General features: G+C 44.0%; 4 protein-coding genes across 6 annotated transcripts in view; 2 read left to right on the forward strand and 2 right to left on the reverse strand.

The window, feature by feature from the left end:
* Positions 1 to 9,084: 9,084 nt before the first annotated feature.
* Positions 9,085 to 13,837, reverse strand: LOC118390419 (rho-related GTP-binding protein RhoG-like). The gene is made up of 2 exons (XM_035781009.2): positions 13,680 to 13,837; positions 9,085 to 10,727 (listed from the first exon to the last, which is right to left on the reverse strand). Exon 2 carries the CDS (start codon positions 10,699 to 10,701, stop codon positions 10,126 to 10,128), a length of 576 nt encoding a protein of 191 aa, XP_035636902.1. The 5' UTR covers positions 10,702 to 10,727; positions 13,680 to 13,837; the 3' UTR covers positions 9,085 to 10,125.
* Positions 13,838 to 19,658: 5,821 nt separating this feature from the next.
* Positions 19,659 to 82,035, forward strand: LOC118390484 (stromal interaction molecule 1-like). Of its 2 annotated transcripts, none has more exons than XM_035781135.1 (13): positions 19,659 to 20,339; positions 20,876 to 20,999; positions 34,625 to 34,755; positions 42,438 to 42,552; positions 45,198 to 45,306; positions 45,418 to 45,533; positions 51,859 to 52,036; positions 66,891 to 67,068; positions 68,769 to 68,936; positions 73,172 to 73,272; positions 73,401 to 73,633; positions 78,582 to 78,963; positions 79,623 to 82,035. In XM_035781135.1, the coding sequence occupies exons 2-13, from the start codon at positions 20,888 to 20,890 to the stop codon at positions 80,155 to 80,157; spliced, it is 2,358 nt and encodes a 785-aa protein (XP_035637028.1). In that variant the 5' UTR covers positions 19,659 to 20,339; positions 20,876 to 20,887; the 3' UTR covers positions 80,158 to 82,035. The 2 variants fall into 2 exon arrangements, with proteins under 2 accessions (XP_035637028.1, XP_035637116.1); XM_035781223.2 differs by having other exon boundaries at positions 19,660 to 20,339; positions 78,582 to 78,645.
* An 8,932-nt stretch (positions 82,036 to 90,967) lies between these two features.
* LOC118390599 (short transient receptor potential channel 2) lies at positions 90,968 to 97,885 on the reverse strand. Of its 2 annotated transcripts, XM_035781407.2 has the most exons (13): positions 97,701 to 97,885; positions 96,763 to 97,455; positions 96,244 to 96,444; positions 95,951 to 96,115; positions 95,504 to 95,678; positions 95,000 to 95,200; positions 94,669 to 94,831; positions 94,434 to 94,526; positions 94,166 to 94,358; positions 93,905 to 94,032; positions 93,743 to 93,803; positions 93,515 to 93,647; positions 90,968 to 93,378 (listed from the first exon to the last, which is right to left on the reverse strand). In XM_035781407.2, exons 1-13 carry the CDS (start codon positions 97,713 to 97,715, stop codon positions 93,116 to 93,118), a joined length of 2,484 nt encoding a protein of 827 aa, XP_035637300.1. In that variant the 5' UTR covers positions 97,716 to 97,885; the 3' UTR covers positions 90,968 to 93,115. The 2 variants fall into 2 exon arrangements, with proteins under 2 accessions (XP_035637300.1, XP_035637233.1); XM_035781340.2 differs by having other exon boundaries at positions 94,166 to 94,526.
* Positions 97,886 to 119,798: 21,913 nt separating this feature from the next.
* zgc:77784 (uncharacterized protein LOC402947 homolog) overlaps positions 119,799 to 144,179 on the forward strand; it is a 408,273-nt gene continuing 383,892 nt past the window's right edge. The window contains exon 1 of the mRNA XM_052523954.1: positions 119,799 to 119,925. Coding sequence (XP_052379914.1) covers positions 119,811 to 119,925 — 115 coding nt within the window. The 5' untranslated portion in view covers positions 119,799 to 119,810. The remainder of the gene's footprint in view (positions 119,926 to 144,179) is intronic.

The following is a 144,179-nucleotide window of genomic DNA, read 5'->3' on the forward strand; positions in this document are numbered from 1 at the left end:
AGGGCCAAATAAAAAATTTAGCTACAAGCCGAGGGCCGGACTGTTCGAATGTTCATTGAAAATTTTTTAAATGACGCATATAGTCTAGTGAACCTAATTGAACCTACTGAAAACCTAACAAATATATTCCAATATGATCAGATAAATAAAGCAATATTTTCTTATGGCTCTGTCAGTAATCTTTAATTTTCAACAGACACAAAGACAAATTTCCTTTATATAAAAATCCCCATAACATGAACATTAAATGAAAGAAACCGGTATTCAAGGCACCATCAGTAGCCTATATTTTCTATTTTAGCAAAAGTGGGCTAAATTTACTTCAAAGAAAAAAACAATAATAGCAATTTTCTATCATCCACTCAACTGAAATATTTTAAAATATAATTGGATTGAAATACAATAAAATAAAGTGCAAAAATCTATTAATCAAAAACAACACTTTGTTTAAGGAGAAGTAACATGCAGTGAAAACAAATATTAAACTTTAACTTTTAAACTTGAACTGAGTAAAACTCTAAATATGTGATTGCACAGTAATGTTCACTTGTTTGAGGTTGAGGGTGATACTTGGTGGTGTCCCATCTTTTCCACAAGTTCATCAATGTTCGGGGTAAGGCTCTGAGCTGAGGAAATCCTCAGAATTGAGTGGAGGTGTTCAGCAGTAAGTCGACTTCTGTGTGATGTTTTGTTCAAGTTCATCAAAGAAAACAGTTGTTCACACAGGTATGTGCTGCCAAACATAGACAACGTTTGAGCAGCCTGGATGCGCAGCTGGGGCATTGTGTCGGGAGGAACGGGCGAACTCCGCAGCACCCACTGCCGCATATTGCCCTCAGTGCATCATTGCATTGGAGGTCAATCAACTCCATTTGGAGGTTTGGTGGTGAGCTTTCCACGTCAACAGCAAATGGGTTACCGAGCAGTTCCAACCTGCTTTTTGTGCTTCAAAGTCAGCAAATCGGCGTCGAAAGTCAGCGGCAAGCATACCTATTTTATCAGCCAACTGTGCGCTCGGGAACGCACTGGTAGCTGGGAAAGTGGCTCAAATTTTCTTTCCGCATCTGCGTCTCCCACAGAGTCAGTTTGGTTTTAAATGCCTTCACTGTACTGTACATATCAGAGATGACACGATCCCGACCCTGCAGCTGCAAGTTCATTGCATTCAGATGACTCGTAATGTCACACAGAAAAGCCATTTCACACAGAAACATTTCGTCTCGGAGTTGTGTTGTGTCTTTCCCTTTGCTGTCCAAGAACAGACAAATCTCCTCACGAAGCTCGAAACATCTTTGAAGCACCTTTCCCTGGCTTAGCCATCGCACCTCTGTGTGATAAGGCAAATCACCATGCTCCGTTTCTAACTCCGTCAGAAATGCCTTGAACTGGCGGTGATTCAAACCTTTGGCTCTGATAAAGTTAACTGTGCGCGTGATGATGCTCATTACATGCTCCATTTTCAAGGCTTTACCGCACAACGCTTCCTGGTGTATGATACAATGATAAGCTGTCAGCTCACCTGTCGCGTTTTCCTCTTGCATCTTTTCCCGTATCTTCGCCACCAGTCCGCTCCTGTGTCCACACATCGCAGGTGCTCCGTCGGTTGTCAAACCCACGAGTTTTTCCCAAGGCAGCTCCATCTCATTTACACATCTTGACACCTCTTCATACAAATCATGCCCCGTAGTTGTGCCATGCATAGGACGTAAAGCCAAAAACTCCTCTGTCACGCTTAGGCTGGAGTCCACTCCGCGGATGAAAATTGACAACTGGGCAATGTCAGAAATGTCGGTGCTCTCATCCACAGCCAAGGAATATGCAATGAAATCTTTTCCCTTTTTCACAAGCTGCTCTTTTAGATTGATGGACAACTGGTCTACTCTCTCGGCAATGGTGTTTCTGCTCAGACTCACATTTAAAAGAGTTGCCTTTTTCTGGGCAAACTTCGTCACAAACTTTAATCATGCAGTTTTTGATGAAATCCCCCTCCGTAAATGGCCGGGCTGATTTAGCGATCTCTTCTGCCAAAATAAAACTGGCCTTGACAGCAGCCTGGCCTTGTGATTTGGCTTTTTTGAACAGAGCCTGTCGAGATTTGAGGCCTCGTTTAATTCCTCTGCCTTTTGTAGCCTTTGTTCCATGTCCATATTCTTGTTTTTGTCCGCGTGTTTCGTTTCATAATGTCGTCTCAGATTATACTCTTTCAGTACCGCCACACTTTCTCCACACAGAAGACACACAGGTTTTCCAGCTACCTCCGTGAACAAATACTCCGACTCCCACCTTGTTTGAAACCCCGGTTCTCAGTGTCCACCTTCCGTTTTGCCATTTTTGATGGGTATCTGAAAGTTAATTTTACTGTGATGCTGACAACTGCTGTGCCAATAAATATTGAAATGAAGCAGCCTACTGCTCGGTGCGTCACCGTTGCATTGTGGGAAATGTAGTATTGGTGCGTGTAAAAGATCTGCGGGCTGCCGGCTTGCTGCGGTCTGCGGGCCGGTTCTAATAATAAATCAAGATCATCCCAGGGGCCGTAAAAACCTTCGGGCCGGATGTGGCCCGCGGGCCTTGACTCTGACATATGTGCTGTAAGGGCTGCTGGACGTGCTACATACAGCGGTGGAGGCTCCTCAGAGGAGGAAGAGGAGGACCATCCTCAGTGAATTTCATAAAGATAAAAAGTGAAACATAAAAAAAGTTATCCATTTAAGATATCTATACTAAATATATTCACGTCACCAAATGATTGATTTAAACAAACTGCTTTGCAATGAAGGTCTACAGTGGACTCAGCAGCACTCTGTAGTATAGCACCATGGTGTAGCCAGAGGACAGCTAGCTTCTGTCCTCCTCTGAGTACATAGACTTCAATACAAAACCTAGGAGGCTCATGGTTCTCCCCCCCTTCCATAGACTTACACAGTAATTATGACTACTTCCAGAGGACGTCCTCCTACCTATCAGAGCTCTTGCAGGATGAACTGACTTGTTGTCCACCCAATCAAAAGACCAGCGAATTAATCTAGTACTAAAAGCTACAGCTAGCTAGCACTGCAGTGCATAAAATGTGATGAGTAGTTGACTCAAAGAGAGAGAAAGACAATAGTTGAACAGTTTTGAACACATTTCTTTAAGGAGAGAGAGAGAGAGAGAGAGATTTGGTTGTATTTTGTTTTTATTTCACTTATCTAGTAATGCAGTTAGCTTAGCCTACTCAAACACCTGGCAAAAACAGAAATTAATGCTATGTTAGCTAGCTGGCTATGGCTATCCAACACTGGAACTCTTCCAAGTCAAGGCAAGCTTTTGATTTGTATTAATTTATTGCCACCGACTGTGTAACTGCTAAACTGCTTTCGGACTGTACATTGTACTGCATGATTCTAGCGGGTTTACTAATGATTTAGTTCTAGTATCTATGATGACTAAGACTTGACAACGATCTAGGCTGTGTGTAACATTAGGGGCGGCAGGGTAGCCTAGTGGTTAGAGCATTGGACTAGTAACCGGAAGGTTGCAAGTTCAAACCCCCAATCTGACAAGGTACAAATCTGTCGTTCTACCCCTGAACAGGCAGTTAACCCACTGTTCCTAGGCCATCATTGAAAATAAGAATTTGTTCTTAACTGACTTGCCTAGTTAAATAAAGGTAAAATAAAATAAAACATTTGCGGGCATGATATGAAGGTTTGGCTTTTTCGCCTGGTCACAGACAGCTTATGTGTTATGCACTGAAGTCCCCAAGCGAAAGGAAAAGGTGAGAGGAGGAGAGCGCGTAGATAGTTGCAAGAAGGAACTATGTAAAGTGATCATGCTGTTTGTATGTGGCTGCTATGAAATTGAACTGTATTTGCATGTGCTCAGGGGTGTATTCATTCCGCCGATTCTGTTGGGAGCAAACGTAACGAAATGGGATAAAAGTACCAGAGTGTACAATGCAGTATTGAATGTGTCACTGTCTGTCACCTTGATTACTCTAATTACTCTAGACCTGTGCACCGACATGTAGTAGCCTAAACCTGTCGATGTTACATTGAGCTGGGTGAATGGAATTTGAATGACAATCGTCCAATAAGCTGTAATAGAAATACATCTTCCCTGATCATGAACGGCACCGACCGCCACTGTATTAGGATGCCACTGACATGCATGCAGTAGTATTAGGATGTCACTGACATGCAGTAGTATTAGGATGCCACTGACATGCAGTAGTATTAGGATGCCACTCTGTCATACCATTTTTATGGGCAATTGCCGTTTGGATATTGATTTGATGTGGGGCTTGTAATCGTGTGTCATGATAATCTATTGTGGGCATTTAAGGGTGGGACCAGTAAATAGAGAACATACTTTAGCTTGAGACACATGCTGCCAGTGATCTGCAGTATAAATAGTATTTGTGGAAGGATGTGGCTGCAATGTGTTACTGATGTCTCATCTCAAGAGTTTCTCAGATGGGGCTTGATTAAGCCTGCTCATTGTGTTCCTCAACCTAGATAAATTAAATGTTTTTAATTGTTCAATTTATAAAGTAGGCCATTGCATTTGCATAGTACAAAGACACAGTAGTTAAGTACACAATATCATTTTTTAGTATTGCAATCTTTCTCTATCAAATCGCTCTTTCTTTTTTCATAAACAGGACGTGAAATCTTTCCACTGGAAAATCCGCTGCTTGATCCTCAACATCGCTTTCTGCTGCTTGGCTGCTTACTTTTACTGGAAACACAACATGTACTGTGAACAAGGGAGTAAGTATATTGTAGCATCAGAATGTTAAAGGGCATGAGCAGTCATTCTGAAAAGTACTTTTTCTCTCATGGCTAACTACCATGAAGTTTGAAAAGACAGGCTGAGTGGGCGGGGAGATTATATTCATGAGCTCGCATTGACTTCAGCTCTTTGAAACACCTATGTTAATTAAGCAACTTGGATGCAGTGACCAGTGTTGCAGTAAAATCATCTAAAGGAAATTTGGTGATACACAAAGTAACTCAAACATCATTGAAGTTGCATCAATGATATCCTTGTTACAGTTGGAAGTGGGAAGTTTACATACACTTAGGTTGGAGTCATCAAAACTCATTTTTCAGCCACTCAACAAATTTCTTGTTAACAATCTACAGTTTTGCAAGTTGGTTAGTTAGGACATCTACTTTGTGCATGACACTAGTCATTTTTCCAACAGTTGTTACAGACAGATTATTTCACTTATCATTTACTGTATCACACTTTCAGTGGGTCAGAAGTTTACATACACTAAGTTGACTGTGCCTTTAAACAGCTTGGAAAATTCCAGAAAATGATGTCATGGCTTTAGAAGCTTATGATAGGCTAATTGACATAATTTGAGTCAATTGGAGGTGTACCTGTGGATGTGTTTCAAGGCCAAACTTCAAACTCATGGCCTCTTTGCTTGACAACATGAGAAAATCAAAAGAAATCAGCCAAGACCTCAGAAAAAAATGTAGACCTCCACAAGTCTGGTTCATTCTTGGGAGCAATTTCCAAATGCCTGAAGGTACCACGTTCATCTGTACAAACAATAGTACGCAAGTATTAACACCATGGGACCACGCTGCCGTCATACCGCTCAGGAAGGAGACGTGTTCTCTCTCCTAGTGATGAACGTGCTTTGGTGCGAAAAGTGCAAATCACTCCCAGAACAACAGCAAAGGACATTGTGAAGATGCTAGAGGAAACAGGTACAAAAGTATCTATATCCACAGTTAAACAAGTCCTATATTGACATAACCTGAAAGGTCGCTCAGCAAGGAAGAAGCCACTGCTCCAAACCTCCATAAAATAGCCAGACTATGGGTTTAACTGCACATGGGGACAGTACTTTTTGGAGAAATATCCTCTGGTCTGATGGAGGAAAAAGGGGGAGGCTTGCAAGACGAAGAACACCATCCCAACCGTGAAGCACGGGGGTGGCAGCATCATGTTGTGGGGGTGCTTTACTGCAGGTGGGACTGGTGCACTTCGCAAAATAGATGGCGTCATGAAGCATGAAAATTATGTGGATATATTTAAGCAACATATCAAGACATCAGTCAGGAAGTTAAAGCTTGGTCACAAATGGGTCCTCTAAATGGACAATGACCCCAAGCATACTTCCAAAGTTGTGGCAAAATGGCTTAAGGACAACAAGTCAAGGTATTGGAGTGGCCATCACAAAGCCCTGACCTCAATCCCATAGAACATTTGTGGGCAGAACTGTAAAAGCGTGTGTGAGCAAGGAGGCCTACAAACCTGACTCAGTTACACCAGCTCTTGTCAGGAGGAATGGGCCAAAATTCACCCAACTTATTTTGGGAAGTTTGTAGAAGGCTACCCGAAACGTTTGACCCAAGTTAAACAATTTAAAGGGTGTGCAAAGCTGTCATCAAGGCAAAGGGCTATTTGAAGAATCTCAAATATATCATTAGTTTAACACTTTTTTGGTTACTACAATGATTCCATATGTGTTATTTCATAGTTTTGATGTCTTCACTGTTATTCTACAATGTAGAAAATTGTACAAATAAAGAAAAACCCTTGAATGAGTAGCTGTTATAAAATTTTTGACCGGTGGTATAAATGTATATATATATATTCAAAACACAGACGCAGTTGACAGGTCAATACATCGGTCAGTGCTGCCGTGAACCGCATCCCAAGAGCCCCGCCAAATGGTGTATATATACATATACACACATATATATATATATCTCCCGTTTGACATGTCTCACGTGATGCAGATCACGGCAGCACTGACCGATGTGTTGACCTGTGAACTGCGTCTGTGTTTTGAATATATATATATCTCCCGTTTGACATGTCTCACGTGATGCAGATCACAGCAGCACTGACCGATGTGTTGACCTGTGAACTGCGTCTGTGTTTTGAATATATATATATATCTCCCGTTTGACATGTCTCACGTGATGCAGATCACAGCAGCACTGACCGATGTGTTGACCTGTGAACTGTGTCTGTGTTTTGAATATATATATATATCTCCCGTTTGACATGTCTCACGTGATGCAGATCACGGCAGCACTGACCGATGTGTTGACCTGTGAACTGCGTCTGTGTTTTGAACGACCCATTCCCACCTTTTGTTCCATGCTGGCTGAACACCTAGCTAGCCAGTAACTGCTGACACAGATGAAAAGGGAAACATATACGTATCGTTGCCATAGATGAATAGGGTCAACTTTTAATGATGTTTGCTGACACCCTACAGTAACATTTTGGCATCAGTAGAGTAGCTATCTAGCTATATAAACAACGCCTCTCTGCAAACACAAACACAGCTTCTCCGATGTTGGTTACAAGGCGGTACTTATTTAAATAAGGTAAAGAGTATATCGTGTTAAAATTGGTGTATTAAAATGAAATTTTAGGTGATGTCACCTTGGCCCTGAATAATGAATCCTAGTGTTTTACATGGGGGAGGGGACCAGTAACTTTGTGATCAAACGTTGTCAATGAAGAAGCAACAGTAATTTTTCATACTTTCATCTGGTTTCCTTCAGATATCAGAAATTTTCATGAAAAACATTATTTTGAATGTTCATAACCTTTAAGCATTATATGATCCAAAAGTATATTTTAATTGTACATTGTTTGTTAAAGTGTTCATAAAAGTCTCCTGTCTTTCCTAACCTCCACAGGCTACACCTTTTTCGCCCTCTTTGAGTATTGTGTGGTGCTCTCCAACATGGCCTTCCACCTAACAGCCTTCTGGGACTTTAAGAGCAGAGAGATGGTGGTCATCTCACCAGAGGAGGGTAAAGACTTCTGACTGGGAAACAGAGGGTCAGGTGACAGGTGTTCAACCACTCAGAACACACCTAGCGGAGATGATGCTGTTGCAGAGGAGGAGGAGCAGGAAGAAAGCGCCTTCTTCCATATATTTACATGATGGCGGATGTCATGACTGTAAATAATCACTTTATTTATCTGGACTGTTCAACCTGAAAGTCAATCCTACTGTACCAACATTTTGATAGAGTTGATATTAACATACTGTATGATAAAAGACAGACTTAGTCCTCTATGATTTGGGACAGTGGGGCAACTTCGACTTGATCACCTTGACTTAAGAGTATGTCCTTCTTTAGTCATGCTCACGTGTCTATGACTTATCACTTGTGAAATTCGGGAAATGCTGACTGTTGCCAATGATGTGATCTGAAGAGAGTGTCTTCAGCTCTTTGTAGAAAGTATTTTTAAATGCATCAAGAACTGTGGATAAACGCAAATATGATTTTGTATATTCTCAAGTAGAGAGAGACATCTTAAAGGTATTTATAATCTAATAGTGATTTTTTTTGTGTAAACATTAAGCTTCATTAAACAATTATTCCAGAAATGTTTAGCTATTTACCATAACATGCTTATTCTTAGTGAGTCAGTCAGTCAGTGAGGTCCACAACCTAAATTAAGGAAGTTACAAATAAATGTTCTTCCTCGTTTGTAAATACAGAGAGAGAGACAGAGAGAGTGAGAGAGACAGAGAGAGAGAGAGACAGAGAGAGACAGAGAGAGAGAGAGAAAGAGAGAGAGAGAGAGACAGAGAGAGAGACAGAGTGAGAGAAACAGAGAGACAGAGAGAGAGAGAGAGAGAGAGAGAGACAGAGACAGAGTGAGAGAGACAGAGAGAGAGACAGAGAGAGAGACAGAGAGAGAATGAGATGGAGAGGTAGATCCAGATAGTACTAGAGTGGGTGTTGTATACAGTCACATACAGTATATACTATACTAAAACTGCCAGGACATCTATCTGTATGTCCCTCCACTGCTCTCACACAAAGAAGTGTCTGTTATCCAGCAGGCAGAGCAAAGGCACTGAGGCCTTATTTCACTGTCAAATGAGTCCAGTGGCCTGAGGTATGGGAGAGGACAGTGATTGTACAACAAATGAAAATGTATGTTTCACAACTCTGTAACTGCCAGCTGGATCATTTCACTTCCAAATCATTCTCAGGCAAATCAGGAACCTCATGGTTGTTTAGCATGCTGGTTTCTATCACATCCCGTAACTCCATCGGAAAGGGTTTGGCATTCTTGAGGTATTAATTTCATTGTAGGCATTGATCAACACATTTATTTGCTGTTCCTGATAATAAGAATAAAGACATGTCAAAGTAATCTACACTACAGTTTGCACACAATTTCCATCTCTCGTTTACAACAGTACAGATGCAATAATAATAATAATATTTTTTGGTGGGTGCTTATGTTTGAATTGGAAATGTGTTTTTTTGCCTTTCCCAACCCCGAGACACCCTCGAAGAGTGGGGTCATGGCCTTCTCAATATAGTTACACAACATTAAAACATATATAACCCCATCTTAACTAAAATAGATAATAAGCTAAGGACTTTCAGAGGGAAGTTACAACCAGGTTCCATTTCTCTCGCCTCTCCTGTCTCTCTCCTCTCATCTATCACACACACACGCACGCACGCGTGCACACACACACAAACACACTGACTAATGACCTTCGATAGGAAAATCAGCCTATGCATTTCTTATCAAAAACCTCTCTGCATTTCCTCTTTTGTGTCCAGCAAACAACACATTCAAACAAAGTTGAATAGCACTAACAAAAAAACCTGATAGTGTAAAAATACATACTTCTATGATACAACAAAATATTTGTAAAAAAACAACAACTATTAATTATGGGAGTATGGATATTTAAATTCCTGATATGTTTTAATTATTTTTGTAAAGGCCATACATGTCAAAATGTGACAACAATACAAGCACTGATAAATGAGAGAATGTATCTCCTCAACAGAAAGTCTCAGGTCTTTTTGGTTAATTGCTATAAAGGAAGGGGGAAAAATAATGGATATACAAAAGTAAGGATTCTTGCAGACAGCATTTGACCCAGGCCTGTCTTGCCTACCTAACATTGGCTCAGTTTTGAGGCATCCATCTTGAGCCAATGGCTCTGCCTCAATGATCCCCTTGTCTCAAGGAAGTCTTGATATAGCAGTGTTTGTTATCAGCAGTACAACAAAAACACATTTCACAATACAATCAACTCCAATGGTTTACACACATTCAATTAATTAATATTGTTCTGTTTGATTTGCATACGTGATAGTATCTCTACTGCCTTTACAATAGCACACAGGGTTTCTTGGTGGCGACAGGTTGTGGGTTGAGAAAGGCTCGCACACCCTCAGCGAACACCTCTTTGATTCCATCTTGGTTGAGGGCAGAGCATTCTAGGTACTTGATGGCTTGGATCTGCCTGGCCAGGGCGGTGCCCTGCTGTTGGGTGATGGTCGTCTGGTTCTGATCTTTAAGCTTCTTCAACACCTCCGGGTCATTACGCAGGTCCTTCTTGGTGCCCACCAGCAGAATGGGCGTATTGGGACAGTGGTGGGTGACCTCTGGGTGCCACTTGTGCTTGACGTTCTCAAAGGAGGGGGGGCTGGCAACAGAGAAGCAGATGACAAACACGTTGGTCTGAGGGTAGGAGAGGGTGCGCAGGCGGTCGTACTCCTCCTGGCCTGCTGTGTCCCACAGGTTGAGGCTAATAGTCCTGCTGTCCACAGTCACCTGGGCGCTGTAGTTGTCAAAAACAGTGGGGATGTACTCCTTGGGGAAGGCGTTGGTGGTGTAGGAGATGAGGAGGCAGGTCTTCCCCACTGCGCCGTCTCCTACCACCACACACTTGATGCTCTGCATTCTGGCCCCTTCACTGTCTCAGACACCTGGACATGAGAAACACAGGGAGAAATGCACTTTAGGCTACAATGTTCACCAAAAGAGAGACACTGGCTAGGGCCCAACAAATGTAAACTGTTGAAAGTGATGTTTGTGGTTTAAATTGCTCTCACACTTTATCGGGTACGAACATCACTCTCACGCCCTCATTTACACAGTACAGTTTGACACTATCTATTTATATCCGTCTTTGTTAATCTACTGGCTTTCATTTCAACTTGAACATTATGTTAATTTGTGGGCCTACTTCATTTATAGTTACAGTACATAAGACCTGTGTTCCCCATGAATTCAAGTGTGAACACTGAAACTTCAAAATATGGGTGGAGACTGGAGTTTGAAATACATGCAGTAATTGTAATTCATTGTGAGAGAGGAGAGCTGGACTCTTCCCACAGCTCTCTTAGAATGTTGGAGAAAACGTGAATATAGCTAAACCCAGTCTACAGGGACCCGAGCCTGGGAGCACTGAAATGTACTTCTCTGTACACTGACGGGGGATAGTTCATCAAACCCAATAAACCTTTGTATGCCTACCACCACTGATGCCTACCACCACTGATGCCTACCACCACTGATGCCTACCACCACTGATGCCTACCTCCACTGATACCTACCACCACTGATGCCTACCACCACTGATGCCTACCACCACTGATGCCTACCACCACTGATACCTACCACCACTGATGCCTACCTCCACTGATGCCTACCACCACTGATGCCTACCACCACTGATGCCTACCACCACTGATGCATACCACCACTGATGCCTACCACCACTGATACCTACCACCACTGATGCCTACCACCACTGATGCATACCACCACTGATGCATACCACCACTGATGCCTACCACCACTGATGCCTACCATCACTGATGCCTACCATCACTGATGCCTACCACCACTGATGCCTACCATCACTGATGCCTACCACCACTGATACCTACCACCACTGATGCCTACCACCACTGATGGCTACCACCACTGATACCTACCACCACTGATACCTACCACCACTGATGCCTACCACCACTGATACCTACCACCACTGATACCTACCACCACTGATGCCTACCACCACTGATGCCTACCATCACTGATGCCTACCACCACTGATGCCTACCACCACTGATGCCTACCACCACTGATACCTACCACCACTGATACCTACCACCACTGATGCCTACCACCACTGATGCCTACCACCACTGATGCCTACCACCACTGATACCTACCACCACTGATACATACCACCACTGATACCTACCACCACTGATGCCTACCATCACTGATGCCTACCACCACTGATGCCTACCACCACTGATGCCTACCACCACTGATACCTACCACCACTGATGCCTACCACCACTGATGCCTACCACCACTGATGCCTACCTCCACTGATGCCTACCACCACTGATGCCTACCACCACTGATGCCTACCACCACTGATGCCTACCTCCACTGATGCCTACCACCACTGATGCCTACCACCACTGATGCCTACCACCACTGATGCCTACCACCACTGATGCCTACCACCACTGATGCCTACCACCACTGATGCCTACCACCACTGATGCCTACCACCACTGATGCCTACCACCACTGATGCCTACCACCACTGATACCTACCACCACTGATGCCTACCACCACTGATGCCTACCACCACTGATGCCTACCACCACTGATGCCTACCACCACTGATGCCTACCACCACTGATGCCTACCACCACTGATACCTACCACCACTGATACCTACCACCACTGATACATTTACATTTACCAGTCACTTTGCCACCACCACTGATACCACCACCACTGAAACCTACCACCACTGAAACCTACCACCACTGATACCTACCACCACTGATACCTACCACCACTGATACCTACCACCACTGATGCCTACCACCACTGATACCTACCACCACTGATACCTACCACCACTGAAACCTACCACCACTGAAACCTACCACCACTGATACCTACCACCACTGATACCTACCACCACTGAAACCTACCACCACTGATACCTACCACCACTGATACCTACCACCACTGATACCTACCACCACTGATACCTACCTCCACTGATACCTACCACCCCTGATACCTACCACCACTGATACCTACCACCACTGATACCTACCACCACTGATACCTACCACCACTGATACCTACCACCACTGATACCTACCACCACTGATACCTACCTCCACTGATACCTACCACCCCTGATACCTACCACCACTGATACCTACCACCCCTGATACCTACCACCACTGATACCTACCACCACTGATACCTACCACCCCTGATACCTACCACCACTGATACCTACCACCACTGATACCTACCACCACTGATACCTACCACCCCTGATACCTACCTTTGGCCTATCCACTGATTATCAATGATAGGTGACTTTCACTCATTTCAGGCCATCAACAAGGCCATAGCATTCTGATCGTGTACATTTCTCATTTCATTCACCTAGATTATTAAGAAAATGGCTATGTGTTAATAGGGCCCAATCGTAATCCTGAAATTAGAAAGAGAGTTCAACATAAATTACAGTAAAGGTTTTTCACCATTATCATCATTTTAAAGAAAAAGAGACGACTATAGTCAGCAGAGCAAGTTATAACTTTAAATGGGCGAAGTGAAACACAAAATAACTGTCACATATAAATATTGCAATCGTGGATTTTAACATTGCATGCCATATCGTAGGCCGACAGAGTTTTGATATAGAATAGCGCCTACCAACATTATAACGGCAGTTGGCTACCTCGCCTTATGGTGTGTCACCCAAGTGCTTCCGTAGGATTATGTGTTACAGCCTACATATCTATTATACAGTAGTAGTACATAATTACAACAATTTGACAACAAAAACATGCAAAGGTTAAAAACAAGTCAGACTCACCAAACATACTATCTTTACTGGCAGGTTTCGTATGAACATATAGCCTACAATCTGTCTGAGAGCGTCACAGCAGTCAAGCAAAGTGTTGCTGTAGTGGAGGAAGTGTGTGTGTTCGCTGAAGAGGAAGCCACTCGAGAAATAATGGCACTGTGAGGAAGTGTACTGTCTCCCCACCACGACAGCCTGAGCTATTGTTTTAAGTATACGTTGCTGGTAGAATATTAAACAGCATTTTTAAATAAAATTGTTACCCAATGAATTATCTTATTTGACATTCAAATGTACAGAATAGGAATAACCATATCGTTGTTAGGCCCAGTGCAGACAAAATTCAGTGTTTCCTGTGTTTTATATCATATTGCACAACAGATGATGAAACTAACACTGTAGAAGTGGGAAGAAAAGGGATCAGTGTTATTCCTAATTGTTGCTGGTTGAAAATATATTCTACAAAAGAACATATAATCCTCAGGTTTGCAATGGGCGGGAGTTTTGGCTTGCCTGGTGACATCACCAGACGGTAAATTGGTTAATAGACCAATAACAAAAAGAGTTCCAAACCTCTCTGACAATAACAGCTCATTTTCAGTTTTCTTCTCAACACTCAGACCACTACCAGACAGTCCTAGCAAAATTCTTGCTTGATAAATATTTTATTGCTAAAAACGCTATTTTGGTCAAATTTAATGGAAAACTATTCAAATATGGTACTTAATTGTTACCCAGAAATGATTTGATATTGATATAAACATGGCTGCAATCGGCCTTTAAACTAAGAATTGATCATTTAGCATTAGTTTATGATACAGTATATTATCAGATCAAGTTGTATCATACACCTTTATTACAAGAAGTTGGGATTTATCATGATAAGGCCTACATGATAAGACCTACATGATAAGACCTACATGATAAGGCCTATCCCATTGAGGCTCAAATCTGTTCTGATGGGGGGCATCAGTTCCATCAGAAGATGCCCCCCCTCTTTTCCCCCATCAACACATCTCCTCCCCTTTTATTGCTAGTGTTGTGTTGCCTACAGCCTCAAGGTGGCATACTTGAGCTTAGTTGTGTGGGACTGATGAGTCGATGAGCTCCACTGTTCCTTTGTTCTGATAGCCTACAGAGATTTAGATAGACACCACCTTATTGTATCTGTCCTTTTGAGAGCACAGGCAGTGCCATTGAGACCATCTCCATTTTGAAGTAGTCCATTTTCTTCTTTAACTACATTGAACAAAAATATAAAACATAAATATAAACCATTTCAAATATGTTACTGAGTTACAGTTCATATAAGGAAATCAGTCCTTTTAAATAAATTCCATAGTCCCTAATCTATGGATTTCACACGACTGGTCACAGATACCTTTAAAATCAGGTGGGGGCGGATCAGAAAACCAGTCAGTGTATGGTGTGACCACCATTTGCCTCATGCAGCACAACACATCTTCTTGATTAGGCTGTTGATTGTGGCCTGTGGAATGTTGTCACACTCCTCTTCAAGGGCTGTGTGAAGTTGCTGGATATTGGAGGGAACTTGAACACGCTGTCGTATACTTCAATCCAGATCATCCCAAACATGCTCAATGTGTGACTTGTCTAGTGAGTATGGAGATAATAGAAGAACTGGGACATTTTCAGCGACCAGAAATTGTGTACAGATCCTTGCGACATGGGGCCGTGCATTATAATGCTGAAACATGAGGTGATGGCAGCAGATGAATTGCACGACGATGGGCCTCAGGATCTCATCAAGGTATGTCTGTGCATTCAAATTGCTATCGCTAAAATGTTATTGTATTTGATGTCTGTAGCGTATGTCTGACTATACCATAACCCCATCGCCACCATGGGACACTCTGTTCACAGTGTTGACATCATCAAACCGCTTGCCCACACAACGCCATACAAGCTGTCTACAATCTGCAAGGTACTGTTGAAACTGAGATTCATCCGTGAAGAATATACTTCTCGAGCTTACCAGTGGCTATTGAAAATTTGCATTTGCCCACTGAGTTAGGTTACAACCCTGAACTGCAGTCAGGTCAAGATCCTGGTGAGGAAGACGAGCACATGCTTGAGCTTCCCTGAAACGGTTCCTGACAGTTTGTGCAGAACTTCTTTGGTTGTGCAAACCCACAGTTTCATCAGTTGTCCAGGTGGCTGGTCTAAGATGATCCCACAGGTGAAGAAGCCGGATGTAAAGGTCCAGAGCTGGCGTGGTTACACGTGGTCTGCGGTTGTGAGGCCAGTTGAACATACAGTCAAATTCTCTAAAACAACGTTAGAGGTGGCTTATGGTAGTGAAATTAACATTTAATTCTCTGGCAACAACTCTGGTGAACATTCCTGCAGTCTGCATGCAAATTGCACGCTCCCTCAAAACTTGAGACATCTGTGGCATTGTGTTGTGTGAAAAAAATGCACATTTTAGAGAGGCCTTTTATTGTCCCCCAGCACAAGGTGCACCAGTGTAATGATCATGCTGTTTAATCCGCTTCTTAATGTGCCACACCTGTCAGGTGGAAGGATTATCTTGTTAAAGGAAAAATGCCCACGAACAGGGATGTAAATACATTCCTGCACAAAATGATTTTTTTCTTTGCATAGAACATTTCTGGGATCTTTTATTTCAGCTCATGAAACATGGGACCGACACTACATATTGAGGTTATATTTGTGCTCTTTGTACTTGTATGAGTTGGCAAACAAATTGAATGAGTGCACACTGCCACCTAGAGTGTGTTGTTTGAACAGGTAAAAATCCAAAGTTGGTGATTTACTGCCGCAGTTATGGAATGTTTCCTTACAGGTATGATTCATTGTCTGATCCTTCCTGGTGACCTGGATGGAATTATGTGATTATTCCTTAACCCATACAAAGTCCCACCCAGTGACTACTTCAAAATGGTGAAAATCCTCAATGCTCTGCCTGTGCTAAAATGTATTTTGGGCACTAGAGTTCTCTATCTATCTCTATGCCTCAAAAATCTCAACAAATGTACTTGTGTGTGAAGCCAGCATGAGCAACAGCTACCAACAATAAGGCTGTGACCTACAGTAGGAGATTTCCATAAAAACATGTCCTGCGTTGATATTGCTACAAACGTAGCATACAAATGTTTGGTATTCATTTAGATAAAATATATTTAATTGAACTAGGCAATTCAGATAAGAACAAATTCTAATTTACAATGACGGGTTAACTAACTTGTTCAGGCGTAAAAAAAACAGATTTTGTTAACCTTGTCAGCTCAGGGACTCGATCAAGCAACCTTTCAGTTACTGGCCCAACGCTCCAACCACTAGGCTATCTAGGTGTGGCATATGGCCAATAAACACTGCTCAAAAAAATAAAGGGAACACTTAAACAACACAATGTAACTCCAAGTCAATCACACTTCTGTGAAATCAAACTTTCCACTTAGGAAGCAACACTGAAGCAACACTGATTGAAAATAAATGTCACATGCTGTTGTGCAAATGGAATAGACAACAGGTGGAAATTATAGGCAATTAGTAAGACACCCCCAATAAAGGAGTGTTTCTGCAGGTGGTGACCACAGACCACTTCTCAGTTCCCATGCTTCCTGGCTGATGTTTTGGTCACTTTTGAATGCTGGCGGGGCTTTCACTCTAGTGGTAGCATGAGTCTACAACCCACACAAGTGGCTCAGGTAGTGCAGCTCATCCAGGATGACACATCAATGCGAGCTGTGGCAAGAAGGTTTGCTGTGTCTGTCAGCATAGTGTCCAGAGCATGGAGACGCTACCAGGAGACAGGCCTGTACATCAGGAGACGTGGAGGAGGCCGTAGGAGGGCAACAACCCAGCAGCAGGACGGCTACCTCCACCTTTGTGCAAGGAGGAGCAGGAGGAGCACTGCCAGAACCCTGCAAAATGACCTCCAGCAGGCCACAAATGTGCATGTGTCTGCTCAAACGGTCAGAAACAGACTCTATGAGGGTGGTATGAAATCAAATCAAAATCAAATCAAATGTATTTATATAGCCCTTCGTACATCAGCTAATATCTCAAAGTGCTGTACAGAAACCCAGCCTAAAACCCCAAACAGCAAGCAATGCAGGTGTAGAAGCACGGTGGCTAGGAAAAACCTAGGAAGAAACCTAGAGAGGAACCAGGCTATGTGGGGTGGCCAGTCCTCTTCTGGCTGTGCCGGGTGGAGATTATAACAGAACATGGCCAAGATGTTCAAATGTTCATAAATGACCAGCATGGTCAAATAATAATAAGGCAGAACAGTTGAAACTGGAGCAGCAGCACGGCCAGGTGGACTGGGGACAGCAAGGAGTCATCATGTCAGGTAGTCCTGAGGCATGGTCCTAAGGCTCAGGTCCTCCGAGAGAGAAAAAGAAAGAGAGAATTAGAGAATTAGATTAAATTCACACAGGACACCAAATAGGACAGGAGAAGTACTCGAGATATAACAAACTGACCCTAGCCCCCGACACATAAACTACTGCAGCATAAATACTGGAGACTGAGACAGCAGGGTATGAGGGCCCGACGTCCACAGGTGGGGGTTGTGCTTACAGCCCAACACCGTGCAGGACGTTTGGCATTTGCCAGAGAACACCAAGATTGGCAAATTCGCCACTGGCGCCCTGTGCTCTTCACAGATGAAAACAGGTTCACACTGAGCGCGTGTGACAGACGTTGCAGAGTCTGGAGACTCCGTGGAGAACGTTCTGCTGCCTGCAACATCCTCCAGCATGACCGGTTTGGCGGGGGGGTCAGTCATGGTGTGGGGTAGCATTTCTTTAGGAGGCCGCACAGCCCTCCATGTGCTCGCCAGAGGTAGCCTGACTGCTATTAGGTACCGAGATGAGATCCTCAGACCCCCTGTAAGACCATATGCTGGTGCGGTTGGCCCTGGGTTCCTCCTAATGCAAGACAATGCTAGACCTCATGTGGCTGGAGTGTGTCAGCAGTTCCTGCAAGAGGAAGGCATTGATGCTATGGACTGGCCCGCCCGTTCCCCAGACCTGAATCCAATTGAGCACATCTGGGACATCATGTCTCGCTCCATCCACCAACGCCACGTTGCACCACAGACTGTCCAGGAGTTGGCGGATGCTTTAGTCCAGGTCTGGGAGGAGATCCCTCAGGAGAACATCCGCCACCTCATCAGGAGCATGCCCAGGCGTTGTAGGGAGGTCATACAGGCACGTGGAGGCCACACACACTACTGAGCCTAATTTTGACTTGTTTTAAGGACTTTACATCAAAGTTGAATCAGCCTGTAGTGTGGTTTCCCACTTTAATTTTGAGTGTGACTCCAAATACAAACCTCCATGGGTTGATACATTTGATTTGATAATTTTTGTGTGATTTTGTTGTCAGCACATTCAACTATGTAAAGAAAAAAGTATTTAATAAGAATATTTCATTCAGTCAGATCTAGGATGTGTTATTTTAGTGTTCCCTTATTTTTTGGGGGGCAGTGTACAAAGGCTAAGGGCTGTTGTTATGACCTACGACGCAACGTGTAGTGCCTGGATACAACCCTTAGCGGTGGTATACTGGCCATATATCACAAACCCCCGAGGTGACTTATTGCTTTAATAACCTGGTTACTAACGTAATTAGAGCAGTACAAATAAATGTTTGTCATACACTGAATACTGATTGGCTGACATCCGTGGTATTTCAGACCATATACTACGGGTATGACAAATCATGTATTTTTACTGCAAAAATTACGTTGGTACCCAGTTCATAATACAAATAAGGCACCTCGGGGATTTTGTGATATCTGGCCAATATACTTCGGCTTAGGGCTGTTCTTAGGAACGACGGGCCTTATTGCTTAAATATAAAATAACTGTAACATAATTAGATATCCGGATATATTTTTTATTCAATAATTCATTTACACCGTTTACAGGGCTGTACAATTATTTTGAAGGATTATTTTTTAAAAAACTGAACAGGAAGTGATTCGTTAATATTGCTGGATTCACATGGGTGAAGCAACCCAGTCTGAAGAACATTTTCTTGTGTGTGGGGGAAACCGGCTGTTGCGGACATGTAGCTAGTCCATTACGACCGCTCTGTGTTTGAATCAATCATAAATACTTTTTTCTTACTTGAGTGTATTTTATCCAGTAAATTGACGTAAAAGGACTGTGTTGCTAAGTTGCTCGCGTTCTATCACTGTAGCTAGTTCGTGTGCGATGATTTTGTCGGTTTAGCCATCTTCCTAGCTGCTGACAGTGGTCTGAAGGCTGCTGTTCTGTTGCGGTGGTGAGCGACCCGAAGAAGCGGCCCTGACCATAACGTTAGCTAGCTGGCTTTATCCAAGTGTCTGTTTTGTCGACCTCCAAGTGTCTGTTTTGTCGACCTCCAAGTATCTGTTAATCGACCACCTCGGCCGTTGCATTGGATTGTCTGCGCATTGCTGGCTGGCTAGCTAGCTACCTAACGTCAGCTGGCTAAACGGAGCGGAAAGTCATCTGTCATATGCAGATATGACAGCCAACTAGCTAGCTAGCCAGCTAACTTCGCTCTTTATCCATGGAATACAAATGGGTTTCTTTTTGGAGTATGGATCTACGATTGATGGCGTGTCTTTGAGTCTACGGTAACCCACAATAGTTGTAATAAGAAAAGCATCCAATGCAAAAGTATTGAAAGGTAACTAACTAGCTACTATACATTTAATGGCTACCTAGAAAATGATGAAACGTCTTACTTGATTATGATAGCTATTCAGGCCGGGCTGTCAAGCTCCCAGCTGTCACTTTTTTTGTTTTTATAACGTTGGTTAGCCAGACATGTATTTAGCTACTGACTGGTAACGTTAGCTATGATTGCTTGTTATCCATGTGCAGCTAATATAGGCGTGTAATGTAATATAATGATTTTATTGATGGTGAAATTGTTTGCTAGTAGTGTTATGGTTTAGCATTAGCCAACCACAGATTTTTGTAAGAGCCTGTATTATCTGACTTAGCCCTATGTGACTTCTACATTATGTCTGATGATATTTGGCTTGTAAAGCTCTGATGTGATCTCATTTGATGCTTAAGTGCTTTTAGATTGTAATAATCATGCAGTGTCATTGTTTGAAATCTGAAGTTTGCATAGTAAAATCACTAGGCTAGTAGCTAACATTGTAGCTATTCATGCGTGATGTCCCTCTTAACGTTTCCTCTCCATCCTCTTCCTAGCAAACCCCCATTATGGATTTCAGCAAATCGTTGACCTTGTGGATTGCATGCTTATGCCTCCTGAGGGAAAGCTGGACGGTACAAGCCAGCTCAGACCACCATCATATTGATAATGGTGTGTCAGGTATGTAAATATCATTCAGAAAGTTCTGAACGTTATGACACAGATGTCATCATCATTCAGCCCATATGCCAGCATGTGTATATTCAATCAATACTCCATACACAATGTGATCAAAATTGGACACATTGTAGACATTTGTTGCATTATCAGTGTTCTAGAACCTCCTCTACCATTCCTGTATTTAGGAATGGTGCTCGCTCTAAATGTAGCCATGCTGAGAATAGTTAGGGTATGCAATCTCCATTAAGCTCTGTCCTCGGGTGGTCCTGGCACACTGTCAAGTCAGGGAGTCGTGCATCTTCGTAGTGAGTTTGTTTTGTTACCTATTGACAAGTCAGTCAAAACATTTTTCACTCATCTTCACTAGTTTTGCCACAGCATTCAGTGTCAGAACAAAATGGAATATGTGAAAGGATTGTCATAGATTTAGTTTAAACTAAACTACATGGCACTGAGCATTTTTGGGACTTAAGGTAAGGAACATCATATAGGTGCCTAAGCCTCATGTCAGCTACAATAGCAGACTAGACCTAGCCTATTCATTGTTAGTTTTCGACTGGATCAGACCCCTAGATTTATGGAAATGTTAGCTGTGTTGATTGTGAATGGACAATTGTGGGAATGTCCTAACGAGTCTCTTCTGGCGTTCCCTTTTTGGTGGGTATGGATCACGCAGTGTCATGTCATTTTATACAGCTGACGGCTACTTAAGTGCCTGCCCATCATTTTATCATCACTGTTTATACACTTGAACAGTGTTGATGTTGAACTTGTGGAATTCATAATTTATCATGTAGTGCCATGCTTCCTGTCTAAGGGGCCCTTAACTAATGTAGGCCTATTCCTGAAACAATTGAGACGTTTAGAAATGAATAACAATGTCTTTGAAGACCACTCTCTGCCTGACTTCTGTAAGTAAGTCTATTCTATACCACTTACAGTAATTGTGCCTCTACTTGTAAGGTCTTTGATTTGACATCATGCATTGAGGCCAGACTGTGTAAAGGCTTGGACAGGGGCCCAGTCATGGAATGATACATGTTTGGCTATCACAGTGACCCATCTCCAATAGAGATTGTATTTGGGGTAAAACATTACACGGTTTAGTGTTTTTTCTGGTCCTGTTGGTGGTGAGACATTCATTGAATGTGGCCTAGCTAGCCACATGCATAATGTATAGGTTAGTGTCTGTGCTCAGCAACAGTTTATCTAGCTCGTGGCGTTTGTGTGATGAAGAGGCTCGGTGCCTGGGGAGGGTTGACTACTACAGACTACTACAGTAAGCCTGGTTGGGCATCCTGGAGTCAGGATGGGAAACAGTAATTACACCGGTAGTGAAGTGGAATGTTCCAGAGGGCAAGTGCGTGTTCAATCTTCTACAGGCACACATACAGAGAGAGTGTTACATAATTTAAAGCTTTTGAAAGGGTAGTCTAGTATGTAAATGCCTGATCTCCAGACCCAGAAAGTTTGCAAACCAAATGAAAAAGAGTGTGTGAGTGAGAATAGCAGGTGATAAACATCATCATTCTTTTCATAATGGCAGTGTTTTCTGAAGAAGCACTGGGCTGGAGTTCTGGAATGTAGACCCACTAGTATTTTCAAATACCCAAAACAACGGCCTAAAAGTAAAACATTTAACCACCACCATCACACACTTGGGTTGTAGACTTAAGCCTTATCTAGTAGGCTAGCAGTGTTCAGCACACTGACTTGGGTTGTAGACTTAACCCTTATCTAGTAGGCTAGCTGTGTTCAGCACACTGACTTGGGTTGTAAGACTTAACCCTTATCTAGTAGGCTAGCTGTGTTCAGCACACTGACTTGGGTTGTAAGACTTAACCCTTATCTAGTAGGCTAGCTGTGTTCAGCACACTGACTTGGGTTGTAGACTTAACCCTTATCTAGTAGGCTAGCAGTGTTCAGCACACTAACTTGGGTTGTAGACTTAACCCTTATCTAGTAGGCTAGCAGTGTTCAGCACACTGACTTGGGTTGTAGACTTAACCCTTATCTAGTAGGCTAGCTGTGTTCAGCACACTGACTTGGGTTGTAGACTTAACCCTTATCTAGTAGGCTAGCAGTGTTCAGCACACTGACTTGGGTTGTAGACTTAACCTATATCTAGTAGGCTAGCTGTGTTCAGCACACTGACTTGGGTTGTAGACTTAACCCTTATCTAGTAGGCTAGCAGTGTTCAGCACACTGACTTGGGTTGTAGACTTAACCTATATCTAGTAGGCTAGCAGTGTTCAGCACACTGACTTGGGTTGTAGACTTAACCCTTATCTAGTAGGCTAGCAGTGTTCAGCACACTAACTTGGGTTGTAGACTTAACCCTTATCTAGTAGGCTAGCAGTGTTCAGCACACTGACTTGGGTTGTAGACTTAACCTTTATCTAGTAGGCTCGCAGTGTTCAGCACACTGACTTGGGTTGTAGACTTAACCCTTATCTAGTAGGCTAGCAGTGTTCAGCACACTGACTTGGGTTGTAGACTTAACCTATATCTAGTAGGCTAGCTGTGTTCAGCACACTGACTTGGGTTGTAGACTTAACCCTTATCTAGTAGGCTAGCAGTGTTCAGCACACTGACTTGGGTTGTAGACTTAACCTATATCTAGTAGGCTAGCAGTGTTCAGCACACTGACTTGGGTTGTAGACTTAACCCTTATCTAGTAGGCTAGCAGTGTTCAGCACACTGACTTGGGTTGTAGACTTAACCCGTATCTAGTAGGCTAGCTGTGTTCAGCACACTAACTTGGGTTGTAGACTTAACCCTTATCTAGTAGGCTAGCTGTGTTCAGCACACTGACTTGGGTTGTAAGACTTAACCCTTATCTAGTAGGCTAGCTGTGTTCAGCACACTGACTTGGGTTGTAGACTTAACCCTTATCTAGTAGGCTAGCTGTGTTCAGCACACTAACTTGGGTTGTAGACTTAACCCTTATCTAGTAGGCTAGCAGTGTTCAGCACACTGACTTGGGTTGTAAGACTTAACCCTTATCTAGTAGACTAGCTGTGTTCAGCACACTAACTTGGGTTGTAGACTTAACCTTTATCTAGTAGGCTAGCAGTGTTCAGCACACTGACTTGGGTTGTAGACTGAACCCTTAGGTAGTAGGCTATCTATGTTCAGCACACTGACTTGGGTTGTAGACTTAACCTTTATCTAGTAGGCTAGCAGTGTTCAGCACACTGACTTGCGTGGGTTGATTTGGAGCCCTCAGCGAGATTTATGCTTTTAGGTTGCTGACTTTAAATAACAGTTTGAACTGGAATGGATTTGTCAGTCAGTTATCTGGAGCCATATTAGCCAGGAGGCTTTCATTTTGAGCTGCATTGTTATTGTCAAACTGCCACTATAGATGGGGTTTGAGATTTGGTGCCTTCCATTGTAGCTGTACAGCCTAGTTAGAGGAAATACTGTTTTTGATCAGAAATGCTCCACCCCACTTTCTGCTGCAGTGCAGTGGCACATTTTTGTGGCACATGCTACTGCTTGTATGCTTGTGCTGAAGAGAAGGCTTTACAATCATCGAATGTTAGCATGTCTTAACAAGCAGCTCCAGAAAACCTGACAGGAAGTCAGTTGATGGATTAGCAGCTTGTTGTAGCCTACTTACACTGTAAAAAAAAAAAATATTTTTGTTCTTGTTAGAGTTCCCGAATAGAGTGGGGGGTTGACGAAGATGTATGTTTCCTCGTGCACATAAAGGCTTCTTGAAGTCAGGAACAGTTTTACTCAAATAGAAAATGTATTTGAATGAATTGATAAATACAACAGTTAAGATCAGGATATAAGTTCAAAAAGGTAAGATTTATGCTCTCCTCTGTCCTTGTTTTCAGCAACTCACACTGCCTCTCTCCCACAAACACAAACCCTTCGGTTCAACCAACTCAGTTTGGTTGGAGGGGCAACAGTCCTGACTCAACACACATTCCTCACATATATAATTACACACTTAACTGTAGCAGACTAAATGTTTGACTGGAAGGACATGAACAATGACTGAAAAACAGGGTCCTTTAACAAATTAACATTCACACACAATGGGGAATGTATGAGTCTTTAGGTGAGGAAGTGCCATCATCCTCATAGGGTGTCAGCTGTGATGGTGGTGGTTGTTGATATGCCTGGATATTATAGAATTGATTCCACATTGGCCACCTGTCACAGCTAGGGCTGGGCAATGTGGCCAAAATGTTCAATCACTGTATAAAAATAAAAAGAATGGATGGTATTTGACTCTATTTTTAGTTTTGAATAATACAAGTTATACATTTACTTAATGAGTACTGAGTGATCCTAGTGCTTTGAGTAGTGAGTGATCCTAGTGCTTTGAGTAGTGAGTGATCCTAGTGCTTTATGAGTAGTGAGTGATCCTAGTGCTTTATGAGTAGTGAGTGATCCTTGTGCTTTATGAGTAGTGAGTGATCCATGTGCTTTATGAGTAGTGAGTGATCCATGTGCTTTATGAGTAGTGAGTGATCCATGTGCTTTATGAGTAGTGAGTGATCCATGTGCTTTATGAGTCGTGAGTGATCCTAGTGCTAAATGAGTCGTGAGTGATCCTAGTGCTAAATGAGTCGTGAGTGATCCTAGTGCTAAATGAGTCGTGAGTGATCCTAGTGCTAAATGAGTCGTGAGTGATCCTAGTGCTAAATGAGTCGTGAGTGATCCTAGTGCTAAATGAGTCGTGAGTGATCCTAGTGCTAAATGAGTCGTGAGTGATCCTAGTGCTTAATGAGTCGTGAGTGATCCTAGTGCTTAATGAGTCGTGAGTGATCCTAGTGCTTAATGAGTCGTGAGTGATCCTAGTGCTTAATGAGTCGTGAGTGATCCTAGTGCTTCATGAGTAGTGAGTGAGCCTAGTGCTTTATGAGTAGTGAGTGAGCCTAGTGCTTTATGAGTAGTGAGTGAGCCTAGTGCTTTATGTGTAGTGAGTGATACTAGTAGTGAGTGATACTAGTGCTTTATGAGTAGTGAGTGATACTAGTGCTTTGAGTAGTGAGTGATCCTAGTGATTTATGAGTAGTGAGTGATCCTAGTGATTTATGAGTAGTGAGTGATCCTAGTGATTTATGAGTAGTGAGTGATCCTAGTGATTTATGTGTAGTGAGTGATCCTAGTGATTTATGTGTAGTGAGTGATCCTAGTGATTTATGTGTAGTGAGTGATCCTAGTGATTTATGTGTAGTGAGTGATCCTAGTGATTTATGTGTAGTGAGTGATCCTAGTGATTATGAGTAGTGAGTGATCCTAGTGATTTATGTGTAGTGAGTTATACTAGGGTGGCAACACATACATTCTTAGTGATTTCAATGAGTCTTTCTCCATTCTGATAGTATTATACTGTTCAATTCAACTTCAACCAAAACACATTTCAGCACTTTTTTATAATTTCTACATTTCCTGCACTCAATTGCAATGGTGGAAAAAGTAAATATACATTAATAGAACATTACTCAAGTGAAAGTCACCTAGTAAAGTACTACTTGAGTAAATAAGTATGAAAGTATAAATAATTTCAGATTCCTTATATTAAGCAAAGCAGATGGCACCATTTTCTTGTTATTTTTTAATTTACGGATAGCCATGGGCACACTTCAACACTCAGACATCATTTACAAACAAAGCATTTGTGTTTAGTGAGTCTTCCAGATCAGAGGCAGTAGATGACCAGGGATGTTCTCTTGGCAAGTGTGTGAATTGGACTATTTTCCTGTCCAGCTAAGCATTCATGTAACGAGTACTTTTAGGTGTAAGGGAAAATGTATGGAGTGAAAAAGTACAGTATTTTCTTTAGGAATGTATTGAAGTAAAAGTTGTCAAAAATAAAAAGTCAAGTACAGATACCAAAAAATGACTTAAGTAGTACTTGAAAGTATTTTTACTTAAGTACTTTACACCACTGCTCAATAGAGATCACTTCCACACTGCCACGTAGGCCTGCACGATATGGGCAGTTAATCTAGGACTTATTTTTAACCAAATGTTGCAATTGCGAATTAGAGCAAAACTGTTGGAATCATGGACATAGAATGACTATTCTAATTCTATAAGTAGAATATAATAGTGGGCACTTTGAATACAGTATTGTTTAAAATGCCAGGGAGGAGTTATTGTGACAAGGTAGGAGGAACTAAAGTGTTGGTAAGTGTTTTTTAGGGGACCCTATAAGCTTTGGCTACATTGCATGTTTTCTCTTAGTTGTTTTCTCTTAGCTACTTCATGTAGCTACCATATTCTGGCTTTGCATATTCCTCTGATTTAGAAGATACTGTTGCAAAAACAACATGCTGATTTAGACCATCACTGGTATCAGGCTGTGTTAGCTAGCTATGTTTGATCTTACTCAGTGCATTTAGTAGCTAGCTAACAATTAGCGTCTCACAAGATTTAGGGCAACTTGATAAGAATAGACAAAGTAGCTGTTTGCTGATGTAAGAAACACAAACTAATAGTGTCATCATAGAACTCTAGTGGATTTATATTAAGCCTCTGTGGCTAGCTTGCTCTAGCTCTTGACAGGTCAGGCAGGGTATGGTGACTTTTGTGGCTCCAAAGAAGTTGAATCATTTGTCCCTATGCTGTTGCCTACAGCTAGACTGCTTGATATAATGCAATTCCATATCTTCACTTTTCTGGCCTCATTGCCATTTTCTGTGCAGCACTTCTACCTTAATTTGCCTATTTCTTTGAAGTCTTTGTCATAAATAAAGCTGCAGTAGGATTCCATGCCAGAGAAGCTCCTGCCTGTCCTGTACTGTGCTGTGCTATAAGTTGTGCTGTGCTATAAGTTGCACTCTGCATGGGCCAATCGGGGAAAGTTACAGGTCTTGCCTAGTGTTGTAATACTACGAGCTACATTGTGCAGCAAGCAGGATGTAAACACACATGGACACTTGCTGTTGCTTCCTCATGATAGATATCATCACACAGGAAGATGCCTGATATCACATTTCTTAGTGTGAAATATGACGACATCGCACTAATGTAGGCATTGCCCTATTTACATTATTTTTTAATAACAATGATGGCCTGGCAAAAGGCCTCCTGCGGGGACGGGGACTGAGATAAAAAATCTAGGACAAAACGCACGACGAGACACCACAACACTACATAAAGATAGTCCCAAGACGACAACACAGCATGGTAGCAACACCACATGACAACAACATGGCAGCAGCACAATATGGTAGCTGCACAAAACATGGTACAAGCATTATTGTGCACAGACAAACCACAAAGGCAAGAAGGTAGAGACAGCAATACATTGCGTGAAGCAGCCACAACTGTCAGGAAGAGTGTCCATGATTGAGTCTATTTCATTTGTGTTTTGGTCAGGTTTCTGGGCAGGATAAGCCACACAGTCGTACAAGCAAAAATATTTTGCACAGACTTCGCTTTGATCCATCTGGTCAGCTCTTTCCCTTTTAGGGACTGTTGGCTATGACTTCTTTCAGCCATTTTGCCTGTATTTTTACCCTTCTGTTTCATTATGAAGACTCCTTTCTTTTGACCTGAGATTGTATATTTAACTTTGAACATTGAAGCTTTCTGAAATGACACTTGGCTACACTGCAGATCTCTGTGGCTTAGAGGCAGCCTTGGTTACCCTCCTGCACACAGCCCAGAATGTCTGCAGACTGCAGCTCAGACATAACTATGTTTTCCTCTGAGTTGACGCAAGGCCTTGTCTGTAATCTGCTGCTGCAGAGGTTTTCTAATCCCTCAGGAGAGAGGGGAAGACTGCAGGCCAGGCAGACACACAACATAATATACAGCCAGGCCAGATGGTTTCCTGACCATGACTACAGCCAGAGGTACTCCCGGCATGTGACACCATTCATGCAACTATTTTTTTTCAAACAACTGAATTGGAATGGCTGCATAGCTGGAATTCTTGAGGTGAAAGTAAGAAGGGTGTTCACTAAGTATAGACCTCTATTTACGTGCTATTATGCTGACGTGTAATAATGTATGCTAAGATAGGCGGGTCGTTCCACAAATAGAGTACATTTTGGGTAGCGTAACTTGGTAAAATAAAAATATATAACGGTCTGTTATAAAGAGCACACTTTGTAAAGATGTTTAATAGAGGTCGACCGATTAATCGTAACGGCCGATTTCAAGTTTTCATAACAATCGGTAATCGGCATTTTTGGACACCGATCGTGGCCGACCGACTACCTGTTATGCGAGCGCAGCAAGGAGCCAAGGTAAGGTGCTAGCTAGCATTAAACGTATCTTATGAAAAACAATAACAATCTGTCTTAACATAATCACTAGTTAACAACACATGGTTGATGATATTACTAGTTTAACTAGCTTGTCCTGCTTTGCATATAATCAATGCCGTACCTGTTAATTTATCATTGAATCACAGCCTACTTCGCCAAACTGGTGTTTTAACAAGCGCATTCATGAAAAAAGCACTGTTGTTGCACCAATGTGTACCTAACCATAAACATCAATGCCTTTCTTAAAGTCAATAGACAAGTATATATTTTTAAACCTCATATTTAGTTAATATTGCCTGCGAACATGAATTTATTTTAACTAGGGAAATTGTCACTTCTCTTGCGTTCATTGCACACAGTGTCAGGGTATATGCAACAGTTTGAACAGTTTATGACTTCAAGCCTATCAACTTCCGAGATCAGGCTGGTGTAACCGATGTGAAATGGCTAGCTAGTTAGCAGGGTGCGCACTAATAGCATTTCAATCGGTGACATCACTCGCTCTGAGACCTTGAAGTAGTTGTTCCCCTTGCTCTGCGAGGGCCGTGGCTTTTGTCTAGCGATGGGTAACAATGCTTCGAGGGTGACTGCTGTCGATGTGTTCCTGGTTCGAGCCCAGGTCGGGGCGAGGAGAGGGACTGAAGCTATACTGTTACACTGGCAATACTAAAGTGCCTATAAGAACATCCAATAGTCAAAGGTATATGAAATACAAATGGTATGTTGCGAACTAATTTGCCAGAATTTTACGTAATTATGACATAACATTGAAGGTTGTGCAATGTAACAGGAATATTTAGACTTACGGATGCCACCCCTTAGATAAAATATGCAATGTAACAGGAATATTTAGACTTATGGATGCCACCCCTTAGATAAAATATGCAATGTAACAGGAATATTTAGACTTATGGATGCCACCCGTTAGATAAAATATGCAATGTAACAGGAATATTTAGACTTATGGATGCCACCCGTTAGATAAAATATGCAATGTAACAGGAATATTTAGACTTATGGATGCCACCCGTTAGATAAAATATGCCATGTAACAGGAATATTTAGACTTATGGATGCCACCCGTTAGATAAAATATGCAATGTAACAGGAATATTTAGACTTATGGATGCCACCCATTAGATAAAATATAGAATGGTTACGTATTTCACTGAAAGAATACATTTTTATTTTTATTTTTTTATGATAGTTTCTGGATTTGACCATATTAATGACCTGCGGCTCGTATTTCTGTGTGTTATTATGTTATAATTAAGTCTGATTTGATATTTGATAGAGCAGTCTGACTGAGCGGTGGTAGGCAGCAGCAGGCTCGTAAGCATTAATTCAATAAGCACTTTCGTGTGTTTGACAGCAGCTCTTAGCAGTGCTTCAAGCATTGAACTGTATATGACTTCAAGCCTATCAACTTGCGAGATCAGGCTGGTGTAACCGATGTGAAATGGCTAGCTAGTTAGCAGGGTGCGTGCTAATAGCATTTCAATCGGTGACATCACTCGCTCTGAGACCTTGAAGTAGTTGTTCCCCTTGCTCTGCAAGGGCTGCTGCTTTTGTGGAGCGATGGGTAACACTGCTTCAAGGGTGGCTGTTGTCGATGTGTTCCTGGTTCGAGCCCAGGTAGGGGTGAGGAGGGGGACGGAAGCTATACTGTTACACTGGCAATACTAAAGTGCCTATAAGAACATCCAATAGTCAAAGGTATATGAAATACAAATGGTATAGAGAGAAATAGTACTATAATTCCTGTAATAACTACAACCTAAAACTTCTTACCTGGGAATATTGAAGACTCATGTTAAAAGGAACCACTAGCTTTCATAAGTTCTCATGTTCTGAGCAAGGAACTTAAACTAGCTTTTTTTTTTTACATGGCACATATTGCACTTTTACTTTCTTCTCCAACACTTTGTTTATGCATTATTTAAACCAAATTGAACATGTTTCATTATTTGAGGCTACATTTATTTTATTCATGTATTAAGTTAATATAAAAGTGTTCATTCAGTATTGTTGTAATTGTCATTATTACAAATAAATAAATCATTAAAAAAAATTGGCCGATTTAATTGGTAATGACTTATTTTGTCCTCCAATAATCTGTATCTGCATTGAAAAATCATAATCGGTCGACCTCTAATCTTTTACCATCTCAAGGGGGTAACAACAAGACTATAGTACATGCCAATAACGTGCCATTAAAGTAACGGTTTACCGTAACAGGGTTGAAGTTTTCATCTTAATTAGCCATTAATTAGCCCTTGTGATATGGAGAATGGAAGCTTTGTGCAACAGGGAAGGGCAATTCAATGCAAGCTTCACATTTTTTTACATTGTTAAAATATTTCAACAACATAACTAGGGCTTTACAATGATGGTGAAAACTTGAAGAAGTGTTTGGGTTAGATCTTCCCAGGAAAGTTGGAAAAATATAAACCTGATTTATAGAAATGTCCATGTGGTATATCTTAAAAGGCACTTCATTAAATGTACTACTAGTAGTAGGCTTTATTCCATACGAAGTAAAGGAAAATAACATTAGGCTAGTAAGGATTTTGATGTTTTTTGAACCCATAGTTCCCTCTGGTCTTTGACTTCTCCCTCACCACAACTCTACTTCCCTACACACGTGTTGCACTGGGATTGATGACATAACATCAGCACCCTTGTCATTCTGAGTGTTGACAACAATGTGTTGAGAACACTCAGGTTAGGTTACACCGTTGAAAAGAAAGCAGCTACCCCCCCCACAACACAGCCTGGTTATAAATAGCCTCTTGCAAGGTTTAGTTAATGCTCTGCTACATTTAACACCCCTGTGGTTTTCTGCGGTGAGCAGCAAAGTTCCTAGGCCACAATGTGGATTTGAACAAATGGCTTGCTTTGGTTTCAAGGTGGACATCATTTTGGCTGTTGTTAGCCTACCCACAAGCCGAAGTGTGTTACATGCTGATTGTCACTAGACTAGGGCTGACCCCATTTAGTTGACTGGTCCATTGTTTGTTTGGTCAATAGGCTGTTGGTTCACCAATATTTTTTTGGGGGAGCAGTGGCAAATATACAAAAATGATTTATGGCACACGAGTCATACCTGTCTGAGTCATACCTGTCTGAGTCATACCTGTCTGAGTCATACCTGTCTGAGTCATACCTGTCTGAGTCATACCTGTCTGAGTCATACCTGTCTGAGTCATACCTGTCTGAGTCATACCTGTCTGAGTCATACCTGTCTGAGTCATACCTGTCTGAGTCATACCTGTCTGAGTCATACCTGTCTGAGTCATACCTGTCTGAGTCATACCTGTCTGAGTCATACCTGTCTGAGTCATACCTGTCTGAGTCATACCTGTCTGAGTCATACCTGTCTGAGTCATACCTGTCTGAGTGGACTAACCCATTGCAGAGGCCTGTTTGAGTGGACTAACCCATTGCAGAGGCCTGTTTGAGTGGACTAACCCATTGCGGGGGTGGCACACCAGTATCACCAGTAGTACAATTACTGTTGATTCCCATTTCTCGTCTACAATGTTTGTTTAGTTATGGTAATTTCTGTTAATTTATTTAATTTTTAATTATTATAGTCTTACTGTTGTCATTGTAGGAGTGGACACGTTGTTTGCAGAGAGCACAACTTAGGCTTCACTTGTTAGAAAAAAGTTGTTTTATTTCATTCCATTTACGAGTTGTCAAATTATTTGTTGTCTTTTGTTTTGCAGCTCTCTTGTCAATCTTGAGTAAGGACATGCAGCTGATTATGCATAGAAGTAGGCCTAGGCTACCAGGCCTATAAATGTGCCCATTTGATACTATTTCTGATTGTCTTAACCATCACAAAGGAGCTTTTCAAAGAAAACATTTATTCCCATCAAACAGCAATTAAATAAAGTGTGTTTCTACATCCATAGAGAATGACAGTAGTTCCTCAATGTAGCCTACTTTATACATGTTTTTGCGTCTCTCTATCGATTACCACTCCGCATGAAAGGAGGAAAAAATGTCATGCCCTCATCTGGTGTAAAAGTCCTAAAATAGGCCTACCTAATTACTTCTTATCCCTTATGCAAATAGTCTACAACTGTGTCTGTGACAGGGGAAACTGAGCGCACAGAATATTTTATGCAATGTTGCAAGTTTGCTAGCACTAGCTTTGGGACATACCACGTTAATAGTTGATACAATGTTTCAAGTTTCTTGCAGATAGGCCATGCATAGCCAATGTGATTTATAGGATATTTATTTTTATCAGGATATTCTCTACCTGCAGGCTGCAATGTTTTTATTTGTTGGCTTTAAGTAGGCTATTTTTTACATAGATGGCAATACAAGTTACTTTTATATTTGTATCATTTTCATTTAGATATAATTTTGATGAACCACATGACATTGATTTTGAGATATGAAGACTTTATTATACATGAAATGAAACTATTCCACATAAATGTACATATAAAACCGGCACATAGGTTAGTAGAAATCATAGGAAAGAGTGGCACTCCAAACGGAAAAGGTTGCCGACTGCTGTTGTGGCCTTCAGCAGCCTAATGGCAGAATCTGCAAAGGCAGCAGCGGGTATTTTTTGTTTTATTCTGGGTAGGCTATATTCATCTGTCTCCCTCTTTAGTAATTTGTGTGTCTTCATTTTGAATCGCAGTGCATCAGACAAGCTCAGTAGCCTACATGTAGTTGATTTTATTCAAACATAGGGTGTGTCTATATTTGGAAAAATGCAAGTTTAAAAATGTAGACCAATTGATTGGTCGAAAGAACAGACGGCTCTTGGTCAACCAAGTTTTTTTATTGTTGTGGACAACCCTACATTAGACCTACTGTGTTGTATCCAGATACCTTCAAAACGTTCCTGTACCATCCCGGGGTATACGGTGTTACTGGCAGTGCACACAAAGGGCGCTATTTCTTTCCAAACAAAAAAAATATATACATTATTCTTTTGACACACACAACAAATTTTGGCAGCAGGGATCTTGATCCAGTAGTAGATTGTATCTGCTCTAAGAAGCTTGATCTTGCAAGCTAGCTGCTTAGCCAGCCGCTTAGCCAGCCGCTTAGCCAGCCACTTAGCCAGCCGCTTAGCCAGCCACTGAGCCAGCCACTTAGCTAGTGCGTTAGCAAACCAAATGCATAGGTGGAGCCCTGAGTTGGAAATAATTTATCTGTCACATCTTTGATAGTGTAACTTGTAACTTACAAGCAGTGGCGTAGCTTTAGGGCCCAAACTGTTGGAGATTTCTACCGGTATACAAATATATGATTTACCTCCCAAGTTCAGGTATTGTTGGGAGCCCTGTACAATTGCTGGCCCTGTACAACTGTTGACTCAAGTTGAACTTGTCTTTTCTCTCTCAGAACTCTGTCGCATCAATGAGCCTCGGTGCCACGATGAAAATACCATCCTCAGCTTCGAGGCCATCCGCAGTATCCACAAGCAGATGGATGACGATGCTAATGGCAATGTGGATGTGTCAGAGACGGACGGGGTAAGTAGTACCACCAGGTTCCCTACACAATGTGGGTGTGTCAGAGAAGGACTGGGTGAGTAGTACCACCAGGTTCCCTACACAATGTGGGTGTGTCAGAGAAGGACTGGGTGAGTAGTACCACCAGGTTCCCTACACAATGTGGGTGTGTCAGAGAAGGACTGGGTGAGTAGTACCACCAGGTTCCCTACACAATGTGGGTGTGTCAGAGAAGGACTGGGTGAGTAGTACCACCAGGTTCCCTACACAATGTGGGTGTGTCAGAGAAGGACTGGGTGAGTAGTACCACCAGGTTCCCTACACAATGTGGGTGTGTCAGAGAAGGACTGGGTGAGTAGTACCACCAGGTTCTCTACACAATGTGGGTGTGTCAGAGAAGGACTGGGTGAGTAGTACCACCAGGTTCCCTACACAATGTGGGTGTGTCAGAGAAGGACTGGGTGAGTAGTACCACCAGGTTCCCTACACAATGTGGGTGTGTCAGAGAAGGACTGGGTGAGTAGTACCACCAGGTTCCCTACACAATGTGGGTGTGTCAGAGAAGGACTGGGTGAGTAGTACCACCAGGTTCCCTACACAATGTGGGTGTGTCAGAGAAGGACTGGGTGAGTAGTACCACCAGGTTCACTACATAATGTGGATGTGTCAGAGAAGGACTGGGTGAGTAGTACCACCAGGTTCCCTACACAATGTGGGTGTGTCAGAGAAGGACTGGGTGAGTAGCACCACCAGGTTCCCTACACAATGTGGGGGTGTTAGAGAAGGACTGGGTGAGTAGTACCACCAGGTTCCCTACACAATGTGGGTGTGTCAGAGAAGGACTGGGTGAGTAGTACCACCAGGTTCCCTACACAATGTGGGTGTGTCAGAGAAGGACTGGGTGAGTAGTACCACCAGGTTCCCTACACAATGTGGGTGTGTCAGAGAAGGACTGGGTGAGTAGTACCACCAGGTTCCCTACACAATGTGGGTGTGTCAGAGAAGGACTGGGTGAGTAGTACCACCAGGTTCCCTACACAATGTGGGTGTGTCAGAGAAGGACTGGGTGAGTAGTACCACCAGGTTCCCTACACAATGTGGGTGTGTCAGAGAAGGACTGGGTGAGTAGTACCACCAGGTTCCCTACACAATGTGGGTGTGTCAGAGAAGGACTGGGTGAGTAGTACCACCAGGTTCCCTACACAATGTGGGTGTGTCAGAGAAGGACTGGGTGAGTAGCACCACCAGGTTCCCTACACAATGTGGGGGTGTTAGAGAAGGACTGGGTGAGTAGCACCACCAGGTTCACTACATAATGTGGATGTGTCAGAGAAGGACTGGGTGAGTAGTACCACCAGGTTCCCTACACAATGTGGGTGTGTCAGAGAAGGACTGGGTGAGTAGTACCACCAGGTTCCCTACACAATGTGGGTGTGTCAGAGAAGGACTGGGTGAGTAGTACCACCAGGTTCACTACATAATGTGGATGTGTCAGAGAAGGACTGGGTGAGTAGTACCACCAGGTTCCCTACACAATTTGGGTGTGTCAGAGAAGGACTGGGTGAGTAGCACCACCAGGTTCCCTACACAATGTGGGGGTGTTAGAGAAGGACTGGGTGAGTAGCACCACCAGGTTCACTACATAATGTGGATGTGTCAGAGAAGGACTGGGTGAGTAGCACCACCAGGTTCCCTACACAATGTGGGTGTGTCAGAGAAGGACTGGGTGAGTAGCACCACCAGGTTCACTACATAATGTGGATGTGTCAGAGAAGGACTGGGTGAGTAGCACCACCAGGTTCCCTACATAATGTGGGTGTGTCAGAGAAGGACTGGGTGAGTAGCACCACCAGGTTCACTACATAATGTGGGTGTGTCAGAGAAGGACTGGGTGAGTAGTACCACCAGGTTCCCTACACAATGTGGGTGTGTCAGAGAAGGACTGGGTGAGTAGTACCACCAGGTTCCCTACACAATGTGGGTGTGTCAGAGAAGGACTGGGTGAGTAGCACCACCAGGTTCACTACATAATGTGGATGTGTCAGAGAAGGACTGGGTGAGTAGCACCACCAGGTTCCCTACATAATGTGGGTGTGTCAGAGTAGGACTGGGTGAGTAGCACCACCAGGTTCACTACATAATGTGGGTGTGTCAGAGAAGGACTGGGTGAGTAGCACCACCAGGTTCCCTACATAATGTGGATGTGTCAGAGAAGGACTGGGTGAGTAGCACCACCAGGTTCACTACATAATGTGGATGTGTCAGAGAAGGACTGGGTGAGTAGCACCACCAGGTTCCCTACACAATGTGGGGGTGTTAGAGAAGGACTGGGTGAGTAGTACCACCAGGTTCCCTACACAATGTGGGTGTGTCAGAGAAGGACTGGGTGAGTAGTACCACCAGGTTCCCTACACAATGTGGGTGTGTCAGAGAAGGACTGGGTGAGTAGTACCACCAGGTTCCCTACACAATGTGGGTGTGTCAGAGAAGGACTGGGTGAGTAGTACCACCAGGTTCCCTACACAATGTGGGTGTGTCAGAGAAGGACTGGGTGAGTAGTACCACCAGGTTCCCTACACAATGTGGGTGTGTCAGAGAAGGACTGGGTGAGTAGTACCACCAGGTTCCCTACACAATGTGGGTGTGTCAGAGAAGGACTGGGTGAGTAGTACCACCAGGTTCCCTACACAATTTGGGTGTGTCAGAGAAGGACTGGGTGAGTAGCACCACCAGGTTCCCTACACAATGTGGGGGTGTTAGAGAAGGACTGGGTGAGTAGCACCACCAGGTTCACTACATAATGTGGATGTGTCAGAGAAGGACTGGGTGAGTAGTACCACCAGGTTCCCTACACAATGTGGGTGTGTCAGAGAAGGACTGGGTGAGTAGTACCACCAGGTTCCCTACACAATGTGGGTGTGTCAGAGAAGGACTGGGTGAGTAGTACCACCAGGTTCACTACATAATGTGGATGTGTCAGAGAAGGACTGGGTGAGTAGTACCACCAGGTTCCCTACACAATTTGGGTGTGTCAGAGAAGGACTGGGTGAGTAGCACCACCAGGTTCCCTACACAATGTGGGGGTGTTAGAGAAGGACTGGGTGAGTAGCACCACCAGGTTCACTACATAATGTGGATGTGTCAGAGAAGGACTGGGTGAGTAGCACCACCAGGTTCCCTACACAATGTGGGTGTGTCAGAGAAGGACTGGGTGAGTATCACCACCAGGTTCCCTACACAATGTGGGTGTGTCAGAGAAGGACTGGGTGAGTAGTACCACCAGGTTCCCTACACAATGTGGGTGTGTCAGAGAAGGACTGGGTGAGTAGCACCACCAGGTTCACTACATAATGTGGATGTGTCAGAGAAGGACTGGGTGAGTAGCACCACCAGGTTCCCTACATAATGTGGGTGTGTCAGAAGGACTGGGTGAGTAGCACCACCAGGTTCACTACATAATGTGGGTGTGTCAGAGAAGGACTGGGTGAGTAGTACCACCAGGTTCCCTACACAATGTGGGTGTGTCAGAGAAGGACTGGGTGAGTAGCACCACCAGGTTCACTACATAATGTGGATGTGTCAGAGAAGGACTGGGTGAGTAGCACCACCAGGTTCCCTACATAATGTGGGTGTGTCAGAGAAGGACTGGGTGAGTAGCACCACCAGGTTCACTACATAATGTGGGTGTGTCAGAGAAGGACTGGGTGAGTAGCACCACCAGGTTCCCTACATAATGTGGATGTGTCAGAGAAGGACTGGGTGAGTAGCACCACCAGGTTCACTACATAATGTGGATGTGTCAGAGAAGGACTGGGTGAGTAGCACCACCAGGTTCCCTACTTCAATACATTTCAATAGCATTTGATAGATTACAGGTGTTTTCAGTTTTCACATTGTGATGTGTTGGAGAGGATGTCGCTACTGTCCTGCATGGCACCAGTCAAACCTGTCTATGTGAGTCACAGTAAAGTGGCCAGACTGTATCAGTACTTTAATCCCCTGTCATCCACCAGCAGGGATTCCTTCCAAAGATGGCCACAGATAATGAGATTAGTTAATGGCTGCCCGGTAATGGCTTTTACTTTGCTATTGAAGTAAGTGGTGGATTTGTGCTCCTCCTGCTTCTCATGTTGTAGTGCTGTGGTTGAGTTCACCGAGTAGAAACCCCTGCTGGTTTTTACTATGTTGCTGGAGTAGTTGGCTCCTGTTTTACAGGCTCCTAACCAATTGTGTTTTTTTGCTTGTTTATAACTTATTTTGTACATAATGTTTCTGCCACAGTCTCTTATGACAGAAAAGAGCTTCTGGATATCAGAACAGCGATTACTCACCTTGAGCAAGACAAATACAGCCACGACCAGACTGGTAGAGGAGAGGCCTGTAGGGCAGCCACGACCAGACTGGGAGAGGAGAGGCCTGTAGGGCAGCCACGACCAGGCTGGGAGAGGAGAGGCCTGTAGGGCAGCCACGACCAGACTGGCAGAGGAGAGGCCTGTAGAGCAGCCACGACCAGACTGGGAGAGGAGAGGCCTGTAGGGCAGCCACGACCAGACTGGGAGAGGAGAGGCCTGTAGGGCAGCCACGACCAGACTGGCAGAGGAGAGGCCTGTAGGGCAGCCACGACCAGACTGGCAGAGGAGAGGCCTGTAGGGCAGCCACGACCAGACTGGCAGAGGAGAGGCCTGTAGGGCAGCCACGACCAGGCTGGGAGAGGAGAGGCCTGTAGGGCAGCCACGACCAGACTGGCAGAGGAGAGGCCTGTAGGGCAGCCACGACCAGACTGGCAGAGGAGAGGCCTGTAGGGCAGCCACGACCAGACTGGCAGAGGAGAGGCCTGTAGGGCAGCCACGACCAGACTGGCAGAGGAGAGGCCTGTAGGGCAGCCACGACCAGACTGGCAGAGGAGAGGCCTGTAGGGCAGCCACGACCAGACTGGCAGAGGAGAGGCCTGTAGGGCAGCCACGACCAGACTGGGAGAGGAGAGGCCTGTAGGGCAGCCACGACCAGGCTGGGAGAGGAGAGGCCTGCAGGGCAGCCACGACCAGACTGGCAGAGGAGAGGCCTGCAGGCCAGCCACGACCAGACTGGCAGAGGAGAGGCCTGTAGGGCAGCCACGACCAGGCTGGGAGAGGAGAGGCCTGCAGGGCAGCCACGACCAGACTGGCAGAGGAGAGGCCTGTAGGGCAGCCACGACCAGACTGGCAGAGGAGAGGCCTGTAGGGCAGCCACGACCAGGCTGGCAGAGGAGATGCCTGTAGGGCAGCCACGACCAGACTGGCAGAGGAGAGGCCTGTAGGGCAGCCACGACCAGACTGGCAGAGGAGATGCCTGCAGGGCAGCCACGACCAGACTGGCAGAGGAGAGGCCTGTAGGGCAGCCACGACCAGACTGGCAGAGGAGAGGCCTGTAGGGCAGCCACGACCAGGCTGGGAGAGGAGAGGCCTGTAGGGCAGCCACGACCAGACTGGCAGAGGAGAGGCCTGTAGGGCAGCCACGGCCAGGCTGGGAGAGGAGAGGCCTGCGGGGGCAGCCACGACCAGACTGGCAGAGGAGAGGCCTGTAGGGCAGCCACGGCCAGGCTGGGAGAGGAGAGGCCTGCGGGGGCAGCCACGACCAGGCTGGGAGAGGAGAGGCCTGCGGGGGCAGCCACGGCCAGGCTGGGAGAGGAGAGGCCTGCGGGGGCAGCCACGACCAGACTGGCAGAGGAGAGGCCTGTAGGGCAGCCACGGCCAGGCTGGGAGAGGAGAGGCCTGCGGGGGCAGCCACGGCCAGGCTGGAAGAGGAGAGGCCTGCGGGGGCAGCCACGACCAGGCTGGGAGAGGAGCGGCCTGTAGGGCAGCCACGGCCAGGCTGGGAGAGGAGAGGCCTGCGGGGGCAGCCACGACCAGACTGGCAGAGGAGAGGCCTGTAGGGCAGCCACGACCAGGCTGGGAGAGGAGAGGCCCGCGGGGCAGCCACGACCAGGCTGGGAGAGGAGAGGCCCGCGGGGCAGCCACGACCAGGCTGGGAGAGGAGAGGCCAGCGGGGCAGCCACGACCAGGCTGGGAGAGGAGAGGCCCACCTCAGGAGGCTCTGGTCTGGGCTAGAGCTGTCTTCCTCTGCAGCGTCTTCTGCAAGGGCTAAGCAGTTTGAGAAGGAGACACTGGCTCTGCAGACATCCCTAAAGCAGCCAGCCAGTGAATTAAGCACATCTCCAGTGTCAGTCCTGGCTCAGAGCCGACACTGAGAAAAGCTGAACAAGACATGTAGAGTGCTTGGACCGAAACAGCTCTGATGCCTGGGATCTTCTTAGAGAACAAAAATGTTATGATCATGTTTCATCATTTTTTGGGGTATTTTATTAGGATATCCATTAGCTGTTGCAAAAGCAGACGCTACTCTTCCTGGAGTCGACATAAAACATGAAACATCATAATACAGAATATTAATAGACAAGAACAGCTCAAGGACAGAACTACATACGTTTAAAGTGACGCAGCGGTCTAAGGCACTGCATCGTAGTGCTTGAAGCGTCACTACAGACACCCTGTTTCGATTCCAGGCTGTATCACAACCGGTTGTGATTGGGAGTCCTGTAGGGCAGAGCACAATTGGCCCAGCGTCGTCTGGGTTTGGCCGGTGGAGGCCGTCATTGTAAAAAATAATTTGTTCTTAACTGACTTGCCTAGATAAATAACGGGTAAATAAAAATCTAAAGCTAAGATGATTGAAACAGCATGTTGCAGCTAAAAAACACACCGGACCAGGATTTTCTTTAAACATCAGCTATTTTGCTACATTGTCAAAGAAACGGTATGATTTATTGCCTGATTGATTGTGAGTGTCCGCCCTGTAGTGAAAACCACCCACACTAAGCTCTGAAGAAGGGAAATCAGCATCATGGCTTGTCCTGCGCCCATGTTCTTTGAGATGTTCTTTGTGGGGGCGTGTGTCGTACAGCAGCCAAGCTTCTTCCTCCCAGTGATAACAGCATGGGGGCTGGCTAGCGATGGAGGAAACAGAATGTCATCTAAGCCCTTTTGCTCTGCTTCTATGTTGTTGCTCAAGAGAACTGGAGACACTTAATGTGTCTGATATTACTTAGATTAGGCTCATTAGATTGAAGGATTGGTGAGTGTTTAGAGTAGAGGAGGAACACCTGATTTCCTGTTTGTGTTCCTCATCAAATAATGATCTATTGTCCACTGCTGTTAGAACTGGAGTTATAGGTTTGTACTTTCCATCACAGGATCTCAGGCCAGTAAAGCTTCAGTGTAAAATATTGTACATGGCCAAACGTATAGATCTTTATTGACATTCACTTGGTAAGACAATGTCGAGGTCTTAATTGTCATTCAGTCACAAAAGGCCATTTGTTTTCTAGCCCTTTCTCCGAGTGTGTGGTGTGAATAAAGCATAATGTTCCCGGCTGTTCCATTAATGCTAGGCTCCTCTCTACTGCACACTGGAAGGCACAGGGCATGCCTCTGTTGGTTATTCTCTGAGCACGCCGTACAGAGATCTTTTTATCCTTCCCTGGTATAGCTGACACTTTGCAGTCTCTTAGGTCTACCTCAGCGGTTTGATTCCATCATCTATAAGTGACAGGCCACAATCTTTTTGGCTGATTTGATTGATACATCCGCTGCTCTTTCTTCACTTCTCTCTTACCTGCTCTCTGTCTTCCCTTCTGTTTCCCTCCATGTGACCCTGGCGACCTCCAGTTCCTGAGGGAGGACCTGAACTACCACGATCCCAAAGCCAAGCACAACAGTTTCCACGGAGACGACCAGTTCATCAGTGTGGAAGACTTGTGGAATACCTGGAAGGGTTCTAAAGGTGCTGGAACTATGCTGTAACTAACACCGTGGTGTTACAGGAGCCTCCCGCTCTGTCACTGCTCTCTACAGGCTAGCAGTACAAACCAGTCTCCCCTCCAGGCACGCTGCCCCACTTAGTGCATCCGTGTGCATATAGGAGAGTCTCAGACGATGAATCTCTTTCAGTACACTGTGTTTTGTGTTCTCCTCTAGGAGCGCTGCTCTGTCCGTCCAGCCCTCCTCGTTTGAGGTCTCACTGCTGACTGACACCATGTTAGCTACAGTACCAGACAAAAGTTTAGACACACCTACTCATTTCAGAGTTCTTCTTTTTTATTTTTTATTACTATTTTCAACATTGTAGAATAATAGTGAAGACATCAAAACTATGAGATAACACATGGAATAATGTAACCAAAAAAGTGATAAACAAATCCAAAAATATTTATATTTGAGATTCTTCAAAGTATTTCCCTTTATGACCGCTTTGCACACTTTTGGCATTCTCTCAACCAGCTTCATGAAGTAGTCACCTGGAATGCATTCCAATTAACAGGTGTGCCTTGTTAACATTTTATTTGTGGAATTTCTTTCCTTAATGCATTTGAGACAATCAGTTGTGTTGTGACAAGGTAGGGGTGGTATACAGAAGATACCCCTGTTTGGAACAGCTCAAAGAAAAACAACTGTCCATCATTAGTTTAAGACATGAAGGTCAGTCAATCCGGAAAATTTCAGTACAGTCGCAAAAACCATCAAGCGCTATGATGAAATGGGATCTCATGAGTACCGCCACAGGAAAGGAAGACCCAGAGTTACCTCTGCTGCAGAGGATAAGTTCAGAGTTCAAGTAACAGACACATCTCAACATCAACTGTTCAGAGGAGACTGTGAAAATCAGGCCTTCGTGGTTGAATTGCTGCAAAGAAACCCCTACTAAAGGACACCAATAATAATAATAAGAGACTTGCTTTGGCCATGGAACACGAGCAATGGACATTAGACCGGTGGAAATCTGTCCTTTTGGTCTGATGTGTCCAAATGTGAGATTTCTGGTTCCAAATGCCATGTCTTTGTGAGACTCAGATGACGTGAACAGATGATCTCCGCATGTTCCCACAGTGAAGCATGGAGGAGGAGTTGTGATGGTGTGGGGGTGCTTTGCTGCTGACAAAGTGATTTATTTAGAATTCAAAGCACACTTAACCAGCATAGCTACCACAGCATTCTGCAGTGATACGCCATCCCATCTGGTTTGCGCTTAGTGGGACTATCATTTGTTTTTTCAACAGGACAATGACCCAACACACCTCCAGCCTGTGTAAGGGCTATTTGACCAAGGAGAGTGATGGAGTGCTACATCAGATGACCTGGCCTGCACAATCACCTGACCTCAACCCAATTGAGATGAGTTGGGCCACAGAGTGAAGGAAAAGCAGCTAATAAGTGCTCAGCATATGTGGGAACTCCTTCAAGACTGTTGGAAAAGCATTCCAGGTGAAGTTGGTTGAGAGAATGTTACGAGTGTGCAAAGCTGTCATCAAGGTAAAGGCTGGCTACTTTGAGGAATCTAAAATCTACAATATATTTTGATTTAACACTTTTGGTTACTGCAGGATTCCATATGTGTTATTTCATAGTGTTGATGTCTTCACTATTATTCTACAATGTAGAAAATAGTAAAAATAAAGAATCCCTTGAATGAGTAGGTGTGTCTACACTTTTGACTGGTACTGTATATCAGAACCCTTCCCTGCTGTTCTGAGCCTCCCTGTGCTTTGTACTGTCTGTTTTTAAAGCACTGTGTTGTTTTTACATTTGTATCATCAGTAATTCGATTTGAATTTAAAGCTTAGATGTTCTGTCTGGTTACTGTTTAGGTAAGGGAGAATATTTTCTCAGCCTCTCTGCAGTTAGGCTGCCCAGACAGAGTTGTCAAATGTATCAGTTGGTATGTCATCATTGTCAAGTGAAATGCAGACCACTTAGCAGCTTAAGCATCCTGGCAGAGGGTGACCAGTGTACCTGTCATCAGAACGTACACACACAGATAACAACCATCCACACTGACGTACCAGCTACGCCTCCCTCTCCTTGACCTGCTGGCATTACACTCACTACTCTTTGTCCCTTACCCCGCCTTCCTCCCTCTCTCTTTATCTGTCTCTCTCATTCCACCCTCCCCTCTTCCTTACCTCTCCTCTGTCCCCCACCTCTCCAACCCCCCGTTTCCCTCTCTGGTTGTGTCAGAGTCTCTGCATTGCAGCTTCCTGTCAGGGGTTTGCTCAGAGCGGAGGTTTGGAGCCAGGAAACTGCAGAAGCACATTAACCCAGCTAGCTAGTCAGCCTGAGCCCACACCAAACCTCACTGCTGCTGACTCCCTGCCGGTCTCCCTTTGGCTTTTATTGAGAGATGGCCAACATGTGTAGCTACATTTAAGTGTGTTATGATAGGGGATACCGCTAAGGGCTTTTGGATACACTCGTCTCACGGCGACACTCATAAATTATAAAGCAGAGTCAAATGTTCTCTCTCTGTGTGAGGGTCTGCGTTGCCTCAACGTTGGTATATAACCAGTGATGGAGATTACTGAGGCTGAAACGGTCTTTAGAGAGAGTTGAGAAGCAAGGATAGTGTGGTAATATCATGTTTGTGTATTGCAGTGTACAATTGGACAGTGGACGATGTGGTGTTGTGGCTCACCCACGTGGAGCTGCCGCAGTATGTGGATGCCTTCCGCAAGATGCACTTCAACGGCACTGTCATGCCCAGGTAAGTTAACCCACAGGGTCCTTCCTACCAACCCTCCTATTCTCTCTCTCTTCCCCAATCTTCCTTTAACTGCACTGTTGAGTCTCAATTATGTCTGTCTGTTTCCTTCAGGCTGGCTGTGAAGAACGCCACCCTGACGGTGTCCATTCTGAAGATGCTGGATCGCAGCCATGTTCAGAAGCTGCAGCTCAAGGCCTTGGACACTGTGCTGTTTGGAGCCCCACTCAGTAAGTCGATTACCTTTTTTTTTTTTTTTTTTTTTTTTTTTTACAATTACAATACATTACCTATTAGTGTTTAGTAGTGTGTTTATCTTTCACCCAGACCGATAAAGGAGGATTTCTGTTGGATACTGAAGTGACTGTTTGTGAATGTAATTTTATGAGGAAGAACAGTGTCGGCTCTGTTTGTCTCTCCAAAGGGAGACCGTTGGTAAAAGAAAACTCCAAAATGTGTTCATTGGTCTCAAGCAGCAGCTTGGCAGTGCTGGAAAATCTGTTCTTATCAAGTTTTAATGTCACATGCACAAGTTAAATGTCATTATTGCAAGCTATAAACCCAACAATGCAGTAACCAAGAACAATGTAATACTAAAAATAACATAAAATAGAAGAAAAATAAGAAAAAAGCCCCTCCCCCTATATGTTTTCATCATTTGGACAACCTGCAGTCAGCCTTCTTGCTGCAGCACAGAATACAGTGAATCAGTATGATCCATTTAAATTCTGCTACAATGTCCTCTGATAAATAACATCATTGTATGAGTATCAGCAGGGTTACTCTGAGGCCAGAAACCACCATGCTTTCCTCTAAAGTAAGTGAAGCCCTCTTTAGAAAGGCTATTCTGAGGTGCTCTGTGCCTTCCCAAAGGCTTTTCCAGCCTCAGCAGAGAGAGAGCATTACTATGGAAGAGGAAGTGAGTTGATGCTCAGGCTGAGCTACTCTGTATTCTAGGCACACACCTCTGGCGCATTGAGACGAACACACCACACCTCTAGGACCCTGTAAAACCACACCTCTAGGACCCTGTAAAACCACACCTCTAGGACCCTGTAAAATCACAACTCTGGCGCATTGAGACAAACACACCACACCTCTAGGACCCTGTAAAACCACACCTCTAGGACCCTGTAAAATCACACCTCTGGCACATTGAGACAAGCACACCACACCTCTAGGACCCTGTAAAATCACACCTCTAGGACCATGTAAAATCACACCTCTGGCACATTGAGACAAACACACCACACCTCTAGGACCCTGTAAAATCACACCTCTAGGACCCTGTAAAATCACACCTCTGGCACATTGAGACAAACACACCACACCTCTAGGACCCTGTACAATCACACCTCTGGGGCTCTGAGACAAACACACCACACCTCTAGGACCCTGTAAAATCACACCTCTGGGGCACTGAGACAAACACACCACACCTCTAGGACCCTGTAAAATCACACATAGGACCCTGTAAAATCACACCTCTAGGACCCTATAAATCCACACCTCTAGGACCCTATAAATCCACACCTCTAGGACCCTATAAAACCACACCTCTGGGGCACTGAGACAAACACACCACACATCTAGGACCCTATAAAACCACACCTCTAGGACCCTATAAAATCACACCTCTAGGACCCTATAAAATCACTGTTGTGGACAGAATCATTGAATCCAGACATTAAAATGGAACTCAATAATAAATGTATTGAACTTATTATAAACAAATTTGCCCAAGATAATCATAAGACAAATTGCATCAGTGATTTAGATGTATTCATGTAACTATTTGAAACGGCACAGGAATTCTCCTGTCTGTGTGTCTACTTTGTGTAGCCGTTAGCGATGATGCTAATGATAACTATCTTCTGGTAGAGATGGAAAGGCTCTCCTATAAACCTTCTTTATTAAATGTTAACTACAAAGTAGCCTACCTGGCAGAATGAGATCAGGATTATTTTCCTCAATCCAGTGGCCATTTGTTTTGCCAGCTCTGCAATCACATGATTGATACCGGAACGTTGCTAACCAAACAACGGTCTCTTGCTGGTGCGCACTTTCATTAACGAGGTGCGTGTCCCAACCTGGCACTAAGTCCTACCAGTTATGGAGTTAAAAGCACCTGCACTTTGTGAAAGCTGTTAGACAGGACAGGAAACAGAACATGTCCGTTGTAGTTATGTGGATCATGATAAGTCGTTTCCACAGCAACCCTGGGCCTGGTGAAGCAGGAAACACGCAGCAGTTGGTTCCTGACAGCTATCTCACAGTGACATACTTCATGTTGTAACAGCCTCTAGTCCCCAGAGGCTGCTGCTGTATCAGTGGTTGGACACCAGTTTCCCCCGATTTTGTTTACCTACTGGAAATGTATGGCATTTTGTTGGTCATTCCCTGTCAGACTGGCCCTGGGGCTTTGGAGAACCTGCTGATGTCATGTCACCACCAGACGAGGTGGTTCCTGGGAATCGTACCAGTGGGTTAGCCCAGGGGAGGGAAGGAGAACCTGATGGCTCACATTCTGGGGCTGCAGTGTGTGTGTGTGCACGTGTGTTTCACTATACTTGTGGGGACCAGATGTCTTCACAAGAATAGTCAACAAACACCAATTTGGGAAAATAAGATGTTGACTGGGGCTGAATTGTGCGTCCCCATCAGGTTAGTTATACAAACAGTGTTAATCAGGTTAGTTATACAAACAGTGTTCATCAGGTTAGTTATACAAACAGTGTTCATCAGGTTAGTTATACAAACAGTGTTCATCAGGTTAGTTATACAAACAGTGTTCATCAGGTTAGTTATACAAACAGTGTTCATCAGGTTAGTTATACAAACAGTGTTCATCAGGTTAGTTATACAAACAGTGTTTATTTTGCCTGACTATGTTTTCTCAGTTCTGTTTTTTCTCTCTCAAAATCATACTTAAAAAAATAAATAAAAATAGAACATCCAATGTTGTTATTTTTCTAACTACAACAAGGCTCAAACCACATCAGGAGACCACCTTTCAGGTCTGTGAAAAATATAATAAATGTATATTTTTGGGTGTAGATCAAGAATCCCTGGTCAGATTATGTAAGGAAACCAGATTATGAATGAGCCTTAGTCCTTCCTCTGGCCTTGAAGTTCTGTCTGCTCTGCTCTCCATAATAGAGAAAGAAGAGGACACTGTGCAGAGAGGGGGAAGAAAGAGTCGAGGGGGGCTGTGTTAGGGGAAAGAGGCAGGGGAGGGGGCGAATTTGGGTTGTTTTATAGGAAGGTTGCAGCAGGATAAGGGAGAGTTAGGGATCTGTGTCTGGCATGTATCATTGTGCGTGTGTTTAGTGAAGAGTCTCAGCTGGAAGAAGAGAGGAGGTCGTCTGGAGATGACAGCCTGAGCCTAAAGCCACAGGTCCTGCTGATCGTCCCACAGACTGGCTGTGCACAGCAGCAGCACTTCAAGACACCTTTCACAATGGGCCCCATCAAAAATGGACACTTCTCCTTCTCTTAATGGCTGACGCATTTATCAAAGTGGACCCATTCCCCTGCCTTTTTCACAACCTATTAGATGCAACTGGACTGTTCACCTGAAGGAGAACCAAGAAAGACCGGTTTGAGCCAAGTCGTTCCCAGTCTAATGGTCAGTTAGGCATGTCACTTTGGACTTTTTAGCCAACATTCCTGCTAATCAGTGACATGTTTTCAGACAAAGAAAAGGCTAATGGATTGTGATAGCTAGGGGAAAAGACCTACGGGTATCTTCCAAAACTTCCATCATTTGGTGTTTTGTTGGTGGAAAACTGTCTCAGGCGTCGCTCCAGAATCTCCCATAAGTGTTCAATTGTGTTGATCTGGTGACTGAGACACACACACACCTTAATGAGACCAGTCTTTCAAAGTCACTGAGATCTCTTCTATCCATAGTAGCCAAAATAATGGGAACTGGGCATTTATATACATGACCCTAAGCATAATGTAATGTTAACTGCTTATTTAACTCAGGAACCACACCTGCTTTCAATATACTTTGTATCCCTCATTTACGAAGGGTTTCCTTATTCTGGCAGTTGCCTGTTTTATTCTGGCAGTTACAGTTACCCGTTTTATTCTGACAGTTACCCGTTTTATTCTGGCAGACAGTTACCCGTTTTATTCTGGCAGGCAGTTACCCGTTTTATTCTGGCAGGCAGTTACCCGTTTTATTCTGGCAGGCAGTTACCCGTTTTATTCTGGCAGGCAGTTACCCGTTTTATTCTGGCAGGCAGTTACCCGTTTTATTCTGGCAGGCAGTTACCCGTTTTATTCTGGCAGGCAGTTACCCGTTTTATTCTGGCAGGCAGTTACCCGTTTTATTCTGGCAGGCAGTTATCCGTTTTATTCTGGCAGGCAGTTACCCGTTTTATTCTGGCAGGCAGTTACCCGTTTTATTCTGGCAGGCAGTTACCCAGGCAGTTACCCGTTTTATTCTGGCAGGCAGTTACCCGTTTTATTCTGGCAGGCAGTTACCCGTTTTATTCTGGCAGGCAGTTACCCGTTTTATTCTGGCAGGCAGTTACCCGTTTTATTCTGGCAGGCAGTTACCCGTTTTATTCTGGCAGGCAGTTACCCGTTTTATTCTGGCAGGCAGTTACCCGTTTTATTCTGGCAGGCAGTTACCCGTTTTATTCTGGCAGGCAGTTACCCGTTTTATTCTGGCAGGCAGTTACCCGTTTTATTCTGGCAGGCAGTTACCCGTTTTATTCTGGCAGTTAGCTGTGTGTGTTGAACTGGTTCTATTCAACGACCAGTAATTGAACTGTAACAACAGGAGATGAAAATGATTTAGTAGAGGATGTCCATAGGGATCAGATATTTCTCTGTCTGGTCTTCCACAGACGAAGAGTAGGATTCTAATGCTGCAGACCCAAGACAAATTGATAGCGAAGACGCTGAAAGCAATGCGAGAGGGGGTTGTTTTCCTGCGGGAGGGAACGGATGATTGGCCTGATGTATATTAGATAATAATAATATTAGAAACCATGTTATCTCTCCTGTGTGTTGGAGATAAGACTGTAAAATCAACATCAATTCAGCATAGTGATTTTTAATTTAGGAAAATCTGTTCCCAAGTATTAAATAGAGGGATATGTGATTGTATCCCATTGTAATCAAGGTTTGAAAAAGTTCAGTTTTGATCAAATACTATATCTGTTTGAGATTATAGTGGTAAATTTGCACCGTACAAATGATTTAGAACTATGTTCCGGTCCCCGAACATCTGCTCAAGGAAAGATCATCCCAAGGCTGAGTGTAATTGGGGACCCCTGCCCTAGAGCTTTATAAGGGAAAGGGCTAGGCCACCGTCATGTGGTTCACCTTGTTTCTGTAATACTGGTCTGACACCAGGCTAGTCATAAATGTTCTTCACTATCCAGCCAAGTTCTGCTGTTAATGGCCAACTGTGTTTGTACTGGATTGTGTAGACGAGGCTACAAGAGCCCACACACACAGCTCTTGACTGATGACAGAGGGCAAGAAAACATTGCTGGCCTAATGAGCACATTGCCATGCATCATTACTCTACATCAATAACCTATGTCGGTGTCAGCGTGGAGGTTGTTTTTCTGTGAGGCGAAGGGAGGTCTTTTGTTCGTTGTCAATAACAGCCAGCCGAGAGAGCTTAGTGTGTAAGGCTTGTTTGTAAGTTGGCACGCCCTCTATGCGCCTGTATAAAGAGATGCCAGGCCCAGGCTTTAGCTGACACTCCACTTCCTCTTTTGTTTCACTCCAGGACATAAGTGCTGTGCTTGCTAAGAGATCATGTGTTACCTCAGATCTTGTCTCTTTATAAGGCCCTACGACGTCTCAGCCTTCACAGCTTTAAGAGAAAGGGCTTTGTAGTCTTCACCTGTCTGTTCTTTAAGGATGATGGATGGATCACGTCTAAGGCCTCTTGGCTGATTTTACATGAGTGTTAGTTGCTGCCTGCCTGGTTGGCGTGCTGGCAGTGACTGTGAGGAATTGGACTGTTCTGAATCCATTAGGATGGCAACATTATGACAGAGGACATTCACACCTCTCTACACAGGCCGAACCCCTCGCCTCCAGAGGACAGGAAGGGCAAAACCGAGGCTGTCGGGGATTTGATTCGTCGCCTCATGTAAATAGTGTGTTAATCTGCCTTTACCTTGGTCTTTTAGCCTGGTGCCTCCTCAACGCATCCCAACTACTACTGCACATCTCTCTTGGAGAGACCTCGCCACTGTACCATGACTTGAGTTCATTCAGTTTCACACACTTTCACAACATTAGTTCACCACCAATGAGTTTTGTTGGATGAATGGACAATCCGAAATCGATATGTACTGTTTTTACGTCTCTGCATCCAGTATGAAGGAGGTTAGAGTTTCGTGAGCCAATACTAAATAGCGTTAGCGCAATGACTGGAAGCCTATGGTATCTGCTAGCATACTAGCTGTTACCATAAACGTACAATCTTTGCGCTAACGCTAGGGGAAGGACATAAAGGTCTTCATTGCCAAAATCCTGAAGTATACCGTTTAACCTAACACTTCTCTCTCTCCCCAGTGAACACTCATAACCACCTGAAGGACTTCATGCTTGTGGTGTCCATAGTGATCGGCATTGGAGGCTGCTGGTTCGCCTACATCCAGAACCGTTACTCTAAGGACCACATGAAGAAGATGATGACGGACCTGGATGGTCTACAGAGGGCTGAGCAGAGCCTGCATGATCTGCAGAAGAAGTGAGTTTGTCTTCCCCTTCAACCACTGTACCTGAGGAAGCAGGCCCATAGAAGTAGTGACTCTGAATGATGTCATTATCCACTGGCTTGACGTCGTGGTGGCTTGACAGTCCGTCAGGAATTGACAGATTAAATAGGTTTTTCAGGTGCGTCATGTTGAAGCCACTCCATGATACAACAGAAACAGGAAGTGAAGGTTTATCTGGTCTGAAGCCATCAGTTGAGTTCCTCATTCAGAGCTCATTCTAGAGATTGCTGTAGTAATTATGCAAGTGGGCAAAATATCCTTTCCTCACATTGTGGAACTGTTCTCTATGGAACATCATTGAAGTTTCTCTGAAGTAAGTCTCACAGCTGATCACGAGGGACTTGGAATCACCTGTCCATGGAACAACTCAACTCCCCTTCCTCCTCTGTGGCCCAATCTCTCTATCCTGGTTCTGTCACTACAGAGCTCAACTCCCCTTCCTCCTCTGTGGCCCTCTCTCTCTATCCTGGTTCTGTCACTACAGAGCTCAACTCCCCTTCCTCCTCTGTGGCCCTCTCTCTCTATCCTGGTTCTGTCACTACAGAGCTCAACTCCCCTTCCTCCTCTGTGGCCCTCTCTCTCTATCCTGGTTCTGTCACTACAGAGCTCAACTCCCCTTCCTCCTCTGTGGCCCTCTCTCTCTGTCCTGGTTCTGTAACTACAGAGCTCAACTCCCCTTCCTCCTCTGTGGCCCTCTCTCTCTGTCCTGGTTCTGTCACTACAGAGCTCAACTCCCCTTCCTCCTCTGTGGCCCTCTCTCTCTATCCTGGTTCTGTCACTACAGAGCTCAACTCCCCTTCCTCCTCTGTGGCCCTCTCTCTCTATCCTGGTTCTGTCACTACAGAGCTCAACTCCCCTTCCTCCTCTGGCCCTCTCTCTATCCTGGTTCTGTCACTACAGAGCTCAACTCCCCTTCCTCCTCTGTGGCCCTCTCTCTCTATCCTGGTTCTGTCACTACAGAGCTCAACTCCCCTTCCTCCTGTCACTACAGTATCACGTCTGTCTCCCACTAGTATTATAATGACTTAAATGTAAAATGTAATAGTACACCTCACAGCTGCTTTGGTGGGGGGTTTGTGTTTTGTAACGGTGGAGCAGAGAGTATATCTCACAGCACGGTGTATTGTTCCTGTTGAATATGGCGACAAGCCAGGAGGTTCAAATTCTCCTCCCCCTGGCAGGAGGTTCAAATTCTCCTCCCCCTGGCAGGAGGTTCAAAATCTCCTCCCCCTGGCAGACAGACTGCTTTGCTGACCACACCTTTTTAATGCTGTAGTCTAGGCTTGGTCAATACCACGGTATACGATATAAACGGTTTATTTCCAAATACCGACGGTATGTTTTTCAATACCATTTAAAAATGTGCTATGTCACGTTTACATATAAATATAAGATTTGACAAAATAAATGATATCCAGCTCAGGGCTCAAGCTATTCATTTGGTTTGATAAGTGGCTAGATGTCAGCTATTAATTTGGTTTGATAAGTGGCTAGATGTCTGCTATTCATTTGGTTTGATAAGTGGCTAGATGTCTGCTATTCATTTGGTTTGATAAGTGGCTAGATGTCTGCTATTCATTTGGTTTGATAAGTGGCTAGATGTCTGCTATTCATTTGGTTTGATAAGTGGCTAGATGTCAGCTATTCATTTGGTTTGATAAGTGGCTAGATGTCAGCTATTCATTTGGTTTGATAAGTGGCTAGATGTCAGCTATTCATTTGGTTTGATAAGTGGCTAGATGTCTGCTATTCATTTGGTTTGATAAGTGGCTAGATGTCTGCTATTCATTTGGTTTGATAAGTGGCTAGATGTCTGCTATTCATTTGGTTTGATAAGTGGCTAGATGTCTGCTATTCATTTGGTTTGATAAGTGGCTAGATGTCTGCTATTCATTTGGTTTGATAAGTGGCTAGATGTCAGCTTTTCATTTGGTTTGATAAGTGGCTAGATGTCAGCTATTCATTTGGTTTGATAAGTGGCTAGATGTCAGCTGTTCATTTGGTTTGATAAGTGGCTAGATGTCTGCTTTTCATTTGGTTTGATAAGTGGCTAGATGTCTGCTATTCATTTGGTTTGATAAGTGGCTAGATGTCTGCTATTCATTTGGTTTGATAAGTGGCTAGATGTCAGCTATTCATTTGGTTTGATAAGTGGCTAGATGTCTGCTATTCATTTGGTTTGATAAGTGGCTAGATGTCTGCTATTCATTTGGTTTGATAAGTGGCTAGATGTCAGCTGTTCATTTGGTTTGATAAGTGGCTAGATGTCTGCTATTCATTTGGTTTGATAAGTGGCTAGATGTCAGCTATTCATTTGGTTTGATAAGTGGCTAGATGTCTGCTATTCATTTGGTTTGATAAGTGGCTAGATGTCAGCTGTTCATTTGGTTTGATAAGTGGCTAGATGTCAGCTGTTCATTTGGTTTGATAAGTGGCTAGATGTCTGCTATTCATTTGGTTTGATAAGTGGCTAGATGTCAGCTATTCATTTGGTTTGATAAGTGGCTAGATGTCAGCTGTTCATTTGGTTTGATAAGTGGCTAGATGTCTGCTTTTCATTTGGTTTGATAAGTGGCTAGATGTCAGCTATTCATTTGGTTTGATAAGTGGCTAGATGTCTGCTTTTCATTTGGTTTGATAAGTGGCTAGATGTCTGCTATTCATTTGGTTTGATAAGTGGCTAGATGTCAGCTATTCATTTGGTTTTATAAGTGGCTAGATGTCTGCTATTCATTTGGTTTGATAAGTGGTTAGATGTCTGCTATTCATTTGGTTTGATAAGTGGCTAGATGTCTGCTATTCATTTGGTTTGATAAGTGGCTAGATGTCTGCTATTCATTTGGTTTGATAAGTGGCTAGATGTCTGCTATTCATTTGGTTTGATAAGTGGCTAGATGTCTGCTATTCATTTGGTTTGATAAGTGGCTAGATGTCTGCTATTCATTTGGTTTGATAAGTGGCTAGATGTCTGCTATTCATTTGGTTTGATAAGTGGCTAGATGTCAGCTTTTCATTTGGTTTGATAAGTGGCTAGATGTCTGCTATTCATTTGGTTTGATAAGTGGCTAGATGTCTGCTATTCATTTGGTTTGATAAGTGGCTAGATGTCTGCTATTCATTTGGTTTGATAAGTGGCTAGATGTCTGCTATTCATTTGGTTTGATAAGTGGCTAGATGTCTGCTATTCATTTGGTTTGATAAGTGGCTAGATGTCTGCTATTCATTTGGTTTGATAAGTGGCTAGATGTCTGCTATTCATTTGGTTTGATAAGTGGCTAGATGTCTGCTATTCATTTGGTTTGATAAGTGGCTAGATGTCAGCTTTTCATTTGGTTTGATAAGTGGCTAGATGTCTGCTATTCATTTGGTTTGATAAGTGGCTAGATGTCTGCTATTCATTTGGTTTGATAAGTGGCTAGATGTCTGCTATTCATTTGGTTTGATAAGTGGCTAGATGTCTGCTATTCATTTGGTTTGATAAGTGGCTAGATGTCAGCTTTTCATTTGGTTTGATAAGTGGCTAGATGTCAGCTTTTCATTTGGTTTGATAAGTGGCTAGATGTCAGCTATTCATTTGGTTTGATAAGTGGCTAGATGTCTGCTATTCATTTGGTTTGATAAGTGGCTAGATGTCTGCTATTCATTTGGTTTGATAAGTGGCTAGATGTCAGCTTTTCATTTGGTTTGATAAGTGGCTAGATGTCAGCTATTCATTTGGTTTGATAAGTGGCTAGATGTCAGCTTTTCATTTGGTTTGATAAGTGGCTAGATGTCAGCTTTTCATTTGGTTTGATAAGTGGCTAGATGTCTGCTATTCATTTGGTTTGATAAGTGGCTAGATGTCTGCTATTCATTTGGTTTGATAAGTGGCTAGATGTCTGCTATTCATTTTCTTGGCTTCAGCAGAGACATTCAATCCCCTCCTGGATCAAGATCCCTGTTTCCTAAATAGTTTTTAGAAGTAGTGCCTCTTGTGTAATACCATATACCCCGGTATGGTACAGAACAGTATGACTGTATGACACCTGGATACCATCGTACTGTAGTCTTGCCTTGTCATTTCTTCCGGAAGCTTGGAGGTGGGTTATTTTCACATCCTCCCGCTCATCTATGGTTCAGTCATGCTGACTCATATACACAGTGTCTCGGTCTCTATCCATGACACACGTTCCCACTACAACTAACTGACTCCTAAAGTGAGTGTCCTTGACGTAGGCCACAGGAGGCTGCTGAAGGGAGGACGGTTCATAATGATGTCCTGAATGCAGCGATAGAATGGCATCCATGTGAAACCGTGCACTTCATGTATTTGATACCATTCTGCTCCAGACATTATCACGAGCCTGTCCTCCCCAATTAAGGTGCCACCAGCCTCCTGTGATGTAGATCTATTCATCCACCACTATAGCTTAGCCATAAAGAGGCACCGTCTGCTGTCCTTGCTACCAGGAGGTCAGTTATCCTGAATGAGCGTCCTGTGTGTGTTTCACAGCCTTGCTATCTGAGAGCGTTACCAGGGCTGTGTCCTCTGCTGTGCTGAGAGGAGAGCGGCCTTGGAACAGAGTCCTGTTATGCCTTTATTGACGTCCCTCTCTCCCCAGACAGGAACTTTGAATATCACATCCTGTCAGTTGGTTACAGGGGTTAGTCATGCTCTCCTTGTTCATACACTGTGATAGTAAAACATCTCTGCCATTCCTCACGCCATCTCACCCATTCCTCACGCCATCTCACCCCCTGCTGCTGTGGGACATGCAGTTGAGGCTGGGGATATACATCTACTCTGCTGCAACTCTCTGAAACACCTAGTGAACATCCACTGACACTAAATGAGAATGTTAAATGCCAATTGATATTTTTTTTTTTTATAGAGGATTGCAACATCTCAAGCATACTAACTAATGTGCATGCAGTTTTGTATTGTTGCTGTTTTGTGGTTTGTTACCTATGGGGTTATAGACCTTCGTCTACAGTTATATCACAGCAAACCAGAGCATTGACATTGAGATGCTTGCTACCCTCCTGTTAAACACTTATTACTGTAACAGTGAATGGGAGCATACAGACTGACTGTGTGGGACTGGTGGGACAGGCCAGCATGCCTCCTATGTGAGCCCTGTAATGGAGGCAGGGGAAGAGAACATGCAAGACAGGGTGACTCAGTGTGACGACGTGGACAGGCTGGCGTGTCTCCTGTGCTCTATCTATCTAGGTGCTGATGGGGAGAGGGGTCATGTCCTCTGTCTGTAGCTGTCCCTTCTTCCTAACCCCCTGCTGGGGGGCTCTCTGGGAGCTGAAGGGGAGAGGGGTCATGTCCTCTGTGTCTGTAGCCGTCCCTTCTTCCTAACCCCTTGCTGGGCGGCTCTCTGGGAGCTGAAGGGGAGAGGGGTCATGTCCTCTGTCTGTAGCTGTCCCTTCTTCCTAACCCCCTGCTGGGGGGCTCTCTGGGAGCTGAAGGGGAGAGGGGTCATGTCCTCTGTGTCTGTAGCCGTCCCTTCTTCCTAACCCCCTGCTGGGGGGCTCTCCCAGGAGCTGAAGGGGAGAGGGGTCATGTCCTCTGTGTCTTTAAACGTCCCTTATGTAAATAAGTATTCAGACCCTTCACTCAGTACTTTGTTGAATCACCTTTGGCAGCGATTACACCCTAGAAGACTCGAGACTATGACGCTACAAGCTTGGCACACCTGTATTTGAGGAGTTTCTCCCATTCTTCTCAGCAGATCCTCTAAAGCTCTGTTAGGTTGGATGGGGAGCGTTGCTGCACAGCTATTTTCAGGTCTCTCCAGAGATGTTTGATCGGGTTCATGTCTGGGCTCGGGCTGGGCCACTCAAGGAAATTCAGAGACTTGTGCCAAAGCCACTCCTGCATTGTCTTGGCTTAGGGTCGTTGTCCTGTTGAAAGGTGAACCTTCATCCCAGTCTGAAATCCTGAGTGCTCTGGAGAAGATTTTCATCAAGGATCTCTCTGTACTTTGCTTCGTTCATCTTTCCCTCTATCTTGACTAGTCTCCCAGTCCCTACCGTTAAAAAACTTCCCCACAGCATGATGATGGTGCCAGGTTTCATCCAGACGTGATGCTTGGCATTTGGGCCAAATAGTTCAGTCTTGGTTTTATCAGACCAGCGAATCTTGTTTCTCATGGTCTGAGAGTCCTTTAGGTGCCTTTTGGCTAACTCCAAGCCAGCTGTCATATGCCTTTTACTGAGGAGTGGAATCTGTCCTCTCTACCATAAAGGCCTGATTGGTGGAGCGCTGCAGAGATTGTTGTCCTTCTGGAAGTTTCTCCCATCTCCACAGAGGAATTCTGGAGTTCTGTCCAATTGACCATCGGGTTCATGGTCACCTCCCTGACCAAGGCCCTTCTCCCCCGATTGCTCAGTTTGTCCGGGCAGCCAGCTCTAAGAAGAATCTTGTTGTTTCCAAACTTGTTCCATTTAAGAACGATGGAGGCCACTGTGTTCTTGGGGACCTTCAATGCTGCAGAAATGTTTTGGTACCCTTCCCCAGATCTGTGCCTCGACACAATCCTGACTCCGAGCTCTACGGACAATTCCTTCAACTTCGTGGCTTAGTTTTTGCTCTGACATGCACTGTCAGCTGTGGAACCTTACAAAGACCAGTGTGTGCCTTTCCAAATCATGTCTAATCAATTAAATTTACTACAGGTGGACTTCAATCAAGTTGTCGAAACATGTTAGGAAACAGGAAGTATGCTCAACTAAGCTCAATTTCGAGTCTCATAGCAAAGTGTCTGAATACTTATGTAAATAAGGTATTTCTGTTTTGTATTTTTTTTTATAAATTTGCAAAAATGTCTAAAACCTGTTTTCTCTTTGTCATTATGTGGTATTGTGTGTAGATTGAGGAATTGTTTTTATTTATTACATTTTAGAATAAGACTAATGTAACAACTTGGAAAAAGTCAAGGGGTCTGAATATTTTCTGAATGCTCTATACTTGATCCACGTTCTGCTGCTGCTCATATTCCAGTTACTCATAAATGATATTGATTTAAAACTAGTCTCACTCGTAGGAATGCTATTCATACAAATCTCTAACAGCCCAGTCAGCCTGGAGCTACTGAGCCAGTGCTGCAAATAGGCTTTGATGTCGTTTGCTTGTACCCTGCAGTGCAGTGGGGCTGAGCGTCTGCAGTGTTGTGTGCCTGCCCTGCCCTGCTGTTGTTGCTGCTGAAGCTGTGGCTAGTGATTGGCAGAGGTCAGGGTCAAGAGCATTAGTGGGAGGGCCCACTGCCCACATTTTCCATCCTCAGCCCCCCGGATCACCTTTCACTGTTGCCTGGCTACCCATCCACATCACTCCGACATTTCTTCTCCACCATGAGTCTGGATTTGCCTCCCCCCCTGACGATATCTAGAATGCGAACACATTCTGACCGTTCTGATTCGTCCCAGAAACCGATGGGTTGGGTCTGAGCAGACCTGCATGATGACATTGTCAACTTTGATATGGTGACTGGTTGGATTTGTTAGACGATCCATTCGCTGATGAATTTGTTTCGTACAATGCGCCCCGTCATTTTGAAATGAAGTCACACAAACAACTTGTCGGATGGCGGATTCAATAGAGCAGCGGAATTGAATTTGGGGTGATACTTCAGGCTACTCATGACTGCAGCCCTCTGCCTTCTCCTCTTCTTCTGGTGGGATGAGGCTGCTCTCTGGTGATATAAAACAGCATTACACTTCCTGCCTCCTTTCTCATCTCAACCTCGATTCACCCTGTAAAACCTGCTCTCAAAATTACTGAAGTATTTTTTGAACTCATGCGGGTATTTCATGGATTCAGGTTCATTTATATTAATTGAAATGTTGTTCATAATTTCAATGTACCAATTCTCATCAGATATTGATGATCTCATACATATATGCTGTGACCCCTTTTAAAACATTGCTATAGGCTGTGTACAAGCTAAAGCAGTCTCCTTGTAGATTTAACATGAATATCTATATTCCTATTTCTCCCAGTGGGCCCTCTGTGTGTTTGAACTGTGGTCTTGTGACCGACCTCACAGGATGGCGTGACGTGACACGTACTAACCCAGCATGACACAGCCACCCATCCCACAAATGGGCTCCTTGTTGGCCATTTATATAGTCATGTCTGAGGCACTGGGGACATTTATACTGTGCCAGAAAAAGAGAACCATGATCCCAATACAGAACAGCCATAGAGTACTGGGCTCTCTGTCACCACTGGGGCCCTGGCCTGGCCTGGCCAAGCCTTGACATCATTCAGTACTGTGACAGCTGCCCAAGGTCCTCTGCCCTCTACACATTAGCCATTGTTTTCAGCCACATACTGTAAGATGCAAGCCCCTCATGCTATCTTTGCACCCCCTCACTCACATTCTTAGCCTACTATAAGGCTGGTGTTTAGCCAATTGCATTGTTTACAGAGCAAGTAGTATAAAGTAGTCACTTTCATTAACTCTATTTACATTTACTAGAGGACAACCGATGAATCGGCAAGGTCGATAAATTGGGGCCGATTTCAGGTTTTCATAACAATCGGTGGTTGGCCTTTTTGGACGCCGATTACATTGCAATCCACGAGGAAACTGTGTGGCATGCTGACTAGAGGTCGACTGATTATGATTTTTCAACACCGATACCGATTATTGGAGGACAAAAAAAAGCTGATACTGGCAAAACGCACAAAAGTGCTGTTTGAATGAATGCTTATGAGCCTGCAGGTGCCTACCATCGCTCAGTCAGACTGCTCTATCAAATCATAGACTTAATTATAATATAATAACACACAGAAATACGAGCCTTAGGTCATTAATATGGTCAAATCTGGAAACTATCATCTCGAAAACAAACAAGACGTTTATTCTTTCAGTGAAATACGGAACCATTCCGAACCAGGAACCAGCAAATTAGTTTGCAATGAGCCAGGCGGCCCAAACCGTTGCATATACCCTGACTCTACGTGCAATGAATGCAAGAGAAGTGACACAATTTCACCTGGTTAATATTGCCTACTAACCTGGCTTTCTTTTAGCTAAATATGCAGGTTTAAAGATATATACTTCTGTGTATTGATTTTAAGAAAGGCATTGATGTTTATGGTTCGGTACACGTTGGAGCAACGACAGTCCTTTTTCACAAATGCCCACTGCATCGATTATATGCAACGCAGGACACGCTAGATCAACTAGTAATATCATCAACCATGTGTAGTTACAACTAGTGATTATGATTGATTAAGTTGAACTTCTCTAGGGTAGGGGGCAGCATTCGGAATTTTGGAAAGCATGCCCAAATTAAACGGCCTGCTACTCGGGCCCAGAAGATATATGCATATAACTGGTAGATTTGGATAAACACTCTAAAGTTTCCAAAACTGTTAAAATAGTGTCTGTGAGAATAACAGAACTGATTTGGCAGGCGAAAACCTGAGAGAAATCCATTCAGGAAGTAGTTTTTTTTGGTTTTGTAGTTTTCTATTCAATGCCATTGCAGTATCCATTGACTTAGGACTCAAATTGCAGTTCCTATGCCGTCCACTAGATGTCAACAGTCTTTATAAATTGTTTCAGGCTTGTATTCTGAAAAATGAGGGAGTAAGAGCAGTCTGAATGAGTGGACCCTGCCGTGTCAGAGCTTTTTCATGCACGTGACTGAGAGAGTGCCTGTCTTGTTTACCTTTTATATTGAAATACACTGGGAACACTTAAAGGGAACACTTAAAGGGAACACTTAAAGGGAACACTTAAAGGGAAGACTTAAACAACACAATGTAACTCCAAGTCAATCACACTTCTGTAAACACAAACTGTCCACTTAGGAAGCAACACTGATTGACAATAAATTTCACATGCTGTTGTGCAAATGGAATAGACAACAGGTGGACATTATAGGCAATTATAGGCAAATCATAGGCAATTCTCAAATAATCGTAAGGTATGCTTTCGCCGTAAAGCTATGATTTGATAGAGCAGTCCGACTGTGTGGTAGTAGGCAGCAGCAGGCTCGTCAGCATTCATTCAAACAGCACTTTACTGCGTTTTGCCAGCAGCTCTTAGCAATGCTTGAAGCACAGCGCTGTTTATGACTTCAAGCCTATCAACTCCCGAGATTAGGCTGGCAATACTAAAGTGCCTATAAGGACATCCAATAGTCAAAGGTATATGAGATACAAATGGTATAGAGAGAAATAGTCGACATGTCACAATTCCTATAATAACCACAACCTAAAACCTCTTAACTTGGAATATTGAACCACCAGCTTTCATATGTTCATGAGAACATATGTTACTGTTACTTTAGTTTCACTGAATAACGTTTTTATGTTGTTTTTCAAGAATATCTGGTCAGTTATGTGTAAAATGTAAAGCGTGGAAGTTCTCTGAATTCCTGTGATAGGCTTACAGTCCGGAACTACAGACTAGTGCTCAACTGGTTGATGTAGTTACAAGGCAACAGGCTGCTACAGTCAGTGTACTTCCCCCTACTGTAGTTAGCGCTTGAAACCGGACCCTGCCTGTAAAACAAACCATGTCTTTATCTCTGCCCAGGGAATCTCAACTACATGTAGCATATATATCAGAAAATGATGGATCCCTGGCTTCCTTGGGCTCTATAGTGGTCATTCTTTATAGCAAGGAGCAACAAGGTCCAAGGACAGCTGGTTGGCGAATACTATGTGGACATGCCAGGCTCCCTGGAATCTAGTAGTAAAATTATACAGGCACTTCTATTGTTTGCCCCTGATGAGTCACTGATTATGAGCACCTGTAATAAGGCCCCAAAATTCTTCCTGGTCATGCCATGTGATCAGGAAAAGAACAGATCACATCTCATGCTTTTCCTTGTCTGATTCTTTCTCTTTTTTCTCGCTCAATTCAAGGTGCATTATTGGCATGGGAAATATGTTTACATTGCCAAAGCAAGTGAAATAGATAATATACAAAGTTAAATAAACAATGAAAAATGTACAGGAAACATTACACTCACAAGTTTCAAAGTAATAGAGACGTGTTATAACGATGTGCAAATACAAAAGGAAAAATAAATATGGGTGTATTTACAACGGTGTTCGTTCTTCACTGGTTGCCCATTTCTTGTGGCAACAGGTCACAAATAATTGCTGCTGTGATTGCATGGTATTTCACCCAATAGATATGGGAGTTTATTAAAATCGGATTTGTTTTCAAATTCTTCGTGGGTCTGAGGGAAATTGTCTCTAATGTGGTCATACATTTGGCAGGAGGTTAGGAAGTGCAGCTCAGTTTCCACCTCATTTTGTGGACATTGTGCACATAGCCTGTCTTCTCTTGAGAGCCAGGTCTAATTGGCGGGTATCGGCCTAATTCTGCTCTGCAAACTAATTTGCCAGAATTTTACGTAATTATGACATAACATTGAAGGTTGTGCAATGTAACAAGAATATTTAGACTTAGGGATGCCACCCGTTAGATAAAATACCGAACGGTTCCGTATTTCACTGAAGTAATAAACCTTTTGTTTTCTAAATAATAGTTTCCGGATTCGTCCATATTAATGACCAAAGGCTCGTATTTCTGTGTGTTATTATGTTACAATTAAGTCTGATTTGATAGAGCAGTCTGACTGAGCAGCAGCAGGCTCGTAATCATTAATTCAAACAGCACTTTCGTGCATTTTGCCAGCAGCTCTTCGCAAGCACAGCACTGTTTATGACTTCAACCTTATCAGCCTAATGGCTGGTGCAACCGATGTGAAATGGCTAGCTGGGTGTGCGCTAATAGCGTTTCAAACGTAACTCGCTCTGAGACTTGGAGTAGTTATTCCCCTTGCAGAGGGGCTTTTGTGGATTGATGGGTAACAATGCTTCGAGTGTGGCTGTTGTCGATGTGTTCCTGGTTTGAGCCCAGGTCGGGGCGAGGAGAGGGACGGAAGCTATACTGTTACATTGGCAATACTATAGTGCCTATAAGAACATCCAATAGTCAAAGGTTAATGAAATACAAATGGTATAGAGGGAAATAGTATTTATAGGACTATATTAACTACAACCTAAAACCTCTTACCTTGGAATATTGAAGACTCATGTTAAAAGGAACCACTTGCTTTCATATGTTCTCATGTTCTGAGCAAGGCACTTAAACGATAGCTTTCTTACATGGCACATATTGCACTTTTACTTTCTTCTCCAACACTTTGTTTTTGCATTATTTAAACCAAATTGAACATGTTTCATTATTTATTTGAGGCTAAATTGCTTTTATTGATGTATTATATAAAGTTTAAAAAAGTGTTCATTCAGTATTATTGTAATTGTCATTATTACAAATAAATGTTAAAAAGTCGGCCGATTTTAAATCGGTATCGGCTTTTTTGGTCCTCCAATAATCGGTATAGGCGTTGAAAAATCATAATCGGTCAACCTCTACTCACAACCACAAAGGGCAATAGGGTTCTATAAATTATTCAAGTATTTTTAGACAGCACCTGTGGTGCTGCTTTTTAGGCTGAGGTTGGTATAGTTTGTTGTGTGCTCTAGGTCAACAGTGTATAGATGGAATTTGTATTTGTGGTCTTGGCAAATGGACCAGTATTTTTGTCAAACTGAGATTTACTGTCAGGGCCCAGGTCTGACAGAATCTGTGCAGAATATCTAGGTGCTACTGTAGGCCCTCCTTGGGTGGGTACAGAAGCACTAGCATCAGCAAATAGTCAACATTTGACTTCAGATTCTAGTAGGGTGAGGCCAGGTGCTGCAGACTGTTCTACTGCTCTCGCCAATGAGTTGATATATACAGTGCCTTGCAACAGTATTCATCCCCCTTGGTGTTTTTCCTATGTTGTTGCATTACAACATGTCATTTAAATTGTTTTTTTTGTTTTTTTGGATTTCATGTAACAGACATACACAAAATAGTCATCAACAAGTCCATGCTAGGTAAAGCCCCACCTTTTCTCAGTTCACTGGTCACGATGGCAACACTCATCCGTAGCACGCGCTCCAGCAGGTGTATCTCACTGATCATCCCTAAAGCCAACACCTCATTTGGCCGCCTTTCGTTCCAGTTCTCTGCTGCCTGTGACTGGAACGAATTGCAAAAATCGCTGAAGTTGGAGACTTTTATCTCCCTCACCAACTTCAAACATCTGCTGTCTGAGCAGCTAACCGATCGCTGTACATAGTCTATCGGTAAATAGCCCACCCATTTTTACCTACCTCTTCCCCATACTGTTTTTATTTATTTACTTTTCTGCTCTTTTGCACACCAATATCTCTACCTGTACATGACCATCTGATCATTTATCACTCCAGTGTTAATCTGCTAAATTGTAATTATTTGCCTACCTTCCTCACCTTTTGCACCCATGTACATAGACTTTTTTTTCCTACTGTGTTATTGACTTGTTAATTGTTTACTCCATGTGTAACTCTGTGTTGTCTGTTCACACTGCTATGCTTTATCTTGGCCAGGTCGCAATTGCAAATGAGAACTTGTTCTCAACTAGCCTACTTGGTTAAATAAAGGTGAAATAAAAAATAAATAAATAAATAAAGTCCAAATTTGTGAATTGAAATGGAAAAAATAACTTGTTTAAAAAAATGCAAAACCAATTCAAACAGAAAGGTGGTGTGTGCATAGAGTTGAAGGCTGAAGTTTACATACACCTTAGCCAAATACATTTAAACTCCGTTTTTCACAATTACTGACCTTTTAATCCTGGTTTTAAAAATCCCTATTTTAGGGCAGTTAGGATCATTACTTTATTTTAAGAATGTGAGATGTCAGAATAATAGTAGAGAGAATGATTTATTTCAGATTTGATTTCTTTCATCACATTCCCAGTGGGTCAGAAGTTTACATACACTCAATTAGTGTTTGGTAGCATTGCCTTTAAATTGTTTAACTTGGGTCAAATGTTACGGGTTGCCTTCCACAAGCTTCCCACAATAAGTTGGGTAAATTTTGGCCCATTCCTCCTGACAGCTTGTGTAACTGAGTCAGGTTTGTAGGCCTCCTTGCTCACACATGCTTTTTCAGTTCTGCCAACAAATTGTCTATGGGATTGAGGTCAGGGCTTTGTGATGGCCACTCCAATGTCTTGACTAAGTTGTCCTTAAACTTTGGAAGAATGCTTGGGGTCATTGTCCATTTGGAATACCCATTTGCGACCAAGCTTTATTCATTCATATATCTTTATGTACATATTCTTTATCCCTTTACACTTTTGTGTATAAGGTAGTAGTTGTGGAATTGTTAGGTTAGATAACTCGTTGGTTATTACTGCATTGTTGGAACTAGAAGCACAAGCATTTCGCTACACTCGCATTAACATCTGCTAACCATGTGTATGTGACAAATACAATTTGATTTGATTTGATTGAGCCTCCTGACTGATGTCTTGATGTTGCTTCAATATATCCACATCATTTTTCTACCTCATGCTGCCACCCCTGTGCTTCACGGTTGGGATGGTGTTCTTTGGCTTGCAAGCCTCCCCCTTTTCCTCCAAACATAACGATGGTCATTATGGCCAAACAGTTCTATCTTTGTTTCATCAGACCAGAGGACATTTCTCCAAAAAGTATGTATAGTCTGCTCTATACCAAATTAGCATACCTCCTGAGTCTCTTCCCTGTTTCACACCTGGTAGTTTGGTGGATGGGACTACCACCTCTGTAACCTAGAGGGCAACCAGTGGGTCAGTCTCCTCTATAACATGTTTCTTGTAGGATAACAATGTCTGTATTTCCAATATCTTTAAGTCTGGGTTCCTGCTCTTTAGGCCAAAGGCAAATGACCTCAGACCTTGTATATTCCAGGATGAGATGGTAAAATATTCTCTCGCTCTCAGGCTGCAGATAGCCCAGGAGGAGCACCGTACAGTAGAGGTGGAGAAGGTGAACCTGGAACAGAAGCTGAGGGATGAGATCAACTGTGCCAAGCAGGAGGCCCAGCGGCTGAAGGAGCTCCGCGAGGGCACCGAGAACGAGCTGAGTCGCCAGAAATACGCCGAGGAGGAGCTGGACCAGGTACTGGACTGTACCACTTTGGGGAGGGACGGGTGTGGTGAACAAATGCATGTGGATGAGAGAGGGGGAATTATTCTAGCGGGGTACTTGTCGAGAAACAAGGTGTGGTTGAGGCCAGTAACATGATCCTGTAGATTAATTCCAGAGAGGGGAGACTTGACTGAACCCTGTTAACCACTCTATATTCTAGGGAGCCAGCTAAACATTTAGATGGATCAGGTGCAGAATGTTATCAGTAGGCATAACTCCCACTCAGCTCTTTGCCCATCTGGGAAATGGCAGGAAAAGAAGCAGCGGTCGGCCCACACAGGGCAGCTGAGCAGAGGGCTCATGTTGTGTACTCTTCATTCTACTACGATCACTATGGTCTCCTGAGAACACTGTAGTCTGCTGGAGGAAGCAATAGTCACTCCACTATCTGATTTCAGTTCTCAAGATATGACTAGAGAAAGGGCCTGAGATGGCTCCCTCCTTTTCAGCATACATGCCTACGAAGAGCATGTATGTATGTATGTGTGTATGTGTATGTGTGTGTGTATATGTATATATATGTATATGTATATATGTGTATATATATGTGTATATATAGACAGGGCACATTGCACCCTAAACCATGGCCCTAGTTCTTCACAGGATTTAGAATGATAATTTAATCTGGAGGGTTTCTCTGGAGGTCTGTTATCTTGTTGTCAAGTCCCAGTGGTCAAACCAGGTCAGCCCTCATGCCTGCCTGATCAGAAAAGATAACCACACAGATGTCACATGGCCCCATATACAGCCCTAACTCTCCCCGTGCACATGGCTTGCAGGCTCCCTGCACACCTAGCCCTAACTCTCCCTGTGCACATGGCTTGCAGGCTCCCTGCACACCTAGCCCTAACTCTCCCCGTGCACATGGCTTGCAGGCTCCCTGCACACCTAGCCCTAACTCTCCCTGTGCACATGGCTTGCAGGCTCCCTGCACACCTAGCCCTAACTCTCCCTGTCCACATGGCTTGCAGGCTCCCTGCACACCTAGCCCTAACTCTCCCCGTGCACATGGCTTGCAGGCTCCCTGCACACCTAGCCCTAACTCTCCCTGTGCACATGGCTTGCAGGCTCCCTGCACACCTAGCCCTAACTCTCCCTGTGCACATGGCTTGCAGGCTCCCTGCACACCTAGCCCTAACTCTCCCTGTGCACATGGCTTGCAGGCTCCCTGCACACCTAGCCCTAACTCTCCCTGTGCACATGACTTGCAGGCTCCCTGCACACCTAGCCCTAACTCTCCCCGTGCACATGGCTTGCAGGCTCCCTGCACACCTAGCCCTAACTCTCCCTGTGCACATGACTTGCAAGCTCCCTGCTCCTCTGGCTGGCCCAGTGCTGCTCCATTAAGGTTTGTCAGTGATTGAGTCTAAGGGCGGGTGGATGCCTCTTTGGCTCTGGGCTCATTTGCGCAGCTCTTAATGAGGATGTCTGGAGACAAAGAGAGTGCTAGCTTTCACAAGCCAATGAGATCACATTTCCCTCTCCCACCTCCCCATCCACATTTACACCATGGTCCAGGGGGACACTGTGGGAATGATTCATTTGTGTTTAACCACTTTGACTTTTGACGTGAGGACTTTAGTGTGTTCTTTTCATCGCTGTTTTGAGTCAGAATAAGTTATGTTGTAGGTTGACTTCTGGTGTGTGTGTGTGTGTGTGTGTTTTTGCAGGTGCGCATGGCCCTGAAGAAAGCAGAGAAGGAGCTGGAGTCTCGCTGCAGCTGGTCTCCACCAGAGTCCCTCCAGAAGTGGCTCCAGCTCACCCATGAGGTGGAGGTGCAGTACTACAACATCAAGAAGCAGAACGCTGAGAAACAGCTACTGGTGGCGAAAGAAGGGGTGAGATGCCACAGGACTAGATATATACACCGCATGAGGACTAGATATATACACTGCACGCATGAGGACTAGATATATACACCGCATGAGGACTAGATATATACACCGCATGAGGACTAGATATATACACCGCACGCATGAGGACTAGATATATACACCGCATGAGGACTAGAGATATACACCGCATGAAGACTAGATATATACACCGCACGCATGAGGACTAGATATATACACCGCACGCATGAGGACTAGATATATACACCGCACGCATGAGGACTAGATATATACACCGCACGCATGAGGACTAGATATATACACCGCACGCATGAGGACTAGATATATACACCGCATGAGGACTAGATATATACACCGCATGAGGACTAGATATATACACCGCATGAGGACTAGATATATACAGCGTATGAGGACTAGATATATACATTGCATGAGGACTAGATATATACACCGCATGAGGACTAGATATATACACCGCATGAGGACTAGATATATACAGCGTATGAGGACTAGATATATACATTGCATGAGGACTAGATATATACACCGCATGAGGACTAGATATATACACCGCATGAGGACTAGATATATACACCGCATGAGGACTAGATATATACACCGCATGAGGACTAGATATATATACACCGCATGAGGACTAGATATATATACACCGCATGAGGACTAGATATATATACACCGCATGAGGACTAGATATATATACACCGCATGAGGACTAGATATATATACACCGCATGAGGACTAGATATATACACGCACGCATGAGGACTAGATATATACACCGCACGCATGAGGACTAGATATATACACCGCATGAGGACTAGAGATATACACCGCATGAGGACTAGATATATACACCGCACGCATGAGGACTAGATATATACACCGCATGAGGACTAGATATATATACACCGCATGAGGACTAGATATATACACCGCACGCATGAGGACTAGATATATACACCGCATGAGGACTAGAGATATACACCGCATGAAGACTAGATATATACACCGCACGCATGAGGACTAGATATATACACCGCATGAGGACTAGATATATACACCGCATGAGGACTAGATATATACACCGCATGAGGACTAGATATATACAGCGTATGAGGACTAGATATATACAGCGCATGAGGACTAGATATATACAGCGCATGAGGACTAGATATATACACCGCATGAGGACTAGATATATACACCGCATGAGGACTAGATATATACACCGCATGAGGACTAGATATATACACCGCATGAGGACTAGATATATACACCGCATGAGGACTAGATATATACACCGCATGAGGACTAGATATATATACACCGCATGAGGACTAGATATATATACACCGTATGAGGACTAGATATATACACCGCATGAGGACCAGATATATATACACCGCATGAGGACTAGATATATATACACCGTATGAGGACTAGATATATACAGCGTATGAGGACTAGATATATACAGCGTATGAGGACTAGATATATACAGCGTATGAGGACTAGATATATACACCGCATGAGGACTAGATATATACACCGCATGAGGACTAGATATATACACCGCATGAGGACTAGAGATATACACCGCATGAGGACTAGAGATATACACCGCATGAGGACTAGAGATATACACCGCATGAGGACTAGAGATATACACCGCATGAGGACTAGAGATATACACCGCATGAGGACTAGAGATATACACCGCATGAGGACTAGAGATATACACCGCATGAGGACTAGAGATACACACCGCATGAGGACTAGAGATGCACACCGCATGAGGACTAGAGATACACACCGCATGAGGACTAGAGATACACACCGCATGAGGACTAGAGATACACAGTGGGGCAAAAAAGTATTTAGTCAGCCACCAATTGTTCAAGTTCTCCCACTTAAAAAGATAAGGCCTGTAATTCTCTTCATAGGTACACTTCAACTATGACAGACAAAATGAGGGGAAAAAGTCCAGAAAATCACATTGTAGGATTTTTAATGAATTTATTTGCAAATTATGGTGGAAAATAAGTATTTGGTCAATAACAGAAGTTTCTCAATACTTTGTTATATACCAAAACGTTTTCTGTAAGTCTTCACAAGCTTTTCACATACAGTTGCTGGTATTTTGGCCCATTCCTCAATGCAATCTCCTCTAGAGCAGTGATGTTTTGGGGCTGTTGCTGGGCAACACGGAGTGTCCGCAATAGGCTGAGAGAGCCTAGACTGAGGGCTTTTAGGCCTGTTGTAAGACAGATCCTCACCAGATATCACCGGCAACAACGTCACCTATGGGCACAAACGCACCGTCGCTGAACCAGACAGGACTGGGAAAAAGTGCTCTTTACTGACGAGTCACGGTTTTGTCTCTCCTAGGGTAATGGCCTTTTTTCTTGTTTGTCGTCGAAGGAATGAGCGTTACACTGAGGCCTGTACTCTGGAGCAGGATCGATTTGGAGGTAGAGGGTCCGTCTGGGACAGTGTCAAAGCATCATCGGACTGCGCTTGTTGTCACTGCAGGCAATCTCAACGCTGTGCGATACAGGGAAGACATCCTCCTCATGTGGTACCCTTCCTGCAGGCTCATCCTGATATGCCATATGAGGACTAGGGAGATATGCCGTATGAGGACTAGGGAGATATGCCGAATGAGGACTAGGGAGATATGCCGAATGAGGACTAGGGAGATATGCCGTATGAGGACTAGGGAGATATGCCGTATGAGGACTCGGGAGATATGCTGAATGAGGACTAGGGAGATATGCTGAATGAGGACTCGGGAGATATGCTGAATGAGGACTCGGGAGATATGCTGAATGAGGACTCGGGAGATATGCTGAATGAGGACTCGGGAGATATGCTGAATGAGGACTCGGGAGATATGCTGAATGAGGACTAGGGAGATGTGCCGTACGGGGACTAGGGAGGGAGATGTGCCGTACGGGGACTAGGGAGGGAGATGTGCCGTACGGGGACTAGGGAGGGAGATGTGCCGTACGGGGACTAGGGAGGGAGATGTGCCGTACGGGGACTAGGGAGGGAGATGTGCCGTACGGGGACTAGGGAGGGAGATGTGCCGTACGGGGACTAGGGAGGGAGATGTGCCGTACGGGGACTAGGGAGGGAGATGTGCCGTACGGGGACTAGGGAGGGACATGTGCCGTACGGGGACTAGGGAGGGACATGTGCCGTACGGGGACTAGGGAGGGACATGTGCCGTACGGGGACTAGGGAGGGACATGTGCCGTACGGGGACTAGGGAGGGACATGCGCCGTACGGGGACTCGGGAGGGACATGCGCCGTACGGGGACTCGGGAGGGACATGCGCCGTACGGGGACTCGGGAGGGAGATGCGCCGTACGGGGACTAGGGAGGGAGATGCGCCGTACGGGGACTAGGGAGGGAGATGCGCCGTACGGGGACTAGGGAGGGAGATGCGCCGTACGGGGACTAGGGAGGGACATGCGCCGTACGGGGACTAGGGAGGGACATGCGCCGTACGGGGACTCGGGAGGGACATGCGCCGTACGGGGACTCGGGAGGGACATGCGCCGTACGGGGACTCGGGAGGGACATGCGCCGTACGGGGACTCGGGAGGGACATGTGCCGTACGGGGACTCGGGAGGGACATGTGCCGTACGGGCTTCTCAAGGTCCGATAGAGACCCAATCCCTTTGTCCTTCAGTCTTCCCGCTCTTTCATTCAAACCTAACCCCCTTTCTTTGTGTAACCAGCCGTCATGACAGTTTTATCCGCTAGGGACTCTTTTTTAAAAAAATGTTACGACATAATTAGTAATCAATGTATGATCCATCCTTTGTATGTAATTCTGTGTGATTATTTAGGTATTTAGTAAATAAATAATTAAGCCAATTTTTGTATTACTGATTCAACTTGTTAGCCAGAGTTTGAAGTTTGAAGAATTTTACGACTTTCATATGAGACTGAATAAGGTGACGATGAGTAATTGACTGCTATTGATGTATAATCACGTAATCAATCAAATGTTAGGTAGTCGATTTAATAAAATAGCCTGTCGTAATTTAATCAGCCAGAGACACAGCAACCGTATGAGTAGGTCCAGGAGATTTCCCTGTCCATGTGAGCAGGAGAAACTCTGGACCCTTAGTGTGACAGAATGGGAGAGTAATGTTTTATTGTGTGTGTGTGTGTGTGTGACTGCAGGCAGAGAAGATCAAGAAGAAGAGGAACACCATATTTGGGACCTTCCATGTGGCACACAGCTCCTGTCTGGATAATGTGGATCACCAAATTCTGACAGCCAAGTGAGTTTAATTAAAGATTGGGATTTGTCTAAGACAATATCTCCTTTAACTATGTTCACATTGTGATCTGTGCTTGTTTCCCCTCTGTCCTCCTCCTCCCCTTCTCCCTCTCCTCTCCTCCGGTCCAGACAAGCCCTGGGTGAGGTGACTGCTGCTCTGAGGGAGAGGCTGCATCGCTGGCAGCAGATTGAGATTCTGACGGGGTTCACCATCGTCAACAACCCTGGGCTTACCTCCCTGGCCTCCACCCTGAACCTTGACCCCAGCATCATGGGTGGCCGGGCCACACCCCAGCACTTCATTATGTCTGATGACATGGACGACATGGACGAGGACATCATATCGCCCGGAACTCTGCAATGTAAGGGCTCGTCCGACTCCCTCGGCTTCACTGTGGGACTCGGTAGCAAAATACCCCCTAAATACACCAAGGGCCTCCTGGGGAAATCCAAAAATCAGCTCTCATATGAAAATTAGCATACAGCCACAAAGTATTATCATTAACGATTTATCAACGAGTCTATGAAGTTACAAAATGAGCAGCCTTGTTGGTGAAGGGATTCAGGGTGTTTGTCTGTGATTTGAGGGTGTTGTGTGTTTGCAAGTCTATAATATACGAATTGTAATTTCACCTGTTTTTTTTTAATACATGTTTTCAGTTGGTTATTTTGTTCCATTTTGGAATTTAGTGTTGACTTCATATATGGGAATTTCACTTCTAGGATGGAGTGTAAGATGAGAACAAGGTGCACAATGTTGATATCCCATGCTGTGAAAATTTAACCTCTGAAAAAATACATGCTTCATGACACCAAATCCTTGTGCTGATCTATTTTTAGCAGTTGTCTCCTAGTCTGACCAATGGAATGTGCTGAACATGAAGTAATAGTAAGCAATATGAAAGGCTGTTGTACTCCTGTAAGCTTTATAAGGCTTTAGCTTTGGTCTAGGCCTATATTTGGGAAAGAAGAAGGCACAATGGCCTTGTTGTGCTGCCTGGAAGACCGTTTGTTTTACTTTCTCACATAGCCGTGCTTTATATTGTCATTCCCCTGGGGGTACATGTTATACTCCATTCAGAAAGTATTCAGACCCCTTTCCCACATTTTAAGTTAAAAGTGATTAAACAGCCCCCCCCATCAATCTACCCCAAATGACAAAGCAAAAATAGGTTTTTAGATTTTTGGGCAAGTGTATAAAAAAATGTACATTTGACATTTACATAAGTATTCAGACCCTTTATTCAGTACTGTATCCACCTTTGGCAGTGATTACAGCCTCGACTCTTCTTAGGTATGACACTACAGGCTTGTCACACCTGTATTTGGGGAGTTTCTCCCATTCTTCTCTGCAGATCCTCTAAAGCTCTGTTAGGTTGGATGGGGAGCGTCGCTGCACAGCTATTTTCAGGTCTCTCCAGAGATGTTCGATCGCGTTCAAGTCTTGAGTCTTGTTGAGCCACTCGGGGACATTCAGAGACTTGTCCCGAAGCCACTCCTGCGTATTCTTGGTTGTGTGCTTAGGGTCGTTGTCCTGTTGGAAGTTCCTGGGTGCTTTGGAGACGGTTTTCATCAAGGATCTCTCTGTAATTTGCTCCGTTCATCTTTCCCTCAGTCCTGACTAATCTCCCAGTATCTGCCGCGGAAAAACATCCCCAAATCATGATGCTGCCACCACCATACTTCACCGAAGGGATGGTGCCAGGTTTCCTCCTTGGTTTCATCAGCATCTTGTTTCTCATGGTCTGAGAGTCATTTCAGTGCATTTTGGCAAATCCAAGAGTCTTGGTGGTTTCAAACTTCTTCCATTTAATAATGATGGAGGCCACTGTGTTCTTGAGTACCTTCAATGCTGTTTTTGTTTTTGTTGTCCTGTGCCTCGACAAACAATCCTGTCTCGGAGCTCTATGGACAATTCTTTTGACCTGATGGCTTGGTTATAAATTTGCAAAAAAAATGTGAAAAACCTGTTTTTGCTTCGTCATTATGGGGTTATGTGTGTAGATTTAGGATTTTATTGATTATCCATTTTAGAATAGTGCTGTAACGTAACAAAATGTTGAAAAAGTCAAGGGGTCTGAATGCACTGTATCACTTTTTTTCAGCCACTAAGGAATTACATACTCAGGGTTTCTTCTTTTGAATTGAGAATTACAGCTTTTATTTACCAGTTACGGTCTCAAAGGGAGTTATGATGCGAACAACATACTTTAGTTCTTATGTCTATTTCTCGTCTTTTGGCAACCTAAATATATTATATTTGTCACAACATAATGTTGACATATAAAGTCAATCAATGTGTACTGGTCTCCTGGTACCCAGCTCTGAGCTCTACTGGGCAGTATTTGGGTTATGATTATAGCAGACCCAGAGAGAAGGACTGATACTGTCTTGGATATGATAATAGCTGACCCAGAGAGAGCAGACCCAGAGATAAGGGCTGATACTAACTATCTGGGCTATGATTATAGCTGACCCAGAGATAAGGGCTGATACTTACTGCAGTGGTAATCTGAGCTCTGGTGCTGCAGTCTCCTTCTAGAGCTCTGTCACTACAGTCCTCTAGTAAGTCTTCTAATCCACATTAATTACATGTTCCCTCCTCCCTCACTTCCTCTCTCTCCTCCCACCAACACTGTCTCTTTGGTTTTTGGCTGCGGCTGCCGTTCGTGTCTCTGGTCCACCCACAGACACCAACTGCCTCAAGGACCGGCGAGCCAGTGATCTGTGGCCCATGGGTTCTGGCAGCCAGTCCCTCAGGAAATACTCTGGTTGGCCTGTTAGCTACTTATACCCCTTTGTCCTGACCTCAACGCTCTCTATCCTTAAGTCACACACCCCTGTCAAAGCCTCACAGAGCAGATGGATATAGCTGTAACACTCTGGCCTGGGACAGGGACTGTAGATGGATATAGCTGTAACACTCTGGCCTGGGACAGGGACTGTAGATGGATATAGCTGTAACACTCTGGCCTGGGACAGGGACTGTAGATGGATATAGCTGTAACACTCTGGCCTGTGACAGGGACTGTAGATGGATATAGCTGTAACACTCTGGCCTGGGACAGGGATAGTAGATGGATATAGCTGTAATACTCTGGCCTGGGACAGGGGCTGTAGATGGATATAGCTGTAACACTCTGGCCTGGGACAGGGACTGTAGATGGATATAGCTGTAACACTCTGGCCTGGGACAGGGACTGTAGATGGATATAGCTGTAACACTCTGGCCTGTGACAGGGACTGTAGATGGATATAGCTGTAACACTCTGGCCTGGGACAGGGACTGTAGATGGATATAGCTGTAATACTCTGGCCTGGGACAGGGGCTGTAGATGGATATAGCTGTAACACTCTGGCCTGGGACAGGGACTGTAGATGGATATAGCTGTAACACTCTGGCCTGGGACAGGGACTGTAGATGGATATAGCTGTAACACTCTGGCCTGGGACAGGGACTGTAGATGGATATAGCTGTAACACTCTGGCCTGGGACAGGGACTGTAGATGGATATAGCTGTAACACGCTGGCCTGGGACAGGGACTGTAGATGGATATAGCTGTAACACTCTGGCCTGGGACAGGGACTGTAGATGGATATAGCTGTAACACTCTGGCCTGGGACAGGTACTGTAGATGGATATAGCTGTAATACTCTGGCCTGGGACAGGGACTGTAGATGGATATAGCTGTAACACTCTGGCCTGGGACAGGGACTGTAGATGGATATAGCTGTAACACTCTGGCCTGGGACAGGGACTGTAGATGGATATAGCTGTAACACTGGCCTGGGACAGTGACTGTAGATGGATATAGCTGTAATACTCTGGCCTGGGACAGGGACTGTAGATGGATATAGCTGTAACACTCTGGCCTGGGACAGGGACTGTAGATGGATATAGCTGTAACACTCTGGCCTGGGACAGGGACTGTAGATGGATATAGCTGTAATACTCTGGCCTGGGACAGGGACTGTAGATGGATATAGCTGTAACACTCTGGCCTGGGACAGGGACTGTAGATGGATATAGCTGTAACACTCTGGCCTGGGACAGGGACTGTAGATGGATATAGCTGTAATACTCTGGCCTGGGACAGGGACTGTAGATGGATATAGCTGTAACACTCTGGCCTGGGACAGGGACTGTAGATGGATATAGCTGTAATACTCTGGCCTGGGACAGGGACTGTAGATGGATATAGCTGTAATACTCTGGCCTGGGACAGGGACTGTAGATGGATATAGCTGTAATACTCTGGCCTGGGACAGGGACTGTAGATGGATATAGCTGTAATACTCTGGCCTGGGACAGGGACTGTAGATGGATATAGCTGTAACACGCTGGCCTGGGACAGGGACTGTAGATGGATATAGCTGTAACACTCTGGCCTGGGACAGGGACTGTAGATGGATATAGCTGTAACACTCTGGCCTGGGACAGGGACTGTAGATGGATATAGCTGTAACACTCTGGCTTGGGACAGGGACTGTAGATGGATATAGCTGTAACACTCTGGCCTGGGACAGGGACTGTAGATGGATATAGCTGTAACACTCTGGCCTGGGACAGGGACTGTAGATGGATATAGCTGTAACACTCTGGCCTAGGACAGGGACTGTAGATGGATATAGCTGTAACACTCTGGCCTGGGACAGGGACTGTAGATGGATATAGCTGTAACTCTGGCCTGGGACAGGGACTGTAGATAGAGAAGGAAAACTGTCTATGCTGTGTCCATGTACCCCTGTCCTTACTGTCTCAAGCTGTCCAATGACTTGCTCTTCTTTCTCTGATCCTCATCACCCAGATAACTCTTAGACCCTCTCACAACACACAGCACTGTCTGATTTTACACATGAAGGATTAGTTATGATGAAATATTTAACTTTTGTACTCCCTGCAAAAATCCTCACCAGACACCAGCCAAACGTCTCACCAGACACCAGCCAAACGTCTCACCAGACACCAGCCAAACGTCTCACCAGACACCAGCCAAACGTCTCACCAGACACCAGCCAAACGTCTCACCAGACAGTGCCATCCCTCATTTTCTCTTGTTTAATGCTATAGCATAGCTAAGGCCCAGGTAATGGAACAGCCATCACTTGCGTTCCTCACAACCAAACGTTACTGAAGTGCTCAGAACAGAGGTCAAGAACACCAATTCAGTACGGAAATGTCCCCAACACCCATGTCTGCTACTGCCCTCCCAGTCTAATTCCAACCTACTGTTTTCCCTCACCCTGTGTGTTGTGTATAATCAGACTTTGGTTGTTGATAATGGTATTGTTCTGTGTTGTGTCAGCAGCTCCCAGTATGATGTCTCTGCGTCAGCGCCACATGGACTCCCAGCTGGCCATGGGCTCTCAGAGGTTGGTAGAGACCTGCCTGTTGGCGGGGCAGCAGGGAGACTGCACCTCTTACCCATCCAGGTCTAGGGCCACCCTCCAACAGTCACACAGCCAGTCCTTCCAACAGTTTGAGGCTCTCCCCCTGCCTCCCCTGTCCTCGGCTGTCTCACACCCCTCGATCATCTGCTCCTCTCCACCTCCTCCTTACCGTCAGCCCCACTCCTTCCACTCCTCCTCCTCCTTACATGCCTCCGCTCCTCACTCCTCCCATGTCTATCACTCGTCTTATTTTCAGCCCATGGACACCATCCCAGACTTCCAGCGCAGCAGCAGCTTCGGGTACCACTCTGCATGCGCGTTGGCTTTTCTCCCATTCATTCCACCTGTAGTATATTACATTGTTTTCCACATCTGTGTTATCATTTTCATTAATGATAGTTTCCGCTGACTATAACTCACCCATTTTGCAACCTGTGCATTAATACTTTTCTTTGAAAATCCATTTAGTTGTTTTATTCTTTCATATTTTAGTTTTTTACATCCACTCCCAACCCATGTCTTTCCTGGTTGCCCAAACTACCCTGACCCCTGCCTGCACTACTAACAGGAGTGGAGTTCCAGTTTCTGAGTAGTGCACACAGTGTCCTGTTGGCGAGTAGTGCCCACAGTGTCCTTGGCTTTACAGGCATTGGATAGATTACCTCCAGCATGCAGTGCTTTAGCTTGGATCCCCTTTTCAGTCAGGCCCAGTGCAGAAACAATTCCTAGCCTCTACCCCATAGTTCTGAAAGGATTATAAAGGTATAAGCATTCCATCTGGTGGTAAAACATCCACCTAGCCTATCAGAGGGGAAAATGGAGCTACTGCCATTGCTTATATCTGTCCAGTTCTTTCAGATCTACTTGAAGTGCCTAGGTGGTAGAGGCGGTAGAATGTCTCTGGACCGGGCCTCACTGTCCCTCTCTTCCTCCACCGACTCTCTTCTGTTCTTCCACAGGGATCTGAACCGCTCAGACTCAGACTCCTCCCTGTCTCTCTCCCAAATCGGTGATCGTCTGTCCGCCTACAGCTCCAAGGGCCACCTGGTGAAACCCACCCCCTTACTGTATGGTCCACCTGTCCGCTCCGCCTCAGACGAGCCCTCCCTGCATGCCCACACACCTAACGGAGGGAACCGTGTCCACGAGGGAGGAGCCCAGACCGAGCCAGTCCCCGAGAGCCCCATCCTGATGAAGAAGGTGTACAGCATCGAGAAGTCAGCCAGCCTGGGAGAGATGGACGTCGGCCTCATCGGTATGTCCATGTCAGAGTCCTCCTGCTCCCTCAGCCTCAACTCCACCGATGCCGACACCCCCTCCCCCACGGGGGGCCAGCCTGGGGCTGCAGGGGCCAAGGGAAGCAGCCGTATCCCTCAACTCTCCTCCAAGAAGAGCCCTCTGGAGGAAGACAGCGGCTCCACGGGAGAAGACACAGACTCCGTCGCCAGCCGTAAGAAACACACCTTCAAGATCTTCAAAAAACAGAAGAAATAATGACAAGGGCTACTGAAGACTTTTAAAGAGCTATTAAAGGTGTTTCACTTATTATTATTTCTGTTTTGGAAAAGTTGTTTTGGGTTGTTCACTGGTCACAAGCGATGGCGCAAATCTTTGCCTTTAGTGTTTTCTAGGTACTTTCTCTGAGGGACTGTGGGAGCAAGCAGCTATTCGATGATGTTTGCATAGTGTTGTATAGTGGAATGTAAGCACTATTTATTTAGCAGGAAAGTGTGCCAGTCGCTCAGAGGGAAACAAGTCTCCTGGATGGATGTCTTCTGTTTTACTTCAACCTGTATCAGTTTGCATGTCTTCACCTTTGTTTGACTGATATTTTGTGGATTCTCTTAGGTGTGTGCTTGGTTCTTGTCCTTATTCTGCTTAGACAACACTTAAAAAACGCAGCTGTTTCTTGTCGTTAACCCCCGACCACCTCCTTGTTATGTGTCAGATGGACATTGAGCACTTAATGTCAGTCAGTGTTGGTCAATGGTGAGGGGAGGGCGGGGGGGCTGAAAAGGGCTGAACAATATTTGCAAAAACTTCTCGAGTCAATTGTGCTAACAAGAAATCTAGTAGTCAATGTTATCACAACTCTTCCAGTACAGCTGCAGACACAGCAAGACACACACAAGGCAAACATTTCCCTGGGATAGAGCACCTTTAGAAGTGCAAGTGCTAACTTGTTTTAATCCCCTTGAAGACAAAGCTAGGTAGCCTGTGTTACTGCCTTGTCTATTTGTCCCAATCATAGCCCTGATCTAAGTTCCCTAATAGAGGTTATTAAAATGACTATTTGAACTATATGAATTTCGTATCAATGTATGTTTATTGAAGTAAACCTCTACATTTGCAAATTGCCTACCATATCAATCTATGTTGTAATTGTAGGAGATATCGCGTGAATCATTAGGAGTGCTGTAGGAGACGCTAATCTTTTTAAGTGCCAAAACAAAGACTCGGGTCCAGTGGCCTTTATTCTTGTCAACAACTATATATGTACTGTCTGTTGTAAGTTGGAGGCAGCTTTAGAATGAGTAGCATTGCCTTCTGTTTTTATCTGGGGACTAACATCAGGTGATCAATGTGACATGGTCACCCACAACATTTCAAGCAGGGAGTGGCAGGCAGCATTTGTAATTGGAAGACTCCCAAGTTGTGTGTTGAGCATTGTTTTAGTTGTTTGCTACTTTAGCTTGGACTGTAGACGACCCAGATCACCTAGATCCACATTATACAGCTCCAGAGTCAAGCACACAGTAATGGCATCTACAGGTCACCATTATAAACTCACTTGCCATTATTGGTTTTGTGAAAGCACATATGGTTTAGAAACAGATGTCACAATGCATTCTGGTAGTAGGGACTCTCCTAATAACTTCCTAAACAATTGACCTGCTCGACTGCTCCTGAATCTGAAACCAAAGCAGTGCTGCTAACGACACCATTGCCCCCCAATGGAGGCCTCACACAGTGAGATTGATGGTATGGATGAAAAAGAAATGTCATATTCTTTCATTGATCAGTTGAAAACATGAACTTCCTATTGGTACTTTTTAAAGTGTAGTTTGTACCTCTTCTGCACGATGAAGCTGTAATATGGATGATGATGTCCTGTTGCCAGGATACTGCACTGAGTTGTTTTGATGCATGTCAGCTACTGTATTAACGTCTATCATGGGCTTGAGGCAGAGTTCAGCTCGAGCATCATCTCTGTTCACCCCTACTTAAACCCCAACTTCTCATTTTGAGCTTCTATTTATGAATACATATATTTGTACAGAGAAAAACAAATATTTTGCATCTTCTGTGGCGTTCTCTCGACTTTTATGGCACTCCTGCATGATAGCAATAAACTATTTTGAATGAAAGACATGGACTGTGTTTATCAGATACGTCTTTGTTTGGGGGGAAATGATGCCAACACATAAAACAGTAGCAAGGTACGTGCCGTTATCACAGAGTAATTGGCACTGCATAATGAACAGACGTGATATACTGGGATTTTGTCATTTATTATGTATGCATTTTATTTGTTTACTTATCCCTCTAGTTCACAGGAAATCACAAGCGCAATATGTATTAAATGTGTGAATATTTTTGAATTACGTAACAAATTCAGAGCGAATTTTTGGTTGAGTTGACTGGACCCAGTCTCTCAAATAATCCCTGAATCTATTGGTCACGTGACGCGTCTGATTGCTTAGTGCGAACAGGGAGACAGGTCTGCATTATTTACTTAAGCACTTGTTTCACTGCTAGACAAAGCAGGATGCAGTGGTGGGAAGAGTACCCGACTTGTTTCGCTGCTGGACAAAGCAGGATGCAGTGGTGGGAAGAGTACCCGACTTGTTTCACTGCTAGACAAAGCAGGATACAGTGGTGGGAAGAGTACCTGACTTGTTTCACTGCTAGACAAAGCAGGATACAGTGGTGGGAAGAGTACCTGACTTGTTTCACTGCTAGACAAAGCAGGATACAGTGGTGGGAAGAGTACCCGACTTGTTTCACTGCTGGACAAAGCAGGATACAGTGGTGGGAAGAGTACCCGACTTGTTTCACTGCTAGACAAAGCAGGATACAGTGGTGGGAAGAGTACCCGACTTGTTTCACTGCTGGACAAAGCAGGATACAGTGGTGGGAAGAGTACCCGACTTGTTTCACTGCTGGACAAAGCAGGATACAGTGGTGGGAAGAGTACCCGACTTGTTTCACTGCTAGACAAAGCAGGATACAGTGGTGGGAAGAGTACCCGACTTGTTTCACTGCTGGACAAAGCAGGATACAGTGGTGGGAAGAGTACCCGACTTGTTTCACTGCTGGACAAAGCAGGATACAGTGGTGGGAAGAGTACCCGACTTGTTTCACTGCTGGACAAAGCAGGATACAGTGGTGGGAAGAGTACCTGACTTGTTTCACTGCTAGACAAAGCAGGATACAGTGGTGGGAAGAGTACCCGACTTGTTTCACTGCTGGACAAAGCAGGATACAGTGGTGGGAAGAGTACCTGACTTGTTTCACTGCTAGACAAAGCAGGATGCAGTGGTGGGAAGAGTACCCGACTTGTTTCACTGCTAGACAAAGCAGGATGCAGTGGTGGGAAGAGTACCTGACTTGTTTCACTGCTAGACAAAGCAGGATACAGTGGTGGGAAGAGTACCCGACTTGTTTCACTGCTAGACAAAGCAGGATGCAGTGGTGGGAAGAGTACCCGACTTGTTTCACTGCTAGACAAAGCAGGATACAGTGGTGGGAAGAGTACCCGACTTGTTTCGCTGCTGGACAAAGCAGGATACAGTGGTGGGAAGAGTACCCGACTTGTTTCGCTGCTAGACAAAGCAGGATACAGTGGTGGGAAGAGTACCCGACTTGTTTCGCTGCTGGACAAAGCAGGATACAGTGGTGGGAAGAGTACCCGACTTGTTTCACTGCTGGACAAAGCAGGATACAGTGGTGGGAAGAGTACCCGACTTGTTTCGCTGCTGGACAAAGCAGGATACAGTGGTGGGAAGAGTACCCGACTTGTTTCGCTGCTGGACAAAGCAGGATACAGTGGTGGGAAGAGTACCCGACTTGTTTCGCTGCTGGACAAAGCAGGATACAGTGGTGGGAAGAGTACCCGACTTGTTTCACTGCTGGACAAAGCAGGATACAGTGGTGGGAAGAGTACCCGACTTGTTTCACTGCTGGACAAAGCAGGATACAGTGGTGGGAAGAGTACCCGACTTGTTTCGCTGCTGGACAAAGCAGGATACAGTGGTGGGAAGAGTACCCGACTTGTTTCGCTGCTGGACAAAGCAGGATACAGTGGTGGGAAGTATTTGGTTTTAAATATGCTTAAGTATCATAAGTAAATGTAATTGCTAAAATATACTTAAGTATTAAATGTATAAATCATTTCAAATTCCTTATATTACGCAAACCAGACAGCATAATTTTCTTTTATTTTTTAAATGTATTCACGGATAGCCAGGGGCATGCTCTAACACCCAGACATCATTTACAAACTAAGCATGTGTTTAGTAGGTCTGTCAGGTCAGGGGCAGTAGGGGATGACCAGGTATGTTCTCTTTATACTGTGTGTGAATTAGAACATTTTCCTGTCCTGCTGAGCATTCCAAATGTAACTAGTACTTTTGGGTGTCATAGAAAATGTATGGAGTAAAAAGTACATAACTTTCTAAAGGAATGTAGTGAAGTAAAATTAAAAGTCGCCAAAAATCTATATAGTAAAGATACTCCAAAAAAAACTACTTAAGCAGTACTTTAAAGTATTTTTACATAAGTACTTTTCACCGCTGGGAGGGTGTTAGTCCGGGTTCTTGTGATTGGAACTTTTTCTCAGGTTTCTACCATTTCAAAAGGACAGCAAACACAGCTTTTGTAAACTAGATTTGACTATATGTCCCTTTTATTTGTGTATCTACTGGTAACCTTTTCATTTGACTGATTTTAGTGTTTCTCTTTCGTGTGCTAAAATCATTTAAACCTACTTTTTAATGAGCAGCCATCTTAAACAAATGAAACATCCCCACACTTGGACCATGAACCAGCATTACTTGGATAGGTGTTTATTCCTGTTTCTCCTCACCACTGTATTCCAGAGACACTGGAACTGTGAGCCGGGTGTACCTGCCTGACTGACTGACTGACTGGTGTACCTGCCTGATTGACTGGTGTACCTGCCTGACTGACTGGTGTACCTGCCTGACTGACTGGTGTACCTGCCTGACTGACTGGTGTACCTGCCTGAAGGACTGGTGTACCTGCCTGACGGACTGGTGTACCTGCCTGACGGACTGGTGTACCTGCCTGACTGACTGGTGTACCTGCCTGACTAACTGGTGTACCTGCCTGACTGACTGGTGTACCTGCCTGACTGACTGGTGTACCTCAATCAATCAATCAAATGTTATTTATATAGCCCTTCGTACATCAGCTGATATCTCAAAGTGCTGTACAGAAACCCAGCCTAAAACCCCAAACGGCAAGCAATGCAGGTGTAGAAGCATGTACCTGCCTGATTGACTGGTGTACCTGCCTGACTGACTGACTGGTGTACCTGCCTGACTGACTGACTGGTGTACCTGCCTGCCTGACTGACTGGTGTACCTGCCTGACTGACTGACTGGTGTACCTGCCTGACTGACTGGGTTGTGCCTGACACTCAGTGGGTACTCAGTGGCATGATGTGTGCCTGTGTCAGTGAGGAGGGATCTGAGGACAGTTACATGTCAGCCCAGGCTACTGCAGTGGTCAACTTGCAGCCCACACCCCCTCTGTCGCCCCCTGAAGCAGCATCAACTCTGCCCTGGCTGGGCTACACAGATGTTGTGGCTTGGACCACCATCTCACAATGCCCTGTGAAACAAGGGAATTACTGTAGTGTAGTTGGTGAGTTAGACAAATGTCAGTCCAGAATGATACAATAGTTCACAATACAAAATTAAGATATTTACAGTAAAATCACATTGTGGACCACTCAAATAGAGTTTTGAGACTAAAATCAGTCCAAGTCAAGCAAGTTACTGTACTATCAGCAATTCATTTTCAAGATATTTAGGCTATGAACCATAACAAACATAATGAAAACCTTTATAACCTAGCATTTCTCATTTTATCACAAAATAATCTCCCATTTAGAGACGGACCATTTGTCGTCCATGTTTGCCTCAACTGGAGAGAACTTTGGCATCACCAAGATGTTAAATGACTGTAGTAACGAGGTTCTGGAGTACTTGCGGCTCCAATCTATAAGATGTGGGCTTTGTGTTGGGTGATATTAATATAGGATGATATTTTAGACTTTTTTTCTCCCCTGTTGCCAGGTTTGTGTTCTCCATCTGGGTAGTCCTGACCCAACCCTGCCAGGAAAACGAGTATGGCGTCTATCACCACGGAGACGACCAAACAAACTGACACTCCCAATGTATTACTCAAAAGTTCAGGTTACATAATGCTCTTCCATCCTCACTTCTCAAACATGTTATTGCCTATTTCTTTATCAAAATATACATTTTGGTAGGTGTAGATCAGCATTACAATTGCAGATAGATTGTGGTTTCCATGAATGTTATTGTCTGCATCATTTCCAATCGCCCATATATTTATTTTTGTAAATATGTATATATTTATATACACAATACCAGTCAAAAGTTTGGACACATCTACTCATTCAAGGGGTTGTCTTTATTTTTTTACTATTTCTGTACTGTAGACTAATAGTGAAGAAATCAAAACTATGAAAAAGACATCATGTAATATCCAAAAAAGTAACAATCAAAATATATTTTAGATTTGAATTCTTCAATTCTTGGCATTCGGTTCATACTGCAGAACACAGGTAAGAATGAACCTGAAAAGAAAGAGCACGAAAGCATTTTGAATATGTAAAGGGGAAGGGGGATACCTAGTCAGTTGTACAACTGAATGCCTCAAACTGAAATGTGTCTTCTGCATTTAATCCAACTCCTCTGAATCAGAGAGGTGAGGGGGGGCTGCCTTAATCGATATCCACGTCTTCGGCGCCCGGGGAACGGTGGGTTAACTGCCTTGATCAGGGGCAGAACGACAGATTTTTACCTTGTCGGCTCGGGGATTCCATCCAGCAAGAACTGGTATATTACAGGTTCTGAGATCCTATACACCTGTGTGACACGGACGGCTGTGGTCAGTGGAGGTCCGTTTATGAGAGGAATTGTAGGATATTATGGACCGTTGGTGTAGTATCGTAACATAATACCTGACTTCAGGATGGTAAGAATCACAGTCGGACACATTCAAATCCATCTTTAATTAAACAAAACATGTTATACCTGTATTCACTCGTCTCCCACAGTCTGAAGTCGTTGTTCCAGACCATATTGGAGTCTGAAAATGACTGGATGGCTACAGTCCTGTCAGGAGTTTCAGTTGGAGCTTTCATGTCAAGTTGACTGGATATTTATTGAGAGCCAGACAGAAACAAGAGTCTAGTAATGATGTGTAACATCCACTAGATGGCATGATGGTGTATAAAATATTTAGTGGCTCACAAAGTTAGTGTCACTCCATCCAAACTGACACGATCTCTGTTTTCCAGAGAAATGTATGGATGCTTATCATGAGCAGACATTAAATATAATCTAGCTGTGACACCACACTGAACCCTGGGAGACAACCAGTGCCCCTTAAAGACATTGTGCAGTATGACTGCCAAAACTACTGGCCTCCAAGCATGGTAAGTAAGAGCTGGTTATAATGATAAATTCAACTATTTTTACCTCTGAAAGTGTCACACCAGCTAACACCATTAACACCATTTAACGAGGATGTTGAAATCTCTAATGTTATTGTTTATACTGTATACCCAGGGGGCAGAAAGGTTGATCTGGCATCAGTGGGAAGAGCTCTACTCCTTGTCTCTTGTGTTAAGAGAGCACTGGATCCACTCGACTAGTTAACAGGATAATGGCCCTTCTGCTGCAAGCTGGCTGTCTGGGGAACAACAGAGCTCTACACCTCTCATCAGTGCTCTACAGCAGTGGTGCAGAAGTGGAGAGGCAGGCCAATAAGGTGGGTGAATGAGTTTGGCTATTCAGGTGTCAGTCTTGATGACTAGAGCCAGGAGTTTATTTATACTTTATCCCTACTACTCTGACATCACCAAGCGGACATTCTCTGACCAGCACAACCCCTCACCTCAGCAGGTAGGCCTTCGTGCTTGAATCGAGATCATCTCGGCAGTGTGTATTACACAATCCTAAAACAGGTCATTTAATGAAAACTACTCCTCTGCTCTGTCTGTATTGTAGATGTTTGTAGAATCTATTTACTTGAACGAGGAAGTGCTGATGTTCCAAATCAAAGGAAACCATGATATCTTCCACTGGCTAAAACTCCAGGCCCACAATGGAGCCGCAGATGCAGAGGTTCTATTCATCTGTCTGATGGTTTCCAGTATTAAAACATCATCTGACGAAATCTTTGTGATAATGGTTGAACTGCTCTTCTATAGCAAGCTGTGGCCCGTATGCTGTTCTGGGGCCAGCAGGGCGTGTCTCCAGACATCCAGACTGCTGTGAGATACTATGAGAGCGGAGTTGTCTGTCTGCGGGGACCCAGTGTCCATGTAAAACTAGGCCATAGTCCCCATGCAGGTCCGAGGTGAAACACTCAGTTTGATGACACTGTCATCAGTCTCTGTCGTCATTCTAAGTTCAATGATAGTAATGTCTTTTGACAAGACCATCATTACATTTAAGGGCCAAGGAGTCAAGAAAGACATTCCAAGGGCAGTCACTTTCCTGAAGAAGCAGTAGAGCAGGTTGGTCCAAATTATGTTCTGAATGTTATCATTATGCATGGGCTGTAGGACTACAATGACACCTTCACAATTGCTCATCATACCATTCTATCCCACAGGGTTTCACGCCAGCGATCAACGCCCTTGACTGGTGCTATGAGCAGTTTGAGAAGGACTACTATTTTTGCAAATTTATTTTAAATAAATGAACTACCACATTTACATAAGTATTCAGGCCCTTTTACTCAGTACTTTGCTGAATCACCTTTGGCAGCGATTACAGCTGCCAGTCTTCTTGGCTATGATGCTACAAGTTTGGCACACCTGTATTTGGGGAGTTTCTCACATTCTTCTCTGTAGATCCTCTCAAGCTCTGTCAGGTTGGATGGGGAGCATTGCTGACCAGCTAATTTCAAGTCTCTCCAGAGATGTTAGATCGGGTTCAAGTCCGGCTTCTGCCTGGGCCACTCAAGGACATTCAGAGACTTATCCTGAAGCCACTCCTGCGTTGTCTTGGCTCTGTGCTTAGGGTCGTTGTCCTTTTGGATGGTGAACCTTCACCCCAGCCTGAGGTCCTAAGCGCTCTGGAGCAGGTTTTCATCAAGGATCTCTCTGTACTTTGCTCCGTTCATATTTCTATAGACAGGTATCTGCCTTTCCAAATCATGTCTAATCAATTGAATTTACCACAGGTGGGCTCCAATCAAGTTGTCCAATCAATTTCTAGTCTCATAGCAAAAGGTCTGAAAATACATGTAAATTGGATATTTTTGTACATAATTTTTTATTTATTTAAAAAAACAATGTTTTCGCTTTGTCACTATGGGGTGTTGTGTGTAAATTGATAAGGGGAAAATTCATTTAATCAATTTTAGAATAAGGCTGTAACATAACAACATGTGGAAAAAGTCAAGGGGTCTGAATACAAATGTTGGATTGGTGAAACTTGTTTCCACAGTGATTATATGCAGTATCAATGCATAACTACAACTAAATCAATGAGTGACACACATGGAATTATAAACAGTCTGCATTGACTCATTGGATGCATTGTATCTCCATCCATCCCTCCAGCACTGATCAGGATGGGTGACCTGCTGTATGAAGGACATGAGCAGGGACAGAGAGGGGTGGCAGCACTAAGGAGTGTGATGCCATTACCATCTCATTAAAGGAATGCCGTCACATTCATCAGCCATCCGTGTGTGTGTGTGTGTGTGTGTGTGTGTGTGTGTGTGTGTGTGTGTGTGTGTGTGTGTGTGTGTGTGTGTGTGCAAATGCTTTTTCTCACAGGGCTGGTACAGTCTTGGTGTGCTTGTTCAAGAGGCAGAGGGGTTACCGTTGTCTGAACTGGGTCTGACGCAGCATTACATGGCAGATAACACTGAGCTGGCGACTACACTTTACTGCAGGTATGTACTTTGCCACTGTACACCATTCACAACGACTGCCTTGCATCCAACCTGAGAGTATGATGGTACTATATTACTGTCAACTGGCGAGGCTGTTCTTACTGTACAATTCAAGTTTTCCATATGTGCAGAGACTCCAACGGCACAGCTGAGTCCTACTTGCCCTGGAGATTTGCGATATTCAGTGCATATTATATTCATCTGCAGTCTTTCCAAAAGACCAAGTTATGTATGATGTTGGAATATTGAACTTGTAGTATTCAACATAGATGTACAGTATGATATGAAAATTGATATTGGGCTGTCTTCTCTCCCTCAGGTCTCTGGTACTGTGGTAGTTGCAGTTCAACCAATCCTCTTCATCATCCCCTGTGTTCTCAGGGAGCGTGGCATCATGTCTTATCATCACTAGGATCAGGAAATCCATGTGTCCCTGATCTGTTTCACCTGTCTTTTGCTTGTCTCCACCCCCCACCAAGTGTCTCCCATTTGTTCCCATTATCCCCTGTGTATTTATACCAGTAGTTTCTGTTTGTCTTTTGCCAGTTTGTCAAGCCTACCAGCATGTTTTCCTGTACTTGTTTTTCTAGTCTGTTTTCTAGTCCTCCCGGTTACGACCTTTTCTGCCTTCCTTGACCTCGAGCCTTTCTACCGTCCTGTACCCATCTGACTCTGTCCTGGTTTACGAACTTCTGCCTGTCCTCGACCTGCCTCTTGCCTGCCCCTTGTCTATTAATGAATATCAGAGACTTGAACCATCTGCCTCCTGTGTCTGCATTTGGGTCTCGTCCTGTGTCTTTATACCATCAACCTATCATGTCTTATCATCCCTAGGACCAGGAAGCCCATCAGCCTATCAAAACTATGAGGAAGATGACTGTATCAGGAGCAACTCCCAGGAAGCAAGTTTTTTCACAGATTGTATTCTCATTTTACAGATTTTGTTTTTATAGCTAAAGATAAATTGTATTTTGTGTTTTTATCTTTGTTTTATCTGGAATGAAGATAGTACAATGTCCAAAATGTAATGTATAAATGCATTCCTATGTACTGTATGATCATGGTTTACATAACTTTCTTTTGATTGAGGTGTATCAATAAAGCAAACTGATTTGACAAATCATAGTTTTTTTATTGACTGGGGCTCCAGTGTAGAACAAATCATTCAGGGGGTGGGGAGTGACTAATACCGTGGTGTTCCTGAACATAGTCATTTCCCAGGCCCATAGAGGACCGTGCTCTTGGCCTCTGGGCTCCAGTGTAGAACAGATCATTCAGGGGGTGGGGAGTGACTAATACCGTGGTGTCCCTGAACATAGTCATTTCCCAGGCCCATAGAGGACCGTGCTCTTAGCCTCTGGGCTCCAGTGTAGAACAGATCATTCAGGGGGTGGGGAGTGACTAATACCGTGGTGTCCCTGAACATAGTCATTTCCCAGGCCCATAGAGGACCGTGCTCTTAGCCTCTGGGCTCCAGTGTAGAACAGATCATTCAGGGGGTGGGGAGTGACTAATACCGTGGTGTCCCTGAACATAGTCATTTCCCAGGCCCATAGAGGACCGTGCTCTTAGCCTCTGGGCTCCAGTATAGAACAGATCATTCAGGGGGTGGGGAGTGACTAATACCGTGGTGTCCCTGAACATAGTCATTTCCCAGGCCCATAGAGGACCGTGCTCTTGGCCTCTGGGCTCCAGGGCTCCTGGTAATGAATGACTGGTCACGCCCCAGGGGTTCACCAGGCCTGGAACAAACAGCAGGTGAACAGCAAGCTGACACCTGTACACAGACACACTGGAGCCTGGAAAGCACACAGTTACCCTTCTAATTGAAACAACATGAAATGACTGAGTCATGAGCTGGATGGGTAACATTGTAGTCTGTTTTACTGTGTGGTAACGTCACAGTCCGATCTCCCCATACACTCAAAAGCAGGCAGTACGTTACGCTGTCTGCATTACTCTATCTATATTATTCTGTCTGCATTACTTTGTCTGCATTCCTTTCTGCATTACTCTGTCTATATTACTCGGTCTATATTATTCTTTCTGCATTACTCTGTCTATATTATTCTGTCTGCATTACTCTCTGCATTACTTTGTCTACATTACTCTGTACCACATGTTTTCGGTTACACTTTTCTTGACACCCAGTGTCATAACATGTCATAACAGCTGACAAAACCTGTTATAATATGGTCATAACACTGTCAGTGCTCATATATTTAGACCTGTTGTGACATAAATTGCGTTATTCTATGGCTGGTTATGACACCTACACAAGAGTGTCAAAACCCACTACACCACAGTCTACTTGTCAACAGTGTATTTATGTTTTATAACATTTTCTGAACTTCACCATATATTATCATTGCAATTGTTCACACATTGATGTCAGGCATGTTAGATTTCAGGAGCAGGACAAAACCACCTCTTTTTGAATGATGACTGATATAAGGGCCCATCTTGCTTATATGGTTATGATGTCATAATGCTTCATAACAGTGTCATAAAGTGTATTTTCCTAGTCCAAGTAAAGAGACACAGTATGGTCATAATGCTTCATAACAGTGTGATATGTTCTACAAATTATTTTAAAAATAATGAAAAAAGATGACGTAATGAAGACGACGTAAAGAAGACGACGTAATGAAGACGACGTAAAGAAGACGACGTAATGCTATATATCTTACAACAGGTGTAAATATATGGGTCATGACAGTGTTGTGACAGGTCATGACAGGTTATGACAAGTTTTGTCAGCTGTTATGACATTTTATGACATAGCGTGTTATGACACTGGGTGTCAAATAAAGTGTTACCACGTTTTTTCATACAAGAGTTCTCTATATAGACATGTTATGGTACAGTAAACATAATTACTACATTTTAAACTGATCATCAGGTTATCCATGCAATTATTTGGTTATTTTTTTCTACTCATAAACATGCTTTTTCATAAACATTGCTACATTGTTATGACACACATAATCAGACAAAATATGTAGGAGTAGTAGATTTCTCACATAATGTTAGGCAACTTACATAATAAGCAAGCATAGCTGTTGTGAATATTTACAGAAAGCTATCAGGCAGGGATTACATCACTACATGATGCTGTCCCTGTGTGCAGGTACTCTCTGTTTCTCTCTCCAGGAACTCCTGCCCACTATGGGACTCAGGGCTGATGTCTGGGGAGCTCTCACTGTTGTTTGTGGGGGTGTTTTTCTCTGTAAACACCTCCTGGGATCATTTCTGTTTTCTACTCCTCTTTCTTCCCCTCCTCCACCACCCCTACGAGGTGCAGATTGACTCGTAACAGGTCTGGGCTATTCCCCATTGCCTCATTTTTATCAAAGTTCTTAAAGTTGTTCTTTGCTCCTTTTATGTACTTGCCCAGGAAGTTGCCTCCATCGCCCTTTGAGTCAAAGGACTTGCTGTTCGGCAGGTTCTGATAGAACTTCTTCATATCAGAGTGAAGTCTCCCCACCCCCTTGTTCAGCTCTGTGATCCTGTTCCCCACATCTGTTTAAAAAGAAAAACTCCATGAGAGATAGAAACACAAAGAACCATATGTAGCAGTCACTGTTCTGGACTTTAGGTCAAGGTACCTGTATAGGGCTAACACATGCTTTACTGTGGGCACATTTAGTCCCTCTACCTTTACGTGCCGCCTCTCCAAACTCCCTGCGGGCTGCTTCTATGTAGCGCTGTACCAGAGCCTTGACCACCTGCAGGCGATATGACACTCGGTCCATCCCTGCCTCTCCACTGTTGTTCATTGTACTGTTGGACTGGAAGTGTAAAGGAAAAAACGTATGAGTCTGAAGTGATTATGCTTCTGTGTAGTAAGGTTGGTAAAAAAAATGTATATATATCTAGAACCCACCATAGAGGCAATAGGAGGATAGTCTGGAATCTTCTTTCGGTTGCAGCAACAGAAAAAGCTCCTATTACAAAGGAAAAAAACACTTGCCGAACGGTTTGATGACAAATTCCACTGTTTAAAGCTTGTTACAGAGACCGGTGTTGCAGTCAGTGGCCAGCCTACCTCAGTAAGTAGAACAAGGCCTTTGGAGAGGGGACGAGGTTGAAGGGTACAGGTATAGTGGAGCCCTCTCTGAAGTAACTCAAGTAGAGCTTTGAACGAGCAAACTTCCATTCAACATCAGCATCATCCTGACAGGAACCAAAAGGATGGCAGTCAAAGAGGACATTGTTAAAATGTTTTTATAATAAGTTTCCCTCACATGTATCATGTTATTAACATGTTTGATATATTGATTTGCGAAGCAAGATGATTATTTTATACCTCTATCTTCTGGAATGAATTAGTGATCATGGCGATAAGCATATTGAGCAGGATAATGACAATGACGAGAGTGAAGACCCCATACAGGACCCTGCCTACAAACTGAGCCAGGACAAAATCTGGCATGTCCACATAGCCTTGATTAGATGCACCAAACATGGTCCAGAAGAGAAAGCTGAAGGTTTCATTGAATCTGAAACCAAAGGAAAAGTGCAATAGGAATGAATGCATAGAGCTCTGTAGGTTTGGAAGATTACAACTGTCATACCGTCCAAGATGTGGAGAAGTTGCGTAGGGCACGTAGATATTATTCAGTCCACAGAGAAAAGCTGTTCCAATGATCATCAAGACAAACATGAACCTAAAGGAGAAGAGGGAAGAAGTGTTGTATTTGTGTTGTAGTTATTTGAACTGTACAACATTAAGTTCATTTATATATTTGTGCATTACTTTCTGGAGTGTCGTTTCGAAATACAAAGTGTTCCAACGTATCCTTGTCTTACCTCATCATGTCATCTATCATTATACCAATGGAGATCTGTAGAGTACCCAGAGACTCATGGGCAGGCAGGATGTAGGCCAGTCGGGTGAAGCTGAGCATGCTGGTCACAGCGAACAGAATCTCTGAGATCAGCTGAGGGTCCTCCTGCCACCATTCATCCCGCACTGCAATAAGACAGGAAATAGCCATACATGAAGATTCATAAAGATCAGTACGATTAAAGCCAATAGTGTACTTTAGGTGATCATATGCAGTAACAGGATATTGAGTTGTATGATACGTAATTAAATATAATATACAATACCGACGTCTTGTTGGTATGTACAGCTCACCTGTTTGGGTGAAGTAGGCACACTTCTCAACCAAGTCTTGGTCTTGGCAAACAAAATGACCAATTGCCATGATGAGGACTCTCAGAACGAAGGAGGCCAAGTACATGCTGAGTACTATCATGTCCAGAATGTTGGACCAGTCCACGATGTAACCCCTCAGACCCTCCGCCCACACATTCTTACACTCACTCCAGAAGAAACCTAGAGGGGAAGGATCATGTCGTTCCCATATTTTCTCTGAATGGCACACATATGCAATCCATGTCTCAATTGTCTCAAGGCTTTAAAAATCCTTCTTTAACCTGTCTCCTTCCCTTCATCTACACCGATTGAAGTGGACCTGGATCCACCTGGTCAGTCTATTTCATATAAATAGCAGGTGTTCTTAATGTTTGTACACTCAGTGTATAAAGGAGCCTATATTTACAAAGAGTTTGTAAAGAGTTTGTGGTATGAGAGATTGATGAATCGATAGTAAAGAATTACAACATAACATAGACCTACCGACCACCCAGATCATATGAAGGGAGTTGTAGAGGATGTTTTGCTGCCGGGATGCGAACTCATCGCGGTACAGCTCCATGAAAATAGACTCAGCTAGAAGGGCGATGATGAACCACAGGTAGGAGGCAGAGTGCAGCAGGAATTTGATCACAGGTATCTTCAAAGTCTTTCCAATCTGAAATAGAAACACAAATCCTTACAACACATCTGAAAAAATGTATTTTACGCTAGGGCTGGATTCAATCAATATTGGGGGAAGTATCGTGGAAGATCCGCGTTAAAACGTCAAGACAATTTCCGATTGTGCCGACATATGCAGTGTTAACCGTGAATGCAGTCTCCGCAAACACAGGAACATTGTCTTTAAATTTAAATTGAGCTATAAACTCGGAACTTCCGCAAAACTTCTGTCATATGGATTGAATCCAGACCCTACTCTTAGCTCACCTTGGACTTGGGAGCGACCCAGTAGATCATACAGAGGAGAGGCATGGTGAAGAAGATCCCAAGAGACACCGTGAGCTTCCAGACCGTCTTGCTGCCCCGCCACCCTGGGATGTTTCCACACCAAATGGACGACAGCACTTGCTGGCAGATGGGATGACTCACAAACTAGAAGAGGAGAAATAACTGTGAAAGTAACACATGCTCACATGTTATAAAAGTTTATATTTTTATTCGTTTGAAGATCATTTAGTTTGAGTACAATACAGGTGGTATGGGGTAGGTAAAGTAGTTACCAGTTTTTGATTGTAATTGACTGCAAGGCGTAGGCGTGACAGGGTTGGAATCCCCTCCTCAAAGGTCTGCTCGTCCAGTTCATCTTCATTATCGTCATCACAGATGTTCAGGACCGTTGTGACCTCACTCTGGTTGCGACACATGGCCAGCATCTCCACTGCGAACTCCTGACACAGTTCTTCCAGGCTCAGGTACTGGGGCTGAGGAACACAAACAGAGACATACAGAGACTGAAACAACTAGATACACCAGCAGACGTTTAGATATGTGAGCCTTCGTTCTTCCTTTCCTTGACTTCATGTGAGCTAACATTCATATTTGATTTACTTTACCTTGATGTTAAAATGTTACCAACAAATTGGCTCATTCATCCCCCTTCCTCCCACCTGTAACTATTCCCTAGGGTGTTGAGAATGAGAATGTGTTCTCAGTCAACTTACCTGGTAAAATAAGGGTAAAAAACTGTAAATAATATTGTACTACGTTGTCATTTACCCACAACATCAATTAACTCATACCTTAAATTCAGGTTCTTTCTTGGAGAGCATGCGTAGCTCCCGACTGAGTCTGAAGGCACTGAGCATGGCATCCTCTGTGGTGATGGAGAGGTATGCCCGGCTGGCCATGCCCCGGTAGGTGTTGATACGAGACAGAGAGAACTTCAGCAGGTCATACTGACGGCCGTTCCTGCACTCCAGACAGGTACAGGAGATAGAGTGAGGCAGAGGGATGGCATGACCCTTCTTAGTCAACATGGTGACAATGTCATACAGGTCCTTCTGACAGGCCAGGGTCAGCGGGGTCACTCCGGGGGCAAACTGGGAGTCATCGATGGAGTGGTCAAATATGGCCATGGAGAATGAGCGCACATCCATCTTGTTGCCCTTTTCCTGGTCCAGGCGGTCCAGGAGCCTCTTGACCACCCGGGGCTGGTTGGTGTCCACCGCCACCAGCAGCGCCTCGTAGATCTGCCTAAAGTCAAACTTGACGCCCAGCATCAGAGCGGAGAAAGTGTCCTCATTGCCCATGCGGATGGACAGGTTCAGGGCTTCTCTCCACAGACGGTCCTCAGACTCATCCAGCTGGCGGATGATGCCATCCCCTGTGGACAGCAGGCTGCCCACCAGAATTGCGTTGTCTTCCTGAATGGCTGCTATCAGCTCCGGGGGGAAATTAAGCTTTTTGTTCACAATCGCCTGCCATTGGTCTGGCTGAGAGAGGATTTAACATGTACAGTAATTGAATACAATTATACAGAATATTGTGTTATGAACCACAATTTTACTCAGTAATACTTTCGGCATTTATATATTATAGTAACTACAATAGTTGTTGTTTTTATCTCATAGTAGGCTATATATATCAGAGTAATCAGTTATTCAAACATTCAAAGTGTTAACCCAAAGGTTTGTTTACATAAAACGGTACAGCAATATTAGAGCATAGGAAGTCTTACCGTAATATTGTCCATGTTGGTTAGCAGGGAAAACAAATGAAATCCTCCTTGTCAAGATCCTTCATCTGTAATGCATAATGTAAGTCCATATAAGACTGGTCGCTAAGTCGTACTTGAGGAGAACAGACTGAGACCTAATGCTCCAGACAGTCAGAGCAGAGACCTGTTGCCTCTGTGTTGCCTGCTTCTGCTTTTACCTCTGTGTAGATCAGCACCAGAGCACGTTAACGCAACACAACAACCAGTAACAGGCACCTCCCAAGAGGAGTACACCAATTATCACAGAGCATCTCATCGAGGTTTTAGGATTTGTACAGTGTCTCATTTCTCTTCAATGTTTCTACATCATTTTAATTCTGATCTCAGACCTGGAAATGGGTATCTGTGGTGTATCAACAATGTAGACACTTTAAGATCCCACAAAGGGCCTATGGCCTTGTTGCTTATAGCCTAATGTAGGTTATCGACCGATGTTCACATGGATTTTACAACTATGGTCCATCAACAAAGTGACCGTCTCCAACAATAGGCTATGTGCAGAGTATACCTCGATATAAAATCATTTAAAGTAAAAAGTATAAAGATATAAAAATGAACATTTCTGATAGACAATGAAAACAGCAGGAACCAATTAATGAGAGGCACGAAACCTGTGCATAAAAGCCATGCACTTGACCGGCGCGCTCACACAGATATGGCAGAGGAAACACACAGATATGGCAGAGGAAACTCACAGATATGGTGAGTGGAGACAGGTTTGCGTTTTCCCAAAATAAATACAAACATTACTATATAACTGGGAACCAAACTGGCGTTTGTTTGTTTATATGACTAATAATGTACAAATCATGTTTGACGTGACTATTGGTAGAATAGTTAAGTCAGATAGCAATGTTCGTAACAAACAACTAGGCTAGACCGTTTATGATAATCCCTTTTTATGGAGGGAAATGTCTGACACAGAGGCGTCATACAGCCATTATTTAAGAGGGGGCACAAAGTATGTGAGGAGAGAGTGGGGGTGTTGTGGAGGAGGGTTCTGGAATTCAGAGAATTTTGTATTTTTAATTCTGTTTTCGTTCTGTGTAAATTAAACGTTCCACCCACCCCTCTCTCCCTTTGCCCTCAGAACAGACTCAATTCGTCGGGGCATCGACTCTACAAGGTAAACGGGAAACTGTTGAGTGTGAAAAACCCAGCAACATTGCAGTCCTTTGACACAAACTGCCTGGCACCTGCTACCATACCTCTTTCAAAGGCACTTACATTTTTTGGTGTTGCCCATTGACCCTCTGAATAGCACACATTCACAATCCATGTCTCAAGGCTTAAACATCCTTCTTTAACTTGTCTCCTCCCCTTCATCTCAACTGATGGAAGTGGATTTAACAATTAACATCAATAAGGGATCATAGCTTTCAGCTGTATTCACCTGGTCAGTCTGTCATGGAAAGAGCAGGTGTTTTTAATGTTGTGTATACTTAGTGTATACTACTCACACACTTTGTATTGCATATTTGAAATATTTACCTGAATTCCTTACCACCCCACTAAATATGCCACTACCAAAACATAGTGGGAAAGTAGCAATAAAAAGAGAACCATGCATCATTTTGATGAACCTTCTATTCCAGATACATTTTAGAAATTATATTTGCATTCATCTCCGCTGGTCCTCTCTAAAATGCTCAATGTTTGTCAAGCCCTGACCTTAGAGATCCTTATTATGCTCTATGTTTGGTAATGTCAGGGTATGACTCGGGTGGGAAAATCTATGTTTTCTATTTCTTTGTGTTTTTGGTTGAGTATGGTTCCCAATCAGAGGCAGCTCTCTATCGTTATCTCTGATTGGGGATCATATATAAGTTGTCATTTTCCTTTTGGGTTTTGTGGGAACTTGTTTTCTGTATAGTTTATTTTGCCTTACAGAACTGTGCACCTTCGTTTTTGTCATTGTTATTTTGCTTTTGGTGTGATCAATAAAAATTAAATGTACGCCTACCACGCTGCACCTTGGTCCGGTCATTCCCTAAACGAGGAGTGTAACAATGTTGGTCAGAATCTGCCACAATAACTGACCGCAATACAATCCCTCACAAACAAACATGGGGGAACAGAGGGTTAAATAATGAACAAGTAATCGTAACCAGGTGTGTAAGACAAGGACAAAACAAATGGAAAATGAAAAGTGGATCAGCGATGGCTAGAAGGCCAGTGATGTCGACCGCCGAACGCCACCCGAACAAGGAGAGGGACCGACTTCGGCGGAAGTCGTGACATAGACATTGCCATTGAGGGCTTCCACCATTTAAAAGTTGTCAACTGGGTGTGAATTCCTCTGGGTTGGGAGTGATCAGCCAATGAACAGAGAATTGTCTTTTGTTAAAAACTATGGGTAGCCTAGTGTTTAGAGCGTTGGACTAGTAACCGGAAGTTTGCAAGTTCAAACCCCCAAGCTGACAAGGTACAAATCTGTCGTTCTGCCCCTGAACAGACAGTTAACCCACTGTTCCTAGGCCGTCATTGAAAATAAGAATTTGTTCTTAACTGACATGCCTAGTTAAATAAAGGTAAAAAAAAGTTAAATCAAATACCTTTTTTAAATTTTAAAATAATTATTTGTTACATAAAACACAAGGAAGGGGTAACATTAACGGATTAGAACATGAAGGACAAACACTACAGCATCAAGACACTATCAAACACTACAGCATCAAGACACTATCAAACACTACAGCATCAAGACACTATCAAACACTACAGCATCAAGACACTATCAAACACTACAGCATCAAGACACTATCAAACACTACAGCATCAAGACACTATCAAACACTACAGCATCAAGACACTATCAAACACTACAGCATCAAGACACTATCAAAGAATACAGCATCAAGACACTATCAAACACTACAGCATCAAGACACTATCAAACACTACAGCATCAAGACACTATCAAACACTACAGCATCAAGACACTATCAAACACTACAGCATCAAGACACTATCAAACACTACAGCATCAAGACACTATCAAAGAATACAGCATCAAGACACTATCAAACACTACAGCATCAAGACACTATCAAACACTACAGCAACAAGACACTATCAAACACTACAGCATCAAGACACTATCAAACACTACAGCAACAAGACACTATCAAACACTACAGCATCAAGACACTATCAAACACTACAGCATCAAGATACTATCAAACACTACAGCATCAAGACACTATCAAACACTACAGCATCAAGACACTATCAAACACTACAGCATCAAGACACTATCAAACACTACAGCATCAAGACACTATCAAACACTACAGCATCAAGACACTATCGAACACTACAGCATCAAGACACTATCAAACACTACAGCATCAAGACACTATCAAACACTACAGCATCAAGACACTATCAAACACTACAGCATCAAGACACTATCAAACACTACAGCATCAAGACACTATCAAACACTACAGCATCAAGACACTATCAAACACTACAGCATCAAGATACTATCAAACACTACAGCATCAAGACACTATCAAACACTACAGCATCAAGACACTATCAAACACGACAGCATCAAGACACTATCAAACACTACAGCATCAAGGCACTATCAAACACTACAGCATCAAGACACTCAAACACGACAGCATCAAGACACTATCAAACACTACAGTATCAAGACACTATCAAACACTACAGCATCAAGACACTATCAAACACTACAGCATCAAGACACTATCAAACACTACAGCATCAAGACACTATCAAACACTACAGCATCAAGACACTATCAAACACGACAGCATCAAGACACTATCAAACACTACAGCATCAAGACACTATCAAACACTACAGCATCAAGACACTAACAAACACTACAGCATCAAGACACTATCAAACACTACAGCATCAAGACACTATCAAACACTACAGCATCAAGACACTATCAAACACGACAGCATCAAGACACTATCAAACACTACAGCATCAAGACACTATCAAACACTACAGCATCAAGACACTATCAAACACTACAGCATCAAGACACTATCAAACACTACAGCATCAAGACACTATCAAACACTACAGCATCAAGACACTATCTAACACTACAGCATCAAGACACTATCAAACACTACAGCATCAAGACACTATCAAACACTACAGTATCAAGACACTATCAAACACGACAGCATCAAGACACTATCAAACACTACAGCATCAAGACACTATCAAACACTACAGCATCAAGACACTATCAAACACTACAGCATCAAGACACTATCAAACACTACAGCATCAAGACACTATCAAACACTACAGCATCAAGACACTATCAAACACTACAGCATCAAGACACTATCAAACACTACAGCATCAAGACACTATCAAACACTACAGCATCAAGACACTATCAAACACTACAGCATCAAGGCACTATCAAACACTACAGCATCAAGACACTATCAAACACTACAGCATCAAGACACTATCAAACACTACAGCATCAAGACACTATCAAACACTACAGCATCAAGACACTATCAAACACTACAGCATCAAGACACTATCAAACACTACAGCATCAAGACACTATCAAACACTACAGCATCAAGACACTATCAAACACTACAGCATCAAGACACTATCAAACACTACAGCATCAAGACACTATCAAACACGACAGCATCAAGACACTATCAAACACTACAGCATCAAGACACTATCAAACACTACAGCATCAAGACACTATCAAACACTACAGCATCAAGACACTATCAAACACTACAGCACAGCATCAAGACACTATCAAACACACTACAGCACAGACACATCAAACACTACAGACACTATCAAACACTACAGCATCAGCAAGACACTATCAAACACTACAGCATCAAGACACTATCAAACACTACAGCATCAAGACACTATCAAACACTACAGCATCAAGACACTATCAAACACTACAGCATCAAGACACATCAAACACTACAGCATCAAGACACTCAAACACTCAGCATCAAGACACTATCAAACACTACAGCATCAAGACACTATCAAACACTACAGCATCAAGACACTATCAAACACTACAGCATCAAGACACTATCAAACACTACAGCATCAAGACACTATCAAACACTACAGCATCAAGACACTATCAAACACTACAGCATCAAGACACTATCAAACACTACAGCATCAAGACACTATCAAACACTACAGCATCAAGACACTATCAAACACTACAGCATCAAGACACTATCAAACACTACAGCATCAAGACACTATCAAACACTACAGCATCAAGACACTATCAAACACTACAGCATCAAGACACTATCAAACACTACAGCATCAAGACACTATCAAACACTCAAGACACTATCAAACACTACAGCATCAAGACACTATCAAACACTACAGCATCAAGACACTATCAAACACTACAGCATCAAGACACTATCAAACACTACAGCATCAAGACACTATCAAACACTACAGCATCAAGACACTATCAAACACTACAGCATCAAGACACTATCAAACACTACAGCATCAAGACACTATCAAACACTACAGCATCAAGACACTATCAAACACTACAGCATCAAGACACTATCAAACACTACAGCATCAAGACACTATCAAACACTACAGCATCAAGACACTATCAAACACTACAGCATCAAGACACTATCAAACACTACAGCATCAAGACACTATCAAACACTACAGCATCAAGACACTATCAAACACTACAGCATCAAGACACTATCAAACACTACAGCATCAAGACACTATCAAACACTACAGCATCAAGACACTATCAAACACTACAGCATCAAGACACTATCAAACACTACAGCATCAAGACACTATCAAACACTACAGCATCAAGACACTATCAAACACTACAGCATCAAGACACTATCAAACACTACAGCATCAAGACACTATCAAACACTACAGCATCAAGACACTATCAAACACTACAGCATCAAGACACTATCAAACACTACAGCATCAAGACACTATCAAAAACAGCATCAAGACACTATCCAAACACTACAGCATCAAGACAGACACTATCAAACACTACAGCAAGACACTATCAAACACTACAGCATCAAGACACTATCAAACACTACAGCATCAAGACACTATCAAACACTACAGCATCAAGACACTATCAAACACTACAGCATCAAGACACTATCAAACACTACAGCATCAAGACACTATCAAACACGACAGCATCAAGACACTATCAAACACTACAGCATCAAGACACTATCAAACACTACAGCATCAAGACACTATCAAACACTACAGCATCAAGACACTATCAAACACTACAGCATCAAGACACTATCAAACACTACAGCATCAAGACACTATCAAACATGTGCCAGTCTTTCTGCAACAGAGACATCCTTATGTGTGAGGGTGCGTGTCATAGTTTCCTTTTTCATGATCACAATCTTGTAAAGCCCAAACCCTCCAAGTTCCCCCACAGTTCCCCAATAGCTGTCTCTCAACCATTCGAGACCCCTCCCACAGTCCCCCCGGAAGAAAAAATATATAAAATACAATTAATTCCATTCCCCACCCCCAAGAACCCCCCACCAACAACCAGGAGAAGGAACTAACGAGGAAAAGGAAACAGGAAAACAGTAAACAACAATGCAAAAAACATGTACAAAAATAATACATTTAAAACAATGGACATCAAGGACATCTGAAATCATAGCAGTAATGCCTACTTTATATGTTTGTGTGCATGTCTGGCACTATTACATGTATGCGTGTGTTCTTGTAGGTGTTTATTTGAATGAGAGTGTGTGTATATGCATGTGTACAAACACCTGCACGGCATCAGCCTCAGGCAAACCGGCATTAGTTGTAAAAACACTGCCACTAAGTTTTATTATGTTTTATTTCTACTTTTTTCCCCTTTATCTTTTGACCATCCCAACCCTTAGCTTCCTTCAGCCCATCCCATCTATCTCTCTCTCACACAGCAACTCCACTCCCACTTGTCTCCAATTCCACATCCCAACCCTTAGCTTCCTTCAGCCCATCCCATCTATCTCTCTCCCACACAGCAACTCCACTCCCACTTGTCTCCAATTCCACATCCAAACCCTTAGCTTCCTTCAGCCCATCCCATCTATCTCTCTCTCACACAGCAACTCCACTCCCACTTGTCTCCAATTCCACATCCCAACCCTTAGCTTCCTTCAGCCCATCCCATCTATCTCTCTCCCACACAGCAACTCCACTCCCACTTGTCTCCAATTCCACATCCCAACCCTTAGCTTCCTTCAGCCCATCCCATCTATCTCTCTCTCACACAGCAACTCCACTCCCACTTGTCTCCAATTCCACATCCCAACCCTTAGCTTCCTTCAGCCCATCCCATCTATCTCTCTCTCACACAGCAACTCCACTCCCACTTGTCTCCAATTCCACATCCCAACCCAGCTTCAGCCCATCCCATCTATCTCTGCTGGCCACCCACTTCGTGTTTCTACGCAACACATATCTTTCAACTATGCTGTGATGTTTAACGTACAATTGGAATCTATCTAATCTAATAGAATCTACAGATTGCGTGTTGAAGATAAGTACTTTTACTAAGAGTATTAGTATATTAGTAATTGACTGACCCGGTCTCTCCAGATCTCCTAACAGTACTATTTTGAGGGTCAATTTTAGATCAGTGTTATGCATTTTCAGCCATTCCTGAACCTGAGACCAGAAACAGGCTACCTGAGGGCTGTCATGACTGTCCTGATCAGGTCAGGTTACAGGAGACCACAACCCTACAGATTATCTCTCAACAGAGGAGGAGAGATCTAGGGGTCTGAATATGTGGGGGGGTTTATGATCCCTCACGCCCCTGGTAAATCTCAGGCCACAGACAAATTCCTTTGTCTTGTTACTATGGAGAACCAGCCTCAGAACATTAGACATGAAATAAAGGGACTTTGGAACAATGGTTTTCTGTCAGCCACAATGGTGGTCATGACGATAGATGGAATATGAAAATGTATGTCATTTTTGTTTTGTTATTAAAGGTTAATAGATGACGTTATTACGAAAACATTGTAATGTGAAGACTTTTCCTAGTAGATGTTTGATGTTTATACATATGAGACGAGTACTGTAGGGTATGTAAACATTATATAAAGTGTCATTGTTTAAAGTGACGAGTGATACATTTATTACATCCCGACAGGATGCTCTCGGTTGTGCATCTATACAATTTTGGGAGTCTGTTGCGCATTCTTCACCACGCTGTCTGTGTGGGTGGACCATTTCAGTTTGTCCGTGATGTGTACGCCAAGGAACTTAAATCTTTCAACCTTCTCCACTACTGTCCCGTCGATGTGCATAGGGGGTGCTCCCTCTGCTGTTTCCTGAAGTCCATGATCATCTCCTTTGTTGACGTTGAGTGTGAGGTTATCTTCTTGAAATCACACTCCGAGGGCCCTCGCCTCCTCCCTGTAGGCCGTCTCGTCGTTGTTGGTAATCAAGCCTACCACTGTAGCGTCATCTGCAAACTTGATGATTGATTTGGAGGAGTGCGTGGCCACGCAGTCATGGGTGAACAGGGAGTACAGGAGAGGGCTGAGAACACACCATTGTGGGGCCCCAGTGTTGAGGATCAGCGTGGTGGAGATGTTTCCTACCCTCACCACCTGGGGGCGGCCCATCAGAAAGTCCAGGACCTAGTTGCACAGGCCGGGGTCGAGACCCAGGTTCTCGTGCTTATTGACGAGTTTGGAGGGTACTAATTGTGTTAAATGCTGAGCTGTTATCGATTAACAGCATTCTTACATAGGTATTTCTCTTGTCCAGATGGGTTAGGGCAGTGTGATTGCATTGTGTGTGGACCTATTGGGCCGGCGGAGTTGGTCTAGGGTGTCAGGTAGGGTTGAGGTGATATGGTCCTTGACTAGTCTCTCAAAGCACTTCATGATGACAGAAGTGAGTGCTACTGGGCGATAGTCATTTAGCTCAGTTACCTTTGCTATCTTGGGAACAGGAAAAACTGTGGCCCTCTTGAAGCATTTGGGAACAGCAGCCTGAGATAGGATCCAGGAGCCAAGACCAAGATTTATACCAGGACACTGGTCCCAAGATTCAGACCCAGATCCAGTTGAGACTGGGTCTGGGTCAGTCAAATGACCTAGTGGCGTCATAGGTGGAATGTTATTAATTAATCAACATCATTTAAAAAAAATCTGTTTTTTCGATGTCAAACGGTCTTGTTTTATTTCAGTTGTCTGTGATGTATATAAAGTGTAATATTGAGATGCAAACTCAAAATGAAATACATTTCAGGTGCCTTCCTTTTTTAAGCACATAGCCATATGTGTGAGGTGTATACTTTTGGTTCAAAATAGATTTGTTGAAGATTACGAAGAAAGACTGTGTGACCCTGATTTAGCCCACTGCAGGAAAGGGTTAATGACCACATTTGTGATCTTGAGTGGTCGACAGAACAGGACCACTAGATCAAGAGTCCTTTCTTATTGTAAGAAACTGAAGTAGAAACACATGGAGCACAGTACAGTAGAGTATTTTTTTTATTTTATTTGACCTTTATTTAACTAGGCAAGTCAGTTAAGAACAAATTCTTACTTTCAATGACGGCCTAGGAACAGTGGGTTAACTGCCTTGTTCAGGGGCAGAATGAAAGATTTTTACCTTGTCAGCTCAGGGACTTGAACTTGCAACCTTTCTGTTACTAGTCCAACACTCTAACCACTAGGCTACCTGCCGACCCAGTAGGGTACAGTGCAGTACATTATAGTAGAGCACAGTACAGTCGGGTACGGTATAGTCGAGTACGGTAGAGTCGTGTACGATAGAGTACATTATAGTAGAGTACAGTAGAGTACGACACGGTAGAGTACAATAAATTATAGTAGATTACTGTAGACTACAGTACAGTACATTATAGTACAGTACATTATAGTAGAGTGCAGTAGAACACAGCAGAGTAGAGGACATTATAGATGTCCATGTTTAGTCCAAATAGATGTTAATATTTGGGCTCTTGGAGGATTGGAGCACGCCTGCTGGTTATGCATCTCAATACTCTACACTTTTTCTTGAAGTACTTGCACTTGTCCACTGCAGACATGGTGGTCCTCTGTGGCTCAGTTGGTTGAGCACAACTTCTAATTGGAGATAGCCTCAATGGCGCTGACCGTGCTGTCACAGACTCCATAATGGCACAGATACAAAGATGAAACCTCTATGGTGTCAATTGTTTCGGTTGTGACCGTTTCGGTTTGGATCATTTTTGACTTATTTTGGACTTTAAAGAATCCGCTTAGCTACATATGGGTGGTTAACTTTCATTGGGACTGTATAAATATCCGTTCAAACTTATGTAACAACAAGCTAAGATGTTGCAATTCTTCCAGTTTGGCCTTAAACAACCTCAACTGACTTGGTACACTTATTTCAGATGAAGAAATTGTCGCAACAGAGACAAAGAACAAAAGCTTAGATGAGTCCTTGCAGTAGGCCTCCCATGTTATATATCAACTCCTCGAAGTAAAAAATTCTAAATTCCCTTCATCTGAATTACATTTACATTACATTTAAGTCGCTCTTATCCGCTCTTATCCAGAGCGACTTACAAATTGGTGCATTCACCTTATGACATCCAGTGGAACAGCCACTTTACAATAGTGCATCTAAATCTTTTAAGGGGGGGTGAGAAGGATTACTTTATCCTATCCTAGGTATTCCTTAAAGAGGTGGGGTTTCAGGTGTCTCCGGAAGGTGGTGATTGACTCCGCTGTCCTGGCGTCGTGAGGGAGTTTGTTCCACCATTGGGGAGCCAGAGCAGCGAACAGTATTGACTGGGCTGAGCGGGAACTGTACTTCCTCAGTGGTAGGGAGGCGAGCAGGCCAGAGGTGGATGAACGCAGTGCCCTTGTTTGGGTGTAGGGCCTGATCAGAGCCTGGAGGTACTGAGGTGCCGTTCCCCTCACAGCTCCGTAGGCAAGCACCATGGTCTTGTAGCGGATGCGAGCTTCAACTGGAAGCCAGTGGAGAGAGCGGAGGAGCGGGGTGACGTGAGAGAACTTGGGAAGGTTGAACACCAGACGGGCTGCGGCGTTCTGGATGAGTTGTAGGGGTTTAATGGCACAGGCAGGGAGCCCAGCCAACAGCGAGTTGCAGTAATCCAGACGGGAGATGACAAGTGCCTGGATTAGGACCTGCGCCGCTTCCTGTGTGAGGCAGGGTCGTACTCTGCGGATGTTGTAGAGCATGAACCTACAGGAACGGGCCACCGCCTTGATGTTAGTTGAGAACGACAGGGTGTTGTCCAGGATCACGCCAAGGTTCTTAGCGCTCTGGGAGGAGGACACAATGGAGTTATCAACCATGATGGCGAGATCATGGAACGGGCAGTCCTTCCCCGGGAGGAAGAGCAGCTCCGTCTTGCCGAGGTTCAGCTTGAGGTGGTGATCCGTCATCCACACTGATATGTCTGCCAGACATGCAGAGATGCGATTCGCCACCTGGTCATCAGAAGGGGGAAAGGAGAAGATTAATTGTGTGTCGTCTGCATAGCAATGATAGGAGAGACCATGTGAGGTTATGACAGAGCCAAGTGACTTGGTGTATAGCGAGAATAGGAGAGGAGGAGAGCCCTGAATCATGCTACTGTTGGTAAAATCTCAATGCTGAGTGGATTGAAAACGTATAAACCTACTCATGAGTTTAGTACTTTACACCTGTCTTACATAGAAACAAAAGGGTTGTTTTAACCATGTCTTTGTAAAAACAGTGTAGCCTATAGCTTGTTAATACTGTAGCTATCCTTGCAATTTTAGCAACGTTACAGTTCCCACCAGGTGGGTTAACCCTATTGGTGCAATGCGTACGGTGTTTCAATAACCACCTCGTGGGTTAACACTATTGGTGCAATGCGTACGGCGTTTCAGTTCCCACCTCGTGGGTTAACCCTATTGGTGCAATGTGTACGGTGTTTCAATAACCACCTCGTGGGTTAACCCTATTGGTGCAACCGGTGTTTCAATAACCACCTCGTGGGTTAACCCTATTGGTGCAATGTGTACGGTGTTTCAATAACCACCTCGTGGGTTAACCCTATTGGTGCAATGTGTACGGTGTTTCAGTTCCCACCTCGTGGGTTAACCCTATTGGTGCAATGTGTACGGTGTTTCAATAACCACCTCGTGGGTTAACCCTATTGGTGCAATGTGTACGGTGTTTCAATAACCACCTCGTGGGTTAACCCTATTGGTGCAATGTGTACGGTGTTTCAGTTCCCACCTCGTGGGTTAACCCTATTGGTGCAATGTGTACGGTGTTTCAATAACCACCTTGTGGGTTAACCCTATTGGTGCAATGTGTACGGTGTTTCAATAACCACCTTGTGGGTTAACCCTATTGGTGCAATGTGTACGGTGTTTCAATAACCACCTCGTGGGTTAACCCTATTGGTGCAATGTGTACGGTGTTTCAGTTCCCACCTCGTGGGTTAACCCTATTGGTGCAATGTGTACGGTGTTTCAATAACCACCTCGTGGGTTAACCCTATTGGTGCAATGTGTACGGTGTTTCAATAACCACCTTGTGGGTTAACCCTATTGGTGCAATGCGTACGGTGTTTCAATAACCACCTCGTGGGTTAACCCTATTGGTGCAATGCGTACGGCGTTTCAATAACCACCTCGTGGGTTAACCCTATTGGTGCAATGCGTACGGCGTTTCAATAACCACCTCGTGGGTTAACCCTATTGGTGCAATGCGTACGGCGTTTCAATAACCACCTCATGGGTTAACCCTATTGGTGCAATGCGTACGGCGTTTGCCTTTCAAGCTTCCCTGCCCCGCCGTTCGCGACATTAGTTTCAGCGGTGGGGTGTTGGTTGTGAGGCCATCACAACGCATGGGCCGTCCGTGTGAGGGGGCTGAGCAGTTGAAGCAAGGGGGCATGCTGTTAGGAGGGGCAGTGTCACGATCCTCACCATATGAGCCAATTTACAGTTCCCACCAAGTGGGTTAACCCTATTGGCTTGATGCATAGGGTGTTAGCCTTCCATGCCAGCGACCCAGGTTCCCTGGCGTTCGCGACAATACGTTCATCTGATCTCATGTCAGTCCTTACATCCTAATCTCCATCTTTGAGTTGAGTTATAAATGTTTTCAGCCCCATCTACAGCTTCAGACCAACAAATCAAGTGGGGTGACTGGCTTTTGACTGAGAACAATTTCTATAGCCTATTAGTGTGCCTTTAATTTACTGTCCATAACACAATCCAATGAGCAGGACAGATTTTTGCTGAGAGATACAGCCCACCGCCCAAAATGTGGGATCTGCTAATGTGATTCCATTGGAGGAATGTTGCGGGACTTATTGATATTTGAAGAAACAGCACCTTGTATTTTACTGCTCTGTCACAGAAGCAATTTGCACATTTATTAGTTTGAATTTAAAGTGCACAGTCAAATGAAATCCCTAAAGATTTGGAGAAAAAGTTTCAAATGGGAGGCTGGGCCCAGTGAGCCACCGTTTAGGACACAATGAAAAGTAGGCAGCCTGGCTGTTAAAACAGGAGGTGCAACTTTCTTCCCTTCAGCTGCCATATTAATCAATTGACCGTGACCTTCTGACACATTTTTTTTCAGCTTAATTTTGAGAAGTACAAGGCGTTTCTTCCGGAGCGTGGCGTATTAATTACTCTGATGGACTCCAGTGGTCTTTCCAGAGTGCCCGGAGGAAGCTGGAGCCCGGCCGGGCTGAGAGGCACTACCTTTGCAATTGAAATGAGAGACACTACATCAGCCTTTGACAGGTATACATTTCATTCACTGTATAAATCTGCTGATAATATACAATAATAGGAAAAACGTGCTCGTACCAATCACACACTTATCATTTACAGCTCCAGCAGGATACATTTGCCGTGTCATGGAAGTAGATTTACTGCACGGATAACGGCAACAGGTTCAGCAATAGTACAGCAATACTACTACAGTCCGTACAGTATTATGTGTTATTTGGCATTCAGTGAACTGTTGTCCTGGAAACGTCACACAGTCTGTGTGTATGATGATTGCCACAAATGACCACCAGACCAACAGACATAGGAAGCATTGGTGGTCAAGACTTCAGTCACACCAGACACACTGTAGTTAGTTCACAGTAGCTGCACCAGACCACATGCTATATTTCTACAGTACTGTACCTGAAAATGTTTGAGAGAAATAATTGGACTTTAACTCCCATTAACTTCACAGCAGGACAGGTTCATTTGTGATCAAGACATGGGGAACCAAAATGTGAATAAATTAATGGCAAAGAAGCCAAGCAGCTTCATGGAGGAGAGTAGAATCAAATCAGTTTAATTAACTCTGGTGAGATGACAGAGGCTTTTACTCCACTTGGATTGGATTACCAGGAATGCAAACCTCCTATGACAATTTGCATTATCAAGGCAATCTCTCTCCCTCTCTCTCTTTCCTCCCTCTCTCCCACTCTGCCTCCCTCCCTCTCTCTTTCTTCCCTCTCTCCCCCTCTGCCTCCCTCCCTCTCTTTTTGCCGATGGGCTGTACTTGGGCAGGGGGAGAGCGCTTTACCAGTTGTGTGAGTGCAGGAGAGGCAGAGAGAAGGATCTCCATGCTCTATCAGGCAGAACAAGAGTCCTGATTCTCTCTCCGGCTTGTGGGATATACACAGTCCTGTGGTGCCACATAGCCCACAGATCCAGGTAAGACAAACGTGTTCGTGTGTGTGTGTGTGTGTGTGTGTGTATTTTGTTCCCCATGGAGAGCACTTGTTTACCACAGTAGGGTAGGCTCACGTTTACCACCTCTCTGGACAGGTGTTTATTAGTAGGGACGTTGGAAGCATTGGAGAGAAAGAGGATCATTTTCAGTCCTCAAATGCCACTGCTTTTCTCTCATATTAGATATTGATTTATTGAAGAACTGTTTAGTTGGAGATAAGTACTTTGTTTGTGATATTATGCTAGATGTATGAATTTAGGTTGATTATTAATACCTGTTTATGGCATCGGGACTGTCGTTGTTACTACCCTATCTTTGTGATTGTACATTCTAAACATAATCTCTGCTTTATTTCAGTGAAGTTTATTTTGACATTCCTTTATTGTCCAACCTGATAACAATAGAGCTATCCCCAACACACAAACATGTCCGTCTCTACAGTAAGATAGACATTCAGGGATTTGTCTTTACCTTATCTCAGAGTCATAAGTCCATTGCGTAATCAATGAGAATGTATGTTTATTGTAAAGATAACCTGAATTTTGTGGCAAAGCAATGACTCCCACTATGGTTAATGGCATGCCAATACTAAGAGGTCACTGATGGAATGGGAGCTAGAATGTTTCTAGTCACAGTATGGAACACTTTTCAATCACCTCCACTGAGAAAGCCATAATTGGTTTGTGACAATATTACCCTCTAAAAGCTTTTTCTTTCAGGCCCACTGCTGAATAGTTTGATAATGGCATTCTGCGTTTCAGCACAAGATAGCGATGTTGGATGTGTGAGACAGCTTGCTAAAAAAAAAATGCATAGAGTGACAGCAGTATGCTTTTCACAGACTTTTTTTCCCCCCTCAGCGGCACAGGAGGGCTCCTGCATAATTGCATTTTGACAGCGTATCCGACAGCACGGCTGTCTGTGCCTTACTCATGGCCAGAGTAGAACCCTCACATTGGTACTGTGGATTCAGGACCTTGGACAGTTCCCCTTATAGCGTTTCTCTGTTTCTAGTAGAACAGATGATGGTGAATCTCTCTGTGTGTTCTTTCAACACCACTGGTCCAGGTGATGCCAACCAAGCAGCCAGATTGAGTGGGATGGGGGAGAGTAATCTCTGATAGGTTGCTGCATTACCATGTTGTGGTATCTTGCTCTTCCAGGAGACATGCAGGCAGAGGACTAACACACTGCCCTGTCTGAATACCCATACTCGCATTGTAAATAATAGGCTTTTTGGGAGTGCGAAAATAGAATGTTTTTTTAGTATGTGACCTTTAGGAAATTGAGTATGCTGTAAACGCCTGGATGTAATGCTCATTTCAGTTTTACATCTAGTAGAATTCGCTGCATGATATTGAGGAAGAGAAAAGTATTTTCAGACCCACGAAAACAGATGATAATCAGCTGATAATGACGCCAAGTATCAAAAGGAACGAATGGCGGATAACAACTCAGTTTGGTCTTAGATGACTCATTCTCAGTACGGGTGAGCAGTATGTTGATGTTTGTTGTTTACTGCATACCTTTTTACTAAACAGGACATTCTAAATGATACATAGTACTGATCGGACACAGTATGTTGTTTTAGTAAGTAGTAGGCAAGACAGATTACATACATGACCTCTGACTAACCTGTCGCTCCTCTCCAATCAGTTCCCCCCTGGGACTGTGTCCAGCTCAGGGCCTCTGACCACCCACTCCCCTCTCTGAATTAGACATGACTCTGACTTCACATTGAAGATTTAATAAGAGTAGGTTTAAATAGTGGTAAATACACTGTACAATGAAGTAGGAATCCTAAATAGGGATCTCAATGATTATTGTTTGTTCAATTCCATTAGGAGGATCATGATTCTACAACTTGGCTACTTTTCAGAATTCCATTACCAGATATTGAGTAGGTCTAAGTGAGTTACTAAACTGTTATTATCCTAGTGGTCCACTATGTCTTATGATAATATATCACTTACCTCCTCTTGCATAGTACTGGAGTTGGCGCCATGCTGAAGACCTTGGAGGAGACTCCCAATGTCTTTCCACTTTCAGAAGTAAAATTGACAAAATGTTGTCCAATTCATGAAAGACAAATTGTATTTAATAACACCCAGTATTAACACTGTCACTGAAAATACTAGTTTACAAATGATCACTTTTGACTACTTCAATTTTAGGTGAACTGTATCTGTTCTGCTTAGACACACTTTACCATCTCATAATTCCTGCCCTTGGAACAGCTTTACCATCTCATAATTCCTGCGCTTGGAACAGCTTTACCATCTCATAATTCCTGCCCTTGGAACAGCTTTACCATCTCATAATTCCTGCCCTTGGAACAGCTTTACCATCTCATAATTCCTGCCCTTGGAACAGCTTTACCATCTCATAATTCCTGCCCTTGGAACAGCTTTACCATCTCATAATTCCTGCCCTTGGAACAGCTTTACCATCTCATAATTCCTGCCCTTGGAACAGCTTTACCATCTCATAATTCCTGCCCTTGGAACAGCTTTACCATCTCATAATTCCTGTCCTTTGAACAGCTTTACCAACTCCTACTTCCTGTCCTTGTCGCCACTCTGTCACTGTATATATACTCCCTCTGTCATTTGTCTATTTCGGTCATTGTAAATGTTATTTGTTTTCCTGAGAGGAATCTCTCATACTATTTACTGAGTACTTTATATTTTGCTTTTTGGGTCACCCTGTGCCTCTGTTTATGAAAATATATTTTGGGCACAACAGCGTTTGGGTTTCATCCCGCTTTAATCCATGGTGCTTAAATAAATTCAGTAGTTCTAAACCTGCGACTGCCTCCTGCCTACTCCTTTCTACACCAGAGTCCAAAAAAGTGGTCTTGTCACGGCTGATTTCCTCCTCTTCGTCTGAAGAGGAGGTGTAGCAGGGATCGTACCTATACGCAGCATAGTTCGTGCTCAACATCTTTTAATGAAAGACGAAATAAACGTGAACACTACACAAAATACAAAGGTGGCAAAACCGAAACAGTCCTATCTGGTGCAGAGAACACAGAGACAGGAAACAATCACCCACAAAGTACCCACAGAATATGGCTGCCTAAATATGGTTCCCAATCAGAGACAACGATAGACAGCTGCCTCTAATTGAGAACCAATCTAGGCAACCATAGACCTACAAATTACCTAGAAGGATAACAGCCCCATAAACATACAAAAACCCATAGACAAGGCTATACATCACCCATGTCACACCTTGACCTAACCAAAATAACAAGGAAAAACAAAGAATACTAAGGTCAGGGTGTGACAGGTCTCTTGGCACAACTTACCCTGGGTGTGAGGAAAGTTAAGCATAGAGACAGGGTAAATTGTGCCACCTTGAGGTAAGCGGGTCAGTATACCTCTTCAGAGTCATTCAGTAAATGTTTTCTTTCCTTGCTGCTGTTCTAATGGATTCCTTCCCTTGCTGCTGCTCTAATGGATTTCTTCCCTTGCTGCTGTTCTAATGGATTCCTTCCCTTGGTGCTGCTCTAATGGATTCCTTCCCTTGCTGCTGCTCTACTGGATTTCTTCCTTGCTGCTGCTCTAATGGATTTCTTCCTTGCTGCTGTTCTAATGGATTCATTTACTTGCTGCTGCTCTAATGGATTCCTTCCCTTGCTGCTGTTCTAATGGATTCCTTCCTTGCTGCTGTTCTAATGTATTCCTTCCTTGCTGCTGCTCTCTGGATTTCTTCCTTGCTGCTGCTCTAATGGATTCCTTGCTGCTGCTCTAAATGTTGCTGCTCTAATGGATTCCTTCCTTGCTGCTGTTCTAATGGATTCCTTCCCTTGCTGCTGCTCTAATGGATTCTGCTTCCCTTGCTGCTGCTCTAATGGATTCCTTCCCTTGCTGCTGCTCTAATGGATTCCTTCCCTTGCTGCTGTTCTAATGGATTCCTTCCCTTGTTGCTGCTCTAATGGATTCCTTCCCTTGCTGCTGTTCTAATGGATTCCTTCCCTTGCTGCTGTTCTAATGGATTCCTTCCCTTGCTGCTGCTCTACTGGATTTCTTCCCTTGCTGCTGCTCTAATGGATTTCTTCCCTTGCTGCTACTCTAATGGATTCATTTACTTGCTGCTGCTCTAATGGATTCCTTCCCTTGTTGCTGCTCTAATGGATTCCTTCCCTTGCTGCTGTTCTAATGGATTCCTTCCCTTGCTGCTGTTCTAATGGATTCCTTCCCTTGCTGCTGCTCTAATGGATTTCTTCCCTTGCTGCTGTTCTAATGGATTCCTTCCCTTACTGCTGCTCTAATGGATTCCTTCTCTTGCTGCTGCTCTAATGGATTCCTTCCCTTGCTGCTGCTCTAATGGATTCCTTCCCTTGCTGCTGCTCTAATGGATTCCTTCCCTTGCTGCTGCTCTAATGGATTCCTTCCCTTGCTGCTCCTCTAATGGATTCCTTCCCTTGTTGCTGCTCCTCTAATGGATTAATTTACTTGCTGCTGCTCTAATGGATTCCTTCCCTTGCTGCTGCTCTAATGATTCCTTCCCTTGCTGCTGTTCTAATGTATTCCTTCCCTTGCTGCTGTTCTAATGGATTCCTTCCCTTGCTGCTGCTCTACTGGATTTCTTCCCTTGCTGCTGCTCTAATGGATTTCTTCCCTTGCTGCTACTCTAATGGATTAATTTACTTGCTGCTGCTCTAATGGATTCCTTCCCTTGCTGCTGCTCTAATGGATTTCTTCCCTTGCTGCTGTTCTAATGGATTCCTTCCCTTGCTGCTGCTCTAATGGATTCCTTCCCTTGCTGCTGCTCTAATGGATTCCTTCCCTTGCTGCTGCTCTAATGGATTCCTTCCCTTGCTGCTGCTCTAATGGATTCCTTCCCTTGATGCTGCTCTAATGGATTCCTTCCCTTGCTGCTCCTCTAATGGATTCCTTCCCTTGTTGCTGCTCCTCTAATGGATTAATTTACTTGCTGCTGCTCTAATGGATTCCTTCCCTTGCTGCTGCTCTAATGGATTCCTTCCCTTGCTGCTCCTCTAATGGATTCCTTCCCTTGCTGCTGCTCTAATGGATTCCTTCCCTTGCTGCTGCTCTAATGGATTCCTTCCCTTGCTGCTGCTCTAATGGATTCCTTCAAATCAAATCAAATCAAAGATTATTTGTTATGTGCGCCGAATACAACAGGTGTAAACCTTACAGTGAAATGCTTACTTACAGTCTCTAACCAATGGTGACAAAAAAAAGGTATGTGTGTGTGTGTGTGTAGGTAAGTAAAGAAATAAACAACAGTAGAAAGACAGCTTTACCATCTCCTACTTCCTGTCGTTGAAACAGCTTTACCATCTTCTACTTCCTGTCCTTGGAACAGCTTTACCAACGTCTACTTCCTGTCCTTGGAACAGCTTTACCAACATCTACTTCCTGTCCTTGGAACAGCTTTACCATCTCCTACTTCCTGTCCTTGGAGCAGCTTTACCATCTCCTACTTCCTGTCCTTGGAACAGCTTTACCATCTCCTACTTCCTGTCCTTGGAACAGCTTTACCATCTCCTACTTCCTGTCCTTGGAACAGCTTTACCAACTTCTACTTCCTGTCCTTGGAACAGCTTTACCAACGTCTACTTCCTGTCCTTGGAACAGCTTTGCCAACATCTACTTCCTGTCCTTGGAACAGCTTTACCAACGTCTACTTCCTGTCCTTGGAACAGCTTTACCAACGTCTACTTCCTGTCCTTGGAACAGCTTTACCATCTCCTACTTCCTGTCCTTGGAACAGCTTTACCATCTCCTACTTCCTGTCCCTGGAACAGCTGTGTGGTTGTTTGGCGTCATGGAGATGTGTATGTAAATGATTACACCTTACCAATAATGAATCTCTCAGAGGTGTCTAGATGAGAAGATAAATGTCTGAGATGTAAGTGTGTGCCTATTGATTTTCCTCCATCCTTTGGAAGATTGTTGTGAAATGCCAGTGACTGATAGCTCTTCGTGGACTGTGTCATGTGATGTAGTCCTACGTTGGTTATAGGACGGGCTGGACAGGGCTTAACTTTGGGAATACGTCCTACTTCACTCTTTGCTAATACTAGTTGGTGGTACCTTCATTCTCCCCCAGATGGAGACTAGTCCCAGATCTTACTACCAGTTCAAACAAAGGAGGTACTAGGGCTACGGTAATGTGTCTTTCACTCTGCAGTGCACAAATCATCCATATGGATACAATGGAGATGAGAATAGTATCTATATCACCTAGAAGCCTGTGGTCTTCAAATAGGTATGTGGAGACTTTTAGAATATACTGTACCTATACATTCTGATGTCACAAATCCACTTCTTCTATTCACACATAGTCTCTTTGACAGAGCTCAGCAACTTCTGGGAGAAGAATGGCACTGTCCTTTTTATAAATGTCAAGTTGTTAAATATCTGCTTTAACTTCAAACAATGCCGTGGTTAGAAATGAGAATGGATTTTGTGTCTTTGGGGGGCGGTCCTCTGACAGACATCTACCATCTGAGGAGAAACTATCTTATTTCTCATTAACTGGGGACTGAAGCCAGACCGGGTATAGTGTAGGTGTTACACAGGCTTGGGAAAGTTCAGCTGCTTAATGAGCTCATCCTCATCTATCATCTGACTTTTATCTCTTGCATACTGTAGTTATTCTGGCCAGACTATTCTGCCAAGCTTTTTACTTGTTCCATAGTATATCTGCTGGCATATTTGATTCACTTGGCTCATGAAAAAAACAATACTTGATTAAATATAATGGTCACTCCATAAATTTCACCCCAGAAGTGCATTATTACAAATGTATCCTTAAGATTTGATGAATTGATGGTTTATAAAAGCTTTGTGTTTAATGAGTGGTTCATTCGGGCCAATGACTTATATATGTTTAGCAGTGTTACACTCAGTGAATTAAAACAGGCTTGGCTGGGTATCCTCTCATATGACAGAGTGTCTGCTTAGGAACTACTTAGCAGTATTAACAGACCTCTATTGGGATTTTACTACAAAAAAACCTGAAATATTTATTCTATATTACAATAAATTATATTGTTATGTTCAGGGACAACTGGCTCTGTCAACTCTTTTGTCATCATAATGTCTATTGAAAGATGTATAGCTTCTTGTAGCCAGGTGACATTATGGTTTGTCTTAGTCCTACATGCCCCTCCCACAAAAGGATGATATTTATTTTAAACAGCTTAAGAAGACAAGACATCAACTATTATGTTGCGATTAGGATATTATGACGTGTTCTTCTTCTATGGTTTAACTCAGTTGGTCCTTTGTGTTCCCAGAATCCAATGGTGCGATGGCCCCCAGGCAGGGCAGTGTGGGGCTTCTAGGTCCTCCAGCAGGCGTGCCTCTCCCTGTCCTCCCACTCCTCCTCCTCCTCTGTGGCCAGATGCTGGATGCCCAGGGTCAAGGTAAGACAGTGTTACTTCCACATGACTCTGTAGGGTTTGGATGTTCAATAGGACAACACCTTTGGGAACAGCATTGCTTGACTAGGATAATTTCCAGCTATGTATCCGATGTGCATTTTGTTCCATCCAGGTTGGACAGTGTATATTCCCAGGGGTCCGTGCTTCCAACTTCAGTGGTATTGCTTTTCTATGCACATCTTGTTTAATCTGGGAACCCATTTTGTGCTTTTCAGTCTTGAACCGTTGTTCATTCGTCACATAGACCTCTTCCAGGGGTAATACTGACATTTTGCATACAGTAATTGGGTGCTTGGCTTATTACCTGGGTGCCATGTGTGCTGGGCTGGTTTTGGGTCCAGATTGAATGTGCATCTCCCAGGGAGACAAGGCCACTGTGCCCTCTGCTGTCAGAACCCTCCACTGGCTCCTACCTCTCCCTGTGGCCAATCTTATTTATAGCATGGCGGGAACTGCCACACTAACTGGTGAGAGCACAACACACACACACATACTCACCACGCTCACTCTCACTCCAAACAATTGCCAAGTTTTTGAGGGGGGGGGGGGTGCAGATGGAATTGAAGCAGCTACAAGGTTAATGTGGAGTGGAGAGGAGTGTGAATTTTAACATTCAGCTCTCATACAATGAGGCCTGATTAATGGGACTCAACTGTGGCACATGCCAGAGTAATATATACCAGCTGTAAAGGAGGACGGGCGTGGACCAAGGAGGAACTAGAGTGAGAAACACTCTTTAGACGAATTCAAACCTAAGACGCTTTGAAACAGATATAAAAAGGAAATGCAGGTAATTTGTCAAAGAGCCTAATATAGACTCATTTTATTTCTGTTAAGTCATTTCTTATCTAGGAAGCTTGTGTACATTAAAGGACCATTTCAGTATAGGTTTAGTTTTAGGGGAGAGTGGGGTAAGTTGAGCATTTTTTTACATTCAGTATGTCACACCAGCCTTCGCTTTGGCTCCCCCTCCTGTCCAGCTCAGGCATTTGGCGTCGCCGGCCTTCTAGCTGCTGCCAAACCTACTGCTGGCAAACGCCCTTCACTCATCAACCCCGGACTTGTCTCATCATCATTAAAAAACACCTGGTTCCAATCGCCACTCTGTCACTGTATATATACTCCCTCTGTCATTTGTCTATTTTGGTCGTTGTAAATGTTGCTTGTTTTCCTGAGAGGAATCTCTCGTACTACAGTATATCACAAAAGTGAGTAAACCCCTCATATTTTTGTAAATATTTGAGTATATCTTTTCATGTGACAACACTGAAGAAATGACACTTTGCTACAATGTAAAGTAGTGAGTGTACAGCTTGTATAGCAGTGTAAATGTGCTGTCCCCTCAAAATAACTCAAAACACAACCATTAATGTCTAAACCGCTGGCAACAAAAGTGAGTACACCCCTAGGTGAAAATGTCCAAATTGGGCCCAAAGTGTCAATATTTTGTGTGGCCAACATAATTTTCCAGCACTGCCTTAACCCTCTTGGGCATGATGTTCACCAGAGCTTCACATGTTGCCACTGGAGTCCTCTTCCACTCCTCCATGACGACATCACGGAGCTGGTGGATGTTAGAGACCTTGCACTCCTCCACCTTCCGTTTGAGGATGCCCCACAGATCCTTAATAGGTTTTAGGTCTGGAGACATGCTTGGCCAGTCCATCACCTTTACCCTCAGCTTCTTTAGCAAGGCAGTGGTCGTCTTGGTGTGTTTGGGGTCGTTATCATGTTGGAATACTGCCCTGCGGCCCAGTCTCTGAAGGGAGGGGATCATGCTCTGCTTCAGTATGTCACAGTACATGTTGGTATTCATGATTCCCTCAATGAACTGTAGCTCCCCAGTGCCGGCAGCACTCATGCAGCCCCAGACCATGACACTCCCACCATCATGCTTGACTGTAGGCAAGACACACTTGTCTTTGTACTCCTCACCTGGTCGCCGCCACACACGCTTGACACCATCTGAACCAAATAAGTTTATCTTGGTCTCATCAGACCACAGGACATGGTTCCAGTAATCCATGTCCTTAGTCTGCTTGTCTTCAGCAAATTGTTTGTGGGCTTTCTTGTGCATCATCTTTAGAAGAGGCTTCCTTCTGGGACGACAGCCATGCAGACCAATTTGATGCAGTGTACGGCATATGGTCTGAGCACTGACAGGCTGACCCCCCACCCCTTCAACCTCTGCAGCAATGCTGGCAGCACTCTTACGTTTATTTCCCAGAGACAACCTCTGGATATGAATACCTAGGATAGGATAAGTAATCCTTCTCACCCCCCTTTAAGATTTAGATGCACTATTGTAAAGTGACTGTTCCACTGGATGTCATAAGGTGAATGCACCAATTTGTAAGTCGCTCTGGATAAGAGCGTCTGCTAAATGACTTAAATGTAAATTATGTAAAATGTAATGAAGCTGAGCATGTGCACTCAACTTCTTTGGTCGACCATGGCGAGGCCTGTTCTGAGTGGAACCTGTCCAGCTAAACCGCTGTATGGTCTTGGCCACCGTGCTGCAGCTCAGTTTCAGGGTCTTGGCAATCTTCTTATAGCCCAGGCCATCTTTATGTATAGCAAAAGTTATTTTTTTCACATCCTCAGAGTTCTTTGCCATGAGGTGCCATGTTGAACTTCCAGTGACCAGTCAGTATGAGGGAGTGTGAGAGCGATGACACCAAATTTAACACACCTGGGGGGGAATGGCTAATTGGGCCCAATTTTGACATTTTCACTTAGGGGTGTACTCACTTTTGTTGCCAGCGGTACTGTATTTACTGAGTACTTTATATTTAGCTTTTTTGGGTCACCCTGTGCCTTTTTTGTTTATGAAAATATATTTTGAGCACAACAGCGTTTGGGTTTCATCCCGCTTTAATCCATGGTGCTTAAATAAATTCAGTAGTTCTAAACCTGCGACTGCCTCCTGCCTACTCCTTTCTACACCAGTGACACAACATCACTACATCAAGGGAAATATAGTATTCTTTCGAAAAAAAGATATCTACATATATTTAAGGATGTTGTGTATCCCTGAAAATAATCAGAATTTATGTTAACTTACCAATATTGAAAATATAGCGAGTCCAAAAAAGTGGTCTCTTGGCACAACTTACCCTGGGTGTGAGGAAAGTTGAGCATAGAGACAGGGTCAATTGTGCCACCTTGAGGTAAGTGGGTCAGTATACCTCTTCAGAGTCATTCAGTAAATGTTTTCTTTCCTTGCTGCTGTTCTAATGGATTCCTTCCCTTGCTGCTGCTCTAATGGATTCCTTCCCTTGCTGCTGCTCTAATGGATTCCTTCCCTTGCTGCTGCTCTAATGGATTCCTTCCCTTGCTGCTGCTCTAATGGATTCCTTCCCTTGCTGCTGCTCTAATGGATTCCTTCCCTTGCTGCTGCTCTAATGGATTCCTTCCCTTGCTGCTGCTCTAATGGATTCCTTCCCTTGCTGCTACTCTAATGGATTCCTTCCCTTGCTGCTGCTCTAATGGATTCCTTCCCTTGCTGCTGCTCTAATGGATTCCTTCCCTTGCTGCTGCTCTAATGGATTCCTTCCCTTGCTGCTGCTCTAATGGATTCCTTCCCTTGCTGCTACTCTAATGGATTTCTTCCCTTGCTGCTGCTCTAATGGATTTCTTCCCTTGCTGCTGCTCTAATGGATTCTGTCCCTTGCTGCTGCTCTAATGGATTCCTTCCCTTCTCTCACTTCCTTGGCTGCTCTCTCAAGAACCTCAAGGGGGCTAGAACCCTGCTTGTTTTACATCTGTATAAACGGGGCATGATGTCTGCTCTGTAACAATAAACAGTATTGAGTTCAAATGCATGACACATAGCAAAAATACTATGCATATTTTGTAGTAAACTGACTAAATGTAATCATCATTTGTATGGGGTATGGTGGCCATTGGCTCAACTTACCCCATGGCCATTGGCTCAATGTACCCTAAGGCAAACATTTTGACTATATATGCCCACACAGCCACACAGATGCACTTTCATCCTAGGTTTATGACCTTATATTGTAGCTTATAGATCTGATGTATAAACAATCTTAAAATAATCTACTTTGGTTTAGATACAAGCATCATAAAACTTCTAACACAATTTCATTTGACTTTGTGAAAATCATTTTTTTAACCTAACTTGCTTACCAATTTTTCCATGTGGTTTTTTGTTTTACAGACTCCATGAAATTATGACTTCTTCCTAAATATCTGGTCAATATTAATTTTGTGTATGGTTACCTAGAAACAAGGGCTGGCCCAACTTACTCCACTCTCCTCTCCTGGATGAGATGACAATCCCACTATAACCTTCAAACTTGAAACATTGTCAGAGAGGTGATTTCTGCCTTTCTTTTGGCTTTGGTTGCGTCAAAAGACTACGATTGATTGCTGTGAAGGTTCGAAGCTGGGCGGCAGAGACAAGACCAAACAATCTTAGACAAGAGCCACTGAAGTTTGTCTTCAACAAGGGCAGTAAATTGTATTGAAAACGGCAGCAGGAGGGAGGGCAAAAGCCACAGAATGTAAAATACCTTTATTGTCTGGACCTGTAATGTATGATGCTCCATGAGCCAAAACCCCCCCATTCAATCTTCTGACCTTTGTGGATGTCAGGAATAATATGGTGTGTCATATCTGAAGATGCAGTAGGGCATAAGACTGAGGATCAATCTTTGAATGTTTGAGGAAGTCTGGGTGTGCCCATGAGACCATTGCATCATGGATCCCACCATCTGCAGTGGCTGGAGCAGCTGCCTTGTGGACTAACCACATTACTGCAGATCCATCTTCCTTACCTCATCTGGTTTGGTTCCTGTGGCTCTGGTCAAACTCTGTGCTCCTTGGCTATGGTATTTAGGACTACCACACCCTTCAATGGCCATATTGGACATCATTATGAAAGTATAGTTCTCTTGGAGAGAGAGCTCTTGTGAAGATGAGTTTTAACCTTCATAGTGGTAACTTTCCTCCGCCCTCTCAGTCTGTAGTTGAGTACAAAGCTTTTAGGGACCGAATCTGATGTGATGGAGGCTCTTCCTCTTGCCTTGGGAAAGACATTACATTTCCACTAGCACTAAAAACACTGCTTTCTCACTCGCTTCATTTCATCACGTTGTTCCTAGTGGGACCAGAACATGGTGACCAGGCTGACTACTTATCCATGCAGTCATAGGGCGTGTGCATTTTGCCCAGCAACTAGATACAGTATGTACAGATGTGTTGTAGGCAGTGGTGTAAAGTACTTAAGTAAAAATACTTTAAAGTTCTACTGAAGTCATTTTTTGGGGTATCTGTACTTTACAATTTATATTTTTGACAACTTTTACTTCACTACATTCCTAAATAAAGTAATGTACTTTTTACTCCATACATTTTCCTTGACACCCAAAAGTACTAGTTACATTTTGACAGGAAAATGGTCCAATTCACACACATATCAAGAGAACATCCCTGGTCATCCCTACTACTTCTGGTCTGGTGGACTCACAAAACACACATGCGTTGTTTGTAAATTAATGTCAGTGTTGTAGTGTGCCCCTGGCTATCCGTAAATAAACAATTATAAATAAATTGTGCTGTCTGGTTTGCTTAATATAAGGAATTTTAAATGATTAATACTTTAACTTTTTATACTTGAGTACATTTTAGCAATTCCATTTACTTTTTTATACTTAAGTTTATTTAAAACCAAATACTTTTAGACTTCTGCTGAAGTAATATTTTACTTGGTGACATTCACTTTTACTTGAGTCATTTTCTGTTAAGATATCTTTACTTTACTACAGTATGACTTTTGTGTACTTTTTCCACAACTGGTTGTAGGTACATTCAATGTACTAGTTCAGCATAGTGTAACCTATAGTTCTCTACTGGAGGGTACTGTCTGTTTCTGCCCTACCATACTGAGGAGCTGAGAGCACAGTACATGGAACACATTACTGAGAATCAACCTCTATGGACTAAATTTTAGTTGCAGGGGTGAGATTCATTTGCAAGACCATCAGAAAACTCATTTGGGCTACCAATCAAGCAGTCTTTGAAGTAGAACTTGAAGCTATTCCTTTTAAGGATGACATAGACAAGTTCATGTCCCTCAGTGTTGGAAACATTTCATCATATCCTTTACGCGGACATAAACCAATAGGATCCAGCTATAATGTACGGCATAAATATGTAGGATGATGTTGTACAGGTAGTATAGGAACTGTTGTTTTGTTTACTCACTATTCCTCTGCTGCCTACAACACCCATCCTATGTGTTCATTCTTTTTATTTAACTAGGCAAGACAGTTAAGAACAAATTCTTATTATAAATGACAGCCTAGCAGGGAACAGTGGGTTAACTGCCTTGTTCAGGGGTAGAACAACAGATTTTTACCTTTTCAGTTCAGGGATTCCTTTTGGTAACTGGCCCAATGCTCTAACCCCTAGGCTACCATACGGATGTTGTGTTCATTATAAGGAGGTGGTGTTCATTATAAGGAGGCGGTGTTCATTATAAGGAGGTGGTGTTCATTATAAGGAGGTGGTGTTCATTATAAGGAGGTGGTGTTCATTATAAGGATGTTGTGTTCATTATAAGGATGTTGTGTTCATTATAAGGATGTTGTGTTCATTATAAGGATGTTGTGTTCATTATAAGGATGTTGTGTTCATTATAAGGATGTTGTGTTCATTATAAGGATGTGGTGTTCATTATAAGGATGTGGTGTTCATTATAAGGATGTGGTGTTCATTATAAGGATGTGGTGTTCATTATAAGGATGTTGTGTTCATTATAATGAGGAGGTGGTGTTCATTATGAGGAGGTGGTGTTCATTATGAGGAGGTGGTGTTCATTATAAGGAGGTGGTGTTCATTATAAGGAGGTGGTGTTCATTATAAGGAGGTGGTGTTCATTATAAGGAGGTGGTGTTCATTATAAGGAGGTGGTGTTCATTATAAGGATGTTGTGTTCATTATAAGGATGTTGTGTTCATTATAAGGATGTTGTGTTCATTATAAGGATGTGGTGTTCATTATAAGGAGGTGGTGTTCATTATAAGGAGGTGGTGTTCATTATAAGGAGGTGGTGTTCATTATAAGGAGGTGGTGTTCATTATAAGGAGGTGGTGTTCATTATGAGGAGGTGGTGTTCATTATAAGGAGGTGGTGTTCATTATAAGGATGTTGTGTTCATTATAAGGATGTTGTGTTCAGGTGGTGTTATAAGGATGTTCATTATTGTGTTCATTATATAATGGATGTTGTGTTCATTATGAAGGATGTGGTGTTCAGTATAAGGATGTTGTGTTCAGTATAAGGAGGTGGTGTTCATTATAAGGATGTTGTGTTCATTATAAGGAGGTGGTGTTCATTATAAGGAGGTGGTGTTCAGTTAAGGAGGTGGTGAGAGATGGTGTTCATTATGAGGATGTATGGTGTTCATTATAAGGAGGTGGTGTTCATTATGAGGTTCATTATAAGGATGGTGTTCATTATAAGGAGGTGGTGTTCATTATAAGGAGGTGGTGTTCATTATAAGGATGTTGCCCAATATGGAAGTGTGTTAAATGTGTGTTTCCTTGCTCTGTGTGTCCTGTGATTTATCTCTCTGTCACACTATCAGGCAACTCACTGCCCTGCAGACAGCTGCCCTGGCAGATGTGCTCTCTACCCCCACCCCATGCGGACACACACACACACACACACACACACACACACACACACACACACACAGATGTGCAGTGTAACACCTTCCAAGGCTCTGCTTCTTTTTATATTTCCACATGACATCTGCATCTGTTGTCAGGTTGGTTTTACTGCCTGGGTGAGCTGGTGGTCCCTAGACACAGGGCTGCTGATGACTAAGTCAGAACTCACATTCATCAAACAGATTGGAAGGTCCATGTCAGCAACAGAACTTGGCCAGAATATTTGTTTCTGTTTCAGAGCACTTTGTTTGCAAAGGTCTTCATTGAGGTTAGATAGATAATTACATGTCTGCATCCTGTAAAATATCTTAGATTAAATCCAGACCACGGAAGATCTGTGTTATAATGCGATTGACATTTAAAGGTCATTTCCTATTGAGCCGACATATGCTACGTTTACCGTGTATGTGGTCTTTAAAACATGTGAAGAGGACAAAACGCAATCGTATTAAACTTGGCCCTTAAAGTTTGAAAACTAGTAGACCAATCTGTCAATCCCGCTTTCCTTGACATCCCTTTCAACTCGTTAATACTCCTTTCAGCTCGTTAATACTCCTTTCAGCTCGTTAATACTCCTTTCAGCTCGTTAATACTCCTTTCAGCTCGTTAATACTCCTTTCAGCTCGTTAATACTCCTTTCAACTCGTTAATACTCCTTTCAACTCGTTAATACTCCTTTCAACTCGTTAATACTCCTTTCAACTCGTTAATACTCCTTTCAACTCGTTAATACTCCTTTCAGCTCGTTAATACTCCTTTCAGCTCGTTAATACTCCTTTCAGCTCGTTAATACTCCTTTCAACTCGTTAATACTCCTTTCAGCTCGTTAATACTCCTTTCAGCTCGTTAATACTCCTTTCAGCTCGTTAATACTCCTCTCAGCTCGTTAATACTCCTCTCAGCTCGTTAATACTCCTCTCAGCTCGTTAATACTCCTCTCAGCTCGTTAATACTCCTTTCAGCTCGTTAATACTCCTTTCAGCTCGTTAATACTCCTTTCAGCTCGTTAATACTCCTTTCAGCTCGTTAATACTCCTTTCAGCTCGTTAATACTCCTTTCAGCTCGTTAATACTCCTCTCAGCTCGTTAATACTCCTTTCAACTCTTTAATACTCCTGTTGTCTTGTTAATACTCCTGTATTCTCATGAATACTCCTGTAATCTCGTTAATATTTCTGTATTCTCATTGTGCATAAAGACATATATTACCTGTTTGTGTTTTTATCATCTCCTTTTGAGAGAGATGTGCTGTGTTCTGAGTTGTGTAGTGGTGTTATCCCTGTGCAGACAGATAGTCGCTGGGGAGTCTCTGTGGCTCCTGGCTGCAGTTCCATCTGTCTTCCTCCCGCCCAGCCACACGCCTGGGGTATGGCACACCGTCAAGGTGAACTGGCTGCTACTGGGCAGGGAGACAGAGACGCTGCTGGGTTTTTCACGCTCAGCAGTTTCCTGTGTGTATCAAGAATGGTCCACTACCCAAAAGACATCCAGCCAAATTGACACAACTGTGGGATACATTGGAGTCAACATGGGCCAGCATCCCTTTGGAAGGCTTTCCACACCTCGTAGAGTCCATGCCCCGACAAACTGAGGCTGTTCTGAGTGCTAAAGGGGGTGCAGTTTGTGTAGTATCTGTGTTTTCATGTTTTATGTACAGTCTGTTTAAGCACAAGACTAAATTAATTTCCCCCTGGTGGGATAACAAAGTTGATCTGAATCTGAATTACGAAGGTGTTCCTAATGTTTTGTAAACTCAGTGTACAGTAGGCATTGCATTGACGCTGACATTTATTGGGGACATTTCCTTAGACATGGCTTTAATCTTTGAGAGCAAGAATGAGATTTACAGGCCTCACAGACAGCTATTTCCAACCTGAAAAGGGTTGAGATTGTGATTCCTTAATGGCTCTGAGAGTCCTTATAGGGGAAGTCGTCCTCTGTGAGCGGATGTGTTTTATTCCCATGGTCAGTGTTCAGCTATTGTTGGCTGGCGGACTGAGCCTCGGTCTGTCATTTCCTGCACTAACTCATCTCCAGATGATTTCCAGAATTCATCATGGAAATTGCTCAGGATTGGCCATTAGGTGTTTTTTCTTTCCCTCTCTGTGAAATAAATGGACGACTGATTGATATTAGAGAGAGGAACTGCTGTGCAATGGCATTTCAGAACAAAAACGAGTGAAAATACAGGAGCCAACATCTAATAGACGGCAAGGGGAAATTTGTATGGAGTAGTGCTTTTGAGAAATTAATGTCACAGAGACATTCTTCAAAGTGTTTGTGTCCCGGGTGGCTTCATAGACTCCATACATCTAACCCTAAATCCAATTTTTCTCTTTAGAAGGGGTAGTGGGTCAGGACTAGTTATCATGACAAATGACAAAATTAACCCCGGCCCCGTACCAGACCTCTGTTTGAGCCATGAGTCATTAACTCAATAGAAGATGATGAATTCTCTGAGAAACATCCAAACGTTGTCGAGCATTTGGCATCCAGTCCCCACTGGGGTCAGGCCTTTGGCATCCAGTCCCCACTGGGTTCAGGCCTTTGGCATCCAGTACCCACTGGGTTTGGGTCTTTGGCATCTAGTCCCCACTGGGTTCAGGACTTTGGCATCTAGTCCCCACTGGGTTCAGGCCTTTGGCATCTAGTCCCCACTGGGTTCAGGACTTTGGCATCCAGGCCCCACTGGGTTCAGGCATCTTTGGCATCTTTGGCATCTAGATCTGGTCCCCACTGGGTTCAGGCCTTTGGCATCTAGTCCCCACTGGGTTCAGGCCTTTGGCATCTAGTCCCCACTGGGTTCAGGCCTTTGGCATCCAGTCTGGGTTCAGGTCCCCAGTCCCTGGGTTCAGGCCTTTGGCATCTAGTCCCCACTGGGTTCAGGCCTTTGGCATCCAGTCCCCACTGGGTTCAGGCCTTTGGCATCTAGTCCCCACTGGGTTCAGGCCTTTGGCATCACAGTCCCCACTGGGTTCAGGCATCTAGTCCCCACTGGGCAGGCCCAGTCCCCACTGGGTTCAGGCCTTTGGCATCTAGTCCCCACTGGGTTCAGGCCTTTGGCATCTAGTCCCCACTGGGTTCAGGCCTTTGGCATCCTAGTCCCCACTGGGTTCAGGCCTTTGGCATCTAGTCCCCACTGGGTTCAGGTCTTTGGCATCACAGTCCCCACTGGGTTCAGGCCTTTGGCATCTAGTCCCCACTGGGTTCAGGCCTTTGGCATCTAGTCCCCACTGGGTTCAGGCCTTTGGCATCCTGGCCCCACTGGGTTCAGGTCTTTGGCATCTAGTCCCCACTGGGTTCAGGCCTTTGGCATCACAGTCCCCACTGGGTTCAGGCCTTTGGCATCTAGTCCCCACTGGGTTCAGGCCTTTGGCATCTAGTCCCCTCTGGGTTCAGGCCTTTGGCATCTAGTCCCCACTCGGTTCAGGCCTTTGGCATCTAGTCCCCCCTGGGTTCAGGCCTTTGGCATCTAGTCCCCCCTGGGTTCAGGCCTTTGGCATCTAGTCCCCACTGGGTTCAGGCCTTTGGCATCTAGTCCCCCCTGGGTTCAGGCCTTTGGCATCTAGTCCCCCCTGGGTTCAGGCCTTTGGCATCTAGTCCCCCCTGGGTTCAGGCCTTTGGCATCTAGTCCCCACTGGGTTCAGGCCTTTGGCATCCAGGCCCCACTGGGTTCAGGCCTTTGGCATCCTGGCCCCACTGGGTTCAGGCCTTTGGCATCACAGTCCCCACTGGGTTCAGGCCTTTGGCATCACAGTCCCCACTGGGTTCAGGCCTTTGGCATCTAGTCCCCACTGGGTTCAGGTCTTTGGCATCTAGTCCCCACTGGGTTCAGGCCCCCACTGGGTTCAGGCCTTTGGTTCATCTCACAGTCCCCACTGGGTTCAGGTCCCCCTGGGTTGGCATCCAGTCCCCCTGGGTTCAGGCCTTTGGCATCCTCAGTCCCCACTGGGTTCAGGCCTTTGGCAGTCCCCACTGGGTTCAGGTCCCCACTGGGTTCAGGCCTTTGGCATCTAGTCCCCACTGGGTTCAGGCCTTTGGCATCAGTCCCCACTGGGTTCAGGCCTTTGGCATCTAGTCCCCACTGGGTTCAGGCCTTTGGCATCCAGTCCCCCTGGGTTCAGGCATTTGGCATCTAGTCCCCACTGGGTTCAGGCCTTTGGCATCACAGTCCCCACTGGGTTCAGGCCTTTGGCATCTAGTCCCCACTGGGTTCAGGCCTTTGGCATCAGTCCCCACTGGGTTCAGGCCTTTGGCATCACAGTCCCCACTGGGTTCAGGCCTTTGGCATCTAGTCCCCACTGGGTTCAGGCCTTTGGCATCACAGTCCCCACTGGGTTCAGGCCTTTGGCATCTAGTCCCCACTGGGTTCAGGCCTTTGGCATCTAGTCCCCACTGGGTGGGTTCAGGCCTTTTGCATCACAGTCCCCACTGGCAGGCCTTTGCCAGTCCCCACTGGGTTCAGGCCTTTTGCATCACAGTCCCCACTGGGTTCAGGCCTTTGGCATCACAGTCCCCACTGGGTTCAGGCCTTTGGCATCCAGTCCCCACTGGGTTCAGGCCTTTGGCATCTAGTCCCCACTGGGTTCAGGCCTTTGGCATCTAGTCCCCACTGGGTTCAGGCCTTTGGCATCCAGTCCCCACTGGGTTCAGGCCTTTGGCATCTAGTCCCCACTGGGTTCAGGCCTTTGGCATCTAGTCCCCACTGGGTTCAGGCCTTTGGCATCTAGTCCCCACTGGGTTCAGGCCTTTGGCATCTAGTCCCCACTGGGTTCAGGCCTTTGGCATCCAGTCCCCCTGGGTTCAGGCATTTGGCATCTAGTCCCCACTGGGTTCAGGCCTTTGGCATCTAGTCCCCACTGGGTTCAGGCCTTTGGCATCTAGTCCCCACTGGGTTCAGGCCTTTGGCATCTAGTCCCCACTGGGTTCAGGCCTTTGGCATCTAGTCCCCACTGGGTTCAGGCCTTTGGCATCTAGTCCCCACTGGGTTCAGGCCTTTGGCATCCAGTCCCCCTGGGTTCAGGCCTTTGGCATCCAGTCCCCCCTGGGTTCAGGCCTTTGGCATCACAGTCCCCACTGGGTTCAGGCCTTTGGCATCTAGTCCCCACTGGGTACAGGCCTTTTGCATTACAGTCCCCACTGGTTTGAGGTTTCCTTACGGACTTCCTAGGTTGGTGCTGAGTGTGCTCCAGAGGGGCACTGTTTAACTATGGTTCCCTTGAACCTGAAGTTACATAAAACTTTTTCAAATAGTACAGCCCCGATAGCAGCAGTAAGGGCACGTCCAGCTCCTTGTGCCAAGAGCCAGATCCACCTTATCAGATGCCATGGAAACCTGCCAACTGCCATGCAGATAGATTATTTTATTATCATGAATAAATGAATATTAAATCTGAGTTACGGAGTGGCCTGGCAATGACGACTCTGTTTCCGAGCCCAGTGTTGGAAAGTGCAGTTTGATGGCCCAGCTGATTCTGTGCAGTGTTTTACATTCACTCAATGGAGGGCGTCAGACTACTAGCTCTGACAGTTAAAGTCGTTATTATTGGCAGTGAACTAAATACATCACGACGCATCTCCTTTTCATTTACCATATATATGTAGTGTGTGATCACCTGGAGCTTCTAAATGTATTTCAGAGGTTTCACTCGGGTAGCTCTAATCACACTGAAGCAATATAGAAGTCTGTATCATGAGCCATTAGTGAGATGCAGATCAATTGAACTACCGACCTACTGGTATGTGAGTTTGATGGGAGAAATGCCCTTGTGGGATTATGATGGTAAAACAACACTCCACTGAATTGTGTCACTACTTAATGATCAGAGCATTAGGCACCTACTGTAACCATAGTGATGTGATACACAACTAATCATTGTAGCCTATTTAATTGAGTGTGACCACAGATCACTTTCGGCTTCATCTGTGCTTTGTCCAATGTACCAGATCAGCAGATTTAATTATTTAAGCACTAAGGCCCGAAAGGGTGTGGTATATGGCCAATATATGGCCAATAGGTCTGTTCTGCATACAGCGCTTCGGCGTGGTATTTTGGCCATATACCACAAACCCCAGAGGTGCCTTATTGCTTTTATAAACTGGTTGCCAACATAGTTAAAGAAATGTTTTGCCATACCCGTGGTATATGGTCTGATATATCATGGCTTTCATCCAATCAACATTCAGGCTCGAACCACCCAGTATGTCAATGTTAAGTTAGAGACTGGTATCAGAATGACTGCATGGCTCCGTTTTGTTTTGTAGACGGGGTTGTGGTGAAACCCCACCTCTTTAAGGAATACCTAGGATAGGATAAGTAATCCTTCTCACCCCCCTTTAAGATTTAGATGCACTATTGTAAAGTGATTATTCTACTGGATGTCATAAGGTGAATGCAGCAATTTCTAAGTCGCTCTGGATAAGAGCGTCTGCTAAATGACTTAAATGTAAATGTAATGTAAACCCATGGTATAGAATAAAGACATGTGCATGGGGCAGTAACACAAGCTCTGCAATAGATGGCACTATTGCTTTGTGTTGGATGTCATCTTAGGTTGCCAAGAGTAGGAACCAAGAGTAGGAACAAAGCCCTGTTTTAAAGTCCTTGTGTAAATAACAGGGTCAAGATTTTCTGTTATGAAAGCGTTGCTATATAAATGTATAGCTGTATTCACAATGTTGGTGGACCATCATTGTAAATAAGAATTTGTTCTTAACTGACTTGCCTAGATATATAAAGGTTAGATAAAAATAAATAAATACAAATAAATTGTGCAAAACACTACCAGTATGACATATCATTTAGCTTACTGATTGCAAACAGTTCAGCATTCCTTTGAAATGTACTGCAAACATCTTGTTAAACATCTAAGGAGGAGGGGTCAGGGTCTGTCTGTTTGTTCACCTCTTGTTTGGCTGTTGTCTGTGTGACTCCAGTTAGTCCTGTGGGGCCGCAGGAGGCCGTGTTCTCATTCCTTTCCCTGTGTAAGAGCTAGTAGAGAGTCATCTAAGATTTATGGATGTCGTGCATGGCTGGGCTGTAGTCAAAAGCAATAAGGGCACAACGCAGCGGGATGCAGCGCTGCTCAGCTACAAATTAATTCAGAGGCATTTTTTGAGAACCACTATTCAGACAGTTCATTTGGGATGCCTGGTTGTTTTATTTAGATGAACTTGTTGTCACTGAGCCAGGAGACGGCGTATGAATGCATGCTTCTCTGGTAAGACTTTTGTGGTTGTAGTGTTATGGGCTGTTCCACTATAGCTTCTCTAGCTTCAGCTCTCTTTCTCTCCCTGATGTCTGACGGGCTCATGAAACCACATGCCATAAACAGCGTGGCTCTTACTACCCCACTACGTAGCCCCACTACGGACGACGCAGGGGGAGAAACGCCGCAGTGGAACACAACCACATCCCCATACTGCCTCATAGCTCCTGTCGTGTCTCTGACTTCTTCAATGTGATGACAAGCTATTTTATCAAATCGATTACCTAATGTTTGATTCATTACGTGATTGAATTAAACCATGCAACAATTAACTTCTTAGTAACCTGGGGCACCACGGAAGAGTTTGGTCCTTCTGTAGCTCAGTTGGTAGAGCATGGCGCTTGTGACGCCAGGGTAGTGGGTTCGATTCCCGGGACCACCCATACGTAGAATGTATGCACACATGACTGTAAGTCGCTTTGGATAAAAGCGTCTGCTAAATGGCATATATTATTATTATTATTATTATTATTATTATTATTATATTATAAGAGTTAGCTTATATAGAGTGTCTATCTCCTGAATCCACTCAGATCTGAAGATCTTTCAAATCAATAGCAGTCAATCAGTCATGCATTATTCTCTACCGTTTATCAGTCTCACCTGAACGTTGTAGAATTCTTGGTTATCTGCACGAACCCAGCCTTTACTATGAATCATCCATACACAAATTGGCTCAATTATTTATTTAGTAACTAAATAAACAATTACAGAATGTACAATACATAATAACATTATACAGTACATACCGTCCCTAGTAGACTTAACAAAAACAGTTTGGTTATAACACAGTAGATTCAGAGAGGAAAAGGAGGGGGGGTTGGAAGAAAGACTAAGGAATGGGTCTCTATCAGATATGGGAAGCTACAGAAATACATATGCCACTAATCAAATCAAATGAAAGTTTATTTGTCATGTGCGCCGAATACAACAGGTGTAGTGAAATACTTACTTACAGGCTTCAACCAACAGTGCAATTTATTTTTTTAAAGAAGGTATTAGGTGAACAATAGATAAGTAAAGAAATAAAAACAACAGTTAAGAGACTGAAAAATAACAGTAGCGAGGCTATATACAGTAGCAAGGATAACAGTAGCGAGGCTATATACAGTAGCAAGGATAACAGTAGCGAGGCTACATACAGGCACAGGTTAGTCGGGCTGATTGAGGTAGTATGTACACGTAGATATGGTTAAAGTGACTATGCATATATGATAAACAGAGAGCAGCAATAGAGTAAAATAGGGGTTGACAGGTGGTGGGTGGCGGGACACAATGCAGATTGCCCGGGTAGCAGATGTGTTGCTACCTACCCTCACCAGCTGGGGGCAGCCCTTCAGGAAGTCCTTTCTCACTAACGATCGCTCGTTCGGAGAAAGGTAATGCATTGTATTTACGTGATGCTGGCTTCGATAGTTGAGCTGGCAGTGTGAGGCTCTGGTTTGCCCAGTCGAGGTCACCATTGTCCTTTGTAGATTCTTCCGGGTCGTTGTGGAGTGAGATGTTGTGGTTTTCTGCGTCGGTCAATGTTCTTTCTAGATTTGCTACTTTTCCAGCTGCAGTCTGTTAGGCTGTAATCTAATCTACTCACTTCTTCTTGAGTGATCAATGGTTCAGAGTTCATACCATTTTACGTAGGGTGCAAGCTCTCACGTTTTATGGCCTGTAGAGTTGAAATTAGAATAGCCCTTTTGGACCTGAGGTGACTTTCCTTCATTGGGGCTTTTTATTCTCGAGTGGAAAGGGAGTTGGTTCATCTTTTCCAACCAATGTCTAATCACTTGGGCGGAGCCACTGACTGGGCGCACGTTACCATAAAACAAATAACTTTTCATTTTAGAAGACTAAATCACATTGTTATCTTGTCTAAAGAATTCTTATACTTCCACAAACATTTTATCCAACATTCAGATGCAAGCTTCAAAACTGAGGAACCTGTATAAACAGAGTTGGGGTAATGTGGCTGTATTGTCTTTCATGAGGTCACAAACGGACAAGGTCGCCACCAACTGTTTCCAGATTCTCTAAATTTGGAATAATATTTAATTCCCCAATTCTGGGATGTAGTAGAATTGTGTGGGAGGGTCCCTTTGTCTTACTGTGAAACTCTCTCTCCATACTGCATGGTCAGGGAGAGAAGAGTCTCTGCACAGAATTTATGACATTGTTGTTAAAGTCATAAAACTGCCCCTTCCTGACAGGAGAGGGGGGCTCTCATCTCTGCTAGAGGGCTAGCGTCATGACACCCCACACTGACTCCCAACACAAGGCGAGGCCCATTAACTCTAACCCTTTAGCTCCTCACTCCCAGCTCTACCACTGCCTCATTAATAGAAGTGATGATGATCTTTATTTCCATTTTCAATGAGGAAACTGGCTGAGATGCTGCATAGAGAGACTCATAAGTGAATATTATGTGGTTGTGTCCTCTGCAATGTGTTTTCCCTGATGAACTGGAGAGAGCAGATGAATGGGAAATATCATGTAGAAGTAATTGTTTTAATAGATGGGATCATTGTAAATATGATATTGGCCATTGTTTATTGTTGAAATAGCAGATAGTCTTGGTTATTTTTGCGTTTGCACTAAACCAGGGAGCTGACCTGATATCAAGACATATTTAACATTTCAGTTTTTATTTTTTTCAAGGAACATTTCTCAAAGGCTGCATTTGGTGTTAAAAATGGTAACCGTCATTCTGAACTGTAATCTGCATTATTTTCCTCAAGAACATGGACTTTCCCTGAATAATCACTAAAACCCAGGTGGATTTTGTGCTGTGGAAGACCACGTATCCCTCTCCAAAATAAGCACAGCAAGCTATGATGGAACACGTTACTGTGATTTGACCTGCCCTGAGGGAAAAGCTCCACCGTGCCCTCTGACCTTGGCATTGTGTGTCTCTGTGTCACCCTGGCCTCCCCTGAGAGAGAGCCATGTCTGCGCTCTCCTCTCCTCTTCCTCCCCTCCTCTCTCTCCTATCCTCTTCCTCCCCTCCTCTCTCTCCTATCCTCTTCCTCCCCTCCTCTTCTCTCTTTTCTCTGAGGGTGAGGGCTGCCTCTGGTAGTCTCGGTCAGGAACAAAGTTACTCCGCCCCCTGCCTTGTTTTCTCCATGGAGACCATACCACCATTAGGGAAATGTCTGATTTGACAAATGAGTCCCGGCTAGCGCAGATAGAGATGTTGATTGGGCAGAGGAGTCTGTCCGGCCAGTAGATAGTGGTGTTGATTGGGCAGAGGAGTCTGTCCGGCCAGTAGATAGTAATGTTGAGTGATCAGAGGAGTCTGTCCGGCCAGTAGATAGTAATGTTGAGTGATCAGAGGAGTCTGTCCGGCCAGTAGATAGTAATGTTGAGTGATCAGAGGAGTCTGTCCGGCCAGTAGATAGTAATGTTGAGTGATCAGAGGAGTCTGTCCGGCCAGTAGATAGTGATATTGAGGGATCAGAGGAGTCTGTCCGGCCAGTAGATAGTAATGTTGAGTGATGAGTCTGTCCGGCCAGCAGATAGTAATGTTGAGTGATCAGAGGAGTCTGTCCGGCCAGTAGATAGTAATGTTGAGTGATCAGAGGAGTCTGTCCGGCCAGTAGATAGTAATGTTGAGTGATCAGAGGAGTCTGTCCGGCCAGTAGATAGTAATGTTGAGTGATCAGAGGAGTCTGTCCGGCCAGTAGATAGTAATGTTGAGTGATAGAGTAGATAGTAATGTTGAGTGATCAGAGGAGTCTGTCCGGCCAGTAGATAGTAATGTTGAGTGATCAGAGGAGTCTGTCCGGCCAGTAGATAGTAATATTGAGGGATCAGAGGAGTCTGTCCGGCCAGTAGATAGTAATGTTGAGTGATCAGGAAGTCTGTCCGGCCAGCAGATAGTAATGTTGAGTGATAAGTCTGTCTGGCCAGTAGATAGTAATGTTGAGTGATCAGAGGAGTCTGTCCGGCCAGCAGATAGTAATGTTGAGTGATCAGAGGAGTCTGTCCGGCCAGTAGATAGTAATGTTGAGTGATCAGAGGAGTCTGTCCGGCCAGTAGATAGTAATGTTGAGTGATCAGAGGAGTCTGTCCGGCCAGTAGATAGTGATGTTGAGTGATCTGAGTGATCAGAGGAGTCTGTCCGGCCAGTAGATAGTAATATTGAGGGATCAGAGGAGTCTGTCCGGCCAGTAGATAGTAATGTTGAGTGATCAGAGGAGTCTGTCCGGCCAGTAGATAGTAATGTTGAGTGATCAGAGGAGTCTGTCCGGCCAGTAGATAGTAATGTTGAGTGATCAGAGGAGTCTGTCCGGCCAGTAGATAGTAATGTTGAGTGATCAGAGGAGTCTGTCCGGCCAGTAGATAGTAATGTTGAGTGATCAGAGGAGTCTGTCCGGCCAGTAGATAGTAATGTTGAGTGATCAGAGGAGTCTGTCCGGCCAGTAGATAGTAATGTTGAGTGATCAGAGGAGTCTGTCCGGCCAGTAGATAGTAATATTGAGGGATCAGAGGAGTCTGTCCGGCCAGTAGATAGTAATGTTGAGTGATCAGAGAAGTCTGTCCGGCCAGCAGATAGTAATGTTGAGTGATCAGAGGAGTCTGTCTGGCCAGTAGATAGTAATGTTGAGTGATCAGAGGAGTCTGTCCGGCCAGCAGATAGTAATGTTGAGTGATCAGAGGAGTCTGTCCGGCCAGTAGATAGTAATGTTGAGTGATCAGAGGAGTCTGTCCGGCCAGTAGATAGTAATGTTGAGTGATCAGAGGAGTCTGTCCGGCCAGTAGATAGTAATGTTGAGTGATCAGAGGAGTCTGTCCGGCCAGTAGATAGTAATATTGAGGGATCAGAGGAGTCTGTCCGGCCAGTAGATAGTAATGTTGAGTGATCAGAGTCTGTCCGGCCAGTAGATAGTAATGTTGAGTGATCAGAGGAGTCTGTCTGGCCAGTAGATAGTAATGTTGAGTGATCAGAGGAGTCTGTCCGGCCAGTAGATAGTAATGTTGAGTGATCAGAGGAGTCTGTCCGGCCAGTAGATAGTAATGTTGAGTGATCAGAGGAGTCTGTCCGGCCAGTAGATAGTAATGTTGAGTGATCAGAGGAGTCTGTCCAGCCAGTAGATAGTATGTCATTGACCGTGTATGTTATGTCATTGACCAGAACAAACAGCCAGCCAGCGTCCCACTCCTAGGCTTACAATGCATGGGCTACATCCCCAACCCCTTGGTTTTAATTTATGAGAGTGTCAAATTGGAAAGTTTAAACTGTAATTAAATGGATTAGAACTACTAATACAAGGGATTTTTATAGCTCTGAAGCCTCTAACTGCTGAGTTGGGCTACCTGCATGTGTAAATCACCCCAGTCCCCACGCCGCCTGCCCAGCACCCTATGGGGGATGGATCAATCTTCCCAGCACATTATTGAATGCGTTCTCCTGCTCAAGAGCAGCCCATAAATTGCGCTTGTCACAATGGCCGTGTACCTGCTCACCGCAGCCTTGGAATTTCTAACGAAGCGTTGCATTTCTGCACACAACACTCAGGTCCAGAAAAAAAAGAGTCACAACAGAGAGAGAACTAGAGGGGACGAAGGGAGAAGGTGCAGAAACGAGGAGGATGGAATGGGGTGGCAGAGAGAGGATTAATTGAACTCCTCAAAAGAGAACCATCTTGCTCTCCCAGAAGCTTGGCTGGTGCGAATACAGACAAGCTCCTGCTGCTCATCTGTAGTTCTTTACAAATGCTGTTTTGAGTGAAAGAAAATTGTACCTACACACCGAAGAAGGCTGTAAAGCCGAAACGTCTCTGTAACCTATCCCTGATGCATTAAAAAAAGTAACAACATTGAATAATCAAGTACGCTCTATGCAAACCTATTGCACCTCTTTGTTTTGTTAATTGAACTCCATCTTGTGTTTTAATTACCCCTTTGAGTATTATTTACATAGATTCCCTCCTTTTACACCATTTTAAAATCACGCTTGTTGTAAATCCAGCCACAGTGTCCGATTTCAAAAAGGCTTTACGACGAAAGCAAACCAAACGATTATGTTAGGTCAGAGCCAAGTAAATAATAAATAATATGCCATTTAGCAGACGCTTTTATCCAAAGCGACTTACAGTCATGTGTGCATACATTCTACGTATGGGTGATCCCGGGAATCGAACCCACTACCCTGGCGTTACAAGCGCCATGCTCTACCAACTGAGCTACAGAAGGACCACAGAAAAACACAGCCATTTTTCCAGCCAAAGAGAGGAGTCACAGAAATATAGATAAAATAAATCACTAACCTTTGATGATCTTCATCAGATGACACTCATAGGACTTCGTGTTACACAATACATGTATGTTTTGTTCGGTAAAGTTCATATTTATATCCAAAAATCTGAGCTTACATTGGTGCATTATGTTCAGTAGTTCCAAAACATCAGGTGATTTTGCAGAGAGCCACATCAATTTACAAAAATACTCATAATAAACATTGATAAACGATACAAGTGTTGTTCACAGAATTAAAGAGATACTTCTCCTTAATGCAACCGCTGTGTCAGATTTTTCAAAAACTTGACGGAAAAAGCAAACCATGCAATAATCTGAGTACGGCGCTCAGACGACAAATCAAGCCAAATTGATATCTGCCATGTTGGAGTCAACATTAGTCAGCAATAGCATTATAAATATTCACTTACCTTTGCTGATCTTCATCAGAATGCACTCCCAGAAATCCCAGTTCCACATTAAATGTTTGTTTTGTTCGATAATGTTCATAATTTATGTCCAAATAGCTACTTTTGTTCATGCGTTTTGTAAACAAATCCAAACTCACAAAGCACATTCACTAGGAGCAGACGAAATGTCAAAAAGTTCCGTTACAGTGCGTAGAAACATGTCGAACGAAGTATAGAATCAATCTTTAGGATGTTTTTAACATAAATCTTCAATAATGTTCCAATTCCATTTTCTGTAGAAAAGCAATGGAACGCAGGTCGCACTCACTTGATCGCGCGAGACTGAGCTCGTGGCTGCTGGCAGACCTCTGACTCATTCCCCTCTCATTCGCCCCCACCTCACAGTAGAAGCATCAAACAAGTTTCTAAAGACTGTTGACAACTAGTGGAAGCCTTAGGAAGTGCAACATGACCCCATAGACACTGTGTATTCAAGAGTCGAAAAACTACAAACCTCAGATTTCCCACTTCCTGGTCTGATTTTTTCTCAGGTTTTTACCTGCCATATGAGTTCTGTTATACTCACAGACATCATTTAAACGGTTTATAGAAACTTCAGAGTGTTTTCTATCCAAATATGCTATGCATAGTCAAGCTTCTATGGCAGAATAGCAGGCAGTTTAATTTGGGCACGCTTTTCTTCCAAAATTCCCAATGCTGCCCCCTACCCTAGAGAAGTTCAGTCATATTTTGGTGTATCTGTACTTTACTTTATTGTTTCTATTTTTGACAACTTTTACTTTTACTTCATTACATTTCTAAAGAAAACAATGTACTTTTTACTCCATACATTTTCCCTGACACCCAACAAGCGTATCTTTTGAATGCTTAGCAGTACAGGAAAATTGTCTAATTCATGCACGTATCAGGAGAACATCCCTGTGCATCTGCCTCTGATCTGGAGGACTCACTAAACACGTGCTTTGTTTGTAAATGACGTCTGAGTGGCTATCGGTAAATTTAAAAAACAAGAAAATCGTGCTGTCTGGTTTGCTTAATATAAGGAATGTGAAATGATGTATACTTGTACATTTACTTTTGATAATTAAATAGATTTTTAGCAATAACATTTAATTTTGATACTAAAGTATATTTTAGCAATTACACATACATTTTGATACTTAAGTACATTCGAGCAATTACATTTATTTTTGATACTTAAGTATATTTTAGTAATTACATTTACTTTTGATACTTAAGTATATTTAAAACCAAATACTTTTAGACTTTTAACTTGAGTAATTTTCTATGAAGGTATCTTTACTTTTACTCATAACAATTGTGTACTTTTTCCACTACTGGTGGTATGCTGCACAGAGGCTGCTCTCTGGTTTGGTTCTCTCTATGGCAGCATAATCAATGGCTAAACAGTCGACTGAACTGATATGCTTTAACAAGCCTCCACTATGAATAGTTCATCAGCAAGCAACACAATCAATGATCACTCTTTAGATTTGTCACCCAGCTCAGAGACTGAAACGGCTCCAGCACCTCAGATGAATTCTCCCATGCAGTCACCCGGCAGCTATATTCAACTCTTTTGTTTTTGTTGTCCTAATCAATACTTCATTCACTCTCACTTATCATTGAACACACTGAAAACTGCAGAGTTTATAAAAATGTAATGATATCATTCTTCTTAATTTGGTCAGCAGGGAACCAATGAGAGAACGTATTCTATTTGTGTAAGAGTTAGCTAGAGTATAATGATATTGTGAGATTATAACATGTCAGTTTGTTTGAATAAGTGTGTTTTTTTTAAGGTCCGTCGGCATCGGTAGAACAATGAATAGGAAGCTTCAATTCTTTGATGTAGAGCCGTGCTGTCATTGTGTCGACTCCGCCAACAGGGGGAGCTTGTACTCTTGCTATGGCTAGCCTCTCCAGCAGCACTTTCTCTCCACAGCTCTCCCTCCTTTTTCTGTATCCTCCTGAAACCCCTTTCCTTCTAATTTTCCACACACTATTGCTTTAATGCTCTTTGTCTTCATCCCTGTCCCTCAGGTTTCCTCTGCCGCTAATTTTCTCTCCTCTGTTTTTTTGCTCGTATTAGTCGTGTTTTGTTAGCATTTCAACAAGGTCACACAAACAATTACTCCACTTAATTACATAGTAACCGATAATACTGGTTCCCCCAAACAAGACAGTTGATACCAGTAAAATGATGCATCTCACAATATAGCCTACTCATCTTATCCCTCCTTACTCTCCTCTGTCTCTGTCTCTGCTCTCCCTAAGTCTCTGCTTTCTTTAGTCACTCACTCATTTCTCACTCTATCTCCCGCTCCCTATATCCTCCCTCCCTCCCTCCCTCCCTCCCTCCCTCCCTCCCTCCCTCCCTCCCTCCCTCGCTCACACAGTTTCATCCCAGAGGTGAAGAGCAGACTCCTATAATTACCCAAGTGTCTGTGAAATGAATCATTGGGTGGCTGATTGAGCTGCATGATGGGAAACATCCATCTTGAGTGGTGTGACAGAGCGCTCACCCTCCTCTCTCCCCTCCTCCTCCTCCTCCCCGTCTGCTGACGGCCAACGCTGGCACATGCGCATGGCTCTCTCCCTGCCACTGC

This window comes from Oncorhynchus keta, chromosome 1 (assembly GCF_023373465.1).
Source record: "Oncorhynchus keta strain PuntledgeMale-10-30-2019 chromosome 1, Oket_V2, whole genome shotgun sequence".
Lineage (NCBI taxonomy): Eukaryota > Metazoa > Chordata > Actinopteri > Salmoniformes > Salmonidae > Oncorhynchus > Oncorhynchus keta.

Bases quoted from the DNA above. Each gene is read 5' to 3' on its own strand.
- LOC118390419 (XM_035781009.2), bottom strand. From the start codon at position 10,701: ATGCAGAGCATCAAGTGTGTGGTGGTAGGAGACGGCGCAGTGGGGAAG.
- LOC118390484 (XM_035781135.1), top strand. From the start codon at position 20,888: ATGGATTTCAGCAAATCGTTGACCTTGTGGATTGCATGCTTATGCCTC. The intron at 45,307-45,417 runs GTAAGTTAACCC...TGTTTCCTTCAG, and splicing joins AACGGCACTGTCATGCCCAG to GCTGGCTGTGAAGAACGCCA. The intron at 73,273-73,400 runs GTGAGTTTAATT...CCTCCGGTCCAG, and splicing joins CACCAAATTCTGACAGCCAA to ACAAGCCCTGGGTGAGGTGA.
- LOC118390599 (XM_035781340.2), bottom strand. The intron at 95,201-95,503 runs GTAGGTCTATGT...CTTCCCCTCTAG, and splicing joins TCATATGATCTGGGTGGTCG to GTTTCTTCTGGAGTGAGTGT. The intron at 93,648-93,742 runs GTGGGTTCTAGA...TTACACTTCCAG, and splicing joins ATCCTCCTATTGCCTCTATG to TCCAACAGTACAATGAACAA.